Source organism: Schistocerca gregaria, chromosome 10 (genome assembly GCF_023897955.1).
Source record: "Schistocerca gregaria isolate iqSchGreg1 chromosome 10, iqSchGreg1.2, whole genome shotgun sequence".
Lineage (NCBI taxonomy): Eukaryota > Metazoa > Arthropoda > Insecta > Orthoptera > Acrididae > Schistocerca > Schistocerca gregaria.
The window spans coordinates 32,083,698-32,226,559 of NC_064929.1; the positions used below are offsets into that span (position 1 = coordinate 32,083,698).

Genomic DNA, 142,862 nt, shown 5'->3' on the forward strand with positions numbered 1-142,862 from the left:
AAGTTGCTAGTGGTGTCCGTAGTGTACGGATGGACCTGAAACATCACATTCCTTCGTACTTTGTAATCGGTGGGGTTCGTGCACAGGTCTCGTATATCGGGCAACCGCCGACATGTGCCGTCTGTCATTCTACGGAACATTTGAGGGGTGACTGCCCTCGACGACGGCCTGTTCAGTTACCGCGCGAAGATGTTGTGGGTGGAGGCGTAACATTGGTGCCCCTTCTGAGCGAGGTTGTAGCCGGAAGACCCTTTCCCGGGCCGACCGACCGACCGGCCGAGCGACCGACGGCCGTTGCTTCCGTCGAAGACACGTCTGTCGCGGGACATCGTAACACGACTGTCGGGCAGGAGGAAATGGAGGTTGTCCAGGACCCGCCTGCCCCGACCGACCGTGATGATGCCGTTCACTCGGCACCGGTGGAGGTAACAGACGCTTCTTTACCCCCGCCGTCCCTACCGGTGCCTACTTCTGCCGATAGTGTCACGCCTTCAGCGGAAAGTAAGAAGCCACGTCGCCCGCGGGGCAAGGGTAAACAGGTCAAGGATCCGAACCCGGCCGCCCTCGCGCATCCGCCAGCCACGGAGAGTGGCAGTGAAAGTGAGGCAATGTCACAGGGTTCCTCGCGTAGTAGCAGCCCCGCCAGGACAGAGAAAATTCGCGCACACACTGAATGGTTGAAACAATTTCTCAGTGCCGGGAAGGAACAGGACTTTGCCGCTGCGAAACGTAAATTAGAACAGGGCAGCGAGCAATTACCACAGCGTCCGCGCAAACATTCTGTGCCGTCACAGCCGGCCGTGGCATCGCGCGGCGGCCAGGCGGCGGCCACCCAGACGTCTGGCGACGCACGACCACCCCCGCCACCTGACAGTCGCAGCCCGTGGTGGCAGCAGCAGGTGGACGAGGGGGGACAGTAGGAATGGCCGCAGACCCACACCGTTGTCATGAGATCACCTACATGCAATTGACCTAGAAACGGATGTGTCTTGAACTGTGTCCAGTGTATTGTTGTGCCATATCTTTGTAGATTTGCTACCAACCACTACAGTGTTTTAAGAATATTGAGATTTCCATTTTATGCCAACTGCCATTCATTTAAGTATAAGTCCGGCGTTTTATCACTTCGTTGGTGCTTTTTATATTGTTTTGTCTTGTCCATCTGTTTAAAATGTCAACGCATTCACTCCCACCGAGTGTGTTTTCCGTTTTGACTTCAAACGTTGCCGGAATCTCAGCGGTGCACAAGGTAGCTGCCTTTAAAGATGTTTTATATCATGGAAACTTTAGTATTGCTCTTCTTCAAGAAGTGTCTAGTGATGTTTTTAGCAATATTCCAGGTTACGATGTTATTTACAACCTTAATAGTGACAATAACTGTGGCACAGCAATTTTATATAAGTCGTTTTTCGAACCTACGGACATCAGACTTCTCCAAGATGGTCGCGTACTGGCGTGTGTTATTGAGGGTGTCCAATTTGTCAACGTCTATGTGCCCTCGGGGACTGATCAAAAACGCACAAGAGCTCGTTTCTTTACCACGGACGTCTGTCCCTTTTTAGCTACGGCTCGTTCTCTTATATTCGGCGGTGATTTTAATTGTGTTGTTGCTAATGCGGACCAGTATCCCACCCCCACTAAATGTGCAGAACTGAACACCCTTTTAACTGCAGTGGACTTGCGTGATACGTGGCGTCTCTACCACCCAACCCTGACGCAGTATACGCACTTTTCTACTGGCGGGGCCAGTAGAATAGATAGGATCTATGTTTCACGGGAGCTAACAGATGCTTTATGTGCCGTCGAAGTTCTGCCTGTCGCCATGAGTGATCATTGTGGCTACGTGTGTGCTTTGCGGTTGCAGTGCTGTCGCGCGAAATCACTCGCAGGGTACTGGAAATTAAATACCGGGTATCTGGGTGCCGAAGGGCTCCGTGCAGAGCTGTGTGTCGCATGGCAGCGGTGTTTAGCAAAGGTCCCTCATTACGGGTCCTGCATCGAGTGGTGGGTGGCGCATGCCAACCGCTTCTGCGGAAGGCGGCGCAATTATATAGTAGAGAAGCGAGTTACTGGCACAGGCGTATGTTGGCATTCTATCAGCAGTGCCTCCAGGATGCTATTAATTCACCTGTTGCCCCCGACGCGAACATTAGACTCCGTCTGGGCAAAATTAAAGCTAGGATTCTGCGGCTGCACCGGGAAAGGTCGAAGGGTTTAACGATCCGGAGCCGTCCCTTGTGCCACGTTGATGACGAGGAGCCGTCGCTCTATCACCTTGCCCGGGAGAAGAAACAGGCTCGCAAAAAGTATATTGATGCGTTGGATACTGATGCGGGGATTGTCTTATCGCAACGGCACGAAATTGTACGCCATATCGCCGACTATTATACTTCGCTTTTTCACGATACTGCCGCGGACGGCGAGGCCATGCGAATTTTATTAGAAGACATAGCCGACTGCATGTCCGACCCTGACCGTGAAGAGCTGGTTGCAGAGATGTCGAACCAGGAAGTCTTACAGATCTTGAAAGCCAGTACAACGGGCAAGTCGCCTGGCCCCGACGGTCTTCCTACAGAGTTTTATGTTACTTTCTGGGACATTGTAGGGGACAAGTTTACGGTAGTGGTGAACGAAGTGCTTCGCGGCGTTGTCATCCCGAGTCAGTTTCTCGAAGGGCACATTGTTCTGATCCCCAAAAAACGGGGTACGTGCCGGGTCACCGATCTGCGGCCGATTACGCTGTTGAATGCTGATTACAAGTTGGCCGCCAGGTGTGTTGCAGCGAAGTAACAGGCAGTAATGGACAAAGTCATCTGTCCCTTTCAATCATGCGGCGTTAAGAGGCGTACCATTTTCAATGCGGCATCTACCTATCGTGACGTCATCGCATACTCCGCCGTCCACCGACTTTCAGCAGCAGTCCTTTCTGTGGACTTTGCCAATGCGTTTGACAGGATGAGCCACGATTATTTGATGCACGTTATGGAAAGGATGGGCTTTGGCTTCCGCTTCATTCGCGTGATACGCCATTTCCTGACAGGGGCCAGTTCGGTGGTGACAATCAATGGATTGCGAACGCCACCTATAGTTCTTAGTAGATCGGTGCGACAGGGCTGTCCCTTATCTATGTACCTTTTTGTAATTGCTTTGGACCCACTGCTGCGTGCGCTGGACCGCACGATAGGCGGCGTGGGCATTCATCGTGCCTCAGTGACGTGTCTCTCTTATGCTGATGACGTAGGTGTTTTTATCGGCGACGACAATGATTTTCATCAAATACGGCCCTTACTGCGGTGGTATGAATGTGCGTCGGGTGCCCTGATTAATCCAAGGAAGACTGGGCTGATTCCTTTAGGAAATTGCAAAGTGGATCCCGATCAGACATGGTTTCGAGTAGCCCGTACTCATACGATCTTGGGACTTGATGTAACCGCTAATCCTCAGCAGATGCGGGCGCGCACCTGGCGCCGGCTGCTGAATCATGTCAAAGGCCTATATAAGACTTACACCAGCCGACGTCTCACACTCCTCCAGAAAGTCGACCTCATTAACAGCGCCGTGTATTCTAAGGCCTGGTACGTGGCACAGCTCCTGGACGTTCCGCGACCCCTCGCCCGATCGTTTTCGCAGGCCGCGTACTGGCTCCTGTGGCGCCACGAAATTTTCAAGGTTCGGGCGGCAACGTGTGTCCTCGACACCACCTTCTGGGAACTCGGCCTCGTAGATTTTTCCCGGAAGTGTTCGGCGCTGCTGGTGCACCGCACGGCCGCATTGCAGGTTGACAGCCCGGATGGAACGGTGGCGGCCATGCTCGTCGCTTACCGGCCGCCCTCCGAGAGCGCACCGGTGTCCGTTGTGGGCATCCCGTATCAACTCGGCTACGTCCGAGCTTACTACCTGCAGCGGAGCTATGTCCTGGAAGCGGCGCTGGACAGGAACCGGAATGTTCGCCGACTGTATGCGGCAATGGTGGGGAGGCCACCCCCTCACAAGCTCGCTCTTCGCTTCCCCGCGACCAACTGGCGGCAGGTCTGGCTTAATGTTCATCATCCTGTGTTGCCCTCCGGCGTTCGGTCCCAGTGGTATAAACTGGTGAACAATACGGTGGCCACAAACCAACGTCTTTCGGAAATCCGTCTGCTGCCATCTGCCAACTGTGGTGCTTGTGGCGTTCCGGACACAAGGGAGCATCGCTTTCAGTGTCGTTTTGTGGCACCAGTCTGGGCCCTGTGTAGTGTCATGGTGGCTCTGATCAACCGGACGACACCCTCACACGTGACTGTCAGTGATGTTCTTGCGCCAGGGTTCCAACCCTTCCCTCGCACCAAGCACAATGCAACGGTGTGGCTCCTAGGCCACACGGTCTACGCAATTCTGGAGTGCCACGTTCAGGATGCGTCTACGTATTTAGCGTACTTGTGGGATGCACATTCCCATGTACAGCGGCTGAAGCATTACAACGAACTTTTTGCTAATTTTCTGCGTGCTGCGTTACAACATGGTTACGCAAAAACGTTCAATCATTGATATATGGAAAACAGTGTTGAAGACTGAAGAGGCTATCTATTCTTGTTCATTTTTCAATCATTTTTGTTTGCCTTTGACCCGATGGTTCTGATGCGTGTGTGAGGCTATTATGCGTTACAGAAGAAAAATGCTTTTTATACTACTTTCATTTGGATCACAGCAGTGGTGCGTTTCGTTTCTCATATGGAAGTGGCAATATTATTTTACTTTTATTTTATTACATACATCTTATGGACTTCGTAGTGAGTTTTTAGTTTGTCCTCTCCACGCGCATCTTGTTCACCAAGAATGGTCATTGAATTTCTTGTGTATCTTTTAACGAAGAACTCTATTCAGACATATTGCTCGTAGTCGCCCGTGGCTTCTTGTAGGATGGATATTTTATTTTGACATTTTCATCGTCTGCAGGGGTGCAGTGTCTTTCATTGTGCATTTCAAGGATAACAGATAATTTGATTTTGTGGAAGACTTTTCATTTCTTATTAGATTTTCACGACATGATCCACGAGAGAAGCCGTCCGCGACGGACGTATACCACCACGACAGATATGATAGCGTTGAAGCTCGCCGATGAAGGCATATTTTGGTGAGGGCAAGGAGGGCTATAAGGGGAGATGGGAGGCCCTTAAAAAAAAAAATCCTGTTACGGTCGTGTTTCTCCAGTTCTGAAAAAGAAACATACCGTTTTAATCTAGCAATTCTGCATTACGAAATCATCTGAATGTTGCTGTTGACCATTTTGTGCTTGGAGATGGTCTTGAGCTTGAAACACACACAACAAGACCGGTGTTAACTAGCGAAATGGTCTTCAGAGTGCCCTTACCGCGAGATTTGACTGGCACTTGGACATCTAAAGCAACGTCGGAAAGTAACTCGTTCGGCTTTTTAGTCACATCAAGTATGTGTGTTAATTTTGACGCCGGTAGCTCTGCAGATTGTCATGCAATTCCTTTACCTCTCAGAAATGATTATGAAATAAAAGTGAAGTACGTGACGAGTGTGACGTTAGGAAAACATTAGGCAGCATGGAGAGATTCTGTATTTGACCAAGCAACCCAAACGAGTACTGTGTGATCTGCTACCCAGCAGGTATCCAACGAGGCAGCACGGCTAGCTCAGTCAGTAGAGCACGAGACTTAATCACAGGGTCGTGGGTTCCAGCCCTACGCTTGTCGGATCGGAATTTTTTTCCGCTGCAGATGTAAATTACCGATTTTCTGATTAACGTGATGTAATGGAAGTAGCAACTTCAAAATTTGCCTACGTCTCCATCAGTCGCAAGAAAATGTATTTAAAGGTGAAGGTGATTTTGTAGACATATTAAAGTCATGTTCTGAAGTGCAGGTGGTTTTGTTTGGAGAGGACATCGGCTATGTGTCAGATGTGTAGCCAAGCAGTATTGGGTCGCCATAGCTGCAAATATTAGTTTAAAATATGAAGTGTTGTCAGCTGAAGTCTGATGATTCAGACGACCGTACGGACGAAGTACGCAAAAGTTCCGCTAGGCCGCGCCTCTTTAGCTCAGTGGTAGAGCACTGGTCTAGTAAACCAGGGGTCGTGAGTTCCATCCTCACAGGAGGAAGACGAATTCTGGAAATCAGTTGCGCGTCATGGCCGTATAGCAAACAGTATCTGTGATGACGAACAATTAGCGACAGGCGTTTTATTAAGAATTACTCTCAGATGTGATTAAGGCGAATGGCGCAGATAAAGCATTTGCCAAAGCGGTACGGCATAAGGTGGGACGAGGCTGTCTGAATTACATTTTATAGATGTATTTCTCACAAATCTCTGAGCCTCTCGTCGTCGTCGTCGCTTCTGCAGAAGTAGCAAATGGCCATCGTAGCAAATGCGGCGAGGGACACCCTGCCATCGATTCCGAATGCGCAAAGTGTGTGGTCTTGTTTTCCTATCTATGTTTGGTCGGTCTCGTAAGAGGTTGAATGTAACGAATGGGTGGGAAAGAGTAAGGGGCAGCTGCTGCGTGGAACGAAAACACAATTACTCAGGCCATTCTGGCACTAGCTGCCGACGCGTACGGACGTGCCTCCTTTTGCTGCGTGTTGTCAGTGTTTCGCCAGTGTATACTTTTGCGTTTCGGTGTTTTTGAGTTTTGTGATTTTCTTCGTGTGTAACTTGTGATTCTTCTGCCTGCTGTGTTCTGTTTTTGTGTTTTCTATCGACGATTATTTGTCGTTTGTGGAGATTACCGGAATCTCCCCTTGATTACTGCATACCATGGCTACAACTGTGAGGAAGAATACGCTGGTTTTTGCCTTCGCTAAGGAAACCCGACGTGTTCAGCCGACTGCTCTGGAAATTCATGATTGGCTTGATCAGGTACTTGGCATAAATTCTGATCAGGTGCATACCACTCAGTTAGATACTGACAACTACTGTGTTTTCGTAAAGTTTTTGGATCCCGTTTCGGTCGATAAAATTAATGGAAAATTCGGGTATCATGTCGAATTTTTGCCTAGAGACTGCACTACAAGTAAAGTGGCTATCAGGAGAGCTGATGCTCTTTATAGATCTGTGCGGGTGTTAAATTTACCTATCGAGATAGATAATGAGAAAATCAAGGATGCCCTGTCTCAATATGTTGAGGTAAAGGATATAGTTAACGAACGTTGGTCGAAGCAATTTAAAATTCAGAGCTTCAATGGTATTCGTTCGGTAGAGATGGAAGTAAAGACGAATATCCCATCTCATATAACTGTTGACGGGCATAAAGCACACGTGATTTATACTGGTGAAACCCTTACGTGCCATATATGCAATGAATCGGGTCATTTAAGGCAGGAATGTCCCCGTCGTGTCTTTGTACTAAAAACAAATTTAGTCCAACGCCGCAAGATGACCTTGAGCGAAGTTTTGGCAACTGATAACACAGCCAAACAGGGTGAGGGTTCGGATCCTGTACCTAGTTCTGGAACTATTGCAGTTGACGGCAGTGATTTTCCACCCCTGGTAACACGCTTCAATTGTGATTCCTCTGCCCGTGAGTTAGACGTACTAACCAAGAAACGACCACTTGAACATACAGATGATCATTCTGATGATGACACCTCCCGACAATCTCCTGCTGTACGTAAACAGAAAGCTGGCGATGAAAATCTGCATGTGCCCCAAGACGGAATGCAAGTGGATTTAATTGCAGTTTCTGATACATCTCGCTCACTGCCAGAAAATGCAACGGCAGCTGCCGACAGCGAGAAAGTTGAAGTCCCCCAAGCAGTGACAACTTTCCCAGCTGTAAACAGTTACCGACGGGAACTTCGCGAAAGCGGTAGAACAACAACACCGCGACACCGCAACAGCACAGCAACCGGCACCAGAGTGTAAACAAGAGAAAGTGTTTACTCCTGAACCGGAAAATAAGCAAACACTGTCGCAAGCATCACAACAAACGAAGGTAGCATGTAAACAGCAGGCAGTGTTTACAAACCAGGTCTCTCTAGACACTGCTGCTGAAGCGGCCGCGTCGAGTGTTGCCACAACAAAATCAGGTCAGGGTTTTCAGGGCGTCCACCGCCGTACGCTAAAACCACAACCGAATCTTACTGTTTCTCGCACCCAAGCCAAACAAAAAGCGGACAAGTCAGCCGTAAAATCACAGAAAAATATACGATATGAAATTGTCACAGAAGGTGCTCCAGATGAGCCTCCTGACACACTCAATGTCGAACAGCCCCTCAGTACTAAGGTGCAGGATGACAATGGCAGACAAACTAACGTTTAGCGACCGTGTTACTAGGACTGCTACCAAGTTCTGAATGACTGTAGTTCTAAACCGGATTTCAGCACTCCAAAAGTACAACAGTTTTTTTTTGACCAACTTTGTCGGTGGCCAATAGCAAGTTAGAGATGCAAGCATACTCTATCGCAACGATCAATATAAATAAAATTCGAACCTCATTAAAGCTAGCTGCTCTCGAGGAATTTTTGTATGACTCTGGAACCGATATCGCTTTGCTACAGGAGGTTGTAACGACGGAATTTGTAATACCAGGATACACCGCAATTGTTAACGTATCTTGTGAAACACATACAGGAACAGCGGTTCTGCTCAGGGAAGGGATTCCCGTATGTCAAGTGGAGCGGTTGGAATCTGGAAGGGCGATTAGTATTAACGTTTTAGGTAACACATTGATTAACTTATACGCGCCCTCAGGAAATAGTAATAGACAGGACAGGGCAGCATTTTATAAAGAGGAACTTATATATTTATTACGTTGACACCCAAACAGTTTTATAATGGGCGGTGATTTTAACTGTGTGTTAAATCGTAAAGATCAACAACCACATTTTAACGGTTCTTTGGAACTTAAACGCCTAGTAACCGACCTAAAACTTAATGACGCATGGGAATTAAAATATCCATCGAAGGTTGAATATACGTATATAACACAGACTTCGCGCAGTAGAATAGACAGAATTTATGTTTCCCAAAACTTGGAAAGATGTCTAGTAAATTCAGAAATCGTACCTGTATATTTTAGTGACCACTGCAGTATGGAGGAGTGCATTAATTTAGCTCCACAGCCGATTCAGATTTTTAGGAACCAGTGGCATCTAAACGTCTCTCTCTTAAAAGAGCAAGGTTTGGCAGACGCGGTATCGGATGCGTGGACCTTATGTCTGCGGTCGATCGAGAGGTACCCCACAGTATTAGACTGGTGGATTAAGGTTGCAAAGCCGAGACTGAGAAAAGTGTGTACCAGATACAGCAGAGAAAGAGCGTAGGAGTTAAAAAACTGGAATTTTATTACAGTTTGTTGCGAGACCTCTATGACCAGGCAAACGTGTCAACCATTAGATTACAAGACATCAGACACACCAAAGCGAAATTACTCGCCATTAAAAGAGAACAGATGGGAGGTTTAAAACTGAAGTCCAAGGCGAAGTCGGTGGTAGATGATGAAACAACATCCTTATATCATCTGCTTCGGCATGCAAAGAATAGGCGACGCACTGTTATTAGTTAACTTAAAACCCCCAATGGGACAACACTGACGTCTCAGAAGGAGATTCTAAATGCAGTATACCAGTACTACTATGCATTATAGTCCTCCAGCCCACCTCACGAGGGGTCTCTGCAAGAGTTTCTCAGTGTTTTATCACCACAATTGACAAGTTCTGAAAACGACGATATCCTTTCTGAAGTCAGTAACGAAGAGGTTCGTGAGACAATAACCAAGTCCCCGGTGAATAAATCTGCTGGACCCGACGGACTCCCTGTAGAATTTTACAGAAAGTTCTGGTTCTTAATTGGTGACATGTTTACATGCATTGTCAATGAGATTTTTAACGAGCAGACGATACCTGCAGATTTTAAAGATAGCAAAATTGTACTTTTACCGAAAAACAAAGGGACGAAAAGTTTAAACAACTACCGCCCTATTTCCCTTTTAAACACTGACTACAAAATAGTATGCAGGATTTTAAAAAAAAGAGACTCTCCCCTCTGACCGACAAATTAATTAGTCAACATCAGTCATGTGCAGCAAATAGAAGTATTTTTAATACGATTTCTGAATATAGAGACATCATCGCCTTAGCATCGGTTTCCAATATCAAATGTGCTTTACTTTTTATAGATTTTAATAAGGCTTTCGACTCGGTGAATCACCGCTTCCTATTTGAGGTACTGACAAAAATGGGACTCGTCCACAAAACAGTTAATGTTATAAAAAACGTTGCTACTGGTCTGAACGCTAAATTAGCTGTCAACGGTCAGCTGACGCGGCAAATTCAAATAAACCGCGGCATCCCACAGGGAAGTCCCTTATCTATGTTTTTGTTTGTTGTGTCGTTAGAGCCCTTTTTAAGAAGTGTTCATGAAAGGTTAAAGGGCATAACTATAACTGGCAGGAAAACTGTAGTGAGAGCCTATGCTGACGATGTTGGTGTCGTCATAAGAGGGCAAGATGATGTAATTCGACTACGGGCCATTCTTCAAAACTACTGCCGCCCATCCGGTGCGACAACAAACGAAAATAAAAGTACAATCCTGGGAATGCGGGGTCTTGAACGGATACACATCGATCGGGCGAAGTCAGTTACCACCCATAAAACCCTGGGGACAATCCTGACGGCATGTCCAATGAGGATGACAGCCCTCAATTGGAAAGAGATATTAACAAAGATTCAAGGGGGACTTATTGAGAACTCACAACGACTTATGAACCAGGTTCAGAGGGTCAGGTTCATTAACTTATGCATTCTCTCAAAGGCATTCTATATGGCACAAGTTTTTCCCTTGCCGAAGTTGATAGCTCAGAAAATAATGTCGAGGGTTGCAAATTTCTTATGGAAGGGGGAAATCTTCAGGGTTAACCTAAGAACTGCGACTCTACATCCTAGAAATGGAGGCCTCGGACTGGTGGACATACGCAATAAAGCATCTGCGCTTTTCATAAAAAGTTCTTTAAACATATTTCACGCCAACCCCGGCAGTATTACTACACAATTGTTTAAATGTGTCCAACCAGAAAGCCTTCAACCACCGGCAGACGTACAAAAAATTAACCCCCGCCTGCGATACGTTAGGATCTTGTACACAGAATTGAGCTATGTTAACGAGAAACTCAAAACTTCACTGCACATTACAGCCAGAGATATCATGAGACAAAGACAACAATATGAAGGACAAAATAAAATTGCCACGAAATATATGAGTCACAACTAGGATGCAATTTGGGAGAGTATTAGTTTTAACGGGCTCAATTCACAAGTGGTAACGGCATGGTACAAAGCCGTCAATAATATTGTCAGCACCAACGAGCGGCTTTATAAAATTGGGAAAGCTGAAACCCCCTTATGTCAGAAATGTAAACTAGTTGACACTGTGATTCATAGATTTACGTGTGCTGGAAATCTCAACAATTGGCATTGGCTCAGGAAAAGTCTTGCACTACTGCAACGAACGTCACCCAATTCCATTACTTCTATGGTGCTTTTCAGACCTGAAACTAAATATTACCCGAAAACCAAAAATAATGCAATACACTGGTTAATGGGACAGTTTGTCCATTACATTATCAATAAAATAGGAGGTGACGACGAAACGGAATTCAAGCTTTTTATGCAAATGGAGTACAGCAACATTAAACAATATTCAGACCACAGGAAAATGTATGGAAACATGCTGATCATTTTATTCGAACGAATAGGTGTTGGTTAAAGCGCACAGTCTAACACTAAATCTACTATTTTAGGAGTACTGCAGAAGTGAAGTATGAATCTACGTTCAAGATGACGGAAATGCCTCTTCTTTTATCCATTTATGTTACGTCTGCAACCCAATAAGTGTCTCATAAATGCTTGATGTATATTGCAATATAATCACATGTTTAGTACTCGAATGTCTGTTGACTGAAAACTCGAATGACGGCTTTACAATGAGATCTCCCCCCAGACGTCGTACAACCAGTGCTCCTTACCACAATAAAGAGAGCAGGCGAAAAATATACACGACTATACCCGCTTTTCTATAACAATTAAAATGCACTGAAGGAGCCATTCGGTGGGAGTGATGGTGGGGGCATCGTGGCCAGGCCTCGAGTTCTTTGACCCCTGCCCTCGTTGTCCCCGCCATGCGCCTACTGATATGCATCCTTATAAAAAACAATAAAAAGCGGTCCAAGGCGCCAGACTAAAAAATAAATAAATAAATAAATAAATAAATAAATAAAACAAAATATAAAAAATGGATAAGGCAATTTAAAAAATGGATAAATCGTCGGACTTCGGATCTGAAGATTACAGGTTCGAATGCTATCACGCTCGTGATTTTCCAGTACTAAAAAAGAAACATACCGTTTTAATGTAGCAATTGAGCAGTAAAAAAAAAAAAAGAGTCGTAGAGCAAAAAAAAAAAAGAATGGATAAGGCGTCGGACTTCGGATCCGAAGATTGCAGGTTCGAATCCTGTCACAGTCGTGTTTCTCCAGTTCTGAAAAAGAAACATACCGTTTTATTGTAGCAATTGTGCAGTACGAAACCGTCTGAATGTTGCTGTTGACCATTTTGTGCTTTGAGATGGTCTTGAGCTTGAAACACACACAACAAGACCGGTGTTAACTAGCAAAATGGTCGGCAGAGTGCACTCACCGCGAGGTTTGACTGGCACTTGCACATCTAAAACAACGTCGGAAAGTAACTCGTTCGGCTTTTGAGTCACATCAAGTATGTGTGTTAATTTTGACGCCGGTAGCTCTGCAGATTTTCATGCAATTCCTTTACCTCTCAGAAATGATTATGAAATAAAAGTGAAGTACGTGACGAGTGTGACGTTAGGAAAACATTAGGAAGCATGGAGAGATTCTGTATGGGACCAACCAACCTAAACGAGTACTGTGTGATCTGCTACCCAGCAGGTATCCAACGAGGCAGCACGTCTAGCTCAGTCGGAAGAGAATGAGCATAGTGTCGTGGGTTCAAGCCCTACGCTTGGCGGAACAGAATTTTTTTCCGCTGCAGATGTAAATTACCGATTTTCTGATTAACGTAGTGCAATGGAAATAGCAACTTTAAAATTTGCCTACGTCTCCATCAGTCGCAAGAAAACTGTATTTGAAGGTGAAGGTGATTTTGTAGACATGTGTGAAAGTCATGTTCTGAAGTGCAAGTGGTTTTGTTTGGAGAGAACATCGGCTACGTGTCAGATGTGTAGCCAAGCAGTAATGGGTCGCCATAGCTGCAAATATTAGTCGAAACTATTAAGTGTTGTCAGCTGAAGTCTGATGATTCAGACGACCGTACGGACGAAGTACGTAAAAGTTCCGCTAGGCCGCGCCTCTTTAGCTCAGTGGTAGAGCACTGGTCTAGTAAACCAGGGGTGGTGAGTTCCATCCTCACAGGAGGAAGACGAATTTTGGAAATCAGTTGCGCGTCATGGCCGTATAGCAAACAGTATCTGTGATGACGAACAATTAGCGACAGGCGTTTTATTAAGAATTACTCTCAGATGTGATTAAGGCGAATGGCGTTTCGAGATGAGTCGTATATAAATTATACTTGGTCGTCAGTGACCGTGTGGCCTAATGGATAAGCCGTCGGACTTCGGATCCGAAGATTGCAGGTTCGAATCCTGTCACCGTCGTGTTTCTCCAGTTCTGAAAAAGATACATACGGTTTTAATGTAGGAATTGTCATGGCCGTATAGCAAACAGTATCTGTGATGGCGAATGGCGCAGATAAAGCATTCGCCAAAGTGGTACGGCTTCCGTCTTTCGCGGAACTCGAGAGAGTTGCGCCCTTCGAGGATTGATTTCCGCAATCGTCGAAGCGATAGGTTTAGCAGCAGCAGCAGCAGCAGCAGCAGTTCCAGTAGCGTTTCCCGTCGCAGTTCCAGCGGTTCCAGCATTTCCAAAAGTTCTGGCAGCGCAGGCACCAGTGTCAGCAGCAGCTGCAGCAGCCTCCGCCCCCGCAGCACGACTCCTGTCGCCGGTGCAGCCCTTCCTGCTCGTCGTTCTCGTCGTCGGCTGACGCAGTCTGCCCCGTTCCTCGTCATCGCCGCCGCCTCCGCCAGCCTGCCGCCGAGCCCGTCCTCCTCCGCCACCGCAGCAGCAGGGCGGGGCCCCGGACCCCGCTCCCCGCCGTCGCAGCAGCAGCCGCCGCCGCCGTCATCGCCTTCCTGGACTTGTGCAGTGTAGTGTAGTGTTTGTCTTCGTTGTCTGTCATCCTTAGTGTTTCTTTTTCCCTCATCCCGTTCAGTTGTAGCATTTCACCATTACCATCCCTACCACCACCGCCTCTATCACAGCCATCACTTACACCTCCCCCTCAGCAGCTGCCACCACCATTACTTGGTGTGCTCAAACACCCCCCGCCTCCTACATCCCCCCCCTCCTCACCCTTCCCTCCCCAGCTCCCTTTGTCGCTCCTTCTCCCCCAACCACCTCACCTGACCCCTTCCCTCCACTCCCCCACGCCACTTCATCCGCTCGTGCAGCCCCCGCCCGGGTTGTGGCTCGGAGAGCCACCACCCGTGCCGCACCTTCACCAGCACCAGCACCAGCACCTGCACCTGCGCCCACACCTGCATCATCTGCAGCGCCGGCCCCAGCACCACTGCCGGGACCTGCCTCCCCCCAACATCTCCAGGTTGCTCCTGTACCCCGCCCCTCTTCCCATCCTGTAAAACGACCAAGTGGCACCCCTGCCTACTCCACTCCCAAGAAATAACAGCCCCTTCCCCCTCCTCCCCCCAAAGATGCCATGGATGTCTCCCCACCCGCCCTTTCTACCGCTTCCTCTACCACCCCCTCCTACAGATACCTCCTTTCCCGGCCAGATCCCTCTGTCCTGGAGGCCCGCAACCTCACCTTGCTCCTCCGCCAACACTTTCCTGGCGCCCCTATCTCCCTTCTCACCCCCCTATGGGACTCCGTCCTTATCACCTCCTATAGCCCTACCCTGCACACCGACATCCTATCCCGCATCCCCATTACCCGATTCGGCCCCAATGCCTCTCTCGCCCCTGCTCCTTCCCCTTCCTCATCCCGTCAACACCAACCACCGCGTCGCCCGCCAACCCTCACCACCGTGATCACTCGGCTTAGTCCGACGATCACGGAGGAGGAGGTGTTGGCAGAGCTTAAGGCGCATCCCTACCTCGATGTTCGTGCCGTTCGCCGGATCCACAACCCTGCCGGCCCCACCCGCCTTATGTGGGATTTTTCTGAGCACGCTCCTTCGATCGACCTTCTCCTCAAGGAGGGTGACCTCCTCCTCAACCGCCGCTACAAGGTCGACCCTTCCCTCTCCCCTCCCCAGTCCATCCGATGCCAGAGGCGCCTGCGCTATAATGCACACCAAACATCTGAGTTCCGCGAGGCCCCTGTCTGCCCGCACTGCAAGCAAGCGCACTTCCTCCGGCAGTGCCCCAACCTTCCGTCCCCTCCATCCTGCAACACCTGTAACCTCCCTCACCCCACATACTCCCAGAAATGCAAGGCTCCACCAGCCCCTTCCACTCCTGAATTCACCGTCCCTGTCCGCCCTCTGGATGACACTACCCCCTGGTAACTCCCTTCTCCCCCCCCCCCCCACTGCCGAGGACATCATCCGCTTTGTCACCATTGTCCTCCGAAACGTCCATCCTTTTCAGCGCCCCCACACTCTCCAGCAGATATCTCTCGCCGCACGCTCCGTGTTCCATCTCAATACCTATGCCACCTACTCCCATAACCAGGCCCACTTCACCTTCTCCCATCTTGACACCCTCGTCTAAATTCCCATCATGGCGCGACAGCACCGTTTCTTGTTCAATAACATCCGCTCCCTTCCTGTCAACAAGAACCTCCTTCTGCATACACTCACGACCCACTGCGTTGCTGCCTTCCTCCTGAACGAAACCTTTCTCCAGCCCCACATCACCGTCCACACCTCCCCCTACCTCCTTCATCGCTCCGACAATCCCCTCCCAATAGCGCGTGGTGGAGTCGCCATTGGCCACCACCGCCAGATCCCTGTTCGGCTCCAACCCCTGCCTCCTGACCCCACAGAACATCTGATCCTCAGCCTCTTCTTCCCCGGCCTCACCATTACCTGTGCCACCATTTATGTCCGCTCCACTGCCCCTATTCCTTTCGACTTCCTTTCCCACATCGACCGTACCTTCTCCTCCTACGTGATTGCCGCCGACCTTAACATCCATAGTCGCTCCGCTGCCCAGCTACAGCGGTGGCATCGGTTCCTCGCCACCCTGCAAGGAGATGTCCTTCCTCTTCCCCAACACACCCGCCCTGAATCCAATACCACTCCCGATGTTGTCCTGGCCTCCCCCAACCTCCTTGGCCGCATAGCGGTGGACGTCCTTGATCCTATTGGCAGTGACCATCTCCCTGTCCTCCTTACCATATCTGACGGTCGTCGCCCCCGTCCCGACCATCGCCTTGACCCACCCCCCAAGTATGTCCATGATTACTCCCGTGCCGACTGGAATGCCTACCGGAATACCCTTACTGCCCGAGTCGATAGCCACCCCCTCACCTACCACCAACCTGATGACATCACCCATGCCGCGTCCTTTCTCCAGCAGACCTTGTCTGAGGACGTGGAGGCCCACATCCCTACCGTCGCTGTCCACCCACACCGTTCCACTTTACCCCCACAGGCCGTTCTCCTCCTTCGAGAATCCCGTCATCTTTACTGTGCCTTCCTTCACACGCGTGACCGGGACACACTACGACGCCACCGGCAACTCCAGAGACACATCCGGAACTTGCTCACGGCTAAGAAACGCCGGGACTAGCGACAGACATGCACCCGTCTTAATGCTACCCTACCTCTTAACTCCATAATGACCGTCCCTTTCCTGACAACCTTAGTAAGGCCAACCATTTTGCCTCCTACCTCACGGATATCTTTACCATCCCTGACGATCCCCACTTCCATTATTCCCTCTTCCCCGATGTCCGTGATCGAACTGACACCTCTGTCCCTCCACTCGCTCCTGGCTTCCAATACTTGGACAACATTACACACACCGAACTCAATACCCCTATCACTACTCAAGACATCCTAGCTATACTCCGCACCAAACCCAACACCGCTCCTGGTCACGACCGTGTTACTTACCATCACCTCTGTGAAGCTCCCGCCTCCTTCCTCTCCACCCTGGCCAGACTGTACACTGTGGTCTTGTCCACCGGCTTCTACCCCGACCTGTGGAAAACCTCCCAGATCCTAATGTTCCTCAAACCTGATAAACCACCTTCTGCTGTCTCCTCCTACCGTCCTATAAGCCTTACCTCGGTCTTCAGCAAGGTCCTGGAATCCATTCTTACCCGCCGCATCCACCAGCACCTCCACCAGCACCGCTTCCTTCCCTCCACCCAATGTGGCTTTCGGCCATCCTTCTCTGCCGATGACCTTCTCCTTCACCTCACTCACCTCCTCTCAGGACAACTCAACTCCCGTCGCTCTGCCATCTTTCTCTCCCTCGACCTTAAACGCGCATATGACCGTGTATGGCATTCTGGTCTCCTCTTCAAGCTCCAAACCTTTGCCCTTCCCATAAACTACGTCCGTCTGGTCGCCTCCTTCATTACCCACCGTTCTTCCTATGTCACCATCCACAACACGGATTCCTACCCCTCCTCCGGTGTGCCCCAAGGCTCCGTCCTTTCCCCTCTTCTTTACCTTCTTTATACGGCGGACATGCCTCCGCCTGCACCCCCCCCCCCACCTACACCTTCTCCAATACGCCGATGACACCGCCTTCCTAGCCCTCGCCTCCACTTTGCAACGCTCCCAGCACCTTCTCCAATCCCATCTTGACCAGTTCACCTCTTGGTGTAACCAGTGGTTGCTCAAGGTCAATCCTTCCAAGACCCAGGCAATCATCGTAGGCAAAACCACCCTTCTGTCTCCTTGATTTCTATCTTACCATTTATGGCCGTCCTATTAACCTCACCCCCACCCTCAAGTACCTTGGCGTCACTCTTGGTCGTCGCCTCTCCTGGACCCCTCATCTCCGGACAATCCAAGCCAAGGCACGCTCCCGACTCCGCCTCCTCAAGTTCCTCTCTGGCCGCACATGGGGTCTGGACCCGTCCACCGTCCTCCACACCTATAAATCCCTCATCCGTCCTATCCTTTGTTATGCCCATCCCGCCTGGATCTCCGTCCCTCCTACCTTTTACCAATCCCTTCAAATCCTTGAACGCCATGCACTCCGCCTCGCCTATCGCATCAGCCTCCCTTCCCCCACGCGGATCCTCTATGACCTCATCCCCTTCCCACACCACCCCTCCCTCACCCTTACTCTCCCCATTGGCATCAACCCCTCCCCCATTCCCTCCTACCCTTGCCCCTTCTCTCTGGCAGGTCCCCGGCCTTACTCGTGTGACAAGTACATCACCAACCACCAGAGATTGTCACCGCAGTGCTTATGTGTTCTGTCGTCCCCCTAGTGATCCGTGTCTCTTGTTCCGTGCTCCATCGTTCATGTGTGCTACTTTGTATCTCTCCGTTATGTGCTGTGTGAATCACTTTTAACTTGACTGCTCCACAGTGAACGGCTTCTGTTATTTCACTCTGTTTTGTCTACTGTTTTTTAACCTCAATGTCTCTGTGTGTCTATTACTGCTTGTACTATGTTCATGTCTGTGGCCGAAGAGCGGCTGAGTTACGCCGCTGCTGGCCTACCTATGTATAGGTATAAAATAACAATAAGGAAAAAAAAGTACGGCATAAGGTGGGAAGAGGCAGCCTGAATTACATTTTATAGATGTATTTCTCACAAATGTCTGAGCCTCTCGCGGTCGTCGTCGTCGTCGTCGCCGTCGTCGTCGCCGCCGCCGCTTCTGCAGATGTAGCAAATGGCCATCGTAGCAAATGCGGCGAGGGACACCCTGCCATCGATTCTGAATGCGCAAAGTGTGTGGTCTTGTTTTCCTGTCTATGTTTCGTCGGTCTCGTAAGAGGTTGAATGTAACGAATGGGTGGGAAAGAGTAAGGGGCAGCTTCTGTGTGGAACGAAAACACAATTCCTCAGGGGGTGTGAGCGTTTCGAGATGAGTCGTATATAAGTTTGTACTGGGTCGTCAGTGACCGTGTGGCCTAATGGATAAGGCGTCGGACTTCGGATCCGAAGATTGCAGGTTCGAATCCTGTCACGGTCGTGTTTCTCCAGTTCTGAAAAACAAACATACCGTTTTATTGTAGCAATTGTGCAGTACGAAACCGTCTGAATGTTGCTGTTGACCATTTGGTGCTTGGAGATGGTCTTGAGCTTGAAACACACACAACAAGACCGGTGTTAACTAGCGAAATGGTCGGCAGAGTGCCCTCATCGCGAGGTTTCACTGGCACTTGCACATCTAAAACAACGTCGGAAAGTAACTCGTCCGGCTTTTGAGTCACGTCAAGTATGTGTGTTAATTTTGACGCCGCTAGCTCTGCAGATTGTCATGCAATTCCTTTACCTCTCAGAAATGATTATGAAATAAAAGTGAAGTACGTGACGAGTGTGACGTTAGGAAAACATTAGGCAGCATGGAGAGATTCTGTATGGGACCAACCAACTGTGTGATCTGCTACCCAGCAGGTATCCAACGAGGCAGCACGGCTTGCTCAGTCGGTAGAGCATGAGACTCTTGATCACAGGGTCGTGGGTTCGAGCCCTACTCTGGGCGGAACAGAATTTTTTTCTGCTGCAGATGTAAATTACCGATTTTCTGACTAACGTGATGTAATGGAAATAGCAACTTTAAAATTTGCCTACGTCTCCATCAGTCGCAAGAAAACTGTATTTGAAGGTGAAGGTGATTTTGTAGACATGTGTGAAAGTCATGTTCTGAAGTGCAGGTGGTTTTGTTTGGAGAGAACATCGGCTACGTGTCAGATGTGTAGCCAAGCAGTAATGGGTCACTATAGCGGCAAATATTAGTCGAAAATATTAAGTGTTGTCAGCTGAAGTCTGATGATTCAGACGACCGTACAGACGAAGTACTCAGAAGTTCCGCTACGCCGCGCCTCTTTAGCTCAGTGGGCGCAGTCAGCCGGCAGCGGCCTTGGCGGGCGGACGAGGGTTGTTTTCGCTCTCGCCTGTGGCGGTCGCGTGCTGTTTGGTGAGTGTGCGCATTGCTACGTAGTTTTATTGTGGCGTGATGAATTGCATTCGACTATAATGGATCAACTTATACGGAAAGACACGTTGAAATTGAGTTTTGACCCTCATTATGCACGACCCAAATCCTTTGAGGTTGAGTTATTTATTAGAGACGTCATGAAAATAACTATTGATGATATGATTGGCATTCACCTGTCTATCGTCAGCAGTACGGTGTACCTCAAATTGTTGAATCCCGAGAAATGCTAGCAGGTCGTTCAATCTTGTGGAGGAGTGTTGAAGTTCAACCATTCTGACGGCAATGTTGGTGATGTCAGAATTTCGCTTGCTGGTCTCGGAGTGAAAACTGTTCTCATATTTGAATTACCCTTTGAAATTTCCGCTGACCAGATTAATGCCAAATTGAGGGAATATGGAACAGTCATCAGCAATACGGCAGAAAAGTGGTAGACCATGCATATTTTCCCAGTGCTAAACGGTGTCCATCAGGTGAAGATAGATATGTTAAAGCACATTCCGTCCTACATCACTGTGTGTGGCTACAGGGCCATAGTGATTTATGACGGGCAGCCTAGAACTTGTGCGGGATGTGGGTCCACAGAACTTATCCGTGCTTAGTGTGTCCAATGACGCGTGGCGCAAATACCGGCCGGAGAGCGTGAGTTGCGCGGCCCGACGTCTACGTTGCCATTATCATACGTCGCCGCCGCTCGGGCTAATGTCACCTCGGAACCTAGTTTATATGTTTCGCTAGAGGGTTTGCACGCAGTGCACGAAGGCGCTACACCAATGGAAGCGAACGATGTACCGAATGTTCCTTTTTCACACACCCAGAAGGAGGGTAATACTCACTCTCAGATGGGACACCCACCGGACACCGAAAGTATTCCGGCGGGCGTACCGGTTCGAGACGACAAGTCCGACGTGGACCGGATGGAGTCGAACGAGATGGCTGGCCACCAGCCCCCGCGGTCTCCCAAATCTCAGAAGAAACGCCGGCTAGCTCATCAAGGGGCAGAAGCAAAGGCGCCAATATTGGGTGAAAAGGCGAACCACGCCAGACAGAAACTGACTGAAGTAACTGACCCATCGTCGTCGGCAACCAGCAAAACGGCAAAAAAATCTTGGACAGACGAATTGGACACTGATCACGGACGATCGCCCTCAGGGGACCCTGCGGTGGCCGATTCATTGGATCCGAACCCTATGCCTGAATGTTCCAAGCTCTCGGATTGCGATATGAACGCAGACAAGTTCGTGTGCGATTGGTCAGATGACGTTGAAGAGGGTGGTCGGGAAGAAGATTTAGTACGGGATCGGCGCGGTATAGAGAATCCGTCATCAGAAGCTCAAGCAGGTGTGTCCCACCAGCAACACACGGCTACCACCGGCGTCGGTGCAGTGGCTGATGACGCGGATATCTTTTAGATGATGTTCGCCATGAACATCAATAGTAGGCATATTGTCACCTAGACCTCTGTTCTCATGACGTCCTTGCAAGCTTACCCCATTGCGACATTGAACATCAATAAGATCAGTAGCCCACTCAACTTAAAAAACCTTCAAGATTTTCTCTATGCCGCTGATATTGATCTCATTACGGTGCAGGAAGTGACCAATATTAACCTTGACCGTATCACAAGTTACAATGCCGTCGTTAATCCTGGAAATGGTACTGAACTAGGGACCGCGATCATGGCTAAGGAAGGGATAGTGATGTCACATATCGAACGCCTGGCGAATAGCAGAGGTATAGCGACTACTATCGATACTACCAGATTTATTAATCTCTACGCCCCTTCCGGTTCTGGGAGACGACGACAGAGAGCAGAGTTTTTTAAAGATGGCATTGTGCCACTTTTCACACCACCTTCAGACCAACTTATATTCGCTGGTGATTTTATCTGTGTACTCAGTCCCATAGACCAGACACTAAATTTCAATCCGTCCGCCGAGCTTCGCGCCATCATTGAAGAGTTAAATTTAATTGACACATGGGAGCATAGACACGGTGACAGGCCCGGATTCACATTCGTTGCTGGTCACTCAGCTAGCCGCGTCGATAGAATCTACGCATCAGCAAATATGAGTGAACATGTTTTGCAGCCAGAGCTATGGCCGACTGTCTTTACAGATCATGTGGCATATTTATGTACCGTCACTTTAGCCAAACAAGGGACGTACAGGGCAAGGGGACCTGGAAACTAAATGTAGCGCATTTAACAGAACCCGAGTGTCACACAGTCTTCCGCAACACGTGGGCAGAATGCGAACGAAAGTTTCCCGCATACGACTCTGCCATTACGTGGTGGATAAAATGTGCAAAACCCGCCTTAACAAAAGCGATGAAGAATTATTCCAGAGATCGATGTGCCTGGCAGAAGCAAACCCTGGAATTCTACTTTCAGTGTTTAAGGGATTTATATCGAGAAGATGCAACGGTAATAGCAAATCATATGCATAGTAAACGAATACAGGCTACGATTTTAACCCTCAAACGGAAGCAATTGGAAGGCTGTAAAGTCAGGACACGTCTGCAAAACGCCGTACAGGACGAAACGACATCAATGTATCATGTTATTCGCGAACAGAAAAGAGGGCACAGAAAGATATTGAGAGAACTGCACACTGCAGATGGTCGACACTTACACCACCAGCGCAACATACGAGACGAGATTTATAAACATTTCACAGCACAGTTAACGGAACACCCGGTGGATATAGCGGCGCAGCAAGCCCTCATGGCACGCCGTTTTGCGACATTGAGCACGGAAGAAGCAGACGGCCTCGCTGCAGTAATAACTGACGATGAAGTAGCGGACGCCATTCGAGGGAGCCCACAGAATAAATCGCCTGGCCCCGACGGATTACCGGCCGAGTTTTATAGAACTTTTCGACACTATTTAGTTCCAAAGATGACCATGGTCTGTAATGATATCCTAAACGCTGGAGATGATATCCTAAGGGAATACTGTGAGGGCATAGTGGTATTGGTCCAAAAAACCCCAGTGGGCAAGACAGTCGACAATCTCCGACCGATTACATTACTTAATATGGATTATAAGATATTCGCGCGGGTCATGATACAGCGATTCAGTACGGTACTCAGTACTGTCACGGGGGCCTATCAAACGAGCGTTGGGAAAACTAGAAACATCCAGCAGACGTTAAGCGAATATAGAGATATCATAGCTACAGCCGCCGCTTGTGACATCCGATGCGCTCTAGTCTCAATAGATTTTGAAAAAGCATTCGATAAAGTCAGTCACTCATATCTTCTGTGCGCGATGGCAGCAATGAATTTTCCACGGAAAGTTATTGACACTGTTACACTCCTGCTGAGAAACGGAACATCTAAGATCCTGTCTCAACGGACAACTAAGTAAACCTATTTCCATCACTAGGTCGGTCCGACAAGGTTGCCCGATGTCAATGGCTTTGTTTGCAGTTGCTCTTGAACCCTTGCTGTTCTCCCTGACGCAAGACCTTCCGAGATTACGTATACATGGCCAGAAGATTGTCTTCCAGGCATTTGCGGATGACGTCAGTTTCGTGGTGACGAAAGTTGAAGACTTAGAACGCGCGTTTCAGCTGATAAACACTTATGAAGCAACCTCAGGAGCGAAAGTCAACTGTAAAACGTCTGGCGTTATGGCACTTGGAAGGGGACTAGAACTTGTCAATAGCCGTTCACTAAAAAGGATGGCAACTTTTAAATGTCTCGGCATTGAATACACGCGCAGCATCCGCTGCACGGCTGCTCTTAACTATAGGAGATTGTTGGCACAAATTCGGGCCGGCATACGGCAACATCATTTGCGAAATCTCAACGCCATACAAAGAGTGCTTTTAGTCAATACTTACATCGTTTCAAAAGTCAATTATGTCGCGCAAATCCTCCCAATACCAAAGGTCATAGCACAACGCATGCTTGCGGCGCTCGGCCACTTTTTCAGTAGGGGACAAATTTTCAAAGTCGCATTTGAAACCTTGACGCTCCCCATGGGAAAGGGCGGCCTCAATCTGACTGATGTTTACCACAAAGCGAAAGCATTATATATCAGCAACGTGTATAAACAATGGCAACGAACAACACATTCCTTAACGGCCCTTCTTCTCCATGAAATCGCACCAGCCAGCATGACGCCTCCTGTCAACGTAAGTGACATCCCGACTGCATTATGCCACTTTAGTAATTTTTTCCTAGACTACAGCTATGTTCAGTGCACCATACCTGAGAATGATCTTTACAGGGTCAGAGCTCTTTACAGCTGCCTGACGGACAGTAAATCGCGGAACAGAATAGAAGTAAAGTATAAAGACTGCAATTGGGCAAAGATCTGGGAAAACATTCACGACGCACACTTACCATCGCAGGTGCGGTCTACGTGGTACATGGCGGTCAATAGGATCATACCGACAAATTCAAAGCTACACATGATTCACTTGTCCGACACTCCGAATTGCGTTCACTGTACTTTACTAGATACCATTGAACATCGCTTTCTATGCGACGATGTGAAGGACATCTGGATTCTCTTTGCGCGGAAGCTCTCAAGTATGCTGCGTACTCCACCTAGGATGATTACTCCAGCTGGACTCCTCACTCCCGATGCCGTTCCATACCCCCCCCCCCCCCCCCCTCAAAACGACGAGCAGTCAATTGGCTTCAAGGTCAGACGGTGTATTATATATTATCGGCGCCAGAAAAAAATAAAGAAGACTGTTGGTTATACCTACTAACTCAACACCAGAAACTTCAACGAATAGACAAATATAGAGAAAAGTATGCGTCTTTCCTACTCCGAACATTAACGTAGAGAGATATTCATCCAGGGCGACGTCTGCAGTACGAAACTACTGCTGGATGGCCCCTTCAGAATTATAATGGCCGCAATTAGGATCCGGATTGCGGGAATCGAAAGGTCACGAATATGCGACGGACCGCCCCGACAGTGGTGACACTTTGGGGGGCGATGCCTCTCCTGTCGACAGCAATACGAGACTGCTCTACAGGAACCCCGTGGAATTTCGGAGATCTAATAATCACATTACAATTATTCTTTTCTTACTTATTTAGGAAGATTCGTTTATATGCACGGAAGACGTGTTTCTTTTATGTTTCAATCTCCCATAAAAGAGGAGGAGAAGATTTGTTCCTTCATGCTGCGGAAGACTCCAGCACCCTCCAGTTTATTTTCACATATGCAGTCTTCCTTGGACGTTGTGATGAGTTACTCACATTCTCGCAGAAGAGTTAATTTGTTTAATCCAAACATGCAATATAGTGTTTTAACCAACTATCCAAATGCATACTGAAGAGCATTAAACTGTCTCACGAATATTATTTAATATAAACGGTGACTTTTTTTATGGCTGAGAAGCCGAGCCGATGAAGGCAATTTTGGCGAGCGTGAGGACGGGCTAGAAGGGGTGGATGGAGGCCCGAAAAAAAAAGGGTATGATTCCTGCTTTGGGTGCAGGAGGTCCCGGGTTCAAATCCCGGACAGGCCCTACTTTTCACTAAAAAAAAAAAAAAGTGGTAGTGCACTGCCTAAGCAAACCAGGGGTCGTGAGTTCCATCCTCACAGGAGGAAGACGAATTTTGGAAATCAGTTGCGCGTCATGGCCGTATAGCAAACAGTATCTGTGATGACGAACAATTAGCGACAGGCGTTTTATTAAGAATTACTCTCAGATGTGATTAACGCGAATGGCGCAGATAAAGCATTTGCCAAAGCGGTACGGCATAAGGTGGGACGAGGCAGTCAGAATTACATTTTATAGATTTTTTCTCACAAATCTCTGAGCCTCTCGCGGTCGTCCTCGTCGTCGTCGTCGTCATCGTCGTCGCGGCCGCCGCTTCTGCAGTAGTAGCAAATTGCCATCGTAGCAAATGCGGCGAGGGACACCCTGCCATCGATTCCGAATGCTCAAAGTGTGTGGTCTTGTTTTCCTGTCTATGTTTGGTCGGTCTCGTAAGATGTTGAATGTAACGAATGGGTGGGAAAGAGTAAGGGGCAACGGCTGTGTGGAACGAAAACACAATTCCTCAGGGGGTGTGAGCGTTTCGAGATGAGTCGTATATAAGTTATAGTTGGTCGTCAGTGACCGTGTGGCCTAATGGATAAGGTGTCGGACTTCGGATCCGAAGATTGCAGGTTCGAATCCTGTCACGGTCGTGTTTTTCCAGTTCTGAAAAAGAAACATACCGTTTTAATGTAGCAATTGAGCAGTACGAAACCGTCTGAATGTTGCTGTTGACCATTTTGTGCTTGCAGATGGTGTTGAGCTTGAAACACACACAACAAGACCGGCGTTAACTAGCGAAAAGGTCGGCAGAGTGCTCTCACCGCAAGTTTTGACTGGCACTGGCACATCTAAAACAACGTCGGAAAGTAACTCGTTCGGCTTTTGAGTCACATCAAGTATGTGTGTTAATTTTGACGCCGGTAGCTCTGCAGATTGTCATGCAATTCCTTTACCTCTCAGAAATGATTATGAAATAAAAGTGAAGTACGTGACGAGTGTGACGTTAGGAAAACATTAGGCAGCATGGAGAGATTCTGTATGGGACCAACCAACTGTGTGATCTGCTACCCAGCAGGTATCCAACGAGGCAGCACGGCTTGCTCAGTCGGTAGAGCATGAGACTCTTGATCACAGGGTCGTGGGTTCGAGCCCTACGCCGGGTGGAACGGAATTTTTTTCCGCTGCAGATTTAAATTACCGATTTTCTGATTAACGTGATGTAATGGAAATAGCAACTTTAAAATTTGCCTACGTCTCCATCAGTCGCAAGAAAACTGTATTTGAAGGTGAAGGTGATTTTGTAGACATGTGTGAAAGTCATGTTCTGAAGTGCAGGTGGTTTTGTTTGTAGAGAACATCGGCTACGTGTCAGATGTGTAGCCAAGCAGTAATGGGTCGCCATAGCTGCAAATATTAGTCGAAAATATTAAGTGTTGTCAGCTGAAGTCTGATGATTCAGACGACCGTACGGACGAATTACGCAAAAGTTCCGCTAGGCCGCGCCTCTTTAGCTCAGTGGCACAGTTCCGCTTCCGACGCCGTGGCGTGTGGATGTGCCTAGTCTTCCGCTCCGCCGTGGCGTTACGTTTAGTGGGATATCGTTTGTTTACGTGTAGTGTTGTACCTTTAGTGAGTTTTTCTCCGTCGTTGTTTCGTTCCTTGTGTTACTTTCTGTGTGTATTTCAGTGTTTTTTGTGTAGCGGTTTAGACCGCGTTGTTTTTGAAAATGTAGTCTCAGGTTATTCCTCGTCAGGCTACAGTTAGTTTTGCTTTTGACAAGTCCTCCCGCCATGTGCAACCTAGTTCCCTTGAGATTCATGTTTGGTTAGTAGATATCTTTGGCATTCATTCCGATCAGGTGCACACTGCTTATTTTGATACTGAACTCTACGTTTTCTTTGTTAAATTTATGGACCCCCTTCAGGTCGATAAAATTATTTCCAAATTTGGTCATCAGGTTCTCTTTCGGCATCGGGATGATTCTGTCAGTACCGTACTGCTTTCAAATGCTTCCATTACGTACACCAGTGTTCGTGTTTACAACCTTCCGCCGGAGGTGGATAATGTGTATCTTAAGGAGGGTTTACTCAAGTATGGTGATGTTAAGAGTATTCGCCTTGAACGCTGGTCCAGCCAACATCGCCTGCAGTGTTACAGTGGTATTAATTCCATCGAAATGCACGTGGAGCAGAATATTCCCTCGCACCTGCAGATCGGTGGATTTCGTGTCCATGTAACATATAGTGGTCATGTTGGCACCTGTTTTTTGTGCAATGAGAGCGGCCACGTGAGTACCAACTGTCCGCGGAGGGTTTTTGTGTTAAAAATTTCTCTCGAACAGCGTCGCAAGTTAACGGTCGCTGACCTCGTTGCGGTGGTTCTGCTCTTGGTGTCGAACAGTCCAGTGGTAGTAGCGCCCCGCCGCAGGTTTTGCACGCCCCTGACACAGAATTTCCTCCTTTGCGTGCCAATTCTGATGTTGTTCCGTCTGTTCCTCAGGTGGGTGTGCCGCTTTTGAATAATAAACGGCGTCGCGCACAAGATGGAAATAGTACGGATGAGGATCTCCCCAAGATGCCCCAATCCGAGAGACCGACATCCTCCTAGCCACAGAGTAGTGTAGATGCTCCCTGTTCCCCTGAAGTAGCTGTTCCGGTAGCGGCTGCTGACACCCCTCCGGCTTCCGACGCGGCTTCTCTCGAGTCGGCTCGTTGGTCGGGCCTGTTGGCGCCGCCTTCCGAACCGACTTCGTTGTCACAACAAGTTGAGTCGCAACAACTTCCTGCTTCGCTGCCCCACAACTCTGCCAGCGGAGCTGCTCCGCTTCCATCCAACTTTGCAGCTTCAGACCTTCCTGCTCACGTTTCGCCTCCGTGTAGTCCATGTTTGCCGGAAGCTAGTATTGGTGTAGACAAGGCCGTTTCGTCGGATGTTTCCCCCGCGACCCGGGACCCTGACTGTGGACCGGCGCGGGTGGTGTCGGATACAGAACTTGACCCTCCTACGTCACCGGCGGCTGCCGCTTCCTTGCCCGTCAACCGACGCAAGTTGCGCGTTCAGCCGAACGTCAATGCTGTTCGTAAAAAACCGAAACGTAAGGGATCCGCGGAAGGGGGTAGCAGTCCTCTTCCCTCGGATGCCTCCGTCTCCCCTGCTATGGACTGTGATGTTGATGCGTCGGTGTAGGTGATTTCTTCTCTCGCTTTTCTCTCCATGGTTCAAGCATACACCTTTCTTACCTTAAATATTGACCGTATTGAGTCCTACGTTTGCATTGCCTCTTTGCGGCAGTTTCTCTACGACTCCTGTGCGGACGTAGTATTTTTGCAGGAAGTATTGTTTTCTGATCTCTCTCTCCCTGGATTTCAAACTGTTTTTAATGTCGCACCGGAAAATTCGACAGGAACTGCTCTTTTCTTTCGAGAAGGTATTCCTGTTACTGACATTGAATTCCTTGACTCTGGCCGTGGGATTGGTTGTCGTCTTTTTGATCTCTGCCTAGTTGTTTTGTATGCCCCCTCTGGTTCGGGTCGCACTGTGGCTCGATCGCGCTTTTATAGGGAAGAGCTTATTTATCTTTTGCGCAGGAGCCCTCGGAGTCTCCTGCTCGGAGGCGATTTTAATTGTGTTTTACGCCCCGAAGACCAATCCCCCAATTTTAATTATTGCCGAGATTTACATGACTTGGTTCGTACGATGCACCTGCGTGATGTTTGGGAACACAAATATCCCACCCTGGTGAAATTTACGTTTTTTACCGCATCCTCATGCAGTAGACTCGACAGATTCTACTTCTCTGATTTTTTATGTGATAACATTCCTTCAGTCGATGTTATTCCTACTAGTTTTTCTGACCATTGTGCTTTTACTGCAACTGTAAATCTTAGTCACCAACCTGCAAAACTTTATCGTTCCCAGTGGATGTTAAATGTTTCCCACCTTGCCGACAGTGCCATTGATGAAGTTGTAAGTGCCGTGTGGGAGCGATGTCTTCGCTCTATCCCGCGTTACCCCTCCTTGCTCGTTTGGTGGACTGCGTTTGCCAAGCCCAAGATTCGTCAGACTTAGATTTTTTACTGTGCCGCAAGGGCGCGTGATTTTAAGAAGACGTGTGAATTTTACTACTCTGTCCTGCGTGAACTGTATGACGCGGCGGGTCCTTCTCCTCTGCGGATCCATGATGTTCGTCGTATTAAAGCAAAGCTCTTGACCCTCAAACGACGACAGTTGGATGGTCTGCGAGTAAAGTCGAAACCTCACTCTCTTGTTGAAGGTGAACTGACTTCTTTGTACCACCTGCTGCGGCATCAGACTCGACGTCGTCGCACATTCATCTCTTCTCTTATGGTGGATGATGGACGACAGCTTATTGCACAGGAGGATATGACTCGTGCTCTTCATCAGTATTACGCTAGTCTCTATTCTGCCGATGATTCTGGTGCGTCACTTTCTGATGATGTCCTTGAGGATCTTCCTGCGACGATCACGCCTGACGCGAACGGCGACTTTCTCCGGGAGTTCCAGGTAGATGATGTTTTCGGTTTTATTGCTCGCTCTCCGTCCGGTAAATCGCCGGGTCCAGACGGCCTGCCTAAAGAATTTTATCTCCGTTTTTGGCCTCTTTTGGGTGGTACTTTTACGCAGATTTGAAATGAGATTGTCAGGGGGATGGATGTGCCAGCCGATTTTAAAGTAGGGAAAATTGTTTTAATAACGAAGTCCACTGGTCGTTTATCTGCTGCCAATCTTCGTCCGCTCACATTGCTGAACTTTGATTACAAGACAGCTGCTAGAGCGTTCAATAGTCGATTGTCTTCTCTGCTTCGGTCTGTGATTGGGGCACATCAATGTTGTTTTCCTGGTAGATCTATTCTGACACCTGTAGCCGAATATCAGGATGTTGTCTCGGTTGCGGCGGTTACAAACGTTCATTGTGCCTTTGCTTTCCTCGATTTTTACAAGGCTTTTGATCACGTCAGTCATGTGTTTTTAAATCGTGTTTTAGATACAATAGGTTTTAACGCTTCATCACGTGGTGTTCTTGGTAATTTGTATAGGGGAATAACTGCTCGGGTGTCAGTCAATGGGCAGCTGACGCCGCCCATTGCTATCCGCCGAGGGGTACCTCAGGGTAGTCCGCTCTCTATGTCTCTATTCATATTGTCCCTGGAACCGCTGCTTCGGACTCTTGCTTTCAAGCTTCAGGGTATGACCCTCTCTGGTGGGAAGCTCACGGTTAAGGCGTACGCGGACGATGTCGTTGTTCTCCTCCGTCAACGTGATGATATCACATTGTTGAAAGGGGCAGTTGATGCATACTGTTGTGTCTCTGGAGCGCGTCTCAATCAGGGTAAATGTATGTTCCTTGATATTCGAGGTTTAGCGATGCTGGTGTCCCTTGGGCCACTTTTGTCGATCGCCATACGTCATTGGGGATTAGCATTGTTCGGTGTCCTATAAAAATGGCGGCTCTTAATTGGAAATATGTCACCGAGAAGATACAGGGGGCTCTGATGGTCCATGAGCAGCGCTCTGCTACCATTTAGCAAAAAGTCAGAATTTTACACACGTACGTGTTATGTAAAGCCTATTATGTAGGTCAGCTGTTCCCACTTCCCATTATGGTGGCGAAAAGGTTGCGCCAATTTTGTAGCAGGTTTATATGGAAGGGTCATCTATTCAAGTTGCGTTACGAGATTATGACGAAACCGCGTATCTCCGGAGGCTTGGGCCTCACTGACATTACTCGCAAGGCATCTGCCTTGTACGTCCGCCGTACGAGTCTCATTGTTACGCAAGAAGTGACTTCAATTACATCCAGACTTTTTACTGTTCTGCGTCCGAAGAGCCTTGCTCCACCTGTCGACGTTGGTCGCCTCAATTTTAAGTTGAAACACGTCCGGGAATTTTATATTGCGGTTTGTTACCTCGGTGACGTCTTCTTGTGACGACCGGTGCCAACGACCAAGAGCTTGATTGCCCGTTGTGAGGGGCTGGCTGGTCCCAATCCAGTCGAACTGGCGTCTCCATCAGTGTCCTAGAGGAACGTCTGGAAGAATGTTAGTCTGCCGATCCACTCAATGGCTGTGGCGTCCACATGGTGTAGGGTAGTTAATGGTTTGGTCCCCACCAACGTACGACTGCACCGTATTGGTCTTTCTGACACGGACAACTGCACTCGGTGTGGTCTCCTGGACACACTTGAGCATCGATTCACCTGCAGTGAGCACCTTGCTAATTGGCTTTGGCTCAGGAAACAACTGGCTTTTGTCACTAGGACTGCCGAAACCGCTTATAACATTGATATCATCGTACGGACCGATTCTTCCTTTTATCCGTGAACGAAGCTCAATACCGTTATGTGGTTGCTTGGACACTTCGTACATTTTGTCAATAGTTGTCATGAAGAGGATGAACACCTAACGTTTCGGCAGTACATCCTTACTGCTTACTGGAACCGATTGCGCTTGCCAAGAGTCCGTAAAGATTTTACAAATATGCTTAGCCTGACATTTGAAAGGGAGGGTGTTGGCTAAGGTCGCCTGTGTGAGCCGATTTCTTTTATACTGTAGCTGGTTTTGCCGCCTTTATGTAAAATTATTCTCTACATCTGGACTGAAGTTTACGTGGACCTTTAGGGCGAACAAGAAAAACAAAAGTAAGACCAAGAACCGAGACAGTAGGGGAAAGTACGACGCCATTGTACAGGTGCCATTCGGAAACAGGACGGTGGAATCATCGTGGGCAGGCCTTGGGATTCGACCCCTGCCCGCTTTGTTTCCGCAGGCCTGAATCTGATTGCCACCACCAACTTTTAACAATGGCACACGAAAACGAAACAAAAAAATGGTAAAAAAAGAAACAAAAGGGGCAGAGCATTTGTCTTGTACACCACGGGTCTAAAAAAAATATAAAGAATAAGAAATAAATCAACAAACAAACAAAAAAGACAAGAGAAAAAAAAGGGAAAAAGAAGTGGTAGAGCACTGGTCTAATAAACCAGGGGTCGTGAGAAAAAAAAATGGATAAGGCATCGGTCTCCTAAACCGGGGATTGTGGGTTCGAGTCCCATAATAATAAAAAAAAGTGGTAGAGCACTGGTGTAGTAAACCAGGGGTCGTAAGTTCCATCCTCAGGGAAATAAGACGAATTTTGGAAATCAGTTTCGCGTCGTGGGTTCGAGCCCTACGCTGGGCGGAACGGAATTTTTGTACGCTGCAGATGTAAATTACCGATTTTCTGATTAACGTGATGTAATGGAAATAGCAACTTTAAAATTTGCCTACGTCTCCATCAGTGATTTTGTAGACATGTGTGAAAGTCATGTTCTGAAGTGCAGGTGGTTTTGTTTGGAGAGAACATCGGCGACGTGTCAGATGTGTAGCCAAGCAGTAATGGGTCGCTATAGCGGCTAATATTAGTCGAAAATATTAAGTGTTGTCAGCTGAAGTCTGATGATTCAGACGACCGTACAGACGAAGTACTCAGAAGTTCCGCTACGCCGCGATTCTTTAGCTCAGTGGGCGCAGTCAGCCGGCAGCGGCCTTGGCGGGCGGACGAGGGTTGTTTTCGCTCTCGCCTGTGGCGGTCGCGTGTTGTTTGGTGAGTGTGCGCATTGCTACGTAGTTTTATTGTGGCGTGATGAATTGCATTCGACTATAATAGATCAACTTATACGGAAAGACACGTTGAAATTGAGTTTTGACCCTCATTATGCACGACCCAAATCCTTTGAGGTTGAGTTATTTATTAGAGACGTCATGAAAATAACTATTGATGATATGATTGGCATTCACCTGTCTATCGTCAGCAGTACGGTGTACCTCAAATTGTTGAATCCCGAGAAATGCGAGCAGGTCGTTCAATCTTGTGGAGGAGTGTTGAAGTTCAACCATTCTGACGGCAATGTTGGTGATGTCAGAATTTCGCTTGCTGGTCTCGGAGTGAAAACTGTTCGCATATTTGAATTACCCTTTGAAATTTCCGCTGACCAGATTAATGCCAAATTGAGGGAATATGGAACAGTCATCAGCAATACGGCAGAAAAGTGGTAGACCATGCATATTTTCCCAGTGCTAAACGGTGTCCATCAGGTGAAGATAGATATGTTAAAGCACATTCCGTCCTACATCACTGTGTGTGGCTACAGGGCCATAGTGATTTATGACGGGCAGCCTAGAACTTGTGCGGGATGTGGGTCCACAGAACTTATCCGTGCTCAGTGTGTCCAATGACGCGTGGCGCAAATACCGGCCGGTGAGCGTGAGTTGCGCGGCCCGACGTCTACGTTGCCATTATCATACGTCGCCGCCGCTCGGGCTAATGCCACCTCGGAACCTAGTTTATATGTTTCGCTAGAGGGTTTGCACGCAGTGCACGAAGGCGCTACACCAATGGAAGCGAACGATGTACCGAATGTTCCTTTTTCACACACCCAGAAGGAGGGCAATACTCACTCTCAGATGGGGCACCCACCGGACACCGAAAGTATTCCGGCGGGCGTACCGGTTCGAGACGACAAGTCCGACGTGGACCGGATGGAGTCGAACGAGATGGCTGGCCACCAGCCCCCGCGGTCTCCCAAATCTCAGAAGAAACGCCGGCTAGCTCATCAAGGGGCAGAAGCAAAGGCGCCAATATTGGGTGAAAAGGCGAACCACGCCAGACAGAAACTGACTGAAGTAACTGACCCATCGTCGTCGGCAACCAGCAAAACGGCAAAAAAATCTCGGACAGACGAATCGGACACTGATCACGGACGATCGCCCTCAGGGGACCCTGCGGTGGCCGACTCATTGGATCCGAACCCTATGCCTGAATGTTCCAAGCTCTCGGATTGCGATATGAACGCAGACAAGTTCGTGTGCGATTGGTCAGATGACGTTGAAGAGGGTGGTCGGGAAGAAGATTTAGTACGGGATCGGCGCGGTATAGAGAATCCGTCATCAGAAGCTCAAGCAGGTGTGTCCCACCAGCAACACACGGCTACCGCCGGCGTCGGTGCAGTGGCTGATGACGCGGACATCTTTTAGATGATGTTCGCCACATCAATAGTAGGCATATTGTCACCTACACCTCTGTTCTCATGACGTCCTTGCAAGCTTACCCCATTGCGACATTGAACATCAATAAGATCAGTAGCCCACTCAACTTAAAAAACCTTCAAGATTTTCTCTATGCCGCTGATATTGATCTCATTATGCTGCAGGAAGTGACCAATATTAACCTTGACCGTATCACAGGTTACAATGCCGTCGTTAATCCTGGAAATGGTACTGAACTAGGGACCGCGATCATGGCTAAGGAAGGGATAGTGATGTCACATATCGAACGCCTGGCGAATAGCAGAGGTATAGCGACTACTATCGATACTACCAGATTTATTAATCTCTACGCCCCTACCGGTTCTGGGAGACGACGACAGAGAGCAGAGTTTTTTAAAGATGGCATTGTGCCACTTTTCACACCACCTTCAGACCAACTTATATTCGCTGGTGATTTTTATCTGTGTACTCAGTCCCAAAGACCAGACACTAAATTTCAATCCGTCCGCCGAGCTTCGCGCCATCATTGAAGAGTTAAATTTAATAGACACATGGGAGCATAGACACGGTCACAGGCCCGGATTCACATTCGTTGCTGGTCACTCAGCTAGCCGCGTCGATAGAATCTACGCATCAGCAAATATGAGTGAACATGTTTTGCAGGCAGAGCTATGGCCGACTGTCTTTACAGATCATGTGGCATATTTATGTACCGTCAATTTAGCCAAACAAGGGACGTACAGGGCAAGGGGACATGGAAACTAAATGTAGCGCGTTTAACAGAACCCGAGTGTCACACAGTCTTCCGCAACACGTGGGCAGAATGCGAACGAAAGTTTCCCGCATACGACTCTGCCATTACGTGGTGGGTAAAATGTGCAAAACCCGCCTTAACAAAAGCGATGAAGAATTATTCCAGAGATCGATGTGCCTGGCAGAAGCAAACCCTGGAATTCTACTTTCAGTGTTTAAGGGATTTATATCGAGAAGATGCAACGGTAATAGCAAATCGTATGCATATTAAACGAATACAGGCTACGATTTTAACCCTCAAACGGAAGCAATTGGAAGGCTGTAAAGTCAGGACACGTCTGCAAAACGCCGTACAGGACGAAACGACATCAATGTATCATGTTATTCGCGAACAGAAAAGGGGGCACAGAAAGATATTGACAGAACTGCACACTACAGATGGTCGACACTTACACCACCAGCGCAACATACGAGACGAGATTTATAAACATTTCACAGCACAGTTAACGGAACACCCGGTGGATATAGCGGCGCAGCAAGCCCTCATGGCACGCCGTTTTGCGACATTGAGCACGGAAGAAGCAGACGGCCTCGCTGCAGTAATAACTGACGATGAAGTAGCGGACGCCATTCGAGGGAGCCCACAGAATAAATCGCCTGGCCCTGACGGATTACCGGCCGAGTTTTATAGAACTTTTCGACACAATTTAGTTCCAAAGATGACCATGGTCTGTAATGATATCCTAAACGCTGGAGATGATATCCTAAGGGAATACTGTGAGGGCATAGTGGTATTGGTCCCCAAAACCCCAGCGGGCAAGACAGTCGACAATCTCCGACCGATTACATTACTTAATATGGATTATAAGATATTCGCGCGGGTCATGATGCAGCGATTCAGTACGGTACTCAGTACTGTCACGGGGGCCTATCAAACGAGCGTTGGGAAAACTAGAAACATCCAGCAGACGTTAAGCGAATATAGAGATATCATAGCTACAGCCGCCGCTTGTGACATCCGATGCGCTCTAGTCTCGCTAGATTTTGAAAAAGCATTCGATAAAGTCAGTCACTCATATCTTCTGTGCGTGATGGCAGCAATGAATTTTCCACGGAAAGTTATTGACACTGTTACACTCCTGCTGAGAAACGGAACATCCAAGATCTGTCTCAACGGACAACTAAGTAAACCTATTTCCATCACTAGGTCGGTCCGACAAGGTTGCCCGATGTCAATGGCTTTGTTTGCAGTTGCTCTTGAACCCTTGCTGTTCTCCCTGACGCAAGACCTTCCGAGATTACGTATACATGGCCAGAAGATTGTCTTCCAGGCATTTGCGGATGACGTCAGTTTCGTGGTGACGAAAGTTGAAGACTTAGAACGCGCGTTTCAGCTGATAAACACTTATGAAGCCGCCTCAGGAGCGAAAGTCAACTGTAAAAAGTCTGTCGTTATGGCACTTGGTAGGGGACTAGAACTTGTCAATAGCCGTTCACTAAAAAGGATGGCAACTTTTAAATGTCTCGGCATTGAATACACGCGCAGCATCCGCTGCACGGCTGCTCTTAACTATAGGAGATTGTTGGCACAAATTCGGGCCGGCATACGGCAACATCATTTGCGAAATCTCAACGCCATACAAAGAGTGCTTTTAGTCAATACTTACATCGTTTCAAAAGTCAATTATGTCGCGCAAATCCTCCCAATACCAAAGGTCATAGCACAACGCATGCTTGCGGCGCTTGGCCACTTTGTCAGTAGGGGACAAATTTTCAAAGTCGCATTTGAAACCTTGACGCTCCCCATGGGAAAGGGCGGCCTCAATCTGACTGATGTTTACCACAAAGCGAAAGCATTATATATCAGCAACGTGTATAAACAATGGCAACGAACAACACATTCCTTAACGGCCCTTCTTCTCCATGAAATCGCACCAGCCAGCATGACGCCTCCTGTCAACGTAAGTGACATCCCGACTGCATTATGCCACTTTAGTAATTTTTTCCTAGACTACAGCTATGTTCAGTGCACCATACCTGAGAATGATCTTTACAGGGTCAGAGCTCTTTACAGCTGCCTGACGGACAGTAAATCGCGGAACAGAATAGAAGTAAAGTATAAAGACTGCAATTGGGCAAAGATCTGGGAAAACATTCACGACGCACACTTACCATCGCAGGTGCGGTCTACGTGGTACATGGCGGTCAATAGGATCATACCGACAAATTCAAAGCTACACATGATTCACTTGTCCGACACTCCGAATTGCGTTCACTGTACTTTACTAGATACCATTGAATATCGCTTTCTATGCGACGATGTGAAGGACATCTGGATTCTCTTTGCGCGGAAGCTCTCAAGTATGCTGCGTACTCCACCTAGGATGATTACTCCAGCTGGACTCCTCACTCCCGATGCCGTTCCATACCCCCTCCCCCCCTCAAAACGACGAGCAGTCAATTGGCTTCAAGGTCAGACGGTGTATTATATATTATCGGCGCCAGAAAAAAATAAAGAAGACTGTTGGTTATACCTACTAACTCAACACCAGAAACTTCAACGAATAGACAAATATAGAGAAAAGTATGCGTCTTTCCTACTCCGAACATTAACGTAGAGAGATATTCATCCAGGGCGACGTCTGCAGTACGAAACTACTGCTGGATGGCCCCTTCAGAATTATAATGGCCGCAATTAGGATCCGGATTGCGGGAATCGAACGGTCACGAATATGCGACGGACCGCCCCGACAGTGGTGACACTTTGGAGGGTGATGCCTCTCCTGTCGACAGCAATACGAGACTGCTCTACAGGAACCCCGTGGAATTTCGGAGATCTAATACTCACATTACAATTATTCTTTTCTTACTTATTTAGGAAGATTCGTTTATATGCACGGAAGACGTGATTATTTTATGTTTCAATCTCCCATAAAAGAGGAGGAGAAGATTTGTTCCTTCATGCTGCGGAAGACTCCAGCACCCTCCAGTTTATTTTCACATATGCAGTCTTCCTTGGACGTTGTGATGAGTTACTCACATTCTCGCAGAAGAGTTAATTTGTTTAATCCCCACATGCAATATAGTGTTTTAACCAACTATCCAAATGCATACAGAAGAGCATTAAACTGTCACACGAATATTATTTAATATAAACGGTGACTTTTTTATGGCGGAGAAGCCGAGCAGATGAAGGCAACTTTGGCGAGCGTGAGGACGGGCTAGAAGGGGTGGATGGAGGCCCGAAAAAAAAAAAGAGTATGATTAATGCTTTGGGTGCAGGAGGTCCCGGGTTCAAATCCCGGACAGCCCCAATTTTCACTAAAAAAAAAAAAGTGGTAGTGCACTGCCTAAGCAAACCAGGGGTCGTGAGTTCCATCCTCACAGGAGGAAGACGAATTTTGGAAATCAGTTGCGCGTCATGGCCGTATAGCAAACAGTATCTGTGATGACGAACAATTAGCGACAGGCGTTTTATTAAGAATTACTCTCAGATGTGATTAAGGCGTATGGCGCAGATAAAGCATTTGCCAAAGCGGTACGGCATAAGGTGGGACGAGGCAGTCAGAATTACATTTTATAGATTTTTTCTCACAAATCTCTGAGCCTCTCGCGGTCGTCCTCGTCGTCGTCGTCGTCATCGTCGTCGCGGCCGCCGCTTCTGCAGTAGTAGCAAATTGCCATCGTAGCAAATGCGGCGAGGGACACCCTGCCATCGATTCCGAATGCTCAAAGTGTGTGGTCTTGTTTTCCTGTCTATGTTTGGTCGGTCTCGTAAGAGGTTGAATGTAACGAATGGGTGGGAAAGAGTAAGGGGCAGCGGCTGTGTGGAACGAAAACACAATTCCTCAGGGGGTGTGAGCGTTTCGAGATTAGTCGTATATAAGTTACACTTTGTTGTCAGTGACAGTATGGCCTAATGGATAAGGCGTCGGACTTCGGATTCGAAGATTTCAGGTTCGAGTCCTGTCACGGTCGTGTTTTTCCAGTTCTGAAAAAGAAACATACCGTTTAAATGTAGCAATTGAACAGTACGAAACCGTCTGAATGTTGCTGTTGACCATTTTGTGCTTGGAGATGGTCTTGAGCTTGAAACGCACACAACAAGACCGGTGTTAACTAGCGAAATGGTCGGCAGAGTGCCCTTACCGCGAGGATTGACTGGCACTTGCACATCTAAAACAACGTCGGAAAGTAACTCGTTCGGCTTATGAGTCACGTCAGGTATGTGTGTTAATTTTGACGAAACTAGCTCTGCAGATTGTCATGCAATTCCTTTACCTCTCAGAAATGATTATGAAATAAAAGTGAAGTACGTGACGAGTGTGAAGTTAGGAAAACATTAGGCAGCATGGCGGGATTCTGTATGGGACCAACCAACCCAAACGAGTACTGTGTGATCTGCTACCCAGCAGGTATCCAACGAGGCAACACGGCTAGCTCAGTCGGTAGAGCATGAGACTCTTAACCACAGGGTCGTGGGTCCGAGCCCTAAGCTGGGCGGAACCGAATTTTTTTCCGATGCAGATGTAAATTACAGATTTTCTGATTAACGTGATGTAATGGAAATAGCAACTTTAAAATTTGCCTACGTCTCCATCAGTAGCAAGAAAACTGTATTTGAAGGTGAAGGTGATTTTGTAGACATGTGTGAAAGTCATGTTCTGAAGTGCAGGTGGTTTTGTTTGGAGAGAACATCGGCTACGTGTCAGATGTGTAGCCAAGCAGTAATGGGTCGCCATAGCTGCAAATATTACTCGAAAATATGAAGTGTTGTTAGCTGAAGTCTGATGATTCAGACGACCGTACGGACGAAGTACGCAAAAGTTCCGCTAGGCGGCGCCTGTTTAGCTCAGTGGTAGAGCATTGGTCTAGTAAACCAGGGGTCGTGAGTTCCATCCTCACAGGATGAAAACGAATTTTGGAAATCAGTTGTGCGTCATGGACGTATAGCAAACAGTATTTGTGATGACGAACAATTAGCGATAGACGTTTTATTAAGAATTACTCTCAGATGTGATTAAGGCGAATGGCGCAGATAAAGCATTTGCCAATGCGGTACGGCATAAGGTGGGACGATGCAGTCTGAATTACATTTTATAGATGTATTTCCCACAAATCTCAGAGGCAGTCGCAGTCGCAGTCGCAGTCGCAGTCGCAGTCGCAGTCGCAGTCGCAGTCGCAGTCGCAGTCGCAGTCGTCGTCGTCCTCGTCGCCACCGCCGCTTCTGCAGAAGTAGCAAATGGCCATTGTAGCAAATGCGGCGAGGGACACCCTGCCTTCCATTCCGAATGCACAAAGTGTGTTGTCTTGTTTTCCTGTCTATATTTGGTCGGTCTCGTAAGAGGTTGAATGTAACGAATGGGTGGGAAAGAGTAAGGATGAGCGGCTGTGTGGAACGATAACACAATTCCTCAGGGGGTGTGGGCGTTTCGATATGAGTCGTGTATAAGTTATACTTGGTCGTCAGAGACCGCACACGGATAAGGCGTCAGACTTCGGATACGAAGAATGCAGGCTCGAATTCTGTCACGGTCGTGTTCTTTCCAGTTCTGAAAAAGAAACATACCGTTTTAATGTAGTAATTGAGCAGTACGATACCGTCTGTATGTTGCTGTTGACCATTTTGTGCTTAGAGATGGTTTTGATCTGGAAACACACACAAGAAGACCGGTGTTAACTAGCGACATGGTCGGCAGAGTGCCATCGACGCGAGGTTTGACTGGCACTTGCACATCTAAAACAACGTCGGAAAGTAAGTCGTTCGGCTTTTGAGTCACGTCAAGTATGAGTGTTACTTTTGACGCCGCTAGCTCTGCAGATTGTCATGCAATTCCTTTACCTCTCAGAAATGATTATGAAATAAAAGTGAAGTACGTGACGAGTGTGACGTTAGGAAAACATTAGGCTGCATGGAGAGATTCTGTATGGGACCAATCAACCCAAAGGAGTACTGTGTGATCTGCTACCCAGCAGGTACCAACGAGGCAGCAGGGCTAGTTCAGTCGGTAGAGCATGAGACTCTTAATGATTGGGTCGTAGGTTCGAGCCCTACGCTATGCGGAACAGAACTTTTTTCCGCTGCAGATGTAAATTACCGATTTTCTGGTTAACGTGATGTAATGGAAATAGCAACTTTAAAATTTGCCTACGTCTCCATCAGTCGCAAGAAAACTGTATTTGAAAGTGAAAGTGATTTTGTAGACATGTGTGAAAGTCATCTTCTGAAGTGCAGGTGGTTTTGTTTGGAGAGAACATCGGCTATGTGTCAGATGTGTAGCCAAGCAGTAATGGGTCGCCATAGCTGCAAATATTAGACGAAAATATGAAGTATTGTCAGCTGAAGTCTGATGATTCAGACGACCGTACGGACGAAGTACGCAAAAGTGCCGCTAGGCGGCGCCTGTTTAGCTCAGTGGTAGAGCATTGGTCTAGTAAACCAGGGGTCGTGAGTTCAATCCTCACTGGAGGAAGACGAATCTTGGAAATCAGTTGCGCGTGTTGGCCATATATCAAACAGTATCTGTGATGAGGAACAATTAGCGACAGGCGTTTTATTAAGAATTACTCTCAGATGTGATTAAGGCGAATGGCGCAGATAAAGAATTTGCCAAAGTGTTACGGCATAAGGTGGGACGAGTCAGTCTGAATTACATTTTCTAGATGTATTTCTCACAAATCTCAGAGCCTCTCGCGGTCGTCGTCGTCGTCAACGCCGTCGCCGCCGCTTCTGCAGAAGTAGCAAATGGCCATCGTAGCAAATGCGGCGAGGGACACCCTGCCATCGATTCCGAATGCGCAAAGTGTGTGGTCTTGTTTTCCTGTCTATGTTTGGTCGGTCTCGTAAGAGGTTGATGTAACGAATGGGTGGGAAAGAGTAAGGGGCAGCGGCTGTGTGGAACGAAAACATAATTCCTCTGGGGCGTGAGCGTTTCGAGATGAGTCGTATATAAGTTGTACTTGGTCGTCAGTGACCGTGTGGCCTAATGGATAACGCGTCGGACTTCGGATCCGAAGATTGCACGTTCGAATCCTGTCACGGTCGTGTTTTTCAGTACGGAAAAAGAAACATACCGTTTTAATGTAGCAATTGTGCAGCACGAAACCGTCTGAATGTTGCTGTTGACCATTCTGTGCTTGGAGTTTGACGTTAGGAAAACATTAGGCAGCATGGAGAGATTCTGTATGGGACCACCCAACCCAAACGAGTACAGTGTGATCTGCTACCCAGCAGGTATCCAACGAAGCAGCACGGCTAGCTCAGTCGGTAGAGCATGAGACTTTTATTCACAGCGTCGTGGGTTCGAGCCCTTCGCTGGGCGGAACGGAATTTATTTCCGCTGCAGATGTAAATTACCGATTTTCTGATTAACGTGATGTAATGGAAATAGCAATTTTAAAATTTGCCTACGTCTCCATCAGTCGCAAGAAAACTGTATTTGAAGGTGAAGGTGATTTTGTAGACATGTGTGAAAGTCATGTTCTGAAGTGCAAGTGGTTTTGTTTGGAGAGAACATCGGCTACGTGTCAGAAGTGTAGCCAAGTAGTAATGGGTCGCCATAGCTGCAAATATTAGTCGAAAATATGAAGTGTTGTCAGCTGAAGTCTGATGATTCAGACGACCGTATGGACGAAGTACGCAAAAGTGCCGCTAGGCGGAGCCTGTTTAGCTCAGTGGTAGAGCATTGGTCTAGTAACCAGGGTTCGTGAGTTCCATCCTCACAGGAGGAAGACGAATCTTGGAAATCAGTTGCGCATCGTGGCCGTATATCAAACAGTATCTGTGATGAGGAACAATTAGCGACAGGTGTATTATTAAGAATTACTCTCAGATGGGATTAAGGCGAATGGCACAGATAAAGCATTTGCCAAAGCAGTACGGCATAAGGTGGGATGAGGCAGTCTGAATTACTTTTGATAGATGTATTTCTCACAAATCTCAGAGCCTCTCGCGGTCGTCGTCGTCGTCGTCGTCGTCGTCGTCGTTCCATCCTCACAGGAGGAATACGAGTTTTGGAAATCAGTTGCGCGTCATGGCCGTATAGCAAACAGTATCTATGATGACGAACAATTAGCGACAGACGTTTTATTAAGAATTACTCTCAGATGTGATTAAGGCGAATGGCGCAGATAAAGCATTTGCCAAAGCAGTACGGCATAAGGTGGGACGAGGCAGTCTGAATTACATTTTATAGATGTATTTCTCACAAATCTCAGAGCCTCTCGCGGTCGTCGTCGTCTTCGTCGTCGTCGTCGTCGTCAACGCCGCCGCCGCCGCTTCTGCAGAAGTAGCAAATGGCCATCGTAGCAAATGCGGCGAGGGACACCCTGCCATCGATTCCGAATGCGCAAAATGTGTGGTCTTGTTTTCCCGTCTATGTTTGGTCGGTCTCGTAAGAGGTTGATGTAACGAATGGGTGGGAAAGAGTAAGGGGCAGCGGCTGTATGGAACGAAAACACAATTCCTCAGGGGCGTGAGCGTTTCGAGATGAGTCGTATATAAGTTGTACTTGGTCGTCAGTGACCGTGTGGCCTAATGGATAAGGCGTCGGACTTCGGATCCGAAGTTTGCAGGTTCGAATACAGTCACGGTCGTGTTCTTCCAGTTCTGAGAAAGAAACATACCGTTTTAATGTAGCAATTGAGCAGTACGAAACCGTCTGAATGTTGCTGTTGACCATTCTGTGCTTGGAGATGGTCTTGAGCCTGAAACACACACAACAAGACCGGTGTTAACTAGCGAAATGGTCGGCAGAGTGCCCTCACCGCGAGTTTTGACTGGCACTTGCACATCTAAAACAACGTCGGAAAGTTACTCGTTTTTCTTTTGAGTCACATCAGGTATGTGTGTTAATTTTGACGCCGCTACCTCTGCATATTGTCATGCAATTCCTTTACCTCTCAGAAATGATTATGAAATAAAAGTGAAGTACGTGACGAGTGTGACGTTAGGAAAACATTAGGCAGCATGGAGAGATTCTGTATGGGACCACCCAACCCAAACGAGTACAGTGTGATCTGCTACCCAGCAGGTATGCAACGAGGCAGCACGGCTAGCTCAGTCGGTAGAGCATGAGACTCTTATTCACAGGGTCGTGGGTTCGAGACCTGCTCTGGGCGGAACGGAATTTTTTTCCGCTGCAGATGTAAGTTACAGATTTTCTGTTTAACGTGATGTAATGGAAATAGCAACTTTAAAATTTGCCTACGTCTCCATCAGTCGCAAGAAAACTGTATTTGAAGGTGAAGGTGATTTTGTAGACATGTGTGAAAGTCATATTCTGAAGTGCAAGTGGTTTTGTTTGGAGAGAAATCCGCTACGTGTCAGATGTGTAGCCAAGCAGTAATGGGTCGCCATAGCTGCAAATATTAGTCGAAAATATGAAGTGTTGTCAGCTGAAGTCTGATGATTCAGACGACCTTACGGACGAAGTACGCAAAAGTGCCGCTAGGCGGCGCCTGTTTAGCTCAGTGGTAGAGCATTGGTCTAGTAAACCAGGGGTCGTGAGTTCCATCCTCACAGGAGGAAGACGAATCTTGGAAATCAGTTGCGAATCGTGGCCGTATGGCAAACAGTATCTCTGATGAGGAACAATTAGCGACAGGCGTATTATTAAGAATTACTCTCAGATGTGATTAAGGCAAATGGCGCAGATAAAGCATTTGCCAAAGCAGTACGGCCACCATCTTCGGCGTAACTCGAGAGGGTTGCGCCCTTCGATATTATTGTCGTTAATATCGAAGTGCTAGGAGTTTCAGTGATCGCTGCAGCTGCCGTTGTCCCAGCCGCCGCTACCGCCGCCGCCGGTTCCCACCGCCGCCGCCGCCGGTTGCCGCCATCGTATCCGGTTCCTGCCGCTGCTGCTGTTGCCGACCGCCGCCGACGCCGCCGCCGCCGCCGGTGCCGCTGCTCGCCGCCGCCGCCGCCGCCGGTTCCCGCCGCCGCCGCCGGTTTCCACTGCCGCCGCCGCCGCCGCCGCCGCCGCCACCGCCGCCGGTCTCCCGCCGACGCCGCCGCAGGTTGCCGCCACCGTATCCGGTTCCTGCCGCTGCTGCTTTTGCCGACCGCCGCCGCCGCCGCCGCCGCCGCCGCCGCCGCTCCCTGCCCGTCTTTCGTTCTGTCGTCTCTGCTTACGTCTTACCCTTCCTCTTCGTCAGTCTCTTGTCCTTGTCCTTTGACTGTCCCCTGTTATTTTCCCTCTTTTCCCCTCTCCCACTTATCCTCTCACCATGACAACCCCCACAACTACCGCCACTACCACTGCAATCGTGTACACGTCCCCCTCACTTGCTGCCACCACCATCACGTGGTGTGCTCAATCACCGCCTCCCCCATATATTCCCCCCCTCCTCACTCTTCCCACCCCCGCTCCTTTTGTTGCTCCCTCCCCTGTTCCTACCCCCCATGCCTCACGTGACCCATTCCCTCCCCTCCCACATGTGACTCATGCCACCCCCGCCAGGGTTGTTGCCCGTCGGGCCACCACCCACGCTACAGCATCATCATCGTCATCACCATCACCATCACCATCGCCCTCGCCATCGCCAGTGCCAACCACTGCCACTGCATCTTCTGTGGCGCCAGCTCCAGCTCCAGCGCCAGCACCAGCACCACCACCAGTGCCTGCACCGCCGGTGGGACCTGCCATCTCCCGCCATCTCCCGGTCGTTTCCATCCCCCACACCTCTTCCCATCCCTCTCCCGCTGTGAAACGTCCCAGCGGCACCCCAGCCTCTTCTGCTCCCAAGAAGTCGCAGACTCTCCCCCCTCCAACCCCCCAGGATGCCATGGATACCACCCCACCTGCCCTATCTACTCCCTCCTCTACCTCCCCCTCCTACAGGTACCTCCTTTCTCACCCTGATCCCTCTCTCCTGGAGGCCCGCAATCTTACCCTTCTCCTCCGCCAGCACTTCCCCGGAGCCCCGATCTCCCTTCTCACCCCCCGTCGGGACTCCGTCCTGATCACATCCCCCAGCCCCACCCTCCACTCCGACATCCTCTCCCGCATTCCCCTCACCCGGTTTGGTCCCCATGCCTCCCTTGCCCCTGCTCCCTCCCCCTCCTCATCCCGACAACCCCAGCCGCCCCGTCGCCCACCGACCCTCACTGCCGTGATCACTCGGCTTAGCCCGATGATCACGGAGGAGGAGATGTTGGCGGAGCTGAAGGCCCATCCCTATCTAGAGGTTCGAGCTGTCCGCCGGATTCACAATCCAGCCGGCCCCACCCGCCTCATGCGGGTGTTCTCCGAGCATGCTCCCTCCATAGACCTCCTCCTCAAGGAGGGTGCCCTCCTTTTCAACCGCCGTTATAAGTTCGACCCCTCCCGCTCCCTTCCACAGTCCATCCGCTGCCAGAGGTGCTTGCGCTATAATGCACATCCTACATCTGAGTGCCGCGAGGCCCCCGTCTGCCCGCACTGCAAAGAAGCACACTTCCTCCGACAGTGCCCCAAACTTCAGTCCCCCCCCACCTGTAACACCTGTAACCTCCAACACCCAACCTACTCCCAAAAGTGCAAGGCCCGACCCCCTCCCTCCGCTCCTGAACTCACTGTCCCTGTCCGCCCCTTGGATGCCCCCAACCCTCCCGGCAATTCCCTCCGTCCCCCCCCCACAGCTGAGGACATCATCCGCTTTGTAACCGTTGTCCTTCAGAACATCCACCCCTTTCAGCGCCCCCACACCCTCCAGCAGATATCCCTTGCCGCCCGTTCCGTCTTCCAGCTCAACACTTACGCCACCTACTCCCATAACCAGGCCCATTTTACCTTCTCCCGTCTCGACACCCTCGTCTAAATTCCCACTATGGCGCGACAGCAACGTATCCTGTTTAACAACATCCGTTCCTTTCCTGTCAACAAGAATCTCCTTATGCATACCCTCACCACCCACCGCGTGGATGCCTTCCTCCTAAACGAAACATTTCTCCAGCCCCACCATACTGTCCATACCTCGCCCTACCTCCTTCACCACTCTGACAACCCCCTCCCGATAGCGCGTGGCTGAGTTGCCATTGGCCACCATCGCCAGATCCCTGTTCGGCTCCAACCCCTCCTTCCCAACCCCACGGAACACCTGATCCTTAGTCTATTCTTCCCCGGCCTCACCGTTACCTGCGCCACCATCTATGTCCGCCCCTCTGCCCCTATTCCTTTTGACTTCCTTTCCCACATCGACCGTACCTTCTCCTCCTACGTGATTGCCGCAGATCTCAATATCCATAGTCGCTCCGCCACCCACTTACGGCGGTGGCATCGGTTCCTCGCCACCATCCAAGGAGATGTCCTTCCTCTTCCCCAACACACCCGCCCTGAATCCAATACCACACCCGATGTCGTCCTAGCCTCCCCCAACCTCCTTGGCCGCATAGCGGTGGACGTCCTCGACCCTATTGGCAGTGACCATCTCCCTGTCCTTCTTACCATATCAGACGGTCGTCGCCCCCGTCCCGATCCTCGCCTTGACCCTCCCCCCAAGTATGTCCATGATTACTCCCGTGCCGACTGGAATGCATACCGGGATACCCTTACTACCCGAGTCGATAGCCACCCCCTCACCTACCACCGCCCACATGACATAACCCATGCCGCATCCTTTCTCCAGCAGACCTTGTCTGAGGCCGTGGAGGCCCACATCCCTACCGTCGCCATCCACCCTCACCGTCCCACTTTACCCCCACAGGCCGTCCTCCTCCTTCGAGAATCCCGTCGTCTCTACCGTGCCTTCCTCCACACGCGTGACCGGAACACACTACAACGCCACCGGCAACTCCAGAGACACATCCGGAACTTGCTCGCGGCTAAGAAACGCCGGGACTGGCGACAGACATGCACCCGTCTTAATGCTACTCTACCTATTAACTTGTCCAAATACTGGTCAGCCTTCCGCCGCCTTACTGGATCAAAACCCCCCCCCCCTTACTATCCTCTCCTTCATAATGACAATCCCTTTCCTGACAACCTTAGTAAGGCCAACCATTTTGCCTCCTACCTCACCGATGTCTTTACCATCCCTGACGATCCCCAGTTCGATTATTCCCTCTTCCCCGATGTCCGCGATCGAACTGACACCTCTATCCCTCCACTAGCTCCTGGCTTCCAGTACTTGGACAACATTACACACACTGAACTCAATAACCCTATAACTACTCAAGACATCATCGATATACTCCGCACCAAACGCAACACTGCTCCTGGTCACGACCGTGTTACTTACCGTCACCTCCGTGAAGCTCCCGCCCCCTTCCTCTCCACCCTGGCCAGGCTGTACAATGTGGTCTTGTCCACCGGCTTCTACCCCGACCTGTGGAAAACCTCCCGGATCCTGATGTTCCTCAAACCCGATAAACACCCTTTCGCTGTCTCCTCCTACCGTCCTATAAGCCTTACCTCGGTCTTCAGCAAGGTCCTGGAATCCATTCTAACCCGCCGCATCCACCAGCATCTCCACCGGCACCGCTTCCTTCCCTCCACCCAATGTGGCTTTCGACCATCCTTCTCTGCCGATGACATTCTCCTTCACCTCACTCACCTCCTCTCCGAACAACTCAACTCCCGTCGCTCCGCCATATTCCTCTCCCTTGACCTTGAACGCGCCTATGACCGTGTGTGGCATTCTGGTCTCCTCTTCAAGCTCCAAACCTTTGCTCTTCCTATTAACTACGTCCGTCTGATCGCCTCCTTCATTTCCCACCGCCCTTCCTATGTCACTATCCACAACACTGATTCCTACACCTTCTACCCCTCTGCCGGTGTGCCCCAAGGTTCCGTCCTTTCCCCTCTTCTTTACCTTCTTTATACGGAGGACATGCCTCCGCCAGCACCCCCCCTTCACCTTCTCCAGTACGCCGATGACACCGCCTTCCTTGCCCTTGCCCCCACCCTGCAACGCTCCCAACACCTTCTCCAATCCCATCTGGACTGGTTCACCTCTTGGTGCAACCAGTAGTTGCTCAAGGTCAATCCTTCCAAGACCCAGGCAATCATCGTAGGCAAAACCACCTCTTCCTTCCGCCTCCTTGATTTCTATCTTACCATTTATGGCCGTCCTATTAACCTCACACCCACCCTCAAGTACCTTGGCGTCACCCTTGACCGTCGCCTCTCCTGGACCCCTCATCTCCGGACAATCCAAGCCAAGGCACGCTCCCGACTCCACCTCCTGAAGCTCCTTTCTGGCCGCACATGGGGTCTGGACCCCTCCACCGTCCTCCACACCTATAAATCTCTCATCCGCCCTATCCTCTGTTATGCCCATCCCGCCTGGATCTCTGCCCCGCCTACCTTTTACAAATCCCTTCAAATCCTTGAACGGCATGCACTCCGCCTCGCCTATCGCATCCGCCTCCCTTCCCCCACGCGGCTCCTCTATGACCTCAGCCCCTTCCCACACCTCCTCCTCTTCCTCCAACGGATACGGATCCTCTACACCTCCCGCAAGCTTGATCCTCCCCACCCGCTTGTCTCTTCCATCCTCTCCCACCCCAACCCACTGCCGCGCCTGTACTCCTGTATCCCACCTGCTCTCCATCTTCACACTCTCCACACCCTCTCCCAAGGTGGCTTCCGCCGACTCCCCCTCCGGATGATGCCCTCCTCCCCTCCATCTACCCCTCCTACCAACTTTGAGCCTTGCCTTCCCCTCTCCTCTCATTTTCCTGTGGGCACCCTCTCTCCTTTCTCTCCCTCCCTCTCTCCCTCCTTCCATCGTCACCTCCCCTCCCCCTCTCCCTCGGCTTCCACCCCCCTCTTTTCGTTTTCTCCCCTCCTCCTCCCTGGCATCCTATCTCCCCCTCCCTCCTTCCCTCCCCCTGTTTTTTCCCTTGGCAGGCCCCCAGCTTTTCGCTGTGGACAGTGCCCCTGCAGCGCCGAAGCCCATCTCCGCAGTGTCCGTGTCTTTCGTCCCGTCTGTACCTCGAGTGTTTCTTCGTTTTCTGCTCCACCGTTCACCTGTGCTAGTGTTCTCTGTTCCGTGCTGTGCTGCCCGTTTTTCTTTTTCTTTTTTCTTTTTTTTTTTAAACTGAAACAGTGCTGCGTCGGTGAACGACTTCAATTCTTTTTATTCTCTGTTGTCTTCTGCTTTTTGTCCTCCATGTCTGTGTTTTGAGATTATGTCTTCCTGTTTTTATCTCTTGTATGTTTCTTGTGGCCGAAGAGCGGCATATTAGGCCGCTGCCGGCCTACCTTTGTAGGTATAAAATGACAATAAAGAAAAAAAAAAAAGAAGTACGGCATAAGGTGGGACGAGACAGTCTGAATTACATTTTATAGATGTATTTCTGACAAATCTCAGGGCCTCTCGTCGTCGTCGTCGTCGTCGTCGCCGCCGCTTCTGCAGAAGTAGCAAATGGCCATCGCAGCAAATGCGGCGAGGGAAACCCTGCCATCGATTCAGAATGCGCAAAGTGTGTGGTCTTGTTTTCCTGTCTATGTCTGGTCGGTCTCGTAAGAGGTTGAATGTAACGAATGGGTGGGAAAGAGTAAGGGGCACGGCTGTGTGGAACGAAAACACAATTCCTCAGGGGCGTGAGCGTTTCGAGATGAGTCGTATATAAGTTGTACTTGGTCGTCAATGACCGTGTGGCCTAATGGACGGGCAGTCTGCCTGCAGCGGCGGTGGCGAGCGGTTCGTCGTGCTGTGCTTCGCTCTGCGGCTGGCTTTGTTTACATCCGCTGTGTAAGTCTGTGCGTTTTCGCCGGCGCTCCGCAGTAGTTAGATATTCTGTCAACGTTCGAAAATGCAGTAATGGCTCAACTTAGTAGAAAGGACACTCTGAAATTTACCTTTGATCGACGTTTTGCTCGACCTAAATCTTTCGAAATTGAGGATTGGTTAGAGGAAGTTGTTCAAGTTCCGTTTGAAGATACTGTTGGTTTTCACTTGTCAATTGTGAGTAGTGTGATGTACTTGAAGCTGAAAAACCCTGAGTTATGCGAACGAGTTGTCAATAATACCGGTGGTAAGCTTAAGTTTAAACACAGTGATGGAAATATTGGCGAAGTTACTGTCGATCATGTGGGACTTGGTATTCGAACAATTCGAATTTTTGAGCTACCCTTTGAAGTTCCTACAGATGCGATCAATCTTGTTATTGCACCCTTTGGGAAGGTCCTCAGTAATTTTGCAGAAAAATGGTCCGGTGCTCACAAATATCCGGTTTTGAACGGTGTCAGGCAGTTGAAGGTGGACTTATTACGACATATTCCGTCTTACATTAACGTTTGCGGTTATCGAGGTATCGTCATTTATGATGGTCAACCACGAACGTGTGCAGCTTGCAATTCTCCAGGTCATATTCGTTCTGAATGTATTCAAAGACGTGTTGTGCAGCTGCCGACAGGTGAACCGGTGAAGTCCGCGGAGATGACTATTTTGTCCACCACTTACGCTTCGGTGGCTCGCGACCAACCGACCGACCAACTGCCCATGGATACCGAAGTAGACATTCGCCCCCAACCAACCCTTCCTCCAACGGCCGAGCAACTTGTTGACATTTCTGAGCGACAAGAGCAACACCTGAGTGTGAGTGACGTGGTTGATTCCGTAGCGCAGTCCCCGACTCTGTCAACAGAACAAAATTCCACCTCCTCAGAGACGCAGGTCAGGACTGTGACTGCTGAATGTCGTTCCCCACAACCCCACCATGAAATCTCGGATTCCGATGAGCGTTGTCCACCTGCTAAATCCCCGCGGAAGAACAAGAAACGCAGAATCGCCCGCCAAGGTGCGGAAGAGGCGGCGGCGTCGTTGCGGGGAAAGGTGCAGCAAATCATGGACAAAGTCAGTGCAAAATCACCAGAATCCTCCCGACAACAGGCGCTCACTTCTGCACACCTGCGGGATGAAGGTCGTGCAATCACGCTAACTGAGCCCTCTCGCGATGCTACCGGCCAGGTGTCTCCCATGTGCAGTGACGATGTTGATCATTGTTTAAAAGAACAACGACAACATCATCCTCTTGCGTCCAAGAACCCCAGCACTATAGACTGGGCGGCGGAACCAGAGGTCGAACACATGGACGCTGATGCAACTGATATTCCAGTCACTTCCCGATTTCCCGAACAGCCTTCTACGGCAGTAGAACCGGCACATGATGATAAGTTACTGGATCCACGGCAGGCAAACAAAGAAGAGGACTCTGACTTCTTTTAAAACGGCGCCGATTCCTTCTTACTCTCGTAAGAGCGTGAATGACTGATCAGCAGGCGTATAAAATTGGTACATTAAATATAAATAAAATCCGCAGTTCCCTCAAACTCGACAACATCGTAGACCTCTTATACGCCGCCGACATTGATATCCTCTTGCTTCAGGAGGTCGCCGACATTGCTTTGAACCACATTCCCGGTTATAATGTGACGGCCAATCCGGGACACGGTTCCGATTTAGGCACCGCTATTCTCACGAAAGAAGGAATTATCGTCCAGAATGTAGAACGACTCATAAGTTGTAGGGGAATTGGCGTGACTATCAATAATGTTAGACTCCTAAATCTGTATGCACCATCCGGCTCAACTAATAGGCGACGCCGAGCGGACTTTTTCAAGGAAGAAATACTTCCGCTTTTTGCAACACAATATGACCACCTAATATTGGCGGGAGATTTTAACTGTGTACTTAACGCCAAAGATCAGACGCCGCATTTCAATAAATCGATTGAATTAGAACAAATCGTCAAGGATTTACGTTTAGTCGATACGTGGGAGCACAAGTTTGGTACAACACCTGGTTTTACTTACGTCACGAATCATTCAGCGAGTAGATTGGACCGCATTTACGTATCGGACACTCTCAGACAGCGAATTTTACAAACTGAGGTCTGGCCAACCAGTTTCTCCGACCATGCGGCTTATATTTGCACGCTGAATTTGGGGAAACAGGAAACCTACCGAGGCAAAGGACTATGGAAACTAAATGTTGCACATTTAGACGATCCTGAATGCAGAGAAGCCTTCACTCGAGCGTGGAATGAAAGTGAAGCCAAATTCAGTACGTACGGCTCGGCATTGCAATGGTGGCTCGAATGCGCTAAACCGAAAATTCGTAAATCCATGATACAATATTCCCGGAATAAGAACTGGTGGTTTAAGAGAACGATGGAGTTTTATTATCAATGTCTTCGAGACTTATATACTCTTGATGCCACTGTGATTGACAACTACCCCCGCATTAAAAGACTGCAAGCAAAAATATTACTTTTGAAACGAAAACAGATGGAAGGTTACAAAATTAGAGGTCGGGTTTCGACTATGGCAAAAGGCGAACAGCCATCCATTTATCACCTGATACGTGAAACTAAACGAGCACGGACAAAGATCTTAACTGAACTACAATCCGAAGACGGCACGATTCTAACTCGGCAACACGATATCAGAGACGCCGTTCAAACTTATTACACTGACTTGATGTCCAATAAACCTACCGACGACGAAGCCCTTGCAGAGTTCCGGAGCAGCTTAACGCACAGGCTTCGCCCTGCGGATGTAGCCGAACTCGTCACCGATGTAACGGAAGATGAACTGGAAGATGTGGTGTTCCACAGTCCAAAAAACAAATCTCCCGGATGTGACGGTCTCCCGGTGGAACTTTATCAAGTCTTCTGGCCACAACTGAAGACAAAGCTGACGGTGCTCTGCAACGAACTTCTCCAACCGGACATGCCCATTCCTCCGCCATTCAGTGAAGGACTTGTGGTCTTACTCCCGAAACGGACGAGCAATAACACCGTCGCAACTTTGCGACCCATTACGTTGCTCAACAGCGACTACAAAATTTTTGCTCGCATTCTCGCAACGAGAATGAAAACTGTGATGCATACCGTCATTGGATCACATCAAACGAGTGTTGGAAAGGACAGAGCTATATATCAGACATTATCAGACTATCGAGATGTGATTTCTGTTGCGGACGCTTGCAAAATCCGATGTGCTATCGTAACTTTAGATTTCGCACAGGCTTTCGACAGAGTGAACCATCCTTACCTTTTCCAGATAATGCAGACTCTGGGTTTTCCTCCGCAGTTCATCAGCATCATACAGAAATTGTTACGGAATAGTACATCCAAACTTGTCGTTAACGGTCAGCCAAGTCGCGCCGTCCCGATAAACAGTTCTGTTAGGCAGGGCTGCCCTATGTCGATGGCGCTGTTTGCCATTGCGATCGAACCGCTGCTAGTCACCTTGACGGAACGTTTACAAGGACTCCACATACACGGGCAGAAGATAGTGTGCCGAGCTTACGCTGATGATGTTACCTTCCTAGCTATGAATGTCAATGAGGTCGAGAGGGGTCTCCTGATCATCTCACAATATGAAAAGGCATCTGGTGCGAAACTGCATTGGACGAAATCAGGGATCATGAACGTTGGGCAAGGCATAGGCGCGATCGGTCATGGCCAGCTTAAAGAGATCACTAGGATGACGTGTCTCGGTGTCGATTTTCGGAACACCATCCGCCACACCATTGCCGCCAATTATAAGCAATTGCTCAACAAAATTCGTGCTTGTGCGAAGTTACATAGCGTCAGGAAATTGGACGAGCTTCAAAAGGTTGAATTGGCCAATATTTATATCACTGCCAAAATCAATTATGTGGCTCAAGTTTTGCCCATCCCCACCGATATAGCCAAATGCATGCTGTCCGCGCTTGGACACTTTGTATGTCGTGGCCAGATCTTTAAAGTTCGATATGACACCTTGACACTCCCAACGCGAGATGGCGGACTCAGTCTCACCGATGTACACAAAAAAGCGAAAGCTCTTTATTTCTGCAAAACTTACAAGCTATGGAAACAGTCACCGACCAGTCTGACCGCTCTTGTCCTGAATGAAATCGCACCGACTGATCTTCAACCGCCAATTGATGTGCACCATATACCGACTGCGCTCTACCACTTCAAGAGTTTTCTCTTAGAGTATAGTTATGTCCATACAACAGTCTCTGAAAAGAATTTGACGACAGTTAAGGCAATCTACAACTCCTTTGTGGCAACTAAATCACGGAATGTTATCGAACAAAAATTTCCAAACTACAACTGGGACGCGACGTGGCAAAACATCCACAGCCCCTACTTACCTTCGCAAGTAAAGGCGACGTGGTACGCTGCCGTCAATAGAAAAATCCCGACGCAGTCCAGGCTTCATGCAATTCATTTGCAGGACTCGCCAATGTGTGTCACGTGTAATCTCATAGACAGCGAAGAACACCGTTTCGTCTGTGGTACCACGAAAGATATATGGGGTTACGCCCGACAGAAACTGTCGAGCATCAAGAGGACCTCACCATCTGCGATAACGCCAGCTGACTTTCTCAACCCTGAAGCAATCCCATTTCCCAGGACAAAGCGGAATGCTGTCAACTGGATAATAGGTCACACAGTGCACTATATTTTTAGTACTGGCGATAAGAACAAAGACGATTTCGTTCTATACCTGACCCTGCAGCACAGCACGATCGCACGCGAACGTAACTACAAGGCGACCTTTGCCAACTTTTTAAGCAAGACCATTGTGTGATATGCGATTCGACACTCGACCCGTCAGTCTTGCCATGACGGGGAACGTAATATTTAAAGAACGCCCGAAACTATACCACGAGACATGAATGCATGTTTAACCTTCTTTCGAAGTAAGGCGAAACCGACTATTCGCTACATCATTGAGGAGCAGCAGAGGACAATAACAGACGAAAGATGTGAAGACAACACTAGAGAAAAAAACAAACACTTTTCGTTTTCTTATATTTTGCACCAACAAAGGAGAAGATTCCTTTTTAATCACTTATTTCTTATTTATTTATTTATTAATCCTAACCAGAAAAGGTACTTTAGTTCGACACTGCTTAACATAGTTGATAGTGTCATCATTTTTTTTTTTTTTTTTTTTTTTTGCCGTTAACGCCTCACTCACCTAGAAGAAATGGATTGAGTTCTGGTGGAAGAATGGATCCCTTCTGGAAGATCCTCATAAAAAAAAAAAAAAAAAAAAAAAAAAAAGAGGAAAAAAAAAGTGGTTCAAACAAAATTATAAATAAAAAATAAAAAAATTAAAAAAATTTCACATATACAAATGGGTGACTGGTATGGGGGCGACATCGAGGCCAGGCCTCAGGATTCTTGACCCCTGCCCTCTTTGCCGCCGCCTGCCTGCCACTACTTCATTAAAAAAAAAAAAAAAAAAAAAAAAAAAAAGCGGTCTAAGGCGCCAGATTTAAGCTCTGGTTCCCGAAAGGGAGCGTGGGTTCGAACCCCACATCTGACAATGCATTTTAATCATTCAGAAACTAACCTACTCCATTCATGTTGTAGAACAAGTAAATTACGCAGAAACACGCCATGGAGGTTTTGCTAGGGAAGACAGTGGCAGCAGTGCTGGCGTCTCACGTCCAGAGAAAAAAAAAAAAAAAAAAAAAAAAAAAGTGGTAGAGCACTGGTCTAATAAACCAGCGGTCGTAAGTTCCATCCTCACAGGAGAAAGATGAATAAAAGAAAAAAAAAAAAAAAAAAAAAAAAAAGTGGTAGAGCACTGGACTAGTAAATCAAGGGTCGTGAGTTCCATCCTCAAAGGAAGAAGTCGAAAAAAAAAAAAAAAAAAAAAAAAAAAAAAATGGATAAGGCGTCGGACTTCCGATCCGAATCCTGTCACAGTCGTGTTTTTCCAGTTCTGAAAAAGAAACATACCGTTTTAATGTAGCAATTGAGCAGTACGAAACCGTCTGAATGTTGCTGTTGACCATTCTGTGCTTGGAGATGGTCTTGAGCCTGAAACACACACAACAAGACCGGTGTTACCTAGCGAAATGGTCGGCAGAGTGCCCTCACCGCGAGTTTTGACTGGCACTTGCACATCTAAAACAACGTCGGAAAGTAACTCGTTCGTCTTTTGAGTCACATCAAGTATGTGTGTTAATTTTGACGCCGCTAACTCTGCAGATTGTCATGCAATTCCTTTACCTCTCAGAAATGATTATGAAATAAAAATGAAGTACGTGACGAGTGTGACGTTAGGAAAACATTAGGCAGCATGGAGAGATTCTGTATGGGACCACCCAACTCAAACGAGTACAGTGTGATCTGCTACCCAGCAGGTACCCAACGAGGCAGCACGGCTAGCTCAGTCGGTAGAGCATGAGACTCTTATTCACAGGGTCGTGGGTTCGTGCCCTACGTTGGGCGGAACGGAATTTTTTTCCGCTGCAGATGTAAATTACCGATTTTCTGATTAACATGATGTAATGGAAATAGCAACTTTAAAATTTGCCTACGTCTCCATCAGTCGCAAGAAAACTGTATTTGAAGGTGAAGGTGATTTTGTAGACATGTGTGAAAGTCATGTTCTGAAGTGCAGGTGGTTTTGTTTGGAGAGAACATCGGCTACGTGTCAGATGTGTAGCCAAGCAGTAATGGGTCGCCATAGCTGCAAATATTAGTCGAAAATATGAAGTGTTGTCAGCTGAAGTCTGATGATTCAGACGACCATACGGACGAAGCACGAAAAAGTGCCGCTAGGCGGCGCCTGTTTAGCTCAGTGGTAGAGCATTGGTCTAGTAAACCAGGGTTCGTGATTTCCATCCTCACAGGAGGAAGACGAATCTTGGAAATCAGTTGGCATCGTGGCCGTATAGCAAACAGTATCTGTGATGAGGAACAATTAGCGACAGACGTACTATTAAGAATTCCTCTCAGATGTGGTTAAGGCGAATGGCGCAGATAAAGCATTTGCCAAAGCAGTACGGCATAAGGTGGGACGAGGCAGTCTGAATTAAATTTTATAGATGTATTTCTCACAAATCTCAGAGCCTGTCGTCGTCGTCGTCGTCATCGTCGTCGTCGTCTTCGTCGCCGCCGCTTCTGCAGAAGTAGCAAATGGCCAACGTAGCAAATGCGGCGAGGGACACCCTGCCATCGATTCAGAATGCGCAAAGTGTGTGGTCTTGTTTTCCTGTCTATGTCTGGTCGGTCTCGTAAGAGGTTGAATGTAACGAATGGGTGGGAAAGAGTATGGGGCAGCGGCTGTGTGGAACGAAAACACAATTCCTCAGGGGCGTGAGCGTTTCGAGATGAGTTTTATATAATTTGTACTTAGACGTCAGTGACCGTGTAGCCTAATGGATAAGGCGTCGGACTTCGGATCCGAACATTGCAGGTTCGAATCCTGTCACGATCGTGTTTTTCCAATTCTGAAAAAGAAACATACCGTTTTAATGTAGCAATTGAGCAGTACGAAACCGTCTGAATGTTGCTGTTGACCATTCTGTGCTTGGAGATGGTCTTGAGCCTGAAACACACACAACAAGACCGGTGTTAAATAGCGAAATGGTCGGCAGAGTGCCCTCACCGCGAGTTTTGACTGGACCTTGCACATCTAAAACAACCTCGGAAAGTAACTCGTTCGGCTTTTGAGTCACATCAAGTATGTGTGTTAATTTTGACGCCGCTAACTCTGCAGATTGTCATGCAATTCCTTTACCTCTCAGAAATGATTATGAAATAAAAGTGAAGTACGTGACGAGTGTGACGTTAGGAAAACATTAGGCAGCATGGAGATATACTGTATGGGACCACCCAACCCAAACGAGTACAGTGTGATCTGCTACCCAGCAGGTATCCAACGAGGCAGCACGGCTAGCTCAGTCGGTAGAGCATGAGACTCTTATTCACAGGGTCGTGGGTTCGAGCCCTACGCTGGGCGGAATGGAATTTGTTTCCGCTGCAGATGTAAATCACCGATTTTCTGATTAACGTGATGTAATGGAAATAGCAACTTTAAAAATTGCCTACGTCTCCATCAGTCACAAGAAAACTGTATTTGAAGGTGAAGGTGATTTTGTAGACATGTGTGAAAGTCATGTTCTGAAGTGCAGGTTGTTTTGTTTGCAGAGAACATCGGCTACGTGTCAGATGTGTAGCCAAGCAGTAATGGGTCGCCATAGCTGCAAATATTAGTTGAAAATATGAAGTGTTGTCAGCTGAAGTCTGATGATTCAGACGACCATACGGACTAAGTACGAAAAAGTGCCGCTAGGCGGCGCCTGTTTAGCTCAGTGGTAGAGCATTGGTCTAGTAAACCAGGGTTCGTGAGTTCCATCCTCACAGGAGGGAGACGAATCTTGGAAATCAGTTGGCATCGTGGCCGTATAGCAAACAGTATCTGTGATGAGGAACAATTAGCGACAGACGTACTATTAAGAATTCCTCTCAGATGTGATTAAGGCGAATGGCGCAGATAAAGCATTTGCTAAAGCAGTGCGGCATAAGGTGGGACGAGGCAGTCTGAATTAAATTTTATAGATGTATTTCTCACAAATCTCAGAGCCTGTCGTCGTCGTCATCGTCGTCGTCGTCTTCGTCGCCGCCGCTTCTGCAGAAGTAGCAAATGGCCAACGTAGCAAATGCGGCGAGGGACACCCTGCCATCGATTCAGAATGCGCAAAGTGTGTGGTCTTGTTTTCCTGTCTATGTCTGGTCGGTCTCGTAAGAGGTTGAATGTAACGAATGGGTGGGAAAGAGTAAGGGGCAGCGGCTGTGTGGAACGAAAACACAATTCCTCAGGGGCGTGAGCGTTTCGAGATGAGTTGTATATAAGTTGTACTTAGACGTCAGTGACCGTGTAGCCTAATGGATAAGGCGTCGGACTTCGGATCCGAAGATTGCAGGTTCGAATCCTGTCACGATCGTGTTTTTCCAATTCTGAAAAAGAAACATACCGTTTTAATGTAGCAATTGAGCAGTACGAAACCGTCTGAATGTTGCTGTTGACCATTCTGTGCTTGGAGATGATCTTGAGCCTGAAACACACACAACAAGACCGGTGTTAAATAGCGAAATGGTCGGCAGAGTGCCCTCACCGCGAGTTTTGACTGGACCTTGCACATCTAAAACAACCTCGGAAAGTAACTAGTTCGGCTTTTGAGTCACATCAAGTATGTGTGTTAATTTTGACGCCGCTAACTCTGCAGATTGTCATGCAATTCCTTTACCTCTCAGAAATGATTATGAAATAAAAGTGAAGTACGTGACGAGTGTGACGTTAGGAAAACATTAGGCAGCATGGAGATATACTGTATGGGACCACCCAACCCAAACGAGTACAGTGTGATCTGCTACCCAGCAGGTATCCAACGAGGCAGCACGGCTAGCTCAGTCGGTAGAGCATGAGACTCTTATTCACAGGGTCGTGGGTTCGAGCCCTAAACTGGGCGGAATGGAATTTGTTTCCGCTGCAGATGTAAATCACCGATTTTCTGATTAACGTGATGTAATGGAAATAGCAACTTTAAAAATTGCCTACGTCTCCATCAGTTACAAGAAAACTGTATTTGAAGGTGAAGGTGATTTTGTAGTCATGTGTGAAAGTCATGTTCTGAAGTGCAGGTTGTTTTGTTTGCAGAGAACATCGGCTACGTGTCAGATGTGTAGCCAAGCAGTAATGGGTCGCCATAGCTGCAAATATTAGTCGAAAATATGAAGTGTTGTCAGCTGAAGTCTGATGATTCAGACGACCATACGGACGAAGTACGAAAAAGTGCCGCTAGGCGGCGCCTGTTTAGCTCAGTGGTAGAGCATTGGTCTAGTAAACCAGGGTTCGTGAGTTCCATCCTCACAGGAGGAAGACGAATCTTGGAAATCAGTTGGCATCGTGGCCGTATAGCAAACAGTATCTGTGATGAGGAACAATTAGCGACAGACGTACTATTAAGAATTCCTCTCAGATGTGATTAAGGCGAATGGCGCAGATAAAGCATTTGCCAAAGCAGTACGGCATAAGGTGGGACGAGGCAGTCTGAATTAAATTTTATAGATGTATTTCTCACAAATCTCAGAGCCTGTCGTCGTCGTCGTCGTCGTCGCCGCCGCCGCCGCTTCTGCAGAAGTAGCAAATGGCCAACGTGGCAAATGCGGCGAGGAACACCCTGCCATCGATTCAGAATGCGCAAAGTGTGTGGTCTTGTTTTCCTGTCTATGTCTGGTCGGTCTCGTAAGAGGTTGAATGTAACGAATGGGTGGGAAAGAGTAAGGGGCAGCGGCTGTGTGGAACGAAAACACAATTCCTCAGGGGCGTGAGCGTTTCGAGATGAGTTGTATATAAGTTGTACTTAGACGTCAGTGACCGTGTAGCCTAATGGATAAGGCGTCGGACTTCGGATCCGAAAATTGCAGGTTCGAATCCTGTCACGATCGTGTTTTTCCAATTCTGAAAAAGAAACATACCGTTTTAATGTAGCAATTGAGCAGTACGAAACCGTCTGAATGTTACTGTTGACCATTCTGTGCTTGGAGATGGTCTTGAGCCTGAAACACACACAACAAGACCGGTGTTAACTAGCGAAATGGTCGGCAGAGTGCCCTCACCGCGAGTTTTGACTGGACCTTGCACATCTAAAACAACCTCGGAAAGTAACTCGTTCGGCTTTTGAGTCACATCAAGTATGTGTGTTAATTTTGACGCCGCTAACTCTGCAGATTGTCATGCAATTCCTTTACCTCTCAGAAATGATTATGAAATAAAAGTGAAGTACGTGACGAGTGTGACGTTAGGAAAACATTAGGCAGCATGGAGATATACTGTATGGGACCACCCAACCCAAACGAGTACAGTGTGATCTGCTACCCAGCAGGTATCCAACGAGGCAGCACGGCTAGCTCAGTCGGTAGAGCATGAGACTCTTATTCACAGGGTCGTGGGTTCGAGCCCTACGCTGGGCGGAATGGAACTTGTTTCCGCTATAGATGTAAATCACCGATTTTCTGATTAACGTGATGTAATGGAAATAGCAACTTTAAAAATTGCCTACGTCTCCATCAGTCACAAGAAAACTGTATTTGAAGGTGAAGGTGATTTTGTAGACATGTGTGAAAGTCATGTTCTGAAGTGCAGGTTGTTTTGTTTGCAGAGAACATCGGCTACGTGTCAGATGTGTAGCCAAGCAGTAATGGGTCGCCATAGCTGCAAATATTAGTCGAAAATATGAAGTGTTGTCAGCTGAAGTCTGATGATTCAGACGACCGTACGGACGAAGTACGCAAAAGTGCCGCTAGGCGGCGCCTGTTTAGCTCAATGGTAGAGCATTGGTCTAGTAAACCAGGGTTCGTGAGTTCCATTCTCACAGGAGGAAGACGAATCTTGGAAATCAGTTGCGCATCGTGGACGTATAGCAAACAGTATCTGTGATGAGGAACAATTAGCGACAGGCGTATTATTAAGAATTACTCTCAGATGTGATTAAGGCGAATGGCGCAGATAAAGCATTTGCCAAAGTAGTACGGCATAGGGTGCGCCGAGCAGTCTGAATTACATTTTATAGATGTATTTCTCACAAATCTCAGAGCCTTTCGTCGTCCCCGCCGCCGCTTCTGAAGAAGTAGCAAATGGCCATCGTAGCAAATGCGGCGAGGGACACCCTGCCATCGATTCCGAATGCGCAAAGTGTGTGGTCTTGTTTTCCCGTCTATGTTTGGTCGGTCTCGTAAGAGGTTGAATGTAACGAATGGGTGGGAAAGAGTAAGGGGCAGCGGCTGTGTGGAACGAAAACACAATTCCTCAGGGGCGTGAGCGTTTCAAGATGAGTTGTATATAAGTTGTACTTAGACGTCAGTGACCGTGTAGCCTAATGGATAAGGCGTCGGACTTCGGATCCGAAGGTTGCAGGTTCGAATCCTGTCACGATCGTGTTTTTCCAATTCTGAAAAAGAAACATACCATTTTAATGTAGCAATTGATCAGTACGAAACCGTCTGAATGTTGCTGTAGACCATTCTGTGCTTGGAGATGGTCTTGAGCCTGAAACACACACAACAAGACCGGTGTTAACTAGCGAAATGGTCGGCAGAGTGCCCTCACCGCGAGTTTTGACTGGCACTTGCACATCTAAAACAACGTCGGAAAGTAACTCGTTCGGCTTTTGAGTCACATCAAGTATGTGTGTTAATTTTGACGCCGCTAACTCTGCAGATTGTCATGCAATTCCTTTACCTCTCAGAAATGATTATGAAATAAAAGTGAAGTACGTGACGAGTGTGACGTTAGGAAAACATTAGGCAGCATGGAGATATACTGTATGGGACCACCCAACCCAAACGAGTACAGTGTGATCTGCTACCCAGCAGGTATCCAACGAGGCAGCACGGCTAGCTCAGTCGGTAGAGCATGAGACTCTTATTCACAGGTTCGTGGGTTCGAGCCCTACGCTGGGCGGAACGGAATTTTTTTCCGCTGCAGATGTAAATTACCGATTTTCTGATTAACGTGATGTAATGGAAATAGCAACTTTAAAAATTGCCTACGTGTCGATCAGTCACAAGGAAACTGTATTTGAAGGTGAAGGTGATTTTGTAGACATGTGTGAAAGTCATGTTCTGAAGTGCAGGTTGTTTCGTTTGCAGAGAACATCGGCTACGTGTCAGATGTGTAGCCAAGCAGTAATGGGTCGCCATAGCTGCAAATATTACTCGAAAATATGAAGTGTTGTCACCTGAAGTCTGATGATTCGGACGACCGTACGGACGAAGTACACAAAAGTGCCGCTAGGCGGCGCCTGTTTAGCTCAGTGGTAGAGCATTGGTCTAGTAAACCAGAGTTCGTGAGTTCCATCCTCACAGGAGGAAGACGAATCTTGGAAATCAGTTGCGCATCGTGGCCGTATAGCAAACAGTATCTGTGATGAGGAACAATTAGCGACAGGCGTATTATTAAGAATTACTCTCAGATGGGATTAAGGCGAATGGCGCAGATAAAGCGTTTGCCAAAGCAGTACGGCATAAGGTGGGCCGAGGCTGTCTGAATTACATTTTATAGATGTATTTCTCACAAATCTCAGAGCTTGTCGTCGTCGTCGTCGTCGTCGCCGCTGCCGCCACTTCTGCAGAAGTAGCAAATGGCTATCGTAGCAAATGCGGCGAGGGACACCCTGCCATGGATTCAGAATGCGCAAAGTGTGTGGTCTTGTTTTCCTGACTATGTTTGGTCGGTCTCGTAAGAGGTTGAATGTAACGAATGGGTGGGAAAGAGTAAGGGGCACGGCTGTGTGGAACGAAAACACAATTCCTCAGGGGCGTGAGCATTTCGAGATGAGTCGTATTAAGTTGCACTTGGTCGTCAGTGACCGTGTGGCCTAATGGATAAGGTATCGGACTTCGGATCTGAAGATTGCAGGTTCGAATCCTGTCACGAACGTGTTTTTCCAGTTCTGAAAAAGAAACATACCGTTTTAATGTAGCAATTGAGCAGTACGAAACCGTCTGAATGTTTCTGTTGACCATTCTGTGCTTGGAGATGGTCTTGAGCCTGAAACACACACAACAAGGCCGGTGTTAACTAGCGAAATGGTCGGCAGAGTGCCCTCACCGCGAGTTTTGACTGGCACTAGCACATCTAAAACAACGTCGGAAAGTAACTCGTTCGGCTTTTGAGTCACATCAAGTATGTGTGTTAATTTTGACGCCGCTAACCTTTGCAGATTGTCATGCAATTCCTTTACCTCTCAGAAATGATTATGAAATAAAAGTGAAGTACGTGACGAGTGTGACGTTAGAAAAACATTAGGCAGCATGGAGAGATTCTGTATGGGACCACCCAACCCAAACGAGTACAGTGTGATCTGCTAGCCAGCAGGTATCCAACGAGGCAGCACGGCTAGCTCAGTCGGTAGAGCATGAGACTCTTATTCACAGGGTCGTGGGTTCGCGCCCTACGCTGGGCGGAACAGACTTTTTTTCCGCTGCAGATGTAAATTACCGATTTTCTGATTAACGTGATGTAATGGAAATAGCAACTTTAAAATTTGCCTACGGCCCCATCAGTCGCAAGAAAACTGTATTTGAAGGTGAAGGATTTGCCAAAGCAGTACGGCATAAGGTGGGCCGAGGCAGTCTAAATTACATTTTATAGATGTATTTCTCACAAATCTCAGAGCCTGTCGTCGTCGTCGTCGTCGTCGTCGCCGCCGCCGCTTCTGCAGAAGTAGCAAATGGTCATCGTAGCAAATGCGGTGAGGGACACCCTGCCATCGATTCCGAATGCGCAAAGTGTGTGGTCTTGTTTTCCTGTCTATGTTTGGTCGGTCTCGTAAGAGGTTGAATGTAACAAATGGGTTGGAAAGAGTAAGGGGCAGCGGCTGTGTGGAACGAAAACACAATTCCTCAGGGGCGTGGTCGTTTCGAGATGAGTCGTATATAAGTTGTCATTGGTCGTCAGTGACCGTGTGGCATAATGGGTAAGGCGTCGGTCATCGGATCCGAAGATTGCAGGTTCGAATCCTGTCACGATCGTATTTTTCCAGTTCTGAAAAAGAAACATACCGTTTTAATGTAGCAATTGAGCAGTACAAAACCGTCTGAATGTTGCTGTTGACAATTTTGTGCTTGTAGATGGTCTTGAACCTGAAACACACACAACAAGACCGGTGTTAACTAGCGAAATGGTCGGCAGAGTGCCCTTACCACGAGTTTTGACTGGCACTTGCACATCTAAAACAACGTCGGAAAGTAACTCGTTCGGCTTATGAGTCACATCAAGTATGTGTGTTAATTTTGACGCCGCTAACCTTTGCAGAATGTCATGCAATTCCTTTGCCTCTCAGAAATGATTATGAAATAATAGTGAAGTACGTGACGAGTGTGACGTTAGGAAAACATTAGGCAGCATGGAGAGATACTGTATGGGACCACCCAACTCAAACGAGTACAGTGTGATCTGCTACCCAGCAGGTACCCAACGAGGCAGCACGGCTAGCTCAGTCGGTAGAGCATGAGACTCCTATTCACAGGGTCGTGGGTTCGAGCGCTACGCTGGGCGGAACGGAATTTTTTTCCGCTGCAGATTAAAATTACCGATTTTCTGATTAACGTGATGTAATGGAAATAGCAACTTTAAAATTTGCCTACGTCTCCATCAGTCGCAAGAAAACTGTATTTGAAGCTGAAGGTGATTTTGTAGACATGTGTGAAACTCATGTTCTGAAGTGCAGGTGGTTTTGTTTGGAGAGAACATCGGCTACGTGTCAGATGTGTAGCCAAGCAGTAATGGGTCGCCATAGCTGCAAATATTAGTCGAAAATATGAAGTGTTGTCAGCTGAAGTCTGATGATTCGGACGACCGTACGGACGAAGTACACAAAAGTGCCGCTAGGCGGCGCCTGTTTAGCTCAGTGGTAGAGCATTGGTCTAGTAAACCAGAGTTCGTGAGTTCCATCCTCACAGGAGGAAGACGAATCTTGGAAATCAGTTGCGCATCGTGGCCGTATAGCAAACAGTATCTGTGATGAGGAACAATTAGCGACAGGCGTATTATTAAGAATTACTCTCAGATGGGATTAAGGCGAATGGCGCAGATAAAGCGTTTGCCAAAGCAGTACGGCATAAGGTGGGCCGAGGCTGTATGAATTACATTTTATAGATGTATTTCTCACAAATCTCAAAGCCTGTCGTCGTCGTCGTCGTCGTCGCCGCTGCCGCCACTTCTGCAGAAGTAGCAAATGGCTATCGTAGCAAATGCGGCGAGGGACACCCTGCCATCGATTCCGAATGCGCAAAGTGTGTGGTCTTGTTTTCCTGTCTATGTTTGGTCGGTCTCGTAAGAGGTTGAATGTAACGAATGGGTGGGAAAGAGTAAGGGGCACGGCTGTGTGGAACGAACACACAATTCCTCAGGGGCGTGAGCATTTCGAGATGAGTCGTATTAAGTTGCACTTGGTCGTCAGTGACCGTGTGGCCTAATGGATAAGGTATCGGACTTCGGATCCGAAGATTGCAGGTTCGAATCCTGTCACGAACGTGTTTGTCCAGTTCTGAAAAAGAAACCTACCGTTTTAATGTAGCAATTGAGCAGTACGAAACCGTCTGAATGTTGCTGTTGACCATTCTGTGCTTGGAGATGGTCTTGAGCCTGAAACACACACAACAAGGCCGGTGTTAACTAGCGAAATGGTCGGCCGAGTGCCCTCACCGCGAGTTTTGACTGGCACTTGCACATCTAAAACAACGTCGGAAAGTAACTCGTTCGGCTTTTGAGTCACATCAAGTATGTGTGTTAATTTTGACGCCGCTAACTCTGCAGATTGTCATGCAATTCCTTTACCTCTCAGAAATGATTATGAAATAAAAGTGTAGTACGTGACGAGTGTGACGTTAGAAAAACATTAGGCAGCATGGAGAGATTCTGTATGGGACCACCCAACCCAAACGAGTACAGTGTGATCTGCTACCCAGCAGGTATCCAACGAGGCAGCACGGCTAGCTCAGTCGGTAGAGCATGAGACTCTTATTCACAGGGTTGTGGGTTCGAACCCTACGCTGGGCGGAACAGACTTTTTTTCCGCTGCAGATGTAAATTACCGATTTTCTGATTAACGTGATGTAATGGAAATAGCAACTTTAAAATTTGCCTACGTCTCCATCAGTCGCAAGAAAACTGTATTTGAAGGTGAAGGATTTGCCAAAGCAGTACGGCATAAGGTGGGCCGAGGCAGTCTAAATTACATTTTATAGATGTATTTCTCACAAATCTCAGAGCCTGTCGTCGTCGTCGTCGTCGTCGTCGCCGCCGCCGCTTCTGCAGAAGTAGCAAATGGTCATCGTAGCAAATGCGGTGAGGGACACCCTGCCATCGATTCCGAATGCGCAAAGTGTGTGGTCTTGTTTTCCTGTCTATGTTTGGTCGGTCTCGTAAGAGGTTGAATGTAACGAATGGGTTGGAAAGAGTAAGGGGCAGCGGCTGTGTGGAACGAAAACACAATTCCTCAGGGGCGTGGTCGTTTCGAGATGAGTCGTATATAATTTGTCATTGGTCGTCAGTGACCGTGTGGCCTAATGGATAAGGCGTCGGTCATCGGATCCGAAGATTGCAGGTCCGAATCCTGTCACGATCGTGTTTCTCCAGTTCTGAAAAAGAAACATACCGTTTTAATGTAGCAATTCAGCAGTACAAAACCGTCTGAATGTTGCTGTTGACCATTTTGTGCTTGTAGATGGTCTTGAACCTGAAACACACACAACAAGACCGGTGTTAACTAGCGAAAGGTCGGCAGAGTGCCCTTACCACGAGTTTTGACTGGCACTTGCACATCTAAAACAACGTCGGAAAGTAACTCGTTCGGCTTTTGAGTCACATCAAGTATGTGTGTTAATTTTGACGCCGCTAACTCTGCAGAATGTCATGCAATTCCTTTGCCTCTCAGAAATGATTATGAAATACTAGTGAAGTACGTGACGAGTGTGACGTTAGGAAAACATTAGGCAGCATGGAGAGATACTGTATGGGACCACCCAACTCAAACGAGTACAGTGTGATCTGCTACCCAGCAGGTATCCAACGAGGCAGCACGGCTAGCTCAGTCGGTAGAGCATGAGACTCTCATTCACAGGGTCGTGGGTTCGAGCGCTACGCTGGGCGGAACGGAATTTTTTTCCGCTGCAGATTAAAATTACTGATTTTCTGATTAACGTGATGTAATGGAAATAGCAACTTTAAAATTTGCCTACGTCTCCATCAGTCGCAAGAAAACTGTATTTGAAGCTGAAGGTGATTTTGTAGACATGTGTGAAACTCATGTTCTGAAGTGCAGGTGGTTTTGTTTGGAGAGAACATCGGCTACGTGTCAGATGTGTAGCCAAGCAGTAATGGGTCGCCATAGCTGCAAATATTAGTCGAAAATATGAAGTGTTGTCAGCTGAAGTCTGATGATTCGGACGACCGTACGGACGAAGTACACAAAAGTGCCGCTAGGCGGCGCCTGTTTAGCTCAGTGGTAGAGCATTGGTCTAGTAAACCAGAGTTCGTGAGTTCCATCCTCACAGGAGGAAGACGAATCTTGGAAATCAGTTGCGCATCGTGGCCGTATAGCAAACAGTATCTGTGATGAGGAACAATTAGCGACAGGCGTATTATTAAGAATTACTCTCAGATGGGATTAAGGCGAATGTCGCAGATAAAGCGTTTGCCAAAGCAGTACGGCATAAGGTGGGCCGAGGCTGTCTGAATTACATTTTATAGATGTATTTCTCACAAATCTCAGAGCCTGTCGTCGTCGTCGTCGTCGCCGCTACCGCCACTTCTGCAGAAGTAGCAAATGGCTATCGTAGCAAATGCGGCGAGGGACACCCTGCCATCGATTCCGAATGCGCAAAGTGTGTGGTCTTGTTTTCCTGTCTATGTTTGGTCGGTCTCGTAAGAGGTTGAATGTAACGAATGGGTGGGAAAGAGTAAGGGGCACGGCTGTGTGGAACGAAAACACAATTCCTCAGGGGCGTGAGCATTTCGAGATGAGTCGTATTAAGTTGCACTTGGTCGTCAGTGACCGTGTGGCCTAATGGATAAGGTATCGGACTTCGGATCCGAAGATTGCAGGTTCGAATCCTGCCACGAACGTGTTTTTCCAGTTCTGAAAAAGAAACATACCGTTTTAATGTAGCAATTGAGCAGTACGAAACCGTCTGAATGTTGCTGTTGACCATTCTGTGCTTGGAGATGGTCTTGAGCCTGAAACACACACAACAAGGCCGGTGTTAACTAGCGAAATGGTCGGCCGAGTGCCCTCACCGCGAGTTTTGACTGGCACTTGCACATCTAAAACAACGTCGGAAAGTAACTCGTTCGGCTTTTGAGTCACATCAAGTATGTGTGTTAATTTTGACGCCGCTAACTCTGCAGATTGTCATGCAATTCCTTTACCTCTCAGAAATGATTATGAAATAAAAGTGTAGTACGTGACGAGTGTGACGTTAGAAAAACATTAGGCAGCATGGAGAGATTCTGTATGGGACCACCCAACCCAAACGAGTACAGTGTGATCTGCTACCCAGCAGGTATCCAACGAGGCAGCACGGCTAGCTCAGTCGGTAGAGCATGAGACTCTTATTCACAGGGTCGTGGGTTCGAACCCTACGCTGGGCGGAACAGACTTTTTTTCCGCTGCAGATGTAAATTACCGATTTTCTGATTAACGTGATGTAATGGAAATAGCAACTTTAAAATTTGCCTACGTCTCCATCAGTCGCAAGAAAACTGTATTTGAAGGTGAAGGATTTGCCAAAGCAGTACGGCATAAGGTGGGCCGAGGCAGTCTAAATTACATTTTATAGATGTATTTCTCACAAATCTCAGAGCCTGTCGTCGTCGTCGTCGTCGTCGTCGCCGCCGCCGCTTCTGCAGAAGTAGCAAATGGTCATCGTAGCAAATGCGGTGAGGGACACCCTGCCATCGATTCCGAATGCGCAAAGTGTGTGGTCTTGTTTTCCTGTCTATGTTTGGTCGGTCTCGTAAGAGGTTGAATGTAACGAATGGGTTGGAAAGAGTAAGGGGCAGCGGCTGTGTGGAACGAAAACACAATTCCTCAGGGGCGTGGTCGTTTCGAGATGAGTCGTATATAATTTGTCATTGGTCGTCAGTGACCGTGTGGCCTAATGGATAAGGCGTCGGTCATCGGATCCGAAGATTGCAGGTCCGAATCCTGTCACGATCGTGTTTTTCCAGTTCTGAAAAAGAAACATACCGTTTTAATGTAGCAATTGAGCAGTACGAAACCGTCTGAATGTTGCTGTTGACCATTCTGTGCTTGGAGATGGTCTTGAGCCTGAAACACACACAACAAGACCGGTGTTAACTAGCGAAATGGTCGGCAGAGTGCCCTCACCGCGAGTTTTGACTGGCACTTGCACATCTAAAACAACGTCGGAAAGTAGCTCGTTCGGCTTTTGAGTCACATCAAGTATGTGTGTTAATTTTGACGCCGCTAACTCTGCAGATTGTCATGCAATTCCTTTACCTCTCAGAAATGATTAAGAAATAAAAGTGAAGTACGTGACGAGTGTGACGTTAGGAAAACATTAGGCAGCATGGAGAGATACTGTATGGGACCACCCAAACCAAACGAGTAGAGTGTGATCTGCTACCCAACAGGTATCCAACGAGGCAGCACGTCCAGCTCAGTCGGTAGAGCATGAGACTCTTATTCACAGGGTCGTGGGTTCTAGCCCTACGCTGGGCGGAACGGAATTTTTTTCCGCTGCAGATGTAAATTACCGATTTTCTGATTAACATGATGTAATGGAAATAGCAACTTTAAAATTTGCCTACGTCTCCATCAGTCGCAAGAAAACTGTATTTGAAGGTGAAGGTGATTTTGTAGACATGTGTGAAAGTCATGTTCTGAAGTGCAGGTGGTTTTGTTTGGAGAGAACATCGGCTACGTGTCAGATGTGTAGCCAACCAGTAATGGGTCGCCATAGCTGCAAATATTAGTCGAAAATATGAAGTGTTGTCAGCTGAAGTCTGATGATTCAGACGACCGTGCGGACAAAGTACGCAAAAGTGCCGCTAGGCGGCGCCTGTTTAGCTCAGTGGTAGAGCATTGGTCTAGTAAACCAGGGTTTGTGAGTTCCATCCTCACAGGAGGAAGACGAATCTTGGAAATCAGTTGCGCATCGTGGCCGTATAGCAAACAGTATCTCTGATGAGGAACAATTAGCGACTGACGTATTATTAAGAATTACTCTCAGATGTGATTAAGGCGAATGGCGCAGATAAGCATTTGCCAAAACAGTGCGGCATAAGGTGGGACGAGACAGTCTGAATTACATTTTATAGATGTATTTCTGACAAATCTCAGGGCCTGTCGTCGTCGTCGTCGCCGCCGCTTCTGCAGAAGTAGCAAATGGCCATCGATTCAGAATGCGTAAAGTGTGTGGTCTTGTTTTCCTGTCTATGTCTGGTCGGTCTCGTAAGAGGTTGAATGTAACGAATGGGTGGGAAAGAGTAAGGGGCACGGCTGTGTGGAACGAAAACACAATTCCTCAGGGGCGTGAGCGTTTCGAGATGAGTCGTATATAAGTTGTACTTGGTCGTCAATGACCGTGTGGCCTAATGGATAAGGCGTCGGACTTCCGATCCGAATCCTGTCACAGTCGTGTTTTTCCAGTTCTGAAAAAGAAACATACCGTTTTAATGTAGCAATTGAGCAGTACGAAACCGTCCGAATGTTGCTGTTGACCATTCTGTTCTTGGAGATGGTCTTGAGCCTGAAAAACACACACAACAAGACCGGTGTTACCTAGCGAAATGGTCGGCAGAGTGCCCTCACCGCGAGTTTTGACTGGCACTTGCACATCTAAAACAACGTCGGAAAGTAACTCGTTCGTTTTTTGAGTCACATCAAGTATGTGTGTTAATTTTGACGCCGCTAACTCTGCAGATTGTCACGCAATTCCTTTACCTCTCAGAAATGATTATGAAATAAAAATGAAGTACGTGACGAGTGTGACGTTAGGAAAACATTAGGCAGCATGGAGAGATTCTGTATGGGACCACCCAACCCAAACGAGTACAGTGTGATCTGCTACCCACCAGGTATCCAACGAGGCAGCACGGCTAGCTCAGTCGGTAGAGCATGAGACTCTTATTCACAGGGACGTGGGTTCGAGCCCTACACTGGGCGGAACGGAATATTTTTCCGCTGCAGATGTAAATTACCGATTTTCTGATTAACATGATGTAATGTAAATAGCAAGTTTAAAATTTGCCTACGTCTCCATCAGTCACAAGAAAACTGTATTTGAAGGTGAAGGTGATTTTGTAGACATGTGTGAAAGTCATGTTCTGAAGTACGCAAAAGTGCCGCTAGGCGGCGCCTGTTTAGCTCAGTGGTAGAGCATTGCTCTAGTAAACCAGGGTTCGTGAGTTCCATCCTCACAGGAGGAAGACGAATCTTGGAAATCGGTTGCGTATCGTGGCCGTATAGCAAACAGTATCTGTGATGAGGAACAATTAGCGACAGCTGCATTATTAAGAATTACTCTCAGATGTGACTAAGGCGAATGGCGCAGATAATGCATTTGCCAAAGCAGTACGGCATAAGGTGGGACCAGGCAGTCTGAATTACATTTTATAGATGTATTTCTCACAAATCTCAGAGCCTCTCGCGGTCGTCGTCGTCGTCGTCGTCGTCGTCGTCGTCGTCGCCGCCGCCGCTTCTGCACAAGTAGCAAATTGCCATTGTGGCAAATGCGGCGAGGTACACCCTGCCATCGATTCCGAATGCTAAAAGTGTGTGGTCTTGTTTTCCTGTCTATGTTTGGTCGGTCTCGTAAGAGGTTGAACGTAACGAATGGGTGGGAAAGAGTAAGGGGCACAGCTGTGTGGAACGAAAACACAATTCCTCAGGTGCGTGAGCGTTTCGAGATGATTCGTATATAAGTTGTATTTGGTCGTCAGTGACCGTGTGGCCTAATGGATAAGGCGTCGGACTTCGGATCCGAAGATTGCAGGTTCGAATCCTGTCACGGTCGTGTTTTTCCAGTTCTGAAAAAGAAACATACCGTTTTAATGTAGCAATTGAGCAGTACGAAACCGTCTGAATGTTGCTGTTGACCATTCTGTGCTTATAGATGGTCTTGAGACTGAAACACACAACAAGACCGGTGTTAACTAGCGAAATGGTCGGCAGAGTGCCCTCACCGCGAGTTTTGACTGGCACTTGCACATCTAAAACAACGTCGGAAAGTAACTCGTTCGGCTTTTGAGTCACATCAAGTATGTGCGTTAATTTTGACGCCGCTAACTCTGCAGATTGTCATGCAATTCCTTTACCTCTCAGAAATGATTATGAAATAAAAGTGAAGTACGTGACGAGTGTGACGTTAGGAAAACATTAGGCAGCATGGAGAGATACTGTACGGGACCATCCAACCCAAACGAGTACAGTGTGATCTGCTACCCAGCAGGTATCCAACGAGGCAGCACGGCTAGCTCAGTCGGTAGAGCATGAGACTCTTATTCACAGATTCGTGGGTTCGAGCCCTACGCTGGGCGGAACGGAATTTTTTTCCGCTGCAGATGTAAATTACCGATTTTCTGATTAACGTGATGTAATGGAAATAGCAACTTTAAAAATTGCCTACGTCTCCATCAGTCACAAGAAAACTGTATTTGAAGGTGAAGGTGATTTTGTAGACATGTGTGAAAGTCATGTTCTGAAGTGCAGGTTGTTTCGTTTGCAGAGAACATCGGCTACGTGACAGATGTGTAGCCTAGCAGGAATGGGTCGCCATAGCTGCAAATATTAGTCGAAAATATGAAGTGTTGTCACCTGAAGTTTGATGATTCGGACGACCGTACGGACGAAGTACACAAAAGTGCCGCTAGGCGGCGCCTGTTTAGCTCAGTGGTAGAGCATTGGTCTAGTAAACCAGAGTTCGTGAGTTCCATCCTCACAGGAGGAAGACGAATCTTGGAAATCAGTTGCGCATCGTGGCCGTATAGCAAACAGTATCTGTGATGAGGAACAATTAGCGACAGGCGTATTATTAAGAATTACTCTCAGATGGAATTAAGGCGAATGGCGCAGATAAAGCGTTTGCCAAAGCAGTACGGCATAAGGTGGGCCGAGGCAGTCTAAATTACATTTTATAGATGTATTTCTCACAAATCTCAGAGCCTGTCGTCGTCGTCGTCGTCGTCGTCGTCGTCGTCGCCGCCGCCGCTTCTGCAGAAGTAGCAAATGGTCATCGTAGCAAATGCGGTGAGGGACACCCTGCCATCGATTCCGAATGCGCAAAGTGTGTGGTCTTGTTTTCCTGTCTATGTTTGGTCGGTCTCGTAAGAGGTTGAATGTAACGAATGGGTTGGAAAGAGTAAGGGGCATGGGCTGTGTGGAACGAAAACACAATTCCTCAGGGGCGTGGTCGTTTCGAGATGAGTCGTATATAAATTGTACTTGGTCGTCAGTGACCGTGTGGCCTAATGGATAAGGCGTCGGTCATCGGATCCAAAGATTGCAGGTTCGAATCCTGTCACGATCGTGTTTTTCCAGTTCTGAAAAAGAAACATACCGTTTTAATGTAGCAATTGAGCAGTACAAAACCGTCTGAATGTTGCTGTTGACCATTTTGTGCTTGTAGATGGTCTTGAACCTGAAACACACACAACAAGACCGGTGTTAACTAGCGAAATGGTCGGCAGAGTGCTCTTACCACGAGTTTTGACTTGCACTTGCACATCTAAAACAACGTCGGAAAGTAACTCGTTCGGCTTTTGAGTCACATCAAGTATGTGTGTTAATTTTGACGCCGCTAACTCTGCAGAATGTCATGCAATTCCTTTGCCTCTCAGGAATGATTATGAAATAATAGTAAAGTACGTGACGAGTGTGACGTTAGGAAAACATTAGGCAGCATGGAGAGATACTGTATGGGACCACCCAACTCAAACGAGTACAGTGTGATCTGCTACCCAGCAGGTATCCAACGAGGCAGCACGGCTAGCTCAGTCGGTAGAGCATGAGACTCTTATTCACAGGGTCGTGGGTTCGAGCGCTACGCTGGGCGGAACGGAAATTTTTTCCGCTGCAGATGTAAATTACCGATTTTCTGATTAACGTGATGTAATGGAAATAGCAACTTTAAAATTTGCCTACGTCTCCATCAGTCGCAAGAAAACTGTATTTGAAGCTGAAGGTGATTTTGTAGACATGTGTGAAACTCATGTTCTGAAGTGCAGGTGGTTTTGTTTGGAGAGAACATCGGCTACGTGTCAGATGTGTAGCCAAGCAGTAATGGGTCGCCATAGCTGCAAATATTAGTCGAAAATATGAAGTGTTGTCAGCTGAAGTCTGATGATTCGGACGACCGTACGGACGAAGTACACAAAAGTGCCGCTAGGCGGCGCCTGTTTAGCTCAGTGGTAGAGCATTGGTCTAGTAAACCAGAGTTCGTGAGTTCCATCCTCACAGGAGGAAGACGAATCTTGGAAATCAGTTGCGCATCGTGGCCGTCTAGCAAACAGTATCTGTGATGAGGAACAATTAGCGACAGGCGTATTATTAAGAATTACTCTCAGATGGGATTAAGGCGAATGGCGCAGATAAAGCGTTTGCCAAAGCAGTACGGCATAAGGTGGGCCGAGGCTGTCTGAATTACATTTTATAGATGTATTTCTCACAAATCTCAGAGCCTGTCGTCGTCGTCGTCGTCGCCGCTGCCGCCACTTCTGCAGAAGTAGCAAATGGCTATCGTAGCAAATGCGGCGAGGGACACCCTGCCATCGATTCCGAATGCGCAAAGTGTGTGGTCTTGTTTTCCTGTCTATGTTTGGTCGGTCTCGTAAGAGGTTGAATGTAACGAATGGGTGGGAAAGAGTAAGGGGCACGGCTGTGTGGAACGAAAACACAATTCCTCAGGGGCGTGAGCATTTCGAGATGAGTCGTATTAAGTTGCACTTAGTCGTCAGTGACCGTGTGGCCTAATGGATAAGGTATCGGACTTCGGATCCGAAGATTGCAGGTTCGAATCCTGTCACGAACGTGTTTTTCCAGTTCTGAAAAAGAAACATACCGTTTTAATGTAGCAATTGAGCAGTACGAAACCGTCTGAATGTTGCTGTTGACCATTCTGTGCTTGGAGATGGTCTTGAGCCTGAAACACACACAACAAGGCCGGTGTTAACTAGCGAAATGGTCGGCAGAGTGCCCTCACCGCGAGTTTTGACTGGCACTTGCACATCTAAAACAACGTCGGAAAGTAACTCGTTCGGCTTTTGAGTCACATCAAGTATGTGTGTTAATTTTGACGCCGCTAACTCTGCAGAATGTCATGCAATTCCTTTGCCTCTCAGTAATGATTATGAAATAATAGTGAAGTACGTGACGAGTGTGACGTTAGGAAAACATTAGGCAGCATGGAGAGATACTGTATGGGACCACCCAACTCAAACGAGTACAGTGTGATCTGCTACCCAGCAGGTATCCAACGAGGCAGCACAGCTAGCTCAGTCGGTAGAGCATGAGACTCTTATTCACAGGGTCGTGGGTTCGAGCCCTACGCTGGGCGGAACGGAATTTTTTTCCGCTGCAGATTAAAATTACCGATTTTCTGATTAACGTGATGTAATGGAAATAGCAACTTTAAAATTTGCCTACGTCTCCATCAGTCGCAAGAAAACTGTATTTGAAGCTGAAGGTGATTTTGTAGACATGTGTGAAACTCATGTTCTGAAGTGCAGGTGGTTTTGTTTGGAGAGAACATCGGCTACGTGTCAGATGTGTAGCCAAGCAGTAATGGGTCGCCATAGCTGCAAATATTAGTCGAAAATATGAAGTGTTGTCAGCTGAAGTCTGATGATTCAGACGACCGTACTGACGAAGTAAGCAAAAGTGCCGCTAGGCGGCGCCTGTCTAGCTCAGTGGTATAGCATTGGTCTAGTAAACCAGGGTTCGTGAGTTCCATCCTCACAGGAGGAAGACGAATCTGGGAAATCAGTTGCGCATCGTGGCCGTATAGCAAACAGTATCTGTGATGAGGAACAATTAGCGACAGGCGTATTATTAAGAATTACTCTCAGATGGGATTAAGGCGAATGGCGCAGATAAAGCATTTGCCAAAGCATTACGGCATATGGTGGGACGAGGCAGTCTGAATTACATTTTATAGATGTATTTCTCACAAATCTCAGAGCCTCTCGCGGTCGTCGTCGTCGTCGTCGTCGTCGTCGTCGTCGTCGCCACCGCCACATCTGCAGAAGTAGTAAATGGCCATTGTAGCAAATGCGGCGAGGGGCACACTGCCATCGATTCCGAATGCGCAAAGTGTGTGGTCTTGTTTTCCTGGCTATGTTTGGTCGGTCTCGTAAGAGGTTGAATGTAACGAATGGGTGGGAAAGAGTAAGGGGCAGCGGCTGTGTGGAACGAAAACACAATTCCTCAGGGGCGTCGCCGTTTCGAGATGAGTCGTATATAAGTTGTACTTGGTCGTCAGTGATCGTGTGGCCTAATGCATAACGCGTCGGACTTCGGATCTGAAGATTGCAGGTTCGAATCCTGTCACGATCGGGTTTTTCCAGTTCTGAAAAAGAAACATACCGTTTTAATGTAGCAATTGAGCAGTACGAAACCGTCTGAATGTTGCTGTTGACCATTCTGTGCTTGGAGATGGTCTTGAGCCTGAAACACACACAACAAGGCCGGTGTTAACTAGCGAAAGGGTCGGCAGAGTGCCCTCACCGCGAGTTTTGACTGGCACTTGCACATGTAAAACAACGTCGGAAAGTAACTCGTTCGGCTTTTGAGTCACATCAAGTATGTGTGTTAATTTTGACGCCGCTAACTCTGCAGAATGTCATGCAATTCCTTTGCCTCTCAGAAATGATTATGAAATAATAGTGAAGTACGTGACGAGTGTGACGTTAGGAAAACATTAGGCAGCATGGAGAGATACTGTATGGGACCACCCAACTCAAACGAGTACAGTGTGATCTGCTACCCAACAGGTATCCAACGAGGCAGCACGGCTAGCTCAGTCGGTAGAGCATGAGACTCTTATTCACAGGGTCGTGGGTTCGAGCGCTACGCTGGGCGGAACGGATTTTTTTTCCGCTGCAGTTTAAAATTACCGATTTTCTGATTAACGTGATGTAATGGAAATAGCAACTTTAAAATTTGCCTACGTCTCCATCAGTCGCAAGAAAACTGTATTTGAAGCTGAAGGTGATTTTGTAGACATGTGTGAAACTCATGTTCTGAAGTGCAGGTGGTTTTGTTTGGAGAGAACATCGGCTACGTGTCAGATGTGTAGCCAAGCGGTAATGGGTCGCCATAGCTGCAAATATTAGTCGAAAATATGAAGTGTTGTCAGCTGAAGTCTGATGATTCAGACGACCGTACTGACGAAGTAAGCAAAAGTGCCGCTAGGCGGCGCCTGTCTAGCTCAGTGGTAGAGCATTGGTCTAGTAAACCAGGGTTCGTGAGTTCCATCCTCACAGGAGGAAGACGAATCTGGGAAATCAGTTGCGCATCGTGGCCGTATAGCAAACAGTATCTGTGATGAGGAACAATTAGCGACAGGCGTATTATTAAGAATTACTCTCAGATGGGATTAAGGCGAATGGCGCAGATAAAGCATTTGCCAAAGCATTACGGCATATGGTGGGACGAGGCAGTCTGAATTACATTTTATAGATGTATGTCTCACAAATCTCAGAGCCTCTCGCGGTCGTCGTCGTCGTCGTCGTCGCCACCGCCACATCTGCAGAAGTAGCAAATGGCCATTGTAGCAAATGCGGCGAGGGGCACACTGCCATCGATTCCGAATGCGCAAAGTGTGTGGTCTTGTTTTCCTGGCTATGTTTGGTCGGTCTCGTAAGAGGTTGAATGTAACGAATGGGTGGGAAAGAGTAAGGGGCAGCGGCTGTGTGGAACGAAAACACAATTCCTCAGGGGCGTCGCCGTTTCGAGATGAGTCGTATATAAGTTGTACTTGGTCGTCAGTGATCGTGTGGCCTAATGCATAACGCGTCGGACTTCGGATCTGAAGATTGCAGGTTCGAATCCTGTCACGATCGGGTTTTTCCAGTTCTGAAAAAGAAACATACCGTTTTAATGTAGCAATTGAGCAGTACGAAACCGTCTGAATGTTGCTGTTGACCATTCTGTGCTTGGAGATGGTCTTGAGCCTGAAACACACACAACAAGACCGGTGTTAACTAGCGAAATGGTCGGCAGAGTGCCCTCACCGCGAGTTTTGACTGGCACTTGCACATCTAAAACAACGTCGGAAAGTAACTCGTTCGGCTTTTGAGTCACATCAAGTATGTGTGTTAATTTTGACGCCGCTAGCTCTGCAGATTGTCATGCAAATTCCTTTACCTCTCAGAAATGATTATGAAATAAAAGTAAAGTACGTGACGAGTGTGACGTTAGGAAAACATTAGGCAGCATGGAGAGATTCTGTATGGGACCACACAACCCAAATGAGTACAGTGTGATCTGCTACCCAGCAGGTATCCAACGAGGCAGAACGGCTAGCTCTGTCGGTAGAGCATGAGACTCTTATTCGCAGGGTCGCGGGTTCGAGCCTTACGCTGGGCGGAACGGAATTTTTTTGCGCTGCAGATGTAAATTACCGATTTTCTGATTAACGTGATGTAATGGAAATAGCAACTTTAAAATTTGCCTACGTCTCCATCAGTCGCAAGAAAACTGTATTTGAAAGTGAAGGTGATTCTGTAGACTTGTGTGAAACTCATGTTCTGAAGCGCAGGTGGTTTTGTTTGGAGAGAACATCGGCTACGTGTCAGATGTGTAGCCAAGCAGCAATGGGTCGCCATAGCTGCAAATATTAGTCGAAAATATGAAGTGTTGTCAGCTGAAGTCCGATGATTCAGACGACCGTACGGACGAAGTACGCAAAAGTGCCGCTAGGCGGCGCCTGTCTAGCTCAGTGGTAGAGCATTGGTCTAGTAAACCAGGTTTCGTGAGTTCCATCCTCACAGGAGGAAGACGAATCTTGGAAATCAGTTGCGCATCGTGGCCGTATAGCAAACAGTATCTGTGATGAGGAACAATTAGCGACAGGCGTATTATTAAGAATTACTCTCAGATGGGATTAAGGCGAATGGCGCAGATAAAGTATTTGCCAAAGCAGTACGGCATAAGGTGGGACGAGGCAGTCTGAATTACATTTTGTAGATGTATTTCTCACAAATCTCCGAGTCTCTCGCGGTCGTGGTCGTCGTCGTCGCCGCCGCCGCTTCTGCAGAAGTAGCAAATGGACATCGTAGCAAATGCGGTGAGGGACACCCTGTCATCGATTCCGAATGCGCAAAGTGTGTGGTCTTGTTTTCCTGTCTATGTTTGGTCGGTCTCGTAAGAGGTTGAATGTAACGAATGGGTTGGAAAGAGTAAGGGGCAGCGGCTGTGTGGAACGAAAACACAATTCCTCAGGGGCGTGGTCGTTTCGAGATGAGTCGTATATAAGTTGTACTTGGTCGTCAGTGACCGTGTGGCCTAATGGATAAGGCGTCGCACTTCGGATCCGAAGATTGCAGGTTCGAATCCTGTCACGGTCGTCTTTTTCCTGTTCTGAAAAAGAAACATACCGTTTTAATGTAGCAATTGAGCAGTACGAAACCGTCTGAATGTTGCTGTTGACCATTCTGTGCTTGGAGATGGTCTTGAGCCTGAAACACACACAACAAGACCGGTGTTAACTAGCGAAATGGTCGGCAGAGTGCCCGCACCGCGAGTTTTGACTGGCACTTCCACATCTAAAACAACGTCGGAAAGTAACTCGTTCGGCTTTTGAGTCACATCAAGTATGTGTGTTAATTTTGACGCCGCTAGCTCTGCAGATTGTCATGCAATTCCTTTACTCTCAGAAATGATTATGAAATAAAAGTGAAGTACGTGACGAGTGTGACGTTAGGAAAACATTAGGCAGCATGGAGAGATTCTGTATGGGACCACCCAACCCAAACGAGTACAGTGTGATCTGCTACCCAGCAGGTATCCAAGGAGGCAGCACGGCTAGCTCAGTCGGTAGAGCATGAGACTCTTATTCACAGGGTCGTGGGTTCTGGCCCTACGCTGGGCGGAACGGAATTTTTTTCAGCTGCAGATGTAAATTACCGATTTTCTGATTAACGTGATGTAATGGAAATAGCAACTTTAAAATTTGCTTACGTCTCCATCAGTCGCAAGAAAACTGTATTTGAAGGTGAAGGTGATTTTGTAGACATGTGTGAAACTCATGTTCTGAAGTGCAGGTGGTTTTGTTTGGAGAGAACATCGGCTACGTGTCAGATGTGTAGCCAAGCAGTAATGGGTCGCCATAGCTGCAAATATTAGTCGAAAATATGAAGTGTTGTCAGCTGAAGTCTGATGATTCAGACAACCGTACGGACGAAGTACGCAAAAGTGCCGCTAGGCGGCGCCTGTCTAGCTCAGTGGTAGAGCATTGGTCTAGTAAACCAGGGTTCGTGAGTTCCATCCTCACAGGAGGAAGACGAATCTTGGAAATCAGTTGCGCATCGTGGCCGTATAGCAAACAGTACCTGTGATGAGGAACAATTAGCGACAGGCGTATTATTAAGAATTACTCTCAGATGGGATTAAGGCGAATGGCGCAGATAAAGCATTTGCCAAAGCAGTACGGCATAAGGTGGGACGAGGCAGTCTGAATTACATTTTATAGATGTATTTCTGACAAATCTCAGAGCCTCTCGTCGTCGTCGACGTCGCCGCCGCCGCTTCTGCAGAAGTAGCAAATGGCCATCGTAGCAAATGCGGCGAGGGACACCCTGCCATCGATTCCGAATGCGCAAAGTGTGTGGTCGATCTCGTGAGAGGTTGAATGTAACGAATGGGTGGGAAAGAGTAAGGGGCAGCGGCTGTGTGGAACGAAAACACAATTCCTCAGGGGCGTCGCCGTTTCGAGATGAGTCGTATAGAAGTTGTACTTGGTCGTCAGTGATCGTGTGGCCTAATGGATAAGGCGTCGGACTTCGGATCCGAAGATTGCAGGTTCGAATCCTGTCACGATCGTGTTTTTCCAGTTCTGAAAAACAAACATACCGTTTTAATGTAGCAATTGAGCAGTACGAAACCATCTGAATGTTGCTGTTGACCATTCTGTGCTTGGAGATGGTCTTGAGCCTGAAACACACACAACAAGACCGGTGTTAACTAGCGAAATGGTCGGCAGAGTGCCCTCACCGCGAGTTTTGACTGGCACTTGCACATCTAAAACAACGTCGGAAAGTAACTCGTTCGGCTTTTGAGTCACATCAAGTATGTGTGTTAATTTTGACGCCGCTAGCTCTGCAGATTGTCATGCAATTCCTTTACCTCTCTGAAATGATTATGAAATAAAAGTGAAGTACGTGACGAGTGTGACGTTAGGAAAACATTAGGCAGCATGGAGAGATTCTGTATGGTACCACCCAACCCAAACGAGTACAGTGTGATCTGCTACCCAGCAGGTATCCAACGAGGCAGCACGGCTAGCTCAGTCGGTAGAGCATGAGACTCTTATTCACAGGGTCGTGGGTTCGAGCCCTACGCTGGGCGGAACGGAATTTTTTTCCGCTGCAGATGTAAATTACCGATTTTCTGATTAACGTGATGTAATGGAAATAGCAACTTTAAAATTTGCCTACGTCTCCATCAGTAGCAAGAAAACTGTATTTGAAGGTGAAGGTGATTTTGTAGACATGTGTGAAAGTCATGTTCTGAAGTGCAGGTGGTTTTGTTTGGAGAGAACATCGGCTACGTGTCAGATGTGTAGCCAAGCAGTAATGGGTCGCCATAGCTGCAAATATTAGTCGAAAATATGAAGTTTTGTCAGCTGAATTTGATGATTCAGACGACCGTACGGACGAAGTACACAAAAGTGCCGCTAGGCGGCGCCTGTTTAGCTCAGTGGTGGAACATTGGTATAGTAAACCAGGGTTCGTGAGTTCCATCCTCACAGGAGGAAAACGAATCTTGGAAATCAGTTCCGCATCGTGGCCGTATAGCAAACAGTATCTGTGATGAGTACCAATTAGCGACAGGCGTATTATTAAGAATTACTCTCAGATGTGATTAAGGCGAATGGCGCAGATAAAGCATTTGCCAAAGCAGTATGGCATAAGGTGGGACGAGGCAGTCTGAATTACATTCTATAGATGTACTTCTCACATATCTCACAGCCTCTCGCGGTCGTCGTCGTCGCTTCTGCAGAAGTAGCAAATGGCCATTGTAGCAAATGCGGCGAGGGACACCCTGCCATCGATTCCGAATGCTCAAAGTGTGTGGTCTTGTTTTCCTGTCTATGTTTGGTCGGTCTCGTAAGAGGTTGAATGTAACGAATGGGCGGGAAAGAATAAGGGGCAGCGGATGTATGGAACGAAAACACAATTCCTCAGGGGCGTGGTCGTTTCGAGATGAGTCGTATATTAGTTGTACTTGGTCGTCAGTGACCGTGTGGCCTAATGGATAAGGCGTCGGACTTCGGATCCGAAGATTGCAGGTTCGAATCCTGTCACGGTCGTGTTTTTCCAGTTCTGAAAAACAAACATACCGTTTTAATGTAGCAATTGAGCAGTACGAAACCGTCTGAATGTTGCTGTTGACCATTCTGTGCTTGGAGATGGTCTTGAGCCTTAAACACACACAACAAGACCGGTGTTAACTAGCGAAATGGTCGGCAGAGTGCCCTCACCGCTAGTTTTGACTGGCACTTGCACATCTAAAACAACGTCGGAAAGTAACTCGTTCGGCTTTTGAGTCACATCAAGTATGTGTGTTAATTTTGACGCCGCTAGCTCTGCAGATTGTCATGCAATTCCTTTACCTCTCAGAAATGATTAAGAAATAAAAGTAAAGTACGTGACGAGTGTGACGTTAGGAAAACATTAGGCAGCATAGAGAGATTCTGTATGGGACCACCCAACCCAAACGAGTACAGTGTGATCTGCTACCCAGCAGGTATCCAACGAGGCAGCACGGCTAGCTCAGTCGGTAGAGCATGAGACTCTTATTCACAGGGTCGTGGGTTCGAGCCCTACGCTGGGCGGAACGGAATTTTTTTGCGCTGCAGATGTAAATTACCGATTTTCTGATTAACGTGATGTAACAGAAATAGCAACTTTAAAATTTGCCTACGTCTCCATCAGTCGCAAGAAAACTGTATTTGAAGGTGAAGGTGATTTTGTAGACATGTGTGAAAGTCATGTTCTGAAGTGCAGGTGGTTTTGTTTGGAGAGAACATCGGCCACGTGTCAGATGTGTGGCCAAGCATGAATGGGTTGCCATAGCTGCAAATATTAGTCGAAAATATGAAGTGTTGTCAACTGAAGTCTGATGATTCAGACGACCGTACGGACGAAGTACGCAAAAGTGCCGCTAGGCGGCGCCTGTCTAGCTCAGTGGTAGAGCATTGGTCTAGTAAACCAGGGTTCGTGAGTTCCATCCTCACAGGAGGAAGACGAATCTCTGAAATCAGTTGCGCATCGTGGCCGTATAGCAAACAGTATCTGTGATGTGGAACAATTAGCGACAGGCGTATTATTAAGAATTACTCTCAGATGTTATTAAGGCGAATGGCGCAGATGAAGCATTTGCCAAAGCAGTACGGCATAAGGTGGGACGAGGCAGTCTGAATTACATTTTATAGATGTATTTCTCACAAATCTCAGAGTCTCTCGCGGTCGTCGTCGTCGTCGTCGTCGTCGTCGTCGCCGCCGCCACCGCCGCCGCCGCCGCCGCCGCCGCCGCCGCTTCTGCAGAAGTAGCAAATGGCCATCGTAGCAATTCGGCGAGGGACACCCTGCCATCGATTCCGAATGCGCAAAGTGTGTGGTCTTGTTTTCCTGCCTATGTTTGGTCGGTCTCGTAAGAGGTTGAATGTAACGAATGGGTGGGAAAGAGTAAGGGGCAGCGGCTGTGTGGAACGAAAACACAATTCCTCAGGGGCGTGAGCGTTTCGAGATGAGTCGTATATAAGTTGAACTTCGTCGTCAGTGACCGTGTGGCCTAATGGATGAGGCGTCGGACTTCGGATGCGAAGGTTGCAGGTTCGAATCCTGTCACGGTCTTGTTTTTCCAGTTCTGAAAAAGAAACATACCGTTTTAATGTAGCAATTGAGCAGTACGAAACCGTCTGAATGTTGCTGTTGACCATTCTGTGCTTGGAGACGGTCTTGAGCCTGAAACACACACAACAAGACCGGTGTTAACTAGCGAAATGGTCGGCAGAGTGCCCTCACCGCGAGTTTTGACTGGCCCTTGCACATCTAAAACAACGTCGGAAAGTAACTCGTTCGGCTTTTGAGTCACATCAGGTATGTGTGTTAATTTTGACGCCGCTAGCTCTGCAGATTGTCATGCAATTCCTTTACCTCTCAGAAATGATTATTAAATAAAAGTGAAGTACGTGACGAGTGTGACGTTAGGAAAACATTAGGCAGCATGGAGAGATTCTGTATGGAACCACCCAACCCAAACGAATACAGTGTGATCTGCTACCCAGCAGGTATCTAACGACGCAGCACGGCTAGCTCAGTCGGTAGAGCATGAGACTCTTATTCACAGGATCGTGGATTCGAGCACTACGCTGGGCGGAACGGAATTAGTTTCCGCTGCAGATGTAAATTACCGATTTTCTGATTAAGGTGATGTAATGGAAATAGCAACTTTAAAATTTGCCTACGTCTCCATCAGTAGCAAGAAAACTGTATTTGAAGGTGAAGGTGATTTTGTAGACTTGTGTGAAAGTCATGTTCCGCCGTACAGGTGGTTTTGTTTGGAGAGAACATCGGCTAAGTGTCAGATGTGTAGCCAAGCAGGAATGGGTCGCTATAGCTGCAAATTATAGTCGAAAAAATGAAGTGTTGTCAGCTGAAGTCTGATGATTCAGACGACCGTACGGACGAAGTACGCAAAAGTGCCGCTAGGCGGCGCCTGTTTAGCTCAGTGGTAGAGCATTGGTCTAGTAAACCAGGGTTCGTGAGTTCCATCCTCACAGGAGGAAGACGAATCTTGGAAATCAGTTGCGCATCGTGGCCGTATAGCAAACAGTATCTGTGATGAGGAACAATTAGCGACAGGCGTATTATTAAGAATTACTCTCAGATGTGATTAAGGCGAATGGCGCAGATAAAGCATTTGCCAAAGCAGTACGGCATAAGGTGGGTCGAGGCAGTCTGAATTACATTTTATAGATGTATTTCTCACAAATCTCAGAGCCTCTCGCGGTCGTCGCCGTCGTCGACGCCGCCGCTTCTGCTGAAGTAGCAAATGGATATCGTAGCAAATGCGGCGAGGGACACCCTGCCATCGATTCCGAATGCGCAAAGTGTGTGGTCTTGTTTTCCTGTCTATGTTTGGTCGGTCTAGTAAGAGGTTGAATGTAACGAATGGGTGGGAAAGAGTAAGGGGCAGCGGCTGTGTGGAACGAAAACACAATTCCTCAGGGGCGTGAACGTTTCGAGATGAGTCGTATATAAGTTGAACTTTGTCGTCAGTGACCGTGTGGCCTAATGGATGAGGCGTCGGACTTCGGATGCGAAGGTTGCAGGTTCGAATCCTGTCACGGTCGTGTTTTTCCAGTTCTGAATAAAGAAACATACCGTTTTAATGTAGCAATTGAGCAGTACGAAACCGTCTGAATGTTGGTGTTGTCCATTCTGTGCTTGGAGATGGTCTTGAGCCTGAAACACTCACAACAAGACCGGTGTTAACTAGCGAAATGGTCGGCAGAGTGCCCTCACCGCGAGTTTTGACTGGCTCTTGCACATCTAAAACAACGTCGAAAAGTAACTCGTTCGGCTTTTGACTCACATGAAGTATGTGTGTTAATTTTGACGCCGCTAGCTCTGCAGATTGTCATGCAATTCCTTTACCTCTCAGAAATGATTATGAAATAAAATTGAAGTACGTGACGAGTGTGACGTTAGGAAAACATTAGGCAGCATGGAGAGATTCTGTATGGGACCACCCAACCCAAACGAGTACAGTGTGATCTGCTACCCAGCAGGTATGCAACGAGGCCGCACGGCTAGCTCAGTCGGTAGAGCATGAGACTCTTATTCACAGGGTCGTGGGTTCGAGCCCTACGGTGGGCGGAACGGAATTTTTTTCCGCTGCAGATGTAAATTACCGATTTTCTGATTAACGTGATGTATTGGAAATAGCAACTTTAAAATTTGCCTACGTCTCTATCAGTCGCAAGAAAACTGTATTTGAAGGTGAAGGTGATATTGTAGACATGTGTGAAAGTCATGTTCTGAAGTGCAGGTGGTTTTGTTTGGAGAGAACATCGGCTAAGTGTCAGATGTGGAGCCAAGCAGGAATGGGTCGCCATAGCTGCAAATATTAGTCGAAAATATGAAGTGTTGTCAGCTGAAGTCTGATGATTCAGACGACCGTACGGACGAAGTACGCAAAAGTGCCGCTAGGCGGCGCCTGTTTATCTCAGTGGTAGAGCATTGGTCTTGTAAACCAGGTTTCGTGAGTTCCATCCTCACAGGAGGAAGACGAATCTTGGAAATCAGTTGCGCATCGTGGCCGTATAGCAAACAGTATCTGTGATGAGGAACAATTAGCGACAGGCGTATTATTAGGAATTACTCTCAGATGTGATTAAGGCGAATGGCGCAGATAAAGCATTTGCCAAAGCAGTACAGCATAAGGTGGGACGAGGCAGTCTGAATTACATTTTATAGACGTATTTCTCACAAATCTCAGAGCCTCTCGCGGTCGTCGCCGTCGTCGCTGCCGCCGCTTCTGCTGAAGTAGCAAATGGCCATCGTAGCAAATGCGGCGAGGGACACCCTGCCATCGATTCCGAATGCGCAAAGTGTGTGCTCTTGTTTTCCTGTCTATGTTTGGTCGGTCTCGTAAGAGGTTGAATGTAACGAATGGGTGGGAAAGAGTAAGGGACAGCGGCTGTGTGGAGCGAAAACACAATTCCTCAGGGGCGTGAGCGTTTCGTGATGAGTCGTATATAAGTTGTACTTGGTCTTCAGTGACCGTGTGTCCTAATGGATAAGGCGTCGGACTTCTTATCCGAAGATTGCAGGTTCGAATCCTGTCACAGTCGTGTTTTTCCAGTTCTGAAAAAGAAACATACCGTTTTAATGTAGCAATTGAGCAGTACGAAACCGTCTGAATGTTGCTGTTGACCATTCTGTGCTTGGAGATGGTCTTGAGCCTTAAACACACACAACAAGACCGGTGTTAACTAGCGAAATGGTCTTCAGAGTGCCCTCACCGCGAGTTTTGACTGGCACTTGCACATCTAAAACAACGTCGGAAAGTAACTCGTTCGGCCTTTGAGTCACATCAAGTATGTGTGTTAAATTTGACGCCGCTAGCTCTGCAGATTGTCATGCAATTCCTTTACCTCTCAGAAATGATTATGAAATAAAAGTGAAGTACGTGACGAGTGTGACGTTACGAAAACATTAGGCAGCATGGAGAGATTCTGTATGGGACCACCCAACCCAAACGAGTACAGTGTGATCTGCTACCCAGCAGGTATCCAACGAGGCAGCACGGCTAGCTCAGTCGGTTGAGCATGAGACTCTTATTCACATGGTCGTGGGTTCGAGCCCTACGCTGGGCGGAACGGAATTTTTTTCCGCTGCAGATGTAAATTACCGATTTTCTGATTAACGTGATGTAATGGAAATAGCAACTTTAAAATTTGCCTACGTCTCCATCAGTCGCAAGAAAACTGTATTTGAAGGTGAAGGTGATTTTGTAGACATGTGTGAAAGTCATGTTCTGAAGTGCAGGTGGTTTTGTTTGGAGAGAACATCGGCCACGTGTCAGATGTGTGGCCAAGCAGGAATGGGTCGCCATAGCTGCAAATATTAGTCGAAAATATGAAGTGTTGTCAGCTGAAGTCTGATGATTCAGACGACCGTACGGACGAAGTACGCAAAAGTGCCGCTAGGCGGCGCCTGTTTAGCTCAGTGGTAGAGCATTGGTCTAGTAAACCAGGGTTCGTGAGTTCCATCCTCACAGGAGGGAGACGAATCTGGGACATCAGTTGCGCATCGTGGCCGTATAGCAAACAGTATCTGTGATGAGGAACAATTAGCGACAGGCGTATTATTAAGAATGACTCTCAGATGTGATTAAGGCGAATGGCGCAGATAAAGCATTTGCCAAAGCAGCACGGCATAAGGTGGGACGAGGCAGTCTGAATTACATTTTATAGATGTATTTCTCACAAATCTCAGAGCCTCTCGCGGTCGTCGACGTCGCCGCTGCCGCCGCCTCTGCAGAAGTAGCAAACGGCCATCTTAGCAAATGCGGCGAGGGACACCCTGCCATCGATTCCGAATGCGCAAAGTGTGTGGTCTTGTTTTCCTGTCTATGTTTGGTCGGTCTCGTAAGAGGTTGAATGTAGCGAATGGGTGGGAAAGAGTAAGGGGCAGCGGCTGTGTGGAACGAAAACACAATTCCTCAGGGGGTGTGAGCGTTCGAGATGAGTCGTATATAAGTTATACTTGGTTGTCAATGACCGTGTGGCCTAATGGACATTCCGCCGCCAGCAGCCGTGCTGTGGGGACGTGCGGTGCGGCTGTTGCGGTGTTTACATCGTCGCTGCGAGCGGCCGGCGCTGTGTGGTGAGTGCGCGCCTTCTGCGTTAGTCATAGTTCACGATAACATTTTTAGATTGACATAATGGATCAGACAACGCGACGCGATACTTTGAAGTTGATTTTCGATCCGAACTACACCCGACCGAAATCTTACGAAGTTGAGGCATTTATCGAAGAAACTTTTCAGATCAAAGTGGATGAATTGATTGGAATACACCTGTCGATTGTCAGTCCGACTGTGTTCCTTAAGTTATCCAGTTCTGACAAGTGCGACCAAATTGTAGAAGCATGTGGTGGGGTGGCAAAATTCAGACATTCAGACGGACACATAGGGCAGGTCACGGTTTCGCGTGCCGGAATGGGAATACGAACGGTTCGAATATTTGAGCTCCCCTTTGAAATAACGCCCGAGGAGATTAACAACAAACTGAGAGACTATGGCACCATTATCAGCAATGTCGCCGAAAAATGGTCTAGCTTGCACAAGTATCCAGTATTAAATGGAGTCAGGCAAGTTAAGATTGACATGCTGAAACATATCCCGTCGTATCTCTGGATTGGTGGATATAGAGCGATCATCATTTACGATGGCCAGCCGAGAACCTGCTCGGGCTGTGGTTCTACGCAACACGTCCGCGCGCAGTGTGTTCAACGGCGCGTGGCGCAACTGCCGACTGGGGAGCGAGACCCGCCTAGTCAAATGGCCACGCTACCCGTGACGTACGCCGCCGCACTACGCAGTGAGGTCGCCCCAGACATGTGTATCGACACGGCGGTAGTTGCTTATGCCGACGTTCCCGATGGTAGCGTAGCCATGGATACTAGCAGCACAGAAGCTACAGGTCCAGCACACTCACAATACCAGGAAACTGACAGGCGTGGAGAACAAGACCAGGCTAAGACGGCAGAAGAAGGCATGTGCAAATCACTCGAAGAAGTCGGGCAACACAAAGAAGATACGGTTGCCACGTCGGAGGATAATGACCAGCAGCCTATAACTGTTTCACCAAAGAAACGGAAGAAACGTCGAATATCCCGTCAGGGAGCAGCAGAAGCCGCGCCAATTCTGCGCGAAAAGGCGAAACAAATAGGCCAAGAACTGGCGGAGACGACACAGGCAACTCCTCTGGAAGATCGAACAATAAAAAAGAAGACTCGAAATGAGGACACTGACCCCGACCGTGGAATCCACATTCAAGACGGTACAGCTAGTCTGAAGGACCTTCCACCTGTACCCAACACGTACACGCGGGAAGTTACGTGCACGCGAGACTGGGCGGATGACATGGAGGAGCAAAGCCATGATGCAGAGATGGCTGACATAGCACAACGTTCAGGACAGACGGCACCCGACCGTCGACAGGATGTGTCCACCCGGCAACAAACCACCATCAAAGATACTCGTGCGGCAGATGATGATGCCGACTTCTTCTAAGTGGAGCAAGCATCCACTTCCCTTGGCAAACAGTACCCCACCTGACACGGTATAGTCGACATGACGGCTTTACAGGCGTACAGAATTGCAACCTTGAATATAAATAAAATTAGCAGCACCCTCAATCTGAGAAATCTCCAAGATTTTCTGTACGCCGCTGATATTGACATCTTAATGCTGCAAGAAGTAACGGCTATCCGTTTGGACGACATCACTGGCTACAACGCCGTCATCAATCCTGGCAATGACAATAGCCTCGGCACAGCGATTATGACTAAAGAGGGGATCCTACTTACAGACGTGGCGCAACTGCCTAACAGTAGAGGTCTCGCTGTCACGATAAACAACACCAGGTTTATCAACATATATGCCCCGTCAGGAACCGGAAACAAGCGCCGCAGGGCCGAATTTTTCAAAGAGGACATCGCCCCCCTTTTCGCGGTGCGATTTGACCAAATAATTTTTGCGGGTGACTTTAATTGCGTGCTGAGTCCCAAGGATCAGACGCCAAATTTTAAGAAATCTCTGGAGCTGGAGGACATCGTCAGAGACTTCCAACTGTTTGATACTTGGGAACTAAAACACCGTGATAGGCTAGGTTTCACCTATATCACCAGCCATTCTGCCAGTCGTATCGACAGAATTTACGCAACATCCAATTTAAGGAGACACGTTTTACAGTCTGAGCTATGGCCCACGATTTTCTCTGATCATATCGCGTACATATGTACGATAAATTTAGAGAAACAAGGCACTTACAGGGCGAGAGGTCAGTGGAAGCTAAACGTTACTCATCTTTCGGATCCTGGATGTCACGCCGCCTTCCACACCACTTGGGCAGAATGTGAAAGGAAGTTCCACTTGTACGGCACGGCGCTGAATTGGTAGCTAAACTGCGCGAAGCCCGCAATAATAAAGACAATGAAAACTTACTCCCGTGAAAAAGTCGCCTGGCGGAAGCGGACAGTAGAGTTTTACTTCAGCTGTCTGAGAGACTTGTGCGTTCGTGATGCTACAGTCATAACAAATTATGGGCAAATCAACAGAATAAAAGCAAAATTGCTCAACCTGCAGAGACACCATCTCGAAGGCTGTAAAATACGAACGCGTTTGCAGAACGGTACACGAGAAGAAACAACATCGATGTACCACATTCTCCAAGAGAACAAAAGACAAAAACTTAAAATTCTGACGGAACTCAAAACTTCAGACGGGAGACTCTTGACAGATCAAGCTGCAATACGAGACGAGATCCATCGACACTTTAGTGAATTGCTGGCCAATACACAGACAGATGAAACGGCGCAGCAAGCTCTCACTGCTAGGACGACAGAGCGACTCACTCCAGAAGAAGCTGATGTGCTCGCAGCGAGAATAACGGACGAAGACGTCGAAGATGCCATCTCGAAGAGCCCAAAGAACAAATCACCTGGACCAGATGGGCTACCCGCTGAATTTTATCAAACTTTTCGCGAACAAATAATTGCTAAATTGACACTCGTATGCAATGAAATACTAAATGCGGACACTGACCTTCCGAAGGAATTCTGTGAAGGTACAGTGGTCTTAGTCCCCAAAACACCAGGAGGCAAACCCGTGGAGAATCTTCGACCCATAACACTTCTCAATAGTGATTATAAAATCTTCGCCCGTATCATGATGCAAAGGTTCAATTCTGTTATTCGCACAGTGACAGGAGCCTACCAGACAAGTGTGGGAAAGGACAGAACGATATTTCAGACCTTATGCGACTACAGAGACATTATAGCGATATCGGAAGCCTGCAACATTCGCTGTGCTCTGATGTCGCTTGACCTTGAAAAAGCTTTTGATAAAGTTAATCATTCGTACCTGCTCCGGTGTATGACATCCATGCACTTCCCCCAGAAAATTATAGCCTCCGTGAAAAACATACTGACGAATAGCACGTCAAGAATCAGTGTCAACGGACAACTCAGTCACCCGATCAATATTCAGAGTTCGGTAAGACAAGGTTGCCCAATGTCCATGACGCTTTTCGCTATTGCGCTTGAACCTCTCTTAGTATCTCTGACTCGGCAACTCCGTGGATTACATATACACGGACAGAAGATCATATGTCAAGCCTACGCGGACGATGTAGGGGTACTTGTGACTGACGAAAGAGAGGTGGAAACAGTACTTGAAGTTGTGGCGACCTACGAAATGGCGTCAGGAGCTAAACTCAACCGCAATAAATCTGGTATTATGAATCTTGGTCGGGGTATAGAAATCAGAGCCGCTGGAAGTATCAACACTGTGGAAAAAATCAAATGCCTTGGAATAGAATATACGAGTAATATCCGCCGCACGGCCGCTCTCAATTATCGAAAATTACTTGCCACCTTACGGGCAAGCATAAAACAACACAGCTTGCGTAATTTAAACGTAATACAAAAAGTGCAACTGGCCAATACATACATCACTTCCAAAGTCAACTATGTTGCTCAAGTGCTGCCTCTGCCACGAACCATTGCACACCAAATGCAAGCAGCGCTTGGTTATTTTGTCAGCAGAGGTCAGATATTTAAGGTTTCATATGATACCTTGACGCTACCGACACGCAATGGAGGGCTACAACTGACAGACATCTACCTTAAAGCGCAAGCGCTATACGTTAGCAAAACTTATAAACAGTGGCAACGATCACCGCGGACCTTAGTGGCTCACCTCTTACGTGAAATCACCCCAGTCAGCAGAGATCCACCAATCGATGTGCATCACATCTCCCACGAGCTGTACCACTATAAACACTTTCTGGTGGAATACAGCTATGTACGCCATAGAATACCGGAGAAGGACATATATCGGGTTAAGGAGGTTTACAACACCTTGCTGGAAGGAAAATTGCGCAATAGAATAGAAAACAAGTTTCGACATTATAATTGGAAAAACATATGGGACAACATATCTGACCCCCATCTACCATCCAATGTGCGATCGACGCGGTACCTCGCAGTCAATAGAAAAATCCCAACCAACTCCAAACTGCACGCGATACGTCTGGCACACAAACCAAACTGTTCCAGCTGCAATGTCGTCGACACTGCAGAACATCGCTTCGTCTGTGAAGATGTGAAAGACGTGTGGAATCTCTTCAGGCAAAAACTAGCACATGTGCTACGTACGTCACCTAACACAATTTCACCGACACACGTCCTTCTGCCTGATGACGTGCCATATCCTAACACTAAAAGAAGGTCAGCCAACTGGCTCAAAGGACTGACAGTCCATTACATCTCAACGGCTATGACGAAAAGTGAAGCAGATTATTGGATGTACCTGATGACAGAACATCAAAAGCTCGAACGACAAATGAAATACAAAGACAACTACGCAAATTTTTTGAACCGAACATTGTCTCACCGACAGAGCTGAAGAACGATCAAACGACATGTAGTTGAACCTCAAGATTCCTTTTTTTTCCCTTTATGACATTATCTAATTATCTATTTAGCTTCTCATTCATTTTACGCCAACAAGGTGGCTATTTCGTTTATCCTTCGCCCTCGTGTCACAGCACTAATAGGTTGCTGACACACACATGAGAAGCCATCAGGCTGAAGTAAGCCTGGCTCTCCTATAAAAATCGCTCCCACACAACGATGGAAGAATGTAACAGAACTATTTGATTTCCATAACCCCAAAAGAAGGGATTTTATTTACTTGTATACATTTACTTCGTCACTCACCTATCTCATATGGACCAAACATAGCACAGAAGCTAGCCGAAGAAGGCACAAATGGCGAGCGGAAGGACGGGCTGTAGGGGAGGAAGGAGGCCCGATAAAAAAAAAAAATAATAATAAACAAATTAAAAAAAAATTTGGCGCAAAAAAAAGAAAAAAAATGGATAAGGCGTCGGACTTCGGATCCGAAGATTGCAGGTTCGAATCATGTCACGGTCGTGTTTTTCCAGTTCTGAATAAAGAAACATACCGTTTTAATGTACCAATTGAGCAGTACGAAACCGTCTGAATGTTGGTGTTGACCATTCTTTGCTTGGAGATGGTCTTGAGCCTGAAACACACACAACAAGACCGGTGTTAACTAGCGAAATGGTCGGCAGAGTGCCCTCACCGCGAGTTTTGACTGGCTCTTGCACATCTAAAACAACGTCGGAAAGTAACTCGTTCGGCTTTTGAGTCACATCAAGTATGTGTGTTAATTTTGACGCCGCTAGCTCTGCAGATTGTCATGCAATTCCTTTACCTCTCAGAAATGATTATGAAATAAAAGTGAAGTACGTGACGAGTGTGACGTTAGGAAAACATTAGGCAGCATGGAGAGATTCTGAATGGGACCACCCAACCCAAACGAGTACAGTGTGATCTGCTACCCAGCTGGTATCCAACGATGCAGCACGGCTAGCTCAGTCGGTAGAGCATGAGACTCTTATTCACAGGGTCGTGGGTTAGAGCCCTACGCTGGGCGGAAAGGAACTTTTTTCCGCTGCAGATGTAAATTACCGATTTTCTGATTAACGTGATGTAATGGAAATAGCAACTTTAAAATTTGCCTACGTCTCCATCAGTCGCAAGAAACTGTATTTGAAGGTGAAGGTGATTTTGTAGACATGTGTGAAAGTCATGTTCTGAAGTGCAGGTGGTTTTGTTTGGAGAGAACATCGGCTACGTGTCAGATGTGTGGCCAAGCAGTAATGGGTCGCCATAGCTGCAAATATTAGTCGAAAATATGAAGTATAGTCAGCTGAAGTCTGATGATTCAGACGACCGTACGGACGAAGTACGCAAAAGTTCCGCTAGGCCGCGCCTGTTTAGCTCAGTGGTATACGCAAACAGTATCTGTGATGACGAACAATTAGCGACAGGCGTTTTATTTAGAATTACTCTCAGATGTGATTAAGGCGAATGGCGCAGATAAAGCATTTGCCAAAGCGGTACGGAATAAGGTGGGACGAGGCAGTCTGAATTACATTTTGTAGATGTATTTCTCACAAATCACTGAGCCTCTCGCGGTCGTCGTCGTCGTCGTCGTCGTCGTCGTCGCCGCCGCTTCTGCAGAAGTAGCAAATGGCCATCGTAGCAAATGCGGTGATGGACACCCTGCCATCGATTCCGAATGCGCAAAGTGTGTGGTCTTGTTTTCCTGTCTATGTTTGGTCGGTCTCGTAAGAGGTTGAATGTAACGAATGGGTGGGAAAGAGTAAGGGGCAGCGGCTGTGTGGAACGAAAACACAATTCCTCAGGGGGTGTGAGCGTTTCGAGATGAGTCGTATATAAGTTATACTAGGTCGTCAGTGACCGTGTGGCCTAGTGTCGTGGGTTCGATCCCCACAAGGGATGGGCAATTTTTAGATTTCTCGCTTCGCGCGTCGGGCGACTAGGTCGTGCTCTTAGTTCCGCCTCTACCGTAGCGCAGCGTGTTTTCCTCCTGTCAGTTTAGTGCCGTGTTGGTCTCCGTGCGCGTCGCATCGCTGGTTGTCGGCTGGTGTTTGGTGTTCGTGCGGCCCTTCCTGTCGCGGCGTCGTCTCTCGCCGTGATGTCCACCATGGTTCCCACGAAAGTTCCGCGTACAGGTACAGTCAGTTTTACCTTTGACAAATCCACGCGTCACGTCCAGCCCAGTTCTTTGGAGATACATGACTGGTTAGTCGATACAGTTAAGGTCACTACTGATCAGGTGCATACCGCATATTTCGACAGCGAATTATATGTGTTTTTTGTTAAGTTTCTTGACCCGCTCCAGGTTGATTGGCTACTTTCTCGTCATGGTTCTCAGGTACCCTTTACGCACCGTGATGGTTCCACTAGTATGTTTCTCTTGGAAAATGCAGAAGTGATATATACGAATGTTCGGGTATTTAACCTTCCGCCCGAGGTTGACGACTCTTTTCTGAAGTCCGTTTTGCTTCCTTATGGGAACGTACGCCATATTCGAAAGGAACGCTGGTCTGCTCAGCACCGCTTACAGGTATATAGTGGTATTCGGTCGGTGGAAATGGTGGTCAAAAAACCTATTCCTTCTCACCTACAGGTATGTGGTTATAGGGTCCATATCACGTACAGTGGCCAGGAAGGAACATGTTATTATTGTAATGAAACTGGTCATTTCCGTACTAATTGTCCGCGGCGTGTGGTGGTATTAAAACCTACATATGAACAGCGTAAAAAATTGAATTTAGCTGATCTTCTCCCGCAAGGATCTCGGACTGAATCGCTCACTGTTACTGAGGGACGCAGTGATCCGTTGCCCGACAACGGCCGTGATTTTCCCCCGTTGTCCTTGAGTAGGGAGGTTGCTGCCCTTAATTCCGATGTTCCCGCGCTGATTTCTCACAACAAGCGTCGGCGAACACAGGATGATGCGGCTGATGAATCTTCCTTATTGGCTCGCCCTTCCGATGGGCCTCCGGTAAAGGACTCTCTTTCTCAGTCGGAAATCGTGGATGAGGAAGCCACAGGTGCTATCACGCCTTTGCAGAACCTCCCTGACACCTTATCTGACGTTGTTCCTGCTACCGCGGCAGCCTCTTCGGAGACGCCCGTGACGGAACCTGCTTCTGGTTGCCACGTGTCTTCTCCGGTGCTCTCTGACACTTCTCCTATTGACTCTGTTTCGCAACCCCCTTCTGGAATTTCTGTCGCCCCCTCTGGGTCACAGCCTCCTCCCATCAAACAACTGATTGATTCTCCAGAGCCAGTGGATCCCGTTGTTATTCACCAACTGTCCCACCGTGAACCCATGTCTGCGGACGAGTGGGATGTAGAGGCCTCTCTCTTGCAATCTGACACGGAATGTCTACATGACGCTCCTACGCAGCCGAACGCTGCAGCGTCGGCACCGCGGAGCCGCAGTCGAATCCGTAAACAGCCACGGAGAGCCGCGTCACGGCCGAAGAAAAAGCAGTTGGAAGATGAGGGTTCTGTTTCGTAGTTTTTCTCTCTGTGGTTCAGCGCGTGTTTCTGGTATGATTACTTGTATGCTGCTCCGTCAGCTGACGGCTCTCTACCGATCTTTGTTTTTCTTTCTAGGTTGAAGTTCCATACAAGCATATACATTTCTTACTCTGAATATTAACAGAATATGTTCTGAGCTTCGGCTCGCCGCTTTGCGACAGTTTATCTATCAGTCTGGGGCAGATGTTGTTTTTTTACAGGAGGTCCTATTCGACCAGTTTTCCATTCCTGGGTTCTCGACGTTTTTTAATGTCGCTTCCGAACTTTCTACGGGCACTGCCTTGTTTTATAGAGAAGGCATTCCGTTGATGAATTTCGAAGTACTCGACAGTGGAAGGAGGATCGGGTACACGTTTTATGATCTCAGTTTACTGCTTCTTTATGCCCCTTCTGGTTCGGGTTGTACTACCGCACGCTCGAGTTTCTAATAAGAAGAAGTCATTTACCTGCTTCGTAAATCCCCGACAAAGATAATTTTAGGTGGGGACTTCAATTGTGTTCTACGGCCGGTAGATCAGTCTCCTAATTTTAATTTCAGTGAAGAACTCGACGACCTTGTGCGCTCCTTGCACCTGCGTGACGTGTGGGTTTCTCGCTATCCTACACTTGTACGACATACCTACTTTACTCCCACGTCTAGCAGTCGCCTCGATCGCTTTTACCTTTCCGATTCCTTATGTGGGCAACTTCTGGCTGTTGATGTGATACCAGCCTGTTTTACTGATCATTGCGCTGTAGCCGTTACGTTTAATTACGAGCGACAACCGGTAAAATTGTTTCGTCCTCCTTGGATGCTCAATATCGCGTATTTGCAAGATACAACCCTTGGTATCGTCATGGAGGACATTTGGACTCGTTGTTCTCGTACTATGGACCGGTACCCGTCTATCGTGGCATGGTGGACACTGTATGCAAAACCACACATCCGTAGGGCTCTCATGCGTTTTGGGGCTGCGAAGGTGGCAGAAGATCGACGAACGCAAGAATTTTACTATTCTGTCTTACGTCAACTGTACGATAGTGCTACGCATGCTCCCCTCCGGGTTACTGATATACAGCGCATCAAAGCCAAATTGCTGCAGCTCAAACGCATTCAAATGGAGGGCCTGCGGACGAGGTCTCAACCACGTTCCCTTCTACAAGAGGAACTGACGTCACTCTACCATCTAGTCCGTTTACGGTCGCGCCGGAAACGTGGGTGCCTTGCCTCCCTCACAACCGCTGACGGCCGCGTGTTCACCTCTCACCGTGACATTTCTGACTTCGTTTACACCTATTTTACTGATCTGTACGATACTCATGTCCCGGCAGAAACCTCTCTTGACGACTTTACCTCCTTGCTGCCTCGCGTCGTCACTCCTCAATTAAACGACGCCTTTCTGCGTCCCTTTCAGAAGGATGACATAAATGATGTTGTTGGAGGATCGCAGTCCCGCAAGTCGCCTGGATTAGATGGTATTCCTAAGGAGTTCTATGTTCAATTTTTGCCGCTCATTGGTGACACCTTAACGTCAATGGTAAATGAAGTGATGCGGGGAGTCTCACTTCCTGTTCCTTTTCAGGAAGGCAGAATGGTCCTCCTCCCGAAATCCACAGGTCGACCTGCAATTGATTCCCTCCGTCCTATTACTCTCCTTAACTTTGATTATAAACTTGTCGCTCGAGCAATTAATATCCGTCTCTCTAAGCTGCTCGATACCATTATTGCCGCCCACCAAAGCCGTGTGCCTGGACGCACGATACTGACTTCCGTTCTCGAATGTCGCGATGTAATCTCGGTGGCGGCTGCCGCTAATATCCCAGGGGCTTTGCTTTTTCTTGATTTCCAAAAAGCGTTCGATCGCGTCAGCCATGATTTTTTATCGAGAGTGCTCACCGCTGTCGGCTTTAATAATGATGCTCGACAAGTCTTAACTAATCTTTTTACCGGTATCAGTGTCTCGGTGATTGTGAACGGTCACCCTACCCCCCGGATATCGATCAGACGGGGGTTACCCCAGGGAAGCCCCTTATCCATGTCACTTTTTGTTCTATCCTTAGAGCCCTTACTTCGCCATCTCACCATGCACTTACGTGGCTGGAATATATTGGGGGAAATTTTTGCAGTCCGTGCATACGCCGATGACGTCATGGTTTTAGTACGACATGCCGAGGACATACCGCGGCTTAAGGATACCTTGGATTCATATTGTGGTCTTGCTGGTGCTCGCATTAATGATCGCAAATGCACGTTCCTGCCGTTGAGAGGCTTTGATCATGTCGTCATTCCTTGGGCGACGGTTGTCGATCGCCATAAGACCTTGGGGATCATAGTGGATCGTAATCCGATCAAAATGGCGGCACTAAATTGGCGTGAGGTTACGAGTCGTGTTCACGGGGCGATCCTTGAACATGACCGCCGTTCCCTTAGCCTCCTTCACAAGGCACGGGTTTTAGAGACCTATGTCTTCAGTAAAATATACTACGTTGCGCAGGTCTTCCCGCTTCCCGCGATGATGGCCCGCAGGCTGAAACAGCTGTCTAGTCGATTTCTGTGGCGCCGCCATGTCTTCCGTGTCCGGTATGAAGTTGTGGCCAGGCCTCGGAAGCTTGGAGGATTGGGTCTTTCAGATATCAAAGTGAAGACGTCCATCTTATTTGCCCGCCGCAATGTTTTAACCTGTACGCGGGCTCCGCATTCAGTCACCTCTCGTTTACTTTCCCGCCTCCGGCCGGCCAGTCTGACCCCTCCTGTTGATGTTGGACGGATTAATCCTAAATTGCGGCACATTCGTGAATACTTTGTACTTGTCGTTATTCTGGGTGCTGATATACTTTCTATGACGCATATTACTACCAACATGCTACAAATCCGTTGGGGTACAGCATGTTTCCCTTCTTCTGTTGAACTTGCTTCCCCGTCAACGTCATGGAAAACGGTCTGGTCTCATCTTAGTCTTCCCATTTTGCCGATGGAGATTGTTTCAACGTGGTATAAGGTCATTTACCGTGTGATACCTACTGGTGATCGTCTTTTTCGTATTGGCCTTCGTCCGACTGATCAGTGTGAGGAATGTCATCAAACTGACACCTTACTTCACAGGCTAGTTGCTTGCGGACGGGATCACTGGCTCTGGGTCCGCCGTCAATTAGCTTTTCTTACTAGAGGGCCTGAAACCTCATTCCCAGACGACATCTTCTTACATCCGGACATCTCTTATTTTCCTCAGACGAAAACGTACACGATTGTCTGGCTCTTGGGTTACTATGTCCATTACGTCATTGAAGGCGGTAATGACCCAGATCCCCGCGTTTTTCACCATTATTTGTCAACTGCGCATTGGAAATGGCAGCGGTTACCACAATACCGAACGCTTTTTGCGAATATGCTTTTTCTTGTGTTTAACCGTCAAGGTGTTGGTTAAGTTCCCCTGTGATTATTGTTTCTTCCCTGAGCTCGAGTCCCCTCCCTTGTTGTATTTTTTCGTAATTTTTTTTCTCTCTCTCTTTTGCATGTATATATATACACCCAAAATTCATACGGGTGGGGTAACGGGTTGGTCTTCCCCTTCAGAAGAAATGTTTTATTTGTGTTTCACCTAATTTGTTGATTTTCTTTTTGCAGCTAATATTAAATGATGATTTGACTATGGTTGTCTGAATTCTCGTGAAATATACCAAGTCAATCTGATAATAAAAAGAAAAAAAAATGGATAAGGCGTCGGACTTCAAATCCGAAGATTGCAGGTTCGAATCCTGTCACGGTCGGGTTTTTCCAGTTCTGAAAAAGAAACATACCGTTTTAATGTAGCAATTGTGCAGTACGAAACTGTCTGAATGTTGCTGTTGACCATTTTGTGCTTGGAGATGGTCTTGAGCTTGAAACACACACAACAAGACCGGGGTTAAGCAGGGAAATGGTCGGCAGAGTGCCCTCACCGCGAGGTTTGACTGGCACTTGCACATCTAAGACAACGTCCGAAAGTAACTCGTTCGGCTTTCGAGTCACGTCAAGTACGTGTGTTAATTTTGACGCCGCTAGCTCTGCAGATTGTCATGCAATTCCTTTACCTCTCAAAAATGATTATGAAATAAAAGTGAAGTACGTGACGAGTGTGACGTTAGGAAAACATTAGGCAGCATGGAGAGATTCTGTATGGGACCAACCAACCCAAACGAGTACTGTGTGATCTGCTACCCAGCAGGTATCCAACGAGGCAGCACGGCTAGCTCAGTCGGTAGAGCATGAGACTCTTAATCACAGGGTCGTGGGTGCGAACCATACACTGGGCGTAACTGAGTTTTTTTCCGCTGCAGATGTAAATTACCGATTTTCTGATTAACGTGATGTAATGGAAGTAGCAACTTTAAAATATGCCTAGGTCTCTATCAGTCGCAAGAAAACTGTATTTGAAGGTGAAGGTGATTTTGTAGACATGTGTGAAAATCATGTTCTGAAGTGCAGGTGGTTTTGTTTGGAGAGAACATCGGCTACGTGTCAGATGTGTAGCCAAGCAGTAATGGGTCGCCACATCTGCAAATATTAGTCGAAAATATGAAGTGTTGTCAGCTGAAGTCTGATGATTCAGACGACCGTACGGACGAAGTACGCAAAAGTTCCGCTAGGCCGCACCTCTTTAGCTCAGTGATGTCTGTGCTCAGCGCTGTGGCTGGCTTGTTTACTTCTGCGGGGTAAGTCGTTCGCTAGCAGCGGTTATTCTTGCGTGTGAGGAATGATGTTGATGAATCAGTGATGACACAAGCTATGAGGATAGATACTTTGAAGTTAACTTTCGATAATTCATTTGCTCGACCAACCTCTTTCGAAATCGAGGATTTCATCGAAAACGTGATGAAAATTGGAATCCATCAGGTTATTGGTATACATTTGTCGATTTTGTCTAGCATAGTTTATATCAAGATGAGAGATGCCGATTTTTGTGACAAAATAGTTGACTCCTTCAGTTCCGGTTTGAAGTTTAAGCATAGTGATGGCAATGTGGGTGTAGTTACTGTTTCCCACGCAGGGCTTTGACTTCGAACAATTCGCATTTTTGAACTACCCCTTGAGGTACCAGCCGATCTGATAAATGTTGCGATATCGCCATATGGCAGTGTTTTGAGTAACTTTGCTGAACGTTGGTCTCCGGCTCATAAATATCCGGTTTTGAATGGCGTCAGGCAGCTTAAAGTAGACTTGCAACGACATATTCCGTCGTACGTCACGGTTTGTGGGTACCGTGCAGTCGTAACGTATGATGGCCAACCTAGGACATGTGCTAGATGTAACTCGACGGGACATGTGCGTGCGGAATGTTTACAGCGTCGTGTACCTCAACTGCCAACCGGAGAGAGTGTTCGCCCTCCCGCAATGTCAACATTACCGGCATCGTACGTGTCGGTTGCTCGCGGTGAGCCGGCAAAACAACCGATTCGTGATCCACCTGCTGGACCCAGTCTCGCAGTTAATGTAGCATCACCGGACACTCCAGTCACGTTCGGGATGGCTGTTTCTGAAACCCATGACACTAACAGGACCAGTGATATGGTGGTAGAACAACCCATACAGGGTGCTGAGTTAACGGAGATGTCCCTGGCTCCTGCTACCATGTCCGAACAAGTGACTGAAACGATGCCGAACTCTGACGCAGTAATACGCGGTAATAGATCTCCGAAGAAAAATAAAAAACGGAGCATGGCTCATCAAGGTGCGGAAGATACAGCACCGAGCTTGCGGGGAAAGGCAAAATTAATCGGCCAGAATTTAAAAGAAGGACCAGCTGACGCTGTCGCCTCGACTTCGCGCTCACGTAACGCACCACGATCTGACAACACCGTGTCGGAGCCGCCCGCGACGTCCGACAGCAGACAAGATGAGATGCCGATTCAGAACACTGAGCCACCGGATACGAATCCACCGTTTCCTGAACCAGTAGGCACCCTTTCCTCTCCTAATTGGGCAGACGAGTGTGAAACGAATAAAGATGATGTAGAGATGCAGGAGGATTCAACACCCGCGACTGGGTCCTTGCCCCCTCTCTCAGTAGTTGATGGAAGCAAAGTCCACGTTGCCATGGCTACTCAAACGACCTAAACTGTCAGCGCCTCCAATTGACAGCTAGCTGACGTATCCTAATGTCTACTCCTTTCGTACGGAACATCAATGACCACCTTGCAGGCCTACAAGATCATGACTCTCAATATCAATAAGATACGTAGCGATTTGAATCTGAAAAACTTACAAGACTTGTTATACGCAGCTGACATAGATATAGCAATGCTTCAGGAAGTGAGTGATATCGAGTTAGACCACATAGCCGGGTATAACGCGTTCATAAACCCTGGCAACGGTTTCGAACTTGGAACAGCATTACTCTTAAAAGAAGGGATCATTGCCAATTGTGAGGCCAAACTTGTGACCGGCAGAGGGATAGCAGTAACTGTCAATAACATCAGACTGATTAATATTTACGCACCTTCTGGGTCCAGTAATAGGCAACGCCGTGCAGAATTTTTCCGCCACGAGATCCTTCCCCTCTTCGGGACCAACTACACTGATGTCATTTTTGGCGGAGATTTCAATTGTGTGCTTAGTCAAATAGATCAAACTCCGCACTTTAATCGGTGTGTTGAATTAGAACAGATCATTCAAGAACTCCGCTTAACTGACACCTGGACGTCCACGCACGGAATGCAGTGGGTTTTACACATTTTACCAGTCATTCGGGAATTAGGTTAGATAGAATTTACATATCGTGTAATTTAAAGCAACACCTGCTACAGACCGAAATATGGCCTACTGTATATTCCGACCATGCTGCCTATATCTGTTCCGTCAACATGAAACAACAGGAAACCTACCGGAGTCGAGGGTTATGGAAGTTCAACATTGCACATTTGCAAGATACTGCATGTCGAGAAGCCTTCCTGTCCACTTGGACGGTCTGTGAACGTAAATTCAATTCCTACAACTCCGCGATCGAGTGGTGGCTCCAATGCGCCAAACCTCAAATTAGGAAAACTTTAATGATTTACTCCCGTCAGAAAAATCAGTGGCACAAACGGACGATGGAATTTTATTTTCAGTGTCTTCGGGAGTTACATAAATTTGACGCGACCGATATCCGCAATTTTGCACACATCAAAAGAATTCAGGCAAAAATTTTAACGCTGCAACGGAAACAGTTGGAAGGTTTTCAAGTTCGGGTGCGAGTTCCTACGACGGTGCAAGAAGAAGAGGCTGCCATATATCACATGTTACGTGAAAGTCGACGAGGCCGTCGGAAAATCTTTACACAGATCCGAACCAGTACCGGTGCCATAGTTACTAAACAAAGTGCAATCTTGAGTGCGATTGAAGAGTACTATCGAGACCTGATGTCCAATAAAATAACAGATGTTACCGTGTTTGCGGATTTTACGACAAATTTATCACGGAGACTCGGCCCCACAGAGGCTAATCAGCTTATTACAGAGGTGACAGAAGATGAATTAACAGACATTATCCTACGGAGTCCGAAAAATAAATCTCCAGGTTCGGACGGCCTACCTGCAGAAGTATATCAAACCTTGTGGCCGCAGATGAAATCGAAGCTACTTGCAATATGTAACGAACTCATGAACCCATGTAACGTTATTCCGCAGGAATTTCGACAGTGAATTGTTGTTTTACTGCCCAAGACCCCGTGCAGTGACAACCCAACAAACTTGAGACCTCTCCCGTTGTTAAATAGTGATTATAAACTAATCGCCCGTGTCCTCAGCCAACGGCTCAAAAATGTCATGTCCACAATCACAGGACAGTATCAAACGAGTGTTGGTAGAAATAGATCTATTTACCACACGCTCACGGATTACAGAGATGTGATAGCCGTAGCGGAGGCCTGCAAATTAAAATGCGCCCTCTTAATGATAGACTTTGAAAAACCATTCGACAGAGTGAGCCACCGATTCCTTTTCCACGTCATGCGAGAATTGGGATTTCCGCACCAGTTCACTCAAGTAATCGACAATATGATCCGTAACAGTACTTCGCGAATCCAAATTAATGGTCGCCTCAGTGGTGCGATTGATATCGCGTGTTCGGTGAGGCAAGGCTGTACGATGTCGATGGCTCTCTTTGCCATCGCCATAGAACCTCTGCTTGCTACGCTAACTGAACGTTTGCAGGGATTGGAAATCAATAGACAGAAGATTGTGTGCCGTGCGTACGCAGATGATGTCGGCTTTCTTGTCGTGAACGCGCAAGAAGTGAGGTCCTCACTTGAAATACTTCAACGATATGCGGTGGCATCAGGGGCGAAGGTGAACTGGCAAAAATCTGGAATCATGAATGTCGGACGGGGAAATACATTTCCCCAACCATGCCCGATTACGGGAACTTACCAGTATACAGTGCTTAGGACTTGAGTTTCGCCGGAAGATACAGAATACCATTGCTGTAAATTATTGAGATTTATTCACAAGTTCACGGCATGTGTACAACAGCATAGTATGAGGCAACTGAATGCTCTCCAAAAAGTTGAACTGGTCAACACCTATATCGCCTCCCCGGGTTCGATTCCCGGTACCGGAAGTGCGCGTTAAAAAAAAAAAAAGTGGTAGAGCACTGGTATAGTAAACCAGGGGTCGTTGTTATCTAAAAAAAATTGGTTAAGGTGTAAAAAAGTGGAAAAAAATGGATAAGGCCTCGGACTTCGGATCTGAAGATTACAGGTAAAAAAAGAAAAAGAAAAAAAGAAAAAAGTGGTAGAGCACTGGTCTAGTAAACCAGGAGTCGTGAGTTAAATCCTCACAGGAGGAAGACGAATTTTGGAAATCAGTTGCGCGTCATGGCCGTATAGCAAACAGTATCTGTGATGAGGAACAATTAGCGACAGGCGTTTTATTAAGAATTACTCGCAGATGTGATTAAGGCGAATGGCGCAGATAAAGCATTTGCCAAAGCGGTACGGCATAAGGTTGGACGAGGCAGTCTGAATTACATTTTATAGATGTATTTCTCACAAATCTCTGAGCCTCTCGCGGTCCTCGTCGTCATCGTCGTCGTCGTCGTCGTCATCGTCGCCGCCGCCGCCGCCGCTTCTGCAGAAGTAGCAAATGGCCATCGTAGCAAATGCGGCGAGGGACACCCTGCCATCGATTCCGAATGCGCAACGTGTGTGGTCTTGTTTTCCTGTCTATGTTTGGTCGGTCTCGTAAGAGGTTGAATGTAACGAATTGGTGGGAGAGAGGCAGGGGCAGCGGCTGTGTGGAACGAAAACACAATTCCTCAGGGGGTGTGAGCGTTTCGAGATGAGTCGTATATAAGTTATACTTGGTCGTCAGTGACCGTGTGGCCTAATGGACAAGGCGCCGGACTTCTTATCCGAAAATTGCAGGTTCGATTCCTGTCACGGTCGTGTTTTTCCATTTCTGAAAAACAAACATAGCGTTTTAATGTAGCAATTGTGCAATACGAAACCGTCTGAATGTTGCTGTTGACCATTTTGTGCTTGGAGATGGTCTTGAGCTTGAAACACACACAACAAGACCTGTGCCTCTTTAGCTCAGTGGTAGAGCACAGGTCTAGTAAATCAGGAGTCGTGAGTTCCATCCTCACAGGAGTAAAACGAATTTTGGAAATCAGTTGCGTTTTTTCTGGCTCTAGCTGCCGACGCGTACGGACGTGCCTCCTTTTGCTGCATGTAGTCAGTGTTTCGCCAGTGTTTACTTTTGCGTTTCGGTGTTTTTGAGTTTTGTGATTTTATTCGTGTGTTGCTTGTGATTCTTCTGCCTCCTGTGTGATCTGTTTTTTTTGTTTTCTATCGACGATTATTTGTCGTTTGTGGAGTTTTCGGTAATTACCGGTATCTCCCCTTGATTACTGCATACCATGGCTACAACTGTGAGGAAGAATACGCTGTTTTTTGCCTTCGCTAAGGAAACACGACGTGTTCAGCCGACTGCTCTGGAAATTCATGATTGGCTTGATCAGGTGCTTGGCATAAATTCTTATATGGTGCATACCACTCAGCTAGATACTGACAACTACTGTGTTTTCGTAAAGTTTTTGTATCCCGTTTCGGTCGATAAAATTATTGGAAAATTCGGGTATTATGTCGAATTTTTGCATAGAGACGGCACTACAAGTAAAGTGGCTATCAGGAGAGCTGATGCTCTTTATAGATCTGTGCGGGTGTTAAATTTACCTATCGAGATAGATAATGAGAAAATCAAGGTTGCCCTGTCTCAATATGTTGAGGTAAAGGGTATAGTTAACGAACGTTGGTCGAAGCAATTTAAAATTCAGAGCTTCAATGGTATTCGTTCGGTAGAGATGGAAGTAAAGACGAATATCCCATCTCATATAACTGTTGACGGGCATAAAGCACACGTGATTTATACTGGTCAAACCCCTACGTGCCATATATGCAATGAATCGGGTCATTTAAGGCAGGAATGTCCCCGTCGTATCTTTGTACTAAAAACAAATTTAGTCCAACCCGCAAGATGACCTTGAGCGAAGTTTTGGCAACCGATAACACAGCTAAACAGGGTGAGGGTTCGGATCCTGTACCTAGTTCTGGAACTATTGCAGTTGACGGCAGTGATTTTCCACCCCTGGTAACACGCTTCAATTGTGATTCCTCTGCCCGTGAGTTAGACGTACTAACCAAAAAACGACCACTTGAACATACAGATTATCATTCTGATGATGACACCTCCCGACAATCTCCTGCTGTACGTAAACAGAAACCTGGCGATGAAAATTTGCATGTGCCCCAAAACGGAATGCAAGTGGATTTAATTGCAGTTTCTGATACATCTCGCTCACTGCCAGAAAATGCAACGGCAGCTGCCGACAGCGAGAAAGTAGAAGTCCCCCAAGCAGTGACAACTTGCCCAGCTGAAAACAGCGATAATCAGCTGTTTACCGACGGTAACTTCGCGAAAGCGGTAGAACAACAACACCACGACACCGCAACAGCACAGCAACCGGCACCAGAGTGTAAACAAGAGAAAGTGTTTACTCCTGAACCGGAAAATAAGCAAACACCGTCGCAAGCATCACAACAAACGAAGGTAGCATGTAAACAGCAGGCAGTGTTTACAAACCAGGTCTCTCTAGGCACTGCTGCTGAAGCGGCCGCGTCGAGTGTTGCCACAACAAAATCAGGTCAGGGTTTTCACGGCGTCCACCGCCGTACGCTAAAACCACAACCGAATCTTACTGTTTCTCGCACCCAAGCCAAACAAAAAGCGGAAAAGTCAGACGTAAAATCACAGAAAAAAATACGATATGAAATTATCAGAGAAGGTGCTCCAGATGAGCCTCCTGACACACTCAATGTCGAACAGCCCCTCAGTACTAAGGTGCAGGATGACAATGGCAGACAAACTAACGTTTAGCGCCCGTGTTACTAGGACTGCTACCAAGTTCTGAATGACTGTAGTTCTAAACCGGATCTCAGCACTCCAAAAGTACAACAGTTTTTTTTTTTTTTGACCAACTTTGTCGGTGGCCAATAGCAAGTTAGAGATGCAAGCATACTCTATCACAACGATCAATATAAATAAAATTCGAACCTCATTAAAGCTAGCTGCTCTCAAGGAATTTTTGTATGACTCTGGAACCGATATCGCTTTGCTACAGGAGGTTGTAACGACGGAATTTGTAATACCAGGATACACCGCAATTGTTAACGTATCTTGTCAAACACATACAGGAACAGCGGTTCTGCTCAGGGAAGGGATGCCCGTATCTCAAGTGGAGCGGTTGGAATCTGGAAGGGCAATTAGTATTAACGTTTTAGGTACCACATTGATTAACTTATACGCGCCCTCAGGAAATAGTAATAGACAGGACAGGGCAGCATTTTATAAAGAGGAACTTATATATTTATTACGTCGAAACCAAAACAATTTTATAATGGGCGGTGATTTTAACTGTGTGTTAAATCGTAAAGATCATTAACAACATTTTAACGGTTCTTTGGAACTTAAACGCCTAGTAACCTACCTAAAACTTAGGGACGCATGGGAACTAAAATATCCAACGAAGGTTGAATATACGTACATAACACCGACTTCGCGCAGTAGAATAGACAGAATTTATGTTTCCCAAAACTTGGAAAGATGTCTACTAAATTCAGAAATCGTACCTGTATATTTTAGTGACCACTGCAGTATGAAGGAGTGCATTAATTTAGCTCCACAGCCGATTCAGATTTTTAGGAACCAGTGGCATCTAAACGTCTCTCTCTTAAAAGAGCAAGGTTTGGCAGACGCGGTATCGGATGCGTGGACCTTATGTCTGCGGTCGATCGAGAGGCACCCCACAGTATTAGACTGGTGGATTAAGGTTGCAAAGCCGAGACTGAGAAAAGTGTGTACCAGATACAGCAGAGAAAGAGCGTGGGAGTTAAAAAACAGTATGGAATTTTATTACAGTTTGTTGCGAGACCGCTATGAACAGGCAAACGTGTCAACCATTAGATTACAAGACATCAGACACACCAAAGCGAAATTACTCGCCATTAAAAGACAACAGTCCCCGGTGAATAAATCTGCTGGACCCGACGGACTCCCTGTAGAATTTTACAGAAAGTTCTGGTTCTTAATTGGTGACACGTTTACATGCATTGTCAATGAGATTTTTAACGAGCAGACGATACCTGCAGATTTTAAAGACAGCAAAATTGTACTTTTACCGAAAAACAAAGGGACGAAAAGTTAAACAATTACCGCCCTATTTCCCTTTTAAACACTGACTACAAAATAGTATGCAGGATTTTAAAAAAGAGACTCTCACCTCTGACCGACAAATTAATTAGTCAACATCAGTCATGTGCAGCAAATAGAAGTATTTTTAATAAGATTTCTGAATATAGAGGCATCATCGCCTTAGCATCGGTTTCCATCAAATGTGCTTTACTTTTTATAGATTTTAATAAGGCTTTCGACTCGGTGAATCACCGCTTCCTATTTGAGGTACTGACAAAAATGGGACTCGTCCACAAAACAGTTAATGTTATAAAAAACGTTGCTACTGGTCTGAACGCTAAATTAGCTGTCAACGGTCAGCTGACGCGGCAAATTCAAATAAACCGCGGCATCCCACAGGGAAGTCCCTTATCTATGTTTTTGTTTGTTGTGTCGTTAGAGCCCTTTTTAAGAAGTGTTCATGAAAGGTTAAAGGGCATAACTATAACTGGCAGGAAAACTGTAGTGAGAGCCTATGCTGACGATGTTGGTGTCGTCATAAGAGGGCAAGATGATGTAATTCGACTAGGGGCCATTCTTCAAAACTACTGCCGCCCATCCGGTGCGACAACAAACGAAAATAAAAGTACAATCCTGGGAATGCGGGGTCTTGAACGGATACACATCGATCGGGCGAAGTCAGTTACCACCCATAAAACCCTGGGGACAATCCTGACGGCATGTCCAATGAGGATGACAGCCCTCAATTGGAAAGAGATATTAACAAAGATTCAAGGGGGACTTATTGAGAACTCACAACGACTTATGAACCAGGTTCAGAGGGTCAGGTTCATTAACTTATGCATTCTCTCAAAGGCATTCTATATGGCACAAGTTTTTCCCTTGCCGAAGTTGATAGCTCAGAAAATAATGTCGAGGGTTGCAAATTTCTTATGGAAGGGGGAAATCTTCAGGGTTAACCTAAGAACTGCGACTCTACATCCTAGAAATGGAGGCCTCGGACTGGTGGACATACGCAATAAAGCATCTGCGCTTTTCATAAAAAGGTCTTTAAACATATTTCACGCCAACCCCGGCAGTATTACTACACAATTGTTTAAATGTGTCCAACCAGAAAGCCTTCAACCACTGGCAGACGTACAACAAATTAACCCCCGCCTGCGATACGTTAGGATCTTGTACACAGAATTGAGCTATGTTAACGAGAAACTCAGAACTTCACTGCAAATTACAGCCAGAGATATCATGAGACAAAGACAACAATATGAAGGACAAAATGAAATTGCCACGAAATATATGAGTCACAACTGGGATGCAATTTGGGAGAATATTAGTTTTAACGGGCTCAATTCACATGTGATAACGGCATGGTACAAAGCCGTCAATAATATTGTCAGCACCAACGAGCGGCTTTATAAAATTGGGAAAGCTGAAACCCCCTTATGTCAGAAATGTAAACAAGTTGACACTGTGATTCATAGATTTACGTGTGCTGGAAATCTCAACAACTGGCATTGGCTCAGGAAACGTCTTGCACTACTGCAACGAACGTCACCCAATTCCATTACTCCTATGGTGCTTTTCAGACCTGAAAGTAAGTATTACCCCAAAACCAAAAATAATGCATTACATTGGTTAATGGGACAGTTTGTCCATTACATTATCAATAAAATAGGTGGTGACGACGAAACGGAATTCAAGCTTTTTATGCAAATGGAGTACAGCAACATTAAGCAATATGCAGACCACAGGAAAATGTATGGAAACATGCTGATCATTTTATTCGAACGAATAGGTGTTGGTTAAAGCGCACAGTCTAACACTAAATCTACTATTATAGGAGTACTGAAGAGGTGAAGTATGAATCTACGTTCAAGATGAAGGAAATGCCTCCTCTTTTATCCATTTTTGTTACGTCTGCAACCCAATAAGTGTCTTATAAATGCTCGATGTATATTCCAATATGATCACATGTTTCTTACTCGAATGTCTGTTGACTGAAAACGCGAATGACGGCTTTGCAATGGGATCTCACCCCCAGATGTCGTACAACCAGCGCTCCTTACCACAATAAAGAGAGCAGGCGAAAAATATACACGACTATACCCGCTTTTCTATAACAATTAAAATGCACTGAAGGAGCCATTCGGTGGGAGTGATGGTGGGGGCATCGTGGCCAGGCCTCGAGTTCTTTGACCCCTGCCCTCGTTGTCCCCGCATTGCGCCTCCTGATATGAATCCTTATGAAAAACAATAAAAAGCGGTCCAAGGCGCCAGACTAAAAAATAAAAAAAAATGGATCAGGCGTCGGACTTCGGATCTGAAGATTACAGGTTCGAATGCTGTCACGCTATATATATATATATAAAAAGTGGTAGAGCACTGGTCTAGTAAACCAGGAGTCGTGAGTTCCATCCTCACAGGAGGAAGACGAATTTTGGAAATCAGTTGCGCGTCATGGCCGTATAGCAAACAGTATCTGTGATGACGAACAATTAGCGACAGGCGTTTTATTAAGAATTACTCTCAGATGTGATTAAGGCGAATGGCGCAAATAAAGCATTTGCCAAAGCGGTACGGCATAAGGTGGGACGAGGCAGTCTGAATTACATTTTATAGATGTATTTCTCACAAATCTCAGAGTCTCTCGCGGTCGTCGTCGTCGTCGTCGTCGTCGTCGTCGCCGCCGCCGTTGCCGCCGCTTCTGCAGAAGTAGCAAACGGCCATCGTAGCAAATGCGGCGAGAGACACCCTGCCATCGATTCCGAATGCGCAAAGTGTGTGGTCTTGTTTTCCTGTCTATGTTTGGTCGGTCTCGTAAGAGGCTGAATGTAACGAATGGGTGGGAAAGAGTAAGGGGCAGCGGCTGTGTGGAACGAAAACACAATTCCTCAGGGGGTGTGAGCGTTTCGAGATGAGTCGTATATAAGTTATACTTGGTCGTCAATGACCGTGTGGCCTAATGGATAAGGCGTCGGACTTCGGATCCGAAGATTGCAGGTTCGATTCCTGTCACGGTCGTGTTTTTCCAGTTCTGAATAAAGAAACATACCGTTTTAATGTAGCAATTGTGCAGTACGAAACCGTCTGAATGTTGCTGTTGACCATTTTGTGCTTGGAGATGGTCTTGAGCTTGTAACACACACAACAAGACCGGTGTTAACTAGCGAAATGGTCGGCAGAGTGCCCTCACCGCGAGGTCTGACTGGCACTTGCACATCTAAAACAACGTCGGAATGTAACTCGTTCGGCTTTTGAGTCACATCAAGTATGTGTGTTAATTTTGACGCCGCTAGCTCTGCAGATTGTCATGCAATTCCTTTACCTCTCAGAAATGATTATGAAATAAAAGTGAAGTACGTGACGAGTGTGACGTTAGGAAAACATTAGGCAGCATGGAGAGATTCTGTATGGGACCAACCAACCCAAACGAGTACTGTGTGATCTGCTACCCAGCAGGTACGCAACGAGGCAGCACGGCTAGCTCAGTCGGTAGTCAGCCAGCGGCTGCGCTGGAGGTCGGACGTGCCGTGCTGTGTGCTGTGCTGCGTTAGCTCCGCGTGGTAAGTGTCTGCTCTTGCTGCAACGCGTCGCTGTCTATAGTATTTGTGTAGACATGAAAAAGAATTAAGAGATGTCGCAACCGCAACGAAAAGATACTTTGAAATTCACGTTTGATCGCAACTTTGTCCGACCGAGGTCATTTGGTGTTGAACAGTGGTTAGAGGATGATGTTAAAATAGGACTTGGTGATATTATCGGCATACATTTCTCGATTATGAACAGTGTGGTTTTCGTGAAACTTGCCAGTCCAGAATTGTGTGAAAGGATAGTTCGATCTTGTGGTGGCATTCTGAAATTTAAACATGCTGACGGAAATGTTGGGGAGGTTACCGTTGCCCATGCTGGTCTAGGTATTCGGACCGTGCGAGTCTTTGAACTTCCCTTTGAAATTACAAGTGTCCAGATAAATGCAGTTATTGCTCCATACGGGAAAGTTTTGAGTAATATTGCCGAACGGTGGTCTGCTGCACACAAATTCCCTGTTTTGAATGATGTGCGCCAATTAAAAGTCGAATTGCAGAAGCACATTCCGTCGTTTATAAGCGTCTGCGGATATAGAGCTGTTGTGATGTATGATGACCAACCGAAAACGTGTGCTGTCTGTAATTTGCCAGGCCACGTTCGTGCAGAATGTGTTCAAAGGCGAGTGGCGCAACTGCCTGCCGGCGATGCCGTCACGCCCCCTGCTATGTCAACGCTGCCCGTGACATATGTCGCCGTAGTGCGCGGTTTTGCAAGTGCCACTGCGCTCCCCGAAGTTACTACGAATACCGACCCACAAGCGACCGACCAACCGACTGACTCAGGTGTAGCATCTGTAGACACTCAACCCTCCTGCGAAGACATATCTGCTCCTGCCCTTGTCGCCGTGGAATCGCCCAATGAGGCAATGGATACGGACGCGACCTCAGTCGCTTCGGGTAGTGCTCCTCTGCATCCTGGAGCTTCTTTAGGAGGTATCAAAAGCGTATCAGGTGCACAGAAAACGGACTCGCAACCAGCCGTTTCTAGTGGTGCTCCTCCGAATCCTGCAGCTGCCTTAGGCACTGACCACAGCCCGTCAAGTGCAATGAAATCAGACCTGGCGTCAGTCACTTCGAGTAGTGCTACTTTGCAACCTGAGGCTTCTTCAGGTACCGTCCAAAGTCCACCACGAGACGCATCTCTCAAGAAATCTAAAAAACGGAGGATCGTGCGTCAAGGTGCAGAGCAGACTGCACCACAACTGCGTGAACAGGCGAAGCAAATAGGGGGCAAAATACGTCAATCTGCATCTGAGAACTTGCAGTGCAATCAGCAGTCATCTAACGAAGACCCTGTGTCCTTTGATAGTACCTCAGGTTCTGCCAGTTTGCCCTCCGATGACGTAGCAATTACCCGAACCGAAGATAAAAATCACCAGCAAACACCTGAATATAGTGCACCACTTAATGACGAACCGATGACAGGGCTGTCGATGTCGACGACACTACAAAGGAGGACGCAATTATGGACACCACAGGAACCGTTACAGTCACCACGATGGCCACACCACGAGATGACGTCGTCTTGAATGTCATCGCCGCGACGGATACTGTCCCAGACACGGAGAAGCCGACTGATCCCTTCCCAAGTCATGAATATTTCTAGTCTGACCGGTTTTACTGACTTGTGTCCACATGTCTCTCGGGTCAGATTTCTTAATGTTTTTTTCGAAATGATATGTTGCCAGAGTTTTTCCTAATTACACTCCGCTTTATAACACCAGGATTATTAATGTATATGCCCCATCTGGTTCCACCAATCGGTGCCAACGAGCACAGTTTTTTAAAGAGGGAATTGTTCCTTTGTTTGGTGTACACTGCACCCATACCATCCTTGGAGGCGACTTTAACAGTGTCATACATGCCAAAGACCAAACTCCGAACTACAACAAATCGCCGGACCTGGAACGTATCGTCACCGACCTCCGTTTAACTGATTCGTGGGAGCAAAAGCACGGCGCGGCACCCGGCTTTACCCACCTCACTAATCATTCAGCGAGCCGGTTGGATCGAATATATGTCTCGCCCAATCTGAAACACCGCATCCTGCAGTCTGAAATTTGGCCAACCGTTTTTTCAGACCACGCTGCATATATATGCACATTAAATTTGGAACGACAAGGAACCTGTCGATATAAAGGTCCATGGAAACATAATGTTTCACACTTAAAAGATGCTGCCTGTCGAGAAGCCTTTCTCACCACTTGGAGAGCCTGCGAGACCAAACTCATCTCTTACCACTCGACTTTGGATTAGTGGCTCAAATGCGCCAAACCTCAGATCCGGAGATGTTTCATTAACTACTCCCGGGAGAAGAGCTTTTGGCGGAAAAGAACGATAGAATTTTACTTTCATTGTCTCCGAGAACTCTACCTGCAAGGTGCTCCATCTATTGGTAACCATGGGAGAATTAAAAAAATCCAGGCAAAAATACTGACATTAAGGCGACAACAGCTTGAAGGATACCAAATAAGGTCAAGAGCAGAGACTGTGGCGCAAAAAGAAGCCCCTTCGGTATATCATGTGATTCGTGAAACTAAACGAGGATTCCGCAAAATACTGACGGAGCTTAAAACTGATAATGGAACCACCTTGACAATGCACAACGAAATAAAAGCAGAGATACTAACCCACTTCGACAACTTGTTTTCACATAAAGAGGTAGACGAAAAAGCACAGGACGATTTACTGACCCACCTGCAAAGACGCGTTGGTAACGCGTACGCGGAAGCTCTAATAGCGGAGGCGACCGAAGACGATGTACACTATGCTGTCTATCAAAGTGCAAAAAATAAATCCCCTGGAGCTGACGGCATACCAGCAGAATTTTATCAAGTCCTCTGGGAACATATAAAACATAGAATTACATGCATCTGTAATGAACTTCTGAACCTCAATAAGGAGATACCGAAAGATGTTCGCGAAGGTATGATAGTGTTAATTGCAAAAAAATCGGCTGGCAAGAAAATTGGAAATTTGAGACCAATCACTCTGCTGAACAGTGACAATAAAATTTTTTCGCGGCTCTTAGCCCACAGACTTAAAAATGTAATGGCCAGCGTCACCGGCCCATATCAGTCTAGCGTGGGCAAGGGTAGGAAAATTCAGCAGACGCTGTCCGACTACCGCGACATAATTTCAATAGCAGAAGTATGTCGACTAAAATATGCCATGGTGTCGTTAGATTTCGATAAAGCCTTCGACAGGATCAGCCACTCCTACCTCCTGAAAACGATAGGCGCAATGGGTTTTCCGCCGAGATTCGTTGACCTCATACGACGTTTGGTAACGAATAACTCCTCCAGAATCATCATAAATGGACAGCCTAGCCGGCCAGTCGAGATCGTTTGTTCCGTCAGGCAAGGTTGTCCGTTGTCCATGGCACTTTTTGCCATGGCCATCGAACCTTTGCTCGCTACCTTGACTCAGCGGTTACAAGGATTACAAATACGAGGAAACAAAATAATATGTAAAGCTTATGCGGACGATGTTGGGTTTCTCGTTATGAATGTAGCGGAAGTCGAGACGGCAATGCACATAATAGAAAAATACGAACGAGCGTCAGCCGCGAGGTTAAACAAAACCAAGTCCGGCATATTCAATATCGGACGTGGCATTGGCATGCGCACACACGGTCAGTTACGTGAGCTAACAGCCTTGAAGTGTCTCGGCATTGATTTCCGAAAAAATATACGTCAAACTATTGCGGCCAACTATAGACAAGTACTAACTACCATACGAGCTAGTGTACGGACACATAGTATTCGACAATTAAATGACATTCAGAGAGTGTCTTTAGCGAACGTCTCTATTACTTCCAAAGTCAATTATGTCGCCCAGATACTGACAATACCCGCCGGCATCGCCAAACAAATTATGTCAGCAATAGGCTATTTTGTGAGCCTTGGCCACATATTTAAAATCCAGTATGACACTCTGACGCTCGCCACTAATAATGGCGGCTTAAATTTAACGAATGTTACTAAAAAGTCGCAGGCTCTGTACATCTCCAATACGTTTCAACAATGGAGACAATCCGGCAGCTGTATCGCCGCACACTTGCTATCTGAAATAGCTCCAGATGACCTCTCTCCACCCATTAATGTGCAGCACATACCGAGCGGACTTTACCATTTACGATGGTTTTTAATAGAATATAGCTACCTACATTCAAGAATTCCGGAAAAAGACATGACAAACGTAAAAGAAATATATGGTAAATTGATGGGAGAAAAGAAGAACAACAAAATAGAACAAAACTATCCATGTCCTAACTGGAAAGTGATATGGGCAAATATTCATAACCGTAACTTAGCTACTAATCTGAAAGCAACATGGTACTTTGTTGTAAATAGGAAAGTTGCAACAAACTCGAAACTTCATACGATCCACTTAGCGGATTCGCCTTTGTGTGCAACGTGTAGTTTCATTGATAACGAAGAACATCGTTTCGTGTGTGACAAGGTTAAAGATATATGGCTGAATGTCCGACGAAAGCTGGCACTCATCCTTCGAACGTCACCTAACGCTATAACGCCTGCGGACTTTTTGACACCGGATGATGTACCCTTTCCTAACACGGAACGCAACGCAGTCAATTGGCTGAAAGCGGCAACGGTACATTACCTCTTCACGAAGGAAGAGAAAAGCCAAGAGGATTTTTGGATCTATCTGCTAACTGAGCATCACATGTTACTGAAGACTAGTAAATATAAAGAAACATACGCCAAATTTTTAATCAAGACCTTGATGTAAAAGAATTAACAAGAAATATCTGCGGACACAGAAGACAAACGTAAGAGAGTGTTCACCACTACTAACTTACTTTACAATCGTGGAAAAAAAAAAATTATTTTAGTTTTTACCGGAATTGCCGTTCTTTGAGTTCAACGTTTATTAATTTATTTTTCAAGAAGCCATTATAAATAGTTGCTTCTCACCGAATATGGTTTTTTTAAGCATTTTCAGAGAGAAGAGGCAGTTTCGGAATGCCCTCTGACATTTCTTTGTCAAGGAAGCCTATTTGCTTTAAGTGTGACAACAAAAAACAGCGACGAAGAAGGAAACAAACTGAACATAACTTCTGTTTCTACCTACTGAAGACTTCATTCTTTTTCACATTATCAATAAGCCCAAAGAAGGGGTACATTAGTTTCTCCGCGATAAAGGGATTAACCTTGTCTCATCAGTTTATGGTTATGTACATGGCGTGAGAAGCCGACGCTGATGAAGGCGAATTATGGAGAGCGCAAGGATGGGCTAAAAGGGGTGATGGGAGGGCCAAAAAAAAAAAAAAAAAAATGGATAAGGCGTCGGACTTCGGATCCGGAGATTGCAGGTTCGAATCCTGTCACGGTCGTGTTTTTCCAGTTCTGAAAAAGAAACATACCGTTTTAATGTAGCAATTGTGCAGTACGAAACCGTCTGAATGTTGCTGTTGACCATTTTGTGCTTGGAGATGGTCTTGAGCTTGTAACACACACAACAAGACCGGTGTTAACTAGCGAAATGGTCGGCAGAGTGCCCTCACCGCGAGGTTTGACTGGCACTTGCACATCTAAAACAACGTCGGAAAGTAACTCGTTCGGCTTTTGAGTCACATCAAGTATGTGTGTTAATTTTGACGCCGCTAGCTCTGCAGATTGTCATGCAATTCCTTTACCTCTCAGAAATGATTATGAAATAAAAGTGAAGTACGTGACGAGTGTGACGTTAGGAAAACATTAGGCAGCATGGAGAGATTCTGTATGGGACCAACCAACCCAAACGAGTACTGTGTGATCTGCTACCCAGCAGGTACCCAACGAGGCAGCACGGCTAGCTCAGTCGGTAGTCAGCCAGCGGCTGCGCTGGAGGTCGGACGTGCCGTGCTGTGTGCTGTGCTGCGTTAGCTCCGCGTGGTAAGTGTCTGCTCTTGCTGCAACGCGTCGCTGTCTATAGTATTTGTGTAGACATGAAAAAGAATTAAGAGATGTCGCAACCGCAACGAAAAGATACTTTGAAATTCACGTTTGATCGCAACTTTGTCCGACCGAGGTCATTTGATGTTGAACAGTGGTTAGAGGATGATGTTAAAATAGGACTTGGTGATATTATCGGCATACATTTCTCGATTATGAACAGTGTGGTTTTCGTGAAACTTGCCAGTCCAGAATTGTGTGAAAGGATAGTTCGATCTTGTGGTGGCATTCTGAAATTTAAACATGCTGACGGAAATGTTGGGGAGGTTACCGTTGCCCATGCTGGTCTAGGTATTCGGACCGTGCGAGTCTTTGAACTTCCCTTTGAAATTACAAGTGTCCAGATAAATGCAGTTATTGCTCCATACGGGAAAGTTTTGAGTAATATTGCCGAACGGTGGTCTGCTGCACACAAATTCCCTGTTTTGAATGGTGTGCGCCAATTAAAAGTCGAATTGCAGAAGCACATTCCGTCGTTTATAAACGTCTGCGGATATAGAGCTGTTGTGATGTATGATGACCAACCGAAAACGTGTGCTGTCTGCAATTTGCCAGGCCACGTTCGTGCAGAATGTGTTCAAAGGCGAGTGGCGCAACTGCCTGCCGGCGATGCCGTCAGGCCCCCTGCTATGTCAACGCTGCCCGTGACATATGTCGCCGTAGTGCGCGGTTTTGCAAGTGCCACTGCGCCCCCCGAAGTTACTACGAATACCGACCCACAAGCGACCGACCAACCGACTGACTCAGGTGTAGCATCTGTAGACACTCAACCCTCCTGCGAAGACATATCTGCTCCTGCCCTTGTCGCCGTGGAATAGCCCAATGAGGCAATGGATACGGACGCGACCTCAGTCGCTTCGGGTAGTGCTCCTCTGCATCGTGGAGCTTCTTTAGGAGGTATCAAAAGCGTATCAGGTGCACAGAAAACGGACTCGCAACCAGCCGTTTCTAGTGGTGCTCCTCCGAATCCTGCAGCTGCCTTAGGCACTGACCACAGCCCGTCAAGTGCAATGAAATCAGACCTGGCGTCAGTCACTTCGAGTAGTGCTACTTTGCAACCTGAGGCTTCTTCAGGTACCGTCCAAAGTCCACCACGAGACGCATCTCCCAAGAAATCTAAAAAACGGAGGATCGCGCGTCAAGGTGCAGAGCAGACTGCACCACAACTGCGTGAACAGGCGAAGCAAATAGGGGGCAAAATACGTCAATCTGCATCTGAGAACTTGCAGTGCAATCAGCAGTCATCTAACGAAGACCCTGTATCCTTGGATAGTACCTCAGGTTCTGCCACTTTGCCCTCCGATGACGTAGCAATTACCCGAACCGAAGATAAAAATCACCAGCAAACACCTGAATATAGTGCACCACTTAATGACGAACCGATGACAGGGCTGTCGAATCCGTGGGCAGACGATGTCGACGACACTACAAAGGAGGACGCAATTATGGACACCACAGGAACCGTTACAGTCACCACGATGGCCACACCACGAGATGACGTCGTCTTGAATGTCATCGCCGCGACGGATACTGTCCCAGACACGGAGAAGCCGACTGATCCCTTCCCAAGTCATGAATATTTCTAGTCTGACCGGTTTTACTGACTTGTGTCCACATGTCTCTCGGGTCAGATTTCTTAATGTTTTTTTCGAAATGATATGTTGCCAGAGTTTTTCCTAATTACACTCCGCTTTATAACACCAGGATTATTAATGTATATGCCCCATCTGGTTCCACCAATCGGTGCCAACGAGCACAGTTTTTTAAAGAGGGAATTGTTCCTTTGTTTGGTGTACACTGCACCCATACCATCCTTGGAGGCGACTTTAACAGTGTCATACATGCCAAAGACCAAACTCCGAACTACAACAAATCGCCGGACCTGGAACGTATCGTCACCGACCTCCGTTTAACTGATTCGTGGGAGCAAAAGCACGGCGCGGCACCCGGCTTTACCCACCTCACTAATCATTCAGCGAGCCGGTTGGATCGAATATATGTCTCGCCCAATCTGAAACACCGCATCCTGCAGTCTGAAATTTGGCCAACCGTTTTTTCAGACCACGCTGCATATATATGCACATTAAATTTGGAACGACAAGGAACCTGTCGATATAAAGGTCCATGGAAACATAATGTTTCACACTTAAAAGATGCTGCCTGTCGAGAAGCCTTTCTCACCACTTGGAGAGCCTGCGAGACCAAACTCATCTCTTACCACTCGACTTTGGATTAGTGGCTCAAATGCGCCAAACCTCAGATCCGGAGATGTTTCATTAACTACTCCCGGGAGAAGAGCTTTTGGCGGAAAAGAACGATAGAATTTTACTTTCATTGTCTCCGAGAACTCTACCTGCAAGGTGCTCCATCTATTGGTAACCATGGGAGAATTAAAAAAATCCAGGCAAAAATACTGACATTAAGGCGACAACAGCTTGAAGGATACCAAATAAGGTCAAGAGCAGAGACTGTGGCGCAAAAAGAAGCCCCTTCGGTATATCATGTGATTCGTGAAACTAAACGAGGATTCCGCAAAATACTGACGGAGCTTAAAACTGATAATGGAACCACCTTGACAATGCACAACGAAATAAAAGCAGAGATACTAACCCACTTCGACAACTTGTTTTCACATAAAGAGGTAGACGAAAAAGCACAGGACGATTTACTGACCCACCTGCAAAGACGCGTTGGTAACGCGTACGCGGAAGCTCTAATAGCGGAGGCGACCGAAGACGATGTACACTATGCTGTCTATCAAAGTGCAAAAAATAAATCCCCTGGAGCTGACGGCATACCAGCAGAATTTTATCAAGTCCTCTGGGAACATATAAAACATAGAATTACATGCATCTGTAATGAACTTCTGAACCTCAATAAGGAGATACCGAAAGATGTTCGCGAAGGTATGATAGTGTTAATTGCAAAAAAATCGGCTGGCAAGAAAATTGGAAATTTGAGACCAATCACTCTGCTGAACAGTGACAATAAAATTTTTTCGCGGCTCTTAGCCCACAGACTTAAAAATGTAATGGCCAGCGTCACCGGCCCATATCAGTCTAGCGTGGGCAAGGGTAGGAAAATTCAGCAGACGCTGTCCGACTACCGCGACATAATTTCAATAGCAGAAGTATGTCGACTAAAATATGCCATCGTGTCGTTAGATTTCGATAAAGCCTTCGACAGGATCAGCCACTCCTACCTCCTGAAAACGATAGGCGCAATGGGTTTTCCGCCGAGATTCGTTGACCTCATACGACGTTTGGTAACGAATAACTCCTCCAGAATCATCATAAATGGACAGCCTAGCCGGCCAGTCGAGATCGTTTGTTCCGTCAGGCAAGGTTGTCCGTTGTCCATGGCACTTTTTGCCATGGCCATCGAACCTTTGCTCGCTACCTTGACTCAGCGGTTACAAGGATTACAAATACGAGGAAACAAAATAATATGTAAAGCTTATGCGGACGATGTTGGGTTTCTCGTTATGAATGTAGCGGAAGTCGAGACGGCAATGCACATAATAGAAAAATACGAACGAGCGTCAGCCGCGAGGTTAAACAAAACCAAGTCCGGCATATTCAATATCGGACGTGGCATTGGCATGCGCACACACGGTCAGTTACGTGAGCTAACAGCCTTGAAGTGTCTCGGCATTGATTTCCGAAAAAATATACGTCAAACTATTGCGGCCAACTATAGACAAGTACTAACTACCATACGAGCTAGTGTACGGACACATAGTATTCGACAATTAAATGACATTCAGAGAGTGTCTTTAGCGAACGTCTCTATTACTTCCAAAGTCAATTATGTCGCCCAGATACTGACAATACCCGCCGGCATCGCCAAACAAATTATGTCAGCAATAGGCTATTTTGTGAGCCTTGGCCACATATTTAAAATCCAGTATGACACTCTGACGCTCGCCACTAATAATGGCGGCTTAAATTTAACGAATGTTACTAAAATGTCGCAGGCTCTGTACATCTCCAATACGTTTCAACAATGGAGACAATCCGGCAGCTGTATCGCCGCACACTTGCTATCTGAAATAGCTCCAGATGACCTCTCTCCACCCATTAATGTGCAGCACATACCGAGCGGACTTTACCATTTACGATGGTTTTTAATAGAATATAGCTACCTACATTCAAGAATTCCGGAAAAAGACATGACAAACGTAAAAGAAATATATGGTAAATTGATGGGAGAAAAGAAGAACAACAAAATAGAACAAAACTATCCATGTCCTAACTGGAAAGTGATATGGGCAAATATTCATAACCGTAACTTAGCTACTAATCTGAAAGCAACATGGTACTTTGTTGTAAATAGGAAAGTTGCAACAAACTCGAAACTTCATACGATCCACTTAGCGGATTCGCCTTTGTGTGCAACGTGTAGTTTCATTGATAACGAAGAACATCGTTTCGTGTGTGACAAGGTTAAAGATATATGGCTGAATGTCCGACGAAAGCTGGCACTCATCCTTCGAACGTCACCTAACGCTATAACGCCTGCGGACTTTTTGACACCGGATGATGTACCCTTTCCTAACACGGAACGCAACGCAGTCAATTGGCTGAAAGCGGCAACGGTACATTACCTCTTCACGAAGGAAGAGAAAAGCCAAGAGGATTTTTGGATCTATCTGCTAACTGAGCATCACATGTTACTGAAGACTAGTAAATATAAAGAAACATACGCCAAATTTTTAATCAAGACCTTGATGTAAAAGAATTAACAAGAAATATCTGCGGACACAGAAGACAAACGTAAGAGAGTGTTCACCACTACTAACTTACTTTACAATCGTGGAAAAAAAAAATTATTTTAGTTTTTACCGGAATTGCCGTTCTTTGAGTTCAACGTTTATTAATTTATTTTTCAAGAAGCCATTATAAATAGTTGCTTCTCACCGAATATGGTTTTTTTAAGCATTTTCAGAGAGAAGAGGCAGTTTCGGAATGCCCTCTGACATTTCTTTGTCAAGGAAGCCTATTTGCTTTAAGTGTGACAACAAAAAACAGCGACGAAGAAGGAAACAAACTGAACATAACTTCTGTTTCTACCTACTGAAGACTTCATTCTTTTTCACATTATCAATAAGCCCAAAGAAGGGGTACATTAGTTTCTCCGCGATAAAGGGATTAACCTTGTCTCATCAGTTTATGGTTATGTACATGGCGTGAGAAGCCGACGCTGATGAAGGCGAATTATGGAGAGCGCAAGGATGGGCTAAAAGGGGTGATGGGAGGGCCAAAAAAAAAAAAAAAAAAAATGGATAAGGCGTCGGACTTCGGATCCGGAGATTGCAGGTTCGAATCCTGTCACGGTCGTGTTTTTCCAGTTCTGAAAAAGAAACATACCGTTTTAATGTAGCAATTGTGCAGTACGAAACCGTCTGAATGTTGCTGTTGACCATTTTGTGCTTGGAGATGGTCTTGAGCTTGTAACACACACAACAAGACCGGTGTTAACTAGCGAAATGGTCGGCAGAGTGCCCTCACCGCGAGGTTTGACTGGCACTTGCACATCTAAAACAACGTCGGAAAGTAACTCGTTCGGCTTTTGAGTCACATCAAGTATGTGTGTTAATTTTGACGCCGCTAGCTCTGCAGATTGTCATGCAATTCCTTTACCTCTCAGAAATGATTATGAAATAAAAGTGAAGTACGTGACGAGTGTGACGTTAGGAAAACATTAGGCAGCATGGAGAGATTCTGTATGGGACCAACCAACCCAAACGAGTACTGTGTGATCTGCTACCCAGCAGGTACCCAACGAGGCAGCACGGCTAGCTCAGTCGGTAGTCAGCCAGCGGCTGCGCTGGAGGTCGGACGTGCCGTGCTGTGTGCTGTGCTGCGTTAGCTCCGCGTGGTAAGTGTCTGCTCTTGCTGCAACGCGTCGCTGTCTATAGTATTTGTGTAGACATGAAAAAGAATTAAGAGATGTCGCAACCGCAACGAAAAGATACTTTGAAATTCACGTTTGATCGCAACTTTGTCCGACCGAGGTCATTTGATGTTGAACAGTGGTTAGAGGATGATGTTAAAATAGGACTTGGTGATATTATCGGCATACATTTCTCGATTATGAACAGTGTGGTTTTCGTGAAACTTGCCAGTCCAGAATTGTGTGAAAGGATAGTTCGATCTTGTGGTGGCATTCTGAAATTTAAACATGCTGACGGAAATGTTGGGGAGGTTACCGTTGCCCATGCTGGTCTAGGTATTCGGACCGTGCGAGTCTTTGAACTTCCCTTTGAAATTACAAGTGTCCAGATAAATGCAGTTATTGCTCCATACGGGAAAGTTTTGAGTAATATTGCCGAACGGTGGTCTGCTGCACACAAATTCCCTGTTTTGAATGGTGTGCGCCAATTAAAAGTCGAATTGCAGAAGCACATTCCGTCGTTTATAAACGTCTGCGGATATAGAGCTGTTGTGATGTATGATGACCAACCGAAAACGTGTGCTGTCTGCAATTTGCCAGGCCACGTTCGTGCAGAATGTGTTCAAAGGCGAGTGGCGCAACTGCCTGCCGGCGATGCCGTCAGGCCCCCTGCTATGTCAACGCTGCCCGTGACATATGTCGCCGTAGTGCGCGGTTTTGCAAGTGCCACTGCGCCCCCCGAAGTTACTACGAATACCGACCCACAAGCGACCGACCAACCGACTGACTCAGGTGTAGCATCTGTAGACACTCAACCCTCCTGCGAAGACATATCTGCTCCTGCCCTTGTCGCCGTGGAATAGCCCAATGAGGCAATGGATACGGACGCGACCTCAGTCGCTTCGGGTAGTGCTCCTCTGCATCGTGGAGCTTCTTTAGGAGGTATCAAAAGCGTATCAGGTGCACAGAAAACGGACTCGCAACCAGCCGTTTCTAGTGGTGCTCCTCCGAATCCTGCAGCTGCCTTAGGCACTGACCACAGCCCGTCAAGTGCAATGAAATCAGACCTGGCGTCAGTCACTTCGAGTAGTGCTACTTTGCAACCTGAGGCTTCTTCAGGTACCGTCCAAAGTCCACCACGAGACGCATCTCCCAAGAAATCTAAAAAACGGAGGATCGCGCGTCAAGGTGCAGAGCAGACTGCACCACAACTGCGTGAACAGGCGAAGCAAATAGGGGGCAAAATACGTCAATCTGCATCTGAGAACTTGCAGTGCAATCAGCAGTCATCTAACGAAGACCCTGTATCCTTGGATAGTACCTCAGGTTCTGCCACTTTGCCCTCCGATGACGTAGCAATTACCCGAACCGAAGATAAAAATCACCAGCAAACACCTGAATATAGTGCACCACTTAATGACGAACCGATGACAGGGCTGTCGAATCCGTGGGCAGACGATGTCGACGACACTACAAAGGAGGACGCAATTATGGACACCACAGGAACCGTTACAGTCACCACGATGGCCACACCACGAGATGACGTCGTCTTGAATGTCATCGCCGCGACGGATACTGTCCCAGACACGGAGAAGCCGACTGATCCCTTCCCAAGTCATGAATATTTCTAGTCTGACCGGTTTTACTGACTTGTGTCCACATGTCTCTCGGGTCAGATTTCTTAATGTTTTTTTCGAAATGATATGTTGCCAGAGTTTTTCCTAATTACACTCCGCTTTATAACACCAGGATTATTAATGTATATGCCCCATCTGGTTCCACCAATCGGTGCCAACGAGCACAGTTTTTTAAAGAGGGAATTGTTCCTTTGTTTGGTGTACACTGCACCCATACCATCCTTGGAGGCGACTTTAACAGTGTCATACATGCCAAAGACCAAACTCCGAACTACAACAAATCGCCGGACCTGGAACGTATCGTCACCGACCTCCGTTTAACTGATTCGTGGGAGCAAAAGCACGGCGCGGCACCCGGCTTTACCCACCTCACTAATCATTCAGCGAGCCGGTTGGATCGAATATATGTCTCGCCCAATCTGAAACACCGCATCCTGCAGTCTGAAATTTGGCCAACCGTTTTTTCAGACCACGCTGCATATATATGCACATTAAATTTGGAACGACAAGGAACCTGTCGATATAAAGGTCCATGGAAACATAATGTTTCACACTTAAAAGATGCTGCCTGTCGAGAAGCCTTTCTCACCACTTGGAGAGCCTGCGAGACCAAACTCATCTCTTACCACTCGACTTTGGATTAGTGGCTCAAATGCGCCAAACCTCAGATCCGGAGATGTTTCATTAACTACTCCCGGGAGAAGAGCTTTTGGCGGAAAAGAACGATAGAATTTTACTTTCATTGTCTCCGAGAACTCTACCTGCAAGGTGCTCCATCTATTGGTAACCATGGGAGAATTAAAAAAATCCAGGCAAAAATACTGACATTAAGGCGACAACAGCTTGAAGGATACCAAATAAGGTCAAGAGCAGAGACTGTGGCGCAAAAAGAAGCCCCTTCGGTATATCATGTGATTCGTGAAACTAAACGAGGATTCCGCAAAATACTGACGGAGCTTAAAACTGATAATGGAACCACCTTGACAATGCACAACGAAATAAAAGCAGAGATACTAACCCACTTCGACAACTTGTTTTCACATAAAGAGGTAGACGAAAAAGCACAGGACGATTTACTGACCCACCTGCAAAGACGCGTTGGTAACGCGTACGCGGAAGCTCTAATAGCGGAGGCGACCGAAGACGATGTACACTATGCTGTCTATCAAAGTGCAAAAAATAAATCCCCTGGAGCTGACGGCATACCAGCAGAATTTTATCAAGTCCTCTGGGAACATATAAAACATAGAATTACATGCATCTGTAATGAACTTCTGAACCTCAATAAGGAGATACCGAAAGATGTTCGCGAAGGTATGATAGTGTTAATTGCAAAAAAATCGGCTGGCAAGAAAATTGGAAATTTGAGACCAATCACTCTGCTGAACAGTGACAATAAAATTTTTTCGCGGCTCTTAGCCCACAGACTTAAAAATGTAATGGCCAGCGTCACCGGCCCATATCAGTCTAGCGTGGGCAAGGGTAGGAAAATTCAGCAGACGCTGTCCGACTACCGCGACATAATTTCAATAGCAGAAGTATGTCGACTAAAATATGCCATCGTGTCGTTAGATTTCGATAAAGCCTTCGACAGGATCAGCCACTCCTACCTCCTGAAAACGATAGGCGCAATGGGTTTTCCGCCGAGATTCGTTGACCTCATACGACGTTTGGTAACGAATAACTCCTCCAGAATCATCATAAATGGACAGCCTAGCCGGCCAGTCGAGATCGTTTGTTCCGTCAGGCAAGGTTGTCCGTTGTCCATGGCACTTTTTGCCATGGCCATCGAACCTTTGCTCGCTACCTTGACTCAGCGGTTACAAGGATTACAAATACGAGGAAACAAAATAATATGTAAAGCTTATGCGGACGATGTTGGGTTTCTCGTTATGAATGTAGCGGAAGTCGAGACGGCAATGCACATAATAGAAAAATACGAACGAGCGTCAGCCGCGAGGTTAAACAAAACCAAGTCCGGCATATTCAATATCGGATGTGGCATTGGCATGCGCACACACGGTCAGTTACGTGAGCTAACAGCCTTGAAGTGTCTCGGCATTGAATTCCGAAAAAATATACGTCAAACTATTGCGGCCAACTATAGACAAGTACTAACTACCATACGAGCTAGTGTACGGACACATAGTATTCGACAATTAAATGACATTCAGAGAGTGTCTTTAGCGAACGTCTCTATTACTTCCAAAGTCAATTATGTCGCCCAGATACTGACAATACCCGCCGGCATCGCCAAACAAATTATGTCAGCAATAGGCTATTTTGTGAGCCTTGGCCACATATTTAAAATCCAGTATGACACTCTGACGCTCGCCACTAATAATGGCGGCTTAAATTTAACGAATGTTACTAAAAAGTCGAAGGCTCTGTACATCTCCAATACGTTTCAACAATGGAGACAATCCGGCAGCTGTATCGCCGCACACTTGCTATCTGAAATAGCTCCAGATGACCTCTCTCCACCCATTAATGTGCAGCACATACCGAGCGGACTTTACCATTTACGATGGTTTTTAATAGAATATAGCTACCTACATTCAAGAATTCCGGAAAAAGACATGACAAACGTAAAAGAAATATATGGTAAATTGATGGGAGAAAAGAAGAACAACAAAATAGAACAAAACTATCCATGTCCTAACTGGAAAGTGATATGGGCAAATATTCATAACCGTAACTTAGCTACTAATCTGAAAGCAACATGGTACTTTGTTGTAAATAGGAAAGTTGCAACAAACTCGAAACTTCATACGATCCACTTAGCGGATTCGCCTTTGTGTGCAACGTGTAGTTTCATTGATAACGAAGAACATCGTTTCGTGTGTGACAAGGTTAAAGATATATGGCTGAATGTCCGACGAAAGCTGGCACTCATCCTTCGAACGTCACCTAACGCTATAACGCCTGCGGACTTTTTGACACCGGATGATGTACCCTTTCCTAACACGGAACGCAACGCAGTCAATTGGCTGAAAGCGGCAACGGTACATTACCTCTTCACGAAGGAAGAGAAAAGCCAAGAGGATTTTTGGATCTATCTGCTAACTGAGCATCACATGTTACTGAAGACTAGTAAATATAAAGAAACATACGCCAAATTTTTAATCAAGACCTTGATGTAAAAGAATTAACAAGAAATATCTGCGGACACAGAAGACAAACGTAAGAGAGTGTTCACCACTACTAACTTACTTTACAATCGTGGAAAAAAAAAAATTATTTTAGTTTTTACCGGAATTGCCGTTCTTTGAGTTCAACGTTTATTAATTTATTTTTCAAGAAGCCATTATAAATAGTTGCTTCTCACCGAATATGGTTTTTTTAAGCATTTTCAGAGAGAAGAGGCAGTTTCGGAATGCCCTCTGACATTTCTTTGTCAAGGAAGCCTATTTGCTTTAAGTGTGACAACAAAAAACAGCGACGAAGAAGGAAACAAACTGAACATAACTTCTGTTTCTACCTACTGAAGACTTCATTCTTTTTCACATTATCAATAAGCCCAAAGAAGGGGTACATTAGTTTCTCCGCGATAAAGGGATTAACCTTGTCTCATCAGTTTATGGTTATGTACATGGCGTGAGAAGCCGACGCTGATGAAGGCGAATTATGGAGAGCGCAAGGATGGGCTAAAAGGGGTGATGGGAGGGCCAAAAAAAAAAAAAAAAAAATGGATAAGGCGTCGGACTTCGGATCCGGAGATTGCAGGTTCGAATCCTGTCACGGTCGTGTTTTTCCAGTTCTGAAAAAGAAACATACCGTTTTAATGTAGCAATTGTGCAGTACGAAACCGTCTGAATGTTGCTGTTGACCATTTTGTGCTTGGAGATGGTCTTGAGCTTGTAACACACACAACAAGACCGGTGTTAACTAGCGAAATGGTCGGCAGAGTGCCCTCACCGCGAGGTTTGACTGGCACTTGCACATCTAAAACAACGTCGGAAAGTAACTCGTTCGGCTTTTGAGTCACATCAAGTATGTGTGTTAATTTTGACGCCGCTAGCTCTGCAGATTGTCATGCAATTCCTTTACCTCTCAGAAATGATTATGAAATAAAAGTGAAGTACGTGACGAGTGTGACGTTAGGAAAACATTAGGCAGCATGGAGAGATTCTGTATGGGACCAACCAACCCAAACGAGTACTGTGTGATCTGCTACCCAGCAGGTACCCAACGAGGCAGCACGGCTAGCTCAGTCGGTAGTCAGCCAGCGGCTGCGCTGGAGGTCGGACGTGCCGTGCTGTGTGCTGTGCTGCGTTAGCTCCGCGTGGTAAGTGTCTGCTCTTGCTGCAACGCGTCGCTGTCTATAGTATTTGTGTAGACATGAAAAAGAATTAAGAGATGTCGCAACCGCAACGAAAAGATACTTTGAAATTCACGTTTGATCGCAACTTTGTCCGACCGAGGTCATTTGATGTTGAACAGTGGTTAGAGGATGATGTTAAAATAGGACTTGGTGATATTATCGGCATACATTTCTCGATTATGAACAGTGTGGTTTTCGTGAAACTTGCCAGTCCAGAATTGTGTGAAAGGATAGTTCGATCTTGTGGTGGCATTCTGAAATTTAAACATGCTGACGGAAATGTTGGGGAGGTTACCGTTGCCCATGCTGGTCTAGGTATTCGGACCGTGCGAGTCTTTGAACTTCCCTTTGAAATTACAAGTGTCCAGATAAATGCAGTTATTGCTCCATACGGGAAAGTTTTGAGTAATATTGCCGAACGGTGGTCTGCTGCACACAAATTCCCTGTTTTGAATGGTGTGCGCCAATTAAAAGTCGAATTGCAGAAGCACATTCCGTCGTTTATAAACGTCTGCGGATATAGAGCTGTTGTGATGTATGATGACCAACCGAAAACGTGTGCTGTCTGCAATTTGCCAGGCCACGTTCGTGCAGAATGTGTTCAAAGGCGAGTGGCGCAACTGCCTGCCGGCGATGCCGTCAGGCCCCCTGCTATGTCAACGCTGCCCGTGACATATGTCGCCGTAGTGCGCGGTTTTGCAAGTGCCACTGCGCCCCCCGAAGTTACTACGAATACCGACCCACAAGCGACCGACCAACCGACTGACTCAGGTGTAGCATCTGTAGACACTCAACCCTCCTGCGAAGACATATCTGCTCCTGCCCTTGTCGCCGTGGAATAGCCCAATGAGGCAATGGATACGGACGCGACCTCAGTCGCTTCGGGTAGTGCTCCTCTGCATCGTGGAGCTTCTTTAGGAGGTATCAAAAGCGTATCAGGTGCACAGAAAACGGACTCGCAACCAGCCGTTTCTAGTGGTGCTCCTCCGAATCCTGCAGCTGCCTTAGGCACTGACCACAGCCCGTCAAGTGCAATGAAATCAGACCTGGCGTCAGTCACTTCGAGTAGTGCTACTTTGCAACCTGAGGCTTCTTCAGGTACCGTCCAAAGTCCACCACGAGACGCATCTCCCAAGAAATCTAAAAAACGGAGGATCGCGCGTCAAGGTGCAGAGCAGACTGCACCACAACTGCGTGAACAGGCGAAGCAAATAGGGGGCAAAATACGTCAATCTGCATCTGAGAACTTGCAGTGCAATCAGCAGTCATCTAACGAAGACCCTGTATCCTTGGATAGTACCTCAGGTTCTGCCACTTTGCCCTCCGATGACGTAGCAATTACCCGAACCGAAGATAAAAATCACCAGCAAACACCTGAATATAGTGCACCACTTAATGACGAACCGATGACAGGGCTGTCGAATCCGTGGGCAGACGATGTCGACGACACTACAAAGGAGGACGCAATTATGGACACCACAGGAACCGTTACAGTCACCACGATGGCCACACCACGAGATGACGTCGTCTTGAATGTCATCGCCGCGACGGATACTGTCCCAGACACGGAGAAGCCGACTGATCCCTTCCCAAGTCATGAATATTTCTAGTCTGACCGGTTTTACTGACTTGTGTCCACATGTCTCTCGGGTCAGATTTCTTAATGTTTTTTTCGAAATGATATGTTGCCAGAGTTTTTCCTAATTACACTCCGCTTTATAACACCAGGATTATTAATGTATATGCCCCATCTGGTTCCACCAATCGGTGCCAACGAGCACAGTTTTTTAAAGAGGGAATTGTTCCTTTGTTTGGTGTACACTGCACCCATACCATCCTTGGAGGCGACTTTAACAGTGTCATACATGCCAAAGACCAAACTCCGAACTACAACAAATCGCCGGACCTGGAACGTATCGTCACCGACCTCCGTTTAACTGATTCGTGGGAGCAAAAGCACGGCGCGGCACCCGGCTTTACCCACCTCACTAATCATTCAGCGAGCCGGTTGGATCGAATATATGTCTCGCCCAATCTGAAACACCGCATCCTGCAGTCTGAAATTTGGCCAACCGTTTTTTCAGACCACGCTGCATATATATGCACATTAAATTTGGAACGACAAGGAACCTGTCGATATAAAGGTCCATGGAAACATAATGTTTCACACTTAAAAGATGCTGCCTGTCGAGAAGCCTTTCTCACCACTTGGAGAGCCTGCGAGACCAAACTCATCTCTTACCACTCGACTTTGGATTAGTGGCTCAAATGCGCCAAACCTCAGATCCGGAGATGTTTCATTAACTACTCCCGGGAGAAGAGCTTTTGGCGGAAAAGAACGATAGAATTTTACTTTCATTGTCTCCGAGAACTCTACCTGCAAGGTGCTCCATCTATTGGTAACCATGGGAGAATTAAAAAAATCCAGGCAAAAATACTGACATTAAGGCGACAACAGCTTGAAGGATACCAAATAAGGTCAAGAGCAGAGACTGTGGCGCAAAAAGAAGCCCCTTCGGTATATCATGTGATTCGTGAAACTAAACGAGGATTCCGCAAAATACTGACGGAGCTTAAAACTGATAATGGAACCACCTTGACAATGCACAACGAAATAAAAGCAGAGATACTAACCCACTTCGACAACTTGTTTTCACATAAAGAGGTAGACGAAAAAGCACAGGACGATTTACTGACCCACCTGCAAAGACGCGTTGGTAACGCGTACGCGGAAGCTCTAATAGCGGAGGCGACCGAAGACGATGTACACTATGCTGTCTATCAAAGTGCAAAAAATAAATCCCCTGGAGCTGACGGCATACCAGCAGAATTTTATCAAGTCCTCTGGGAACATATAAAACATAGAATTACATGCATCTGTAATGAACTTCTGAACCTCAATAAGGAGATACCGAAAGATGTTCGCGAAGGTATGATAGTGTTAATTGCAAAAAAATCGGCTGGCAAGAAAATTGGAAATTTGAGACCAATCACTCTGCTGAACAGTGACAATAAAATTTTTTCGCGGCTCTTAGCCCACAGACTTAAAAATGTAATGGCCAGCGTCACCGGCCCATATCAGTCTAGCGTGGGCAAGGGTAGGAAAATTCAGCAGACGCTGTCCGACTACCGCGACATAATTTCAATAGCAGAAGTATGTCGACTAAAATATGCCATCGTGTCGTTAGATTTCGATAAAGCCTTCGACAGGATCAGCCACTCCTACCTCCTGAAAACGATAGGCGCAATGGGTTTTCCGCCGAGATTCGTTGACCTCATACGACGTTTGGTAACGAATAACTCCTCCAGAATCATCATAAATGGACAGCCTAGCCGGCCAGTCGAGATCGTTTGTTCCGTCAGGCAAGGTTGTCCGTTGTCCATGGCACTTTTTGCCATGGCCATCGAACCTTTGCTCGCTACCTTGACTCAGCGGTTACAAGGATTACAAATACGAGGAAACAAAATAATATGTAAAGCTTATGCGGACGATGTTGGGTTTCTCGTTATGAATGTAGCGGAAGTCGAGACGGCAATGCACATAATAGAAAAATACGAACGAGCGTCAGCCGCGAGGTTAAACAAAACCAAGTCCGGCATATTCAATATCGGATGTGGCATTGGCATGCGCACACACGGTCAGTTACGTGAGCTAACAGCCTTGAAGTGTCTCGGCATTGAATTCCGAAAAAATATACGTCAAACTATTGCGGCCAACTATAGACAAGTACTAACTACCATACGAGCTAGTGTACGGACACATAGTATTCGACAATTAAATGACATTCAGAGAGTGTCTTTAGCGAACGTCTCTATTACTTCCAAAGTCAATTATGTCGCCCAGATACTGACAATACCCGCCGGCATCGCCAAACAAATTATGTCAGCAATAGGCTATTTTGTGAGCCTTGGCCACATATTTAAAATCCAGTATGACACTCTGACGCTCGCCACTAATAATGGCGGCTTAAATTTAACGAATGTTACTAAAAAGTCGAAGGCTCTGTACATCTCCAATACGTTTCAACAATGGAGACAATCCGGCAGCTGTATCGCCGCACACTTGCTATCTGAAATAGCTCCAGATGACCTCTCTCCACCCATTAATGTGCAGCACATACCGAGCGGACTTTACCATTTACGATGGTTTTTAATAGAATATAGCTACCTACATTCAAGAATTCCGGAAAAAGACATGACAAACGTAAAAGAAATATATGGTAAATTGATGGGAGAAAAGAAGAACAACAAAATAGAACAAAACTATCCATGTCCTAACTGGAAAGTGATATGGGCAAATATTCATAACCGTAACTTAGCTACTAATCTGAAAGCAACATGGTACTTTGTTGTAAATAGGAAAGTTGCAACAAACTCGAAACTTCATACGATCCACTTAGCGGATTCGCCTTTGTGTGCAACGTGTAGTTTCATTGATAACGAAGAACATCGTTTCGTGTGTGACAAGGTTAAAGATATATGGCTGAATGTCCGACGAAAGCTGGCACTCATCCTTCGAACGTCACCTAACGCTATAACGCCTGCGGACTTTTTGACACCGGATGATGTACCCTTTCCTAACACGGAACGCAACGCAGTCAATTGGCTGAAAGCGGCAACGGTACATTACCTCTTCACGAAGGAAGAGAAAAGCCAAGAGGATTTTTGGATCTATCTGCTAACTGAGCATCACATGTTACTGAAGACTAGTAAATATAAAGAAACATACGCCAAATTTTTAATCAAGACCTTGATGTAAAAGAATTAACAAGAAATATCTGCGGACACAGAAGACAAACGTAAGAGAGTGTTCACCACTACTAACTTACTTTACAATCGTGGAAAAAAAAAAATTATTTTAGTTTTTACCGGAATTGCCGTTCTTTGAGTTCAACGTTTATTAATTTATTTTTCAAGAAGCCATTATAAATAGTTGCTTCTCACCGAATATGGTTTTTTTAAGCATTTTCAGAGAGAAGAGGCAGTTTCGGAATGCCCTCTGACATTTCTTTGTCAAGGAAGCCTATTTGCTTTAAGTGTGACAACAAAAAACAGCGACGAAGAAGGAAACAAACTGAACATAACTTCTGTTTCTACCTACTGAAGACTTCATTCTTTTTCACATTATCAATAAGCCCAAAGAAGGGGTACATTAGTTTCTCCGCGATAAAGGGATTAACCTTGTCTCATCAGTTTATGGTTATGTACATGGCGTGAGAAGCCGACGCTGATGAAGGCGAATTATGGAGAGCGCAAGGATGGGCTAAAAGGGGTGATGGGAGGGCCAAAAAAAAAAAAAAAAAAATGGATAAGGCGTCGGACTTCGGATCCGGAGATTGCAGGTTCGAATCCTGTCACGGTCGTGTTTTTCCAGTTCTGAAAAAGAAACATACCGTTTTAATGTAGCAATTGTGCAGTACGAAACCGTCTGAATGTTGCTGTTGACCATTTTGTGCTTGGAGATGGTCTTGAGCTTGTAACACACACAACAAGACCGGTGTTAACTAGCGAAATGGTCGGCAGAGTGCCCTCACCGCGAGGTTTGACTGGCACTTGCACATCTAAAACAACGTCGGAAAGTAACTCGTTCGGCTTTTGAGTCACATCAAGTATGTGTGTTAATTTTGACGCCGCTAGCTCTGCAGATTGTCATGCAATTCCTTTACCTCTCAGAAATGATTATGAAATAAAAGTGAAGTACGTGACGAGTGTGACGTTAGGAAAACATTAGGCAGCATGGAGAGATTCTGTATGGGACCAACCAACCCAAACGAGTACTGTGTGATCTGCTACCCAGCAGGTACCCAACGAGGCAGCACGGCTAGCTCAGTCGGTAGTCAGCCAGCGGCTGCGCTGGAGGTCGGACGTGCCGTGCTGTGTGCTGTGCTGCGTTAGCTCCGCGTGGTAAGTGTCTGCTCTTGCTGCAACGCGTCGCTGTCTATAGTATTTGTGTAGACATGAAAAAGAATTAAGAGATGTCGCAACCGCAACGAAAAGATACTTTGAAATTCACGTTTGATCGCAACTTTGTCCGACCGAGGTCATTTGATGTTGAACAGTGGTTAGAGGATGATGTTAAAATAGGACTTGGTGATATTATCGGCATACATTTCTCGATTATGAACAGTGTGGTTTTCGTGAAACTTGCCAGTCCAGAATTGTGTGAAAGGATAGTTCGATCTTGTGGTGGCATTCTGAAATTTAAACATGCTGACGGAAATGTTGGGGAGGTTACCGTTGCCCATGCTGGTCTAGGTATTCGGACCGTGCGAGTCTTTGAACTTCCCTTTGAAATTACAAGTGTCCAGATAAATGCAGTTATTGCTCCATACGGGAAAGTTTTGAGTAATATTGCCGAACGGTGGTCTGCTGCACACAAATTCCCTGTTTTGAATGGTGTGCGCCAATTAAAAGTCGAATTGCAGAAGCACATTCCGTCGTTTATAAACGTCTGCGGATATAGAGCTGTTGTGATGTATGATGACCAACCGAAAACGTGTGCTGTCTGCAATTTGCCAGGCCACGTTCGTGCAGAATGTGTTCAAAGGCGAGTGGCGCAACTGCCTGCCGGCGATGCCGTCAGGCCCCCTGCTATGTCAACGCTGCCCGTGACATATGTCGCCGTAGTGCGCGGTTTTGCAAGTGCCACTGCGCCCCCCGAAGTTACTACGAATACCGACCCACAAGCGACCGACCAACCGACTGACTCAGGTGTAGCATCTGTAGACACTCAACCCTCCTGCGAAGACATATCTGCTCCTGCCCTTGTCGCCGTGGAATAGCCCAATGAGGCAATGGATACGGACGCGACCTCAGTCGCTTCGGGTAGTGCTCCTCTGCATCGTGGAGCTTCTTTAGGAGGTATCAAAAGCGTATCAGGTGCACAGAAAACGGACTCGCAACCAGCCGTTTCTAGTGGTGCTCCTCCGAATCCTGCAGCTGCCTTAGGCACTGACCACAGCCCGTCAAGTGCAATGAAATCAGACCTGGCGTCAGTCACTTCGAGTAGTGCTACTTTGCAACCTGAGGCTTCTTCAGGTACCGTCCAAAGTCCACCACGAGACGCATCTCCCAAGAAATCTAAAAAACGGAGGATCGCGCGTCAAGGTGCAGAGCAGACTGCACCACAACTGCGTGAACAGGCGAAGCAAATAGGGGGCAAAATACGTCAATCTGCATCTGAGAACTTGCAGTGCAATCAGCAGTCATCTAACGAAGACCCTGTATCCTTGGATAGTACCTCAGGTTCTGCCACTTTGCCCTCCGATGACGTAGCAATTACCCGAACCGAAGATAAAAATCACCAGCAAACACCTGAATATAGTGCACCACTTAATGACGAACCGATGACAGGGCTGTCGAATCCGTGGGCAGACGATGTCGACGACACTACAAAGGAGGACGCAATTATGGACACCACAGGAACCGTTACAGTCACCACGATGGCCACACCACGAGATGACGTCGTCTTGAATGTCATCGCCGCGACGGATACTGTCCCAGACACGGAGAAGCCGACTGATCCCTTCCCAAGTCATGAATATTTCTAGTCTGACCGGTTTTACTGACTTGTGTCCACATGTCTCTCGGGTCAGATTTCTTAATGTTTTTTTCGAAATGATATGTTGCCAGAGTTTTTCCTAATTACACTCCGCTTTATAACACCAGGATTATTAATGTATATGCCCCATCTGGTTCCACCAATCGGTGCCAACGAGCACAGTTTTTTAAAGAGGGAATTGTTCCTTTGTTTGGTGTACACTGCACCCATACCATCCTTGGAGGCGACTTTAACAGTGTCATACATGCCAAAGACCAAACTCCGAACTACAACAAATCGCCGGACCTGGAACGTATCGTCACCGACCTCCGTTTAACTGATTCGTGGGAGCAAAAGCACGGCGCGGCACCCGGCTTTACCCACCTCACTAATCATTCAGCGAGCCGGTTGGATCGAATATATGTCTCGCCCAATCTGAAACACCGCATCCTGCAGTCTGAAATTTGGCCAACCGTTTTTTCAGACCACGCTGCATATATATGCACATTAAATTTGGAACGACAAGGAACCTGTCGATATAAAGGTCCATGGAAACATAATGTTTCACACTTAAAAGATGCTGCCTGTCGAGAAGCCTTTCTCACCACTTGGAGAGCCTGCGAGACCAAACTCATCTCTTACCACTCGACTTTGGATTAGTGGCTCAAATGCGCCAAACCTCAGATCCGGAGATGTTTCATTAACTACTCCCGGGAGAAGAGCTTTTGGCGGAAAAGAACGATAGAATTTTACTTTCATTGTCTCCGAGAACTCTACCTGCAAGGTGCTCCATCTATTGGTAACCATGGGAGAATTAAAAAAATCCAGGCAAAAATACTGACATTAAGGCGACAACAGCTTGAAGGATACCAAATAAGGTCAAGAGCAGAGACTGTGGCGCAAAAAGAAGCCCCTTCGGTATATCATGTGATTCGTGAAACTAAACGAGGATTCCGCAAAATACTGACGGAGCTTAAAACTGATAATGGAACCACCTTGACAATGCACAACGAAATAAAAGCAGAGATACTAACCCACTTCGACAACTTGTTTTCACATAAAGAGGTAGACGAAAAAGCACAGGACGATTTACTGACCCACCTGCAAAGACGCGTTGGTAACGCGTACGCGGAAGCTCTAATAGCGGAGGCGACCGAAGACGATGTACACTATGCTGTCTATCAAAGTGCAAAAAATAAATCCCCTGGAGCTGACGGCATACCAGCAGAATTTTATCAAGTCCTCTGGGAACATATAAAACATAGAATTACATGCATCTGTAATGAACTTCTGAACCTCAATAAGGAGATACCGAAAGATGTTCGCGAAGGTATGATAGTGTTAATTGCAAAAAAATCGGCTGGCAAGAAAATTGGAAATTTGAGACCAATCACTCTGCTGAACAGTGACAATAAAATTTTTTCGCGGCTCTTAGCCCACAGACTTAAAAATGTAATGGCCAGCGTCACCGGCCCATATCAGTCTAGCGTGGGCAAGGGTAGGAAAATTCAGCAGACGCTGTCCGACTACCGCGACATAATTTCAATAGCAGAAGTATGTCGACTAAAATATGCCATCGTGTCGTTAGATTTCGATAAAGCCTTCGACAGGATCAGCCACTCCTACCTCCTGAAAACGATAGGCGCAATGGGTTTTCCGCCGAGATTCGTTGACCTCATACGACGTTTGGTAACGAATAACTCCTCCAGAATCATCATAAATGGACAGCCTAGCCGGCCAGTCGAGATCGTTTGTTCCGTCAGGCAAGGTTGTCCGTTGTCCATGGCACTTTTTGCCATGGCCATCGAACCTTTGCTCGCTACCTTGACTCAGCGGTTACAAGGATTACAAATACGAGGAAACAAAATAATATGTAAAGCTTATGCGGACGATGTTGGGTTTCTCGTTATGAATGTAGCGGAAGTCGAGACGGCAATGCACATAATAGAAAAATACGAACGAGCGTCAGCCGCGAGGTTAAACAAAACCAAGTCCGGCATATTCAATATCGGACGTGGCATTGGCATGCGCACACACGGTCAGTTACGTGAGCTAACAGCCTTGAAGTGTCTCGGCATTGATTTCCGAAAAAATATACGTCAAACTATTGCGGCCAACTATAGACAAGTACTAACTACCATACGAGCTAGTGTACGGACACATAGTATTCGACAATTAAATGACATTCAGAGAGTGTCTTTAGCGAACGTCTCTATTACTTCCAAAGTCAATTATGTCGCCCAGATACTGACAATACCCGCCGGCATCGCCAAACAAATTATGTCAGCAATAGGCTATTTTGTGAGCCTTGGCCACATATTTAAAATCCAGTATGACACTCTGACGCTCGCCACTAATAATGGCGGCTTAAATTTAACGAATGTTACTAAAAAGTCGCAGGCTCTGTACATCTCCAATACGTTTCAACAATGGAGACAATCCGGCAGCTGTATCGCCGCACACTTGCTATCTGAAATAGCTCCAGATGACCTCTCTCCACCCATTAATGTGCAGCACATACCGAGCGGACTTTACCATTTACGATGGTTTTTAATAGAATATAGCT

The 142,862-nt window shown here is 47.0% G+C and overlaps 35 non-coding genes across 35 annotated transcripts; all 35 read left to right on the top strand.

The window, feature by feature from the left end:
• The first annotated feature begins 6,037 nt into the window (after positions 1 to 6,037).
• Positions 6,038 to 6,109, top strand: Trnat-agu (transfer RNA threonine (anticodon AGU)). The gene has a single exon. It is a non-coding gene; the product is annotated as a tRNA-Thr (tRNA).
• A 7,216-nt stretch (positions 6,110 to 13,325) lies between these two features.
• On the top strand, positions 13,326 to 13,397 carry Trnat-agu (transfer RNA threonine (anticodon AGU)). The gene has a single exon. It is a non-coding gene; the product is annotated as a tRNA-Thr (tRNA).
• Positions 13,398 to 19,090: 5,693 nt separating this feature from the next.
• On the top strand, positions 19,091 to 19,163 carry Trnar-ucg (transfer RNA arginine (anticodon UCG)). The gene has a single exon. It is a non-coding gene; the product is annotated as a tRNA-Arg (tRNA).
• Positions 19,164 to 26,222: 7,059 nt separating this feature from the next.
• Positions 26,223 to 26,295, top strand: Trnar-ucg (transfer RNA arginine (anticodon UCG)). Its single transcript has one exon. It is a non-coding gene; the product is annotated as a tRNA-Arg (tRNA).
• Positions 26,296 to 26,735: 440 nt separating this feature from the next.
• Positions 26,736 to 26,808, top strand: Trnak-cuu (transfer RNA lysine (anticodon CUU)). The gene has a single exon. It is a non-coding gene; the product is annotated as a tRNA-Lys (tRNA).
• A 30,738-nt stretch (positions 26,809 to 57,546) lies between these two features.
• On the top strand, positions 57,547 to 57,619 carry Trnak-cuu (transfer RNA lysine (anticodon CUU)). Its single transcript has one exon. It is a non-coding gene; the product is annotated as a tRNA-Lys (tRNA).
• Positions 57,620 to 58,537: 918 nt separating this feature from the next.
• Trnar-ucg (transfer RNA arginine (anticodon UCG)) lies at positions 58,538 to 58,610 on the top strand. The gene has a single exon. It is a non-coding gene; the product is annotated as a tRNA-Arg (tRNA).
• Positions 58,611 to 59,062: 452 nt separating this feature from the next.
• Positions 59,063 to 59,135, top strand: Trnak-cuu (transfer RNA lysine (anticodon CUU)). The gene has a single exon. It is a non-coding gene; the product is annotated as a tRNA-Lys (tRNA).
• Positions 59,136 to 60,047: 912 nt separating this feature from the next.
• Trnar-ucg (transfer RNA arginine (anticodon UCG)) lies at positions 60,048 to 60,120 on the top strand. The gene has a single exon. It is a non-coding gene; the product is annotated as a tRNA-Arg (tRNA).
• Positions 60,121 to 61,551: 1,431 nt separating this feature from the next.
• Trnar-ucg (transfer RNA arginine (anticodon UCG)) lies at positions 61,552 to 61,624 on the top strand. Its single transcript has one exon. It is a non-coding gene; the product is annotated as a tRNA-Arg (tRNA).
• A 452-nt stretch (positions 61,625 to 62,076) lies between these two features.
• Positions 62,077 to 62,149, top strand: Trnak-cuu (transfer RNA lysine (anticodon CUU)). The gene has a single exon. It is a non-coding gene; the product is annotated as a tRNA-Lys (tRNA).
• An 891-nt stretch (positions 62,150 to 63,040) lies between these two features.
• On the top strand, positions 63,041 to 63,113 carry Trnar-ucg (transfer RNA arginine (anticodon UCG)). The gene has a single exon. It is a non-coding gene; the product is annotated as a tRNA-Arg (tRNA).
• A 452-nt stretch (positions 63,114 to 63,565) lies between these two features.
• Positions 63,566 to 63,638, top strand: Trnak-cuu (transfer RNA lysine (anticodon CUU)). The gene has a single exon. It is a non-coding gene; the product is annotated as a tRNA-Lys (tRNA).
• A 1,431-nt stretch (positions 63,639 to 65,069) lies between these two features.
• Positions 65,070 to 65,142, top strand: Trnak-cuu (transfer RNA lysine (anticodon CUU)). The gene has a single exon. It is a non-coding gene; the product is annotated as a tRNA-Lys (tRNA).
• Positions 65,143 to 66,163: 1,021 nt separating this feature from the next.
• On the top strand, positions 66,164 to 66,236 carry Trnar-ccu (transfer RNA arginine (anticodon CCU)). The gene has a single exon. It is a non-coding gene; the product is annotated as a tRNA-Arg (tRNA).
• Positions 66,237 to 67,666: 1,430 nt separating this feature from the next.
• Trnak-cuu (transfer RNA lysine (anticodon CUU)) lies at positions 67,667 to 67,739 on the top strand. The gene has a single exon. It is a non-coding gene; the product is annotated as a tRNA-Lys (tRNA).
• A 1,019-nt stretch (positions 67,740 to 68,758) lies between these two features.
• Positions 68,759 to 68,831, top strand: Trnae-cuc (transfer RNA glutamic acid (anticodon CUC)). Its single transcript has one exon. It is a non-coding gene; the product is annotated as a tRNA-Glu (tRNA).
• A 902-nt stretch (positions 68,832 to 69,733) lies between these two features.
• Positions 69,734 to 69,806, top strand: Trnar-ucg (transfer RNA arginine (anticodon UCG)). The gene has a single exon. It is a non-coding gene; the product is annotated as a tRNA-Arg (tRNA).
• Positions 69,807 to 70,258: 452 nt separating this feature from the next.
• On the top strand, positions 70,259 to 70,331 carry Trnak-cuu (transfer RNA lysine (anticodon CUU)). The gene has a single exon. It is a non-coding gene; the product is annotated as a tRNA-Lys (tRNA).
• Positions 70,332 to 72,797: 2,466 nt separating this feature from the next.
• Trnak-cuu (transfer RNA lysine (anticodon CUU)) lies at positions 72,798 to 72,870 on the top strand. Its single transcript has one exon. It is a non-coding gene; the product is annotated as a tRNA-Lys (tRNA).
• Positions 72,871 to 73,647: 777 nt separating this feature from the next.
• On the top strand, positions 73,648 to 73,720 carry Trnar-ucg (transfer RNA arginine (anticodon UCG)). Its single transcript has one exon. It is a non-coding gene; the product is annotated as a tRNA-Arg (tRNA).
• A 1,964-nt stretch (positions 73,721 to 75,684) lies between these two features.
• Trnak-cuu (transfer RNA lysine (anticodon CUU)) lies at positions 75,685 to 75,757 on the top strand. Its single transcript has one exon. It is a non-coding gene; the product is annotated as a tRNA-Lys (tRNA).
• A 1,427-nt stretch (positions 75,758 to 77,184) lies between these two features.
• On the top strand, positions 77,185 to 77,257 carry Trnak-cuu (transfer RNA lysine (anticodon CUU)). The gene has a single exon. It is a non-coding gene; the product is annotated as a tRNA-Lys (tRNA).
• Positions 77,258 to 78,707: 1,450 nt separating this feature from the next.
• Positions 78,708 to 78,780, top strand: Trnak-cuu (transfer RNA lysine (anticodon CUU)). Its single transcript has one exon. It is a non-coding gene; the product is annotated as a tRNA-Lys (tRNA).
• Positions 78,781 to 81,196: 2,416 nt separating this feature from the next.
• Trnar-ucg (transfer RNA arginine (anticodon UCG)) lies at positions 81,197 to 81,269 on the top strand. The gene has a single exon. It is a non-coding gene; the product is annotated as a tRNA-Arg (tRNA).
• A 1,401-nt stretch (positions 81,270 to 82,670) lies between these two features.
• Positions 82,671 to 82,743, top strand: Trnar-ucg (transfer RNA arginine (anticodon UCG)). The gene has a single exon. It is a non-coding gene; the product is annotated as a tRNA-Arg (tRNA).
• Positions 82,744 to 83,195: 452 nt separating this feature from the next.
• Positions 83,196 to 83,268, top strand: Trnak-cuu (transfer RNA lysine (anticodon CUU)). The gene has a single exon. It is a non-coding gene; the product is annotated as a tRNA-Lys (tRNA).
• An 891-nt stretch (positions 83,269 to 84,159) lies between these two features.
• Trnar-ucg (transfer RNA arginine (anticodon UCG)) lies at positions 84,160 to 84,232 on the top strand. Its single transcript has one exon. It is a non-coding gene; the product is annotated as a tRNA-Arg (tRNA).
• Positions 84,233 to 84,684: 452 nt separating this feature from the next.
• On the top strand, positions 84,685 to 84,757 carry Trnak-cuu (transfer RNA lysine (anticodon CUU)). Its single transcript has one exon. It is a non-coding gene; the product is annotated as a tRNA-Lys (tRNA).
• A 948-nt stretch (positions 84,758 to 85,705) lies between these two features.
• Trnar-ucg (transfer RNA arginine (anticodon UCG)) lies at positions 85,706 to 85,778 on the top strand. Its single transcript has one exon. It is a non-coding gene; the product is annotated as a tRNA-Arg (tRNA).
• A 1,429-nt stretch (positions 85,779 to 87,207) lies between these two features.
• Positions 87,208 to 87,280, top strand: Trnar-ucg (transfer RNA arginine (anticodon UCG)). The gene has a single exon. It is a non-coding gene; the product is annotated as a tRNA-Arg (tRNA).
• A 453-nt stretch (positions 87,281 to 87,733) lies between these two features.
• Trnak-cuu (transfer RNA lysine (anticodon CUU)) lies at positions 87,734 to 87,806 on the top strand. Its single transcript has one exon. It is a non-coding gene; the product is annotated as a tRNA-Lys (tRNA).
• Positions 87,807 to 89,235: 1,429 nt separating this feature from the next.
• Positions 89,236 to 89,308, top strand: Trnak-cuu (transfer RNA lysine (anticodon CUU)). The gene has a single exon. It is a non-coding gene; the product is annotated as a tRNA-Lys (tRNA).
• A 6,802-nt stretch (positions 89,309 to 96,110) lies between these two features.
• On the top strand, positions 96,111 to 96,183 carry Trnak-cuu (transfer RNA lysine (anticodon CUU)). The gene has a single exon. It is a non-coding gene; the product is annotated as a tRNA-Lys (tRNA).
• An 18,118-nt stretch (positions 96,184 to 114,301) lies between these two features.
• Positions 114,302 to 114,374, top strand: Trnar-ucg (transfer RNA arginine (anticodon UCG)). The gene has a single exon. It is a non-coding gene; the product is annotated as a tRNA-Arg (tRNA).
• Positions 114,375 to 142,862: the final 28,488 nt, after the last annotated feature.